Source organism: Oncorhynchus nerka, linkage group LG7 (assembly GCF_034236695.1).
Source record: "Oncorhynchus nerka isolate Pitt River linkage group LG7, Oner_Uvic_2.0, whole genome shotgun sequence".
NCBI classification, from domain to species: domain Eukaryota; kingdom Metazoa; phylum Chordata; class Actinopteri; order Salmoniformes; family Salmonidae; genus Oncorhynchus; species Oncorhynchus nerka.
Genome location: NC_088402.1, coordinates 25,559,797 through 25,693,795, shown reverse-complemented (window position 1 = coordinate 25,693,795; position 133,999 = coordinate 25,559,797). Strand labels below are relative to the sequence as shown.

The 133,999-nt window shown below is 43.1% G+C and overlaps 6 protein-coding genes and 2 long non-coding RNA genes across 13 annotated transcripts; 4 read left to right on the top strand and 4 right to left on the bottom strand.

Moving 5' to 3' along the window:
- Positions 1-22,724: 22,724 nt before the first annotated feature.
- LOC115132699 (uncharacterized) lies at positions 22,725-27,848 on the bottom strand. The gene is made up of 3 exons (XR_003864099.2): positions 27,637-27,848; positions 24,418-24,503; positions 22,725-23,644 (listed from the first exon to the last, which is right to left on the bottom strand). It is a non-coding gene; the product is annotated as an uncharacterized LOC115132699 (long non-coding RNA).
- A 2,382-nt stretch (positions 27,849-30,230) lies between these two features.
- On the bottom strand, positions 30,231-38,249 carry LOC115131355 (cilia- and flagella-associated protein 69). Of its 2 annotated transcripts, none has more exons than XM_029663021.2 (23): positions 37,834-38,249; positions 37,643-37,702; positions 37,451-37,516; positions 36,982-37,091; positions 36,820-36,896; positions 36,559-36,735; positions 36,284-36,436; positions 35,786-35,963; positions 35,497-35,620; positions 35,325-35,373; positions 35,016-35,137; positions 34,620-34,851; positions 34,175-34,339; positions 33,968-34,083; positions 33,402-33,520; positions 33,229-33,310; positions 32,940-33,132; positions 32,586-32,726; positions 31,796-31,872; positions 31,400-31,597; positions 31,189-31,275; positions 30,989-31,093; positions 30,231-30,623 (listed from the first exon to the last, which is right to left on the bottom strand). In XM_029663021.2, exons 1-23 carry the CDS (start codon positions 37,969-37,971, stop codon positions 30,450-30,452), a joined length of 2,943 nt encoding a protein of 980 aa, XP_029518881.1. In that variant the 5' UTR covers positions 37,972-38,249; the 3' UTR covers positions 30,231-30,449. The 2 variants fall into 2 exon arrangements, with proteins under 2 accessions (XP_029518881.1, XP_029518882.1); XM_029663022.2 differs by having other exon boundaries at positions 36,637-36,735.
- Positions 38,250-38,254: 5 nt separating this feature from the next.
- LOC115131356 (uncharacterized) lies at positions 38,255-45,880 on the top strand. The gene is made up of 3 exons (XR_003863942.2): positions 38,255-38,391; positions 40,094-40,183; positions 42,801-45,880. It is a non-coding gene; the product is annotated as an uncharacterized LOC115131356 (long non-coding RNA).
- A 1,262-nt stretch (positions 45,881-47,142) lies between these two features.
- On the top strand, positions 47,143-61,185 carry LOC115131353 (nucleolar protein dao-5-like). 4 transcript variants are annotated; one of them, XM_029663019.2, is made up of 9 exons: positions 47,143-47,644; positions 47,726-47,854; positions 48,149-48,295; positions 48,408-48,575; positions 56,552-56,638; positions 56,775-56,924; positions 57,036-57,203; positions 57,324-57,485; positions 57,668-61,185. In XM_029663019.2, exons 1-9 carry the CDS (start codon positions 47,626-47,628, stop codon positions 57,739-57,741), a joined length of 1,104 nt encoding a protein of 367 aa, XP_029518879.1. In that variant the 5' UTR covers positions 47,143-47,625; the 3' UTR covers positions 57,742-61,185. The 4 variants fall into 4 exon arrangements, with proteins under 4 accessions (XP_029518879.1, XP_029518878.1, XP_029518880.1 ...); XM_029663018.2 differs by having other exon boundaries at positions 47,145-47,644; positions 57,702-61,185; XM_029663020.2 differs by having other exon boundaries at positions 47,152-47,644; positions 57,636-57,760.
- Positions 61,186-62,399: 1,214 nt separating this feature from the next.
- ccdc127b (coiled-coil domain containing 127b) lies at positions 62,400-64,609 on the bottom strand. Of its 2 annotated transcripts, none has more exons than XM_029663016.2 (3): positions 64,317-64,609; positions 63,776-63,907; positions 62,400-63,421 (listed from the first exon to the last, which is right to left on the bottom strand). In XM_029663016.2, exons 2-3 carry the CDS (start codon positions 63,900-63,902, stop codon positions 62,736-62,738), a joined length of 813 nt encoding a protein of 270 aa, XP_029518876.1. In that variant the 5' UTR covers positions 63,903-63,907; positions 64,317-64,609; the 3' UTR covers positions 62,400-62,735. The 2 variants fall into 2 exon arrangements, with proteins under 2 accessions (XP_029518876.1, XP_029518875.1); XM_029663015.2 differs by having other exon boundaries at positions 64,354-64,609.
- A 7-nt stretch (positions 64,610-64,616) lies between these two features.
- Positions 64,617-77,841, top strand: LOC115131351 (succinate dehydrogenase [ubiquinone] flavoprotein subunit, mitochondrial). The gene is made up of 15 exons (XM_029663014.2): positions 64,617-64,726; positions 68,483-68,560; positions 68,758-68,919; positions 70,565-70,708; positions 71,856-72,020; positions 72,183-72,331; positions 72,534-72,658; positions 73,025-73,193; positions 73,739-73,934; positions 74,178-74,352; positions 74,503-74,621; positions 76,307-76,418; positions 76,578-76,708; positions 76,990-77,103; positions 77,304-77,841. Exons 1-15 carry the CDS (start codon positions 64,667-64,669, stop codon positions 77,388-77,390), a joined length of 1,986 nt encoding a protein of 661 aa, XP_029518874.1. The 5' UTR covers positions 64,617-64,666; the 3' UTR covers positions 77,391-77,841.
- Positions 77,842-80,701: 2,860 nt separating this feature from the next.
- On the top strand, positions 80,702-91,387 carry LOC115131350 (proteasome subunit alpha type-2-like). The gene is made up of 8 exons (XM_029663013.2): positions 80,702-80,824; positions 85,531-85,607; positions 85,896-86,028; positions 86,261-86,383; positions 90,532-90,613; positions 90,711-90,784; positions 90,903-90,960; positions 91,109-91,387. Exons 1-8 carry the CDS (start codon positions 80,724-80,726, stop codon positions 91,223-91,225), a joined length of 765 nt encoding a protein of 254 aa, XP_029518873.1. The 5' UTR covers positions 80,702-80,723; the 3' UTR covers positions 91,226-91,387.
- Positions 91,388-99,528: 8,141 nt separating this feature from the next.
- LOC135572620 (E3 SUMO-protein ligase ZBED1) lies at positions 99,529-100,982 on the bottom strand. The gene is made up of 2 exons (XM_065021041.1): positions 100,225-100,982; positions 99,529-100,183 (listed from the first exon to the last, which is right to left on the bottom strand). The coding sequence occupies exons 1-2, from the start codon at positions 100,980-100,982 to the stop codon at positions 99,529-99,531; spliced, it is 1,413 nt and encodes a 470-aa protein (XP_064877113.1).
- Between the last annotated feature and the right edge of the window lie 33,017 nt (positions 100,983-133,999).

The following is a 133,999-nucleotide window of genomic DNA, read 5'->3' as shown; positions in this document are numbered from 1 at the left end:
TCAGTGAGATGCACCTGCTGGAGCACGTGTTACGGGTGGGTGTTGCCATCGTGACCAGTGATCTGAGATAAGGCGGAGCTTTACCTAGCATGGACTTGTAGATGACCTGGAGCCAGTGGGTCTGGCGACGAATATGTAGCGAGGGCCAGCCGACTAGAGCATACAGGTCACAGTGGTGGGTGGAATAAGGTGCTTTAGTGACAAAACGGATGGCACTGTGATAAACTGCATCCAGTTTGCTGAGTAGAGTGTTGGAAGCAATTTTGTAGATGACATCGCTGAAGTCGAGGATCTGTAGGATAGTCAGTTTTACTAGGGTAAGTTTGGCAGCGTGAGTGAAGGAGGCTTTGTTGCGGAATAGAAAGCCGACTCTTGATTTGATTTTCGATTTGAGATGTTTGATATGAGTCTGGAAGGAGAGTTTACAGTCTAGCCAGACACCTAGGTACTTATAGATGTCCACATATTCAAGGTCGGAACCATCCAGGGTGGTGATGCTGGTCAGGCGTGCGGGTGCAGGCAGCGAACGGTTGAAAAGCATGCATTTGGTTTTATTAGCGTTTAAGAGCAGTTGGAGGCCACGGAAGGAGTGTTGTATGGCATTGAAGCTCGTTTGGAGGTTAGATAGCACAGTGTCCAAGGACGGGCCGGAAGTATATAGAATGGTGTCTTCTGCGTAGAGGGGGATCAGGGAATCACCCGCAGCAAGAGCAACATCATTGATATATACAGAGAAAAGAGTCGGCCCGAGAATTGAACCCTGTGTCACCCCCATAGAGACTGCCAGAGGACCGGACAGCATGCCCTCCGATTTGACACACTGAACTCTGTCTGCAAAGTAATTGGTGAACCAGGCAAGGCAGTCATCCGAAAAACCGAGGCTACTGAGTCCGCCGATAAGAATATGGTGATTGACAGAGTTGAAAGCGTTGGCAAGGTCGATGAAGACGGCTGCACAGTACTGTCTTTTATCAATGGCGGTTATGATATCGTTTAGTACCTTGAGCGTGGCTGAGGTGCACCCGTGACCGGCTCGGAAACCAGATTGCACAGCGGAGAAGGTACGGTGGGATTCGAGATGGTCAGTGACCTGTTTGTTGACTTGGCTTTCGAAGACCTTAGATAGGCAGGGCAGGATGGATATAGGTCTGTAACAGTTTGGGTCCAGGGTGTCTCCCCCTTTGAAGAGGGGGATGACTACAGCAGCTTTCCAATCCTTGGGGATCTCAGACGATATGAAAGAGAGGTTGAGCAGGCTGGTAATAGGGGTTGCGACAATGGCGGCGGTTAGTTTCAGAAATAGAGGGTCCAGATTGTCAAGCCCAGCTGATTTGTACGGGTCTAGGTTTTGCAGCTCTTTCAGAACATCTGCTATCTGGATTTGGGTAAAGGAGAACCTGGAGAGGCTTGGGCGAGTAGCTGCGGGGGGGGGAGCTGTTGGCCGAGGTTGGGGTAGCCAGGCGGAAGGCATGGCCAGCCGTTGAGAAATGCTTGCTGAAGTTTTCGATAATCATGGGTTTATCGGTGGTGACCGTGTTACCTAGCCTCAGTGCAGTGGGCAGCTGGGAGGAGGTGCTCTTGTTCTCCATGGACTTCACAGTGTCCCAGAACTTTTTGGAGTTGGAGCTACAGGATGCAAACTTCTGCCTGAAGAAGCTGGCCTTAGCTTTCCTGACTGACTGCGTGTATTGGTTCCTGACTTCCCTGAACAGTTGCATATCGCGGGGACTATTCGATGCTATTGCAGTCCGCCACAGGATGTTTTTGTGCTGGTCGAGGGCAGTCAGGTCTGGAGTGAACCAAGGGTTATATCTGTTCTTAGTTCTGCATTTTTTGAACGGAGCATGCTTATCTAAAATGGTGAGGAAGTTACTTTTAACGAATGACCAGGCATGAGGTCAATGTCCTTCCAGGATACCCGGGCCAGGTCGATTAGAAAGGCCTGCTCACTGAAGTGTTTTAGGGAGCGTTTGACAGTGATGAGGGGTGGTCGTTTGACTGCGGCTCCGTAGAGGATACAGGCAATGAGGCAGTGATCGCTGAGATCCTGGTTGAAGACACCGGAGGTGTATTTGGAGGGCCAGTTGGTCAGGATGACATCTATGAGGGTGCCCTTGTTTACAGATTTAGGGTTGTACCTGGTGGGTTCCTTGATGATTTGTGTGAGATTGAGGGCATCTAGCTTAGATTGTAGGACTGCCGGGGTGTTAAGCATATCTCAGTTTAGGTCACCTAACAGAACAAACTCTGAAGCTAGATGGGGGGCGATCAATTCACAAATGGTGTCCAGGGCACAGCTGGGAGCTGAGGGGGGTCGGTAGCAGGCGGCAATAGTGAGAGACTTATTTCTGGAGAGAGTCATTTTTAAAATTAGTAGTTCGAACTGTTTGGCTATGGACCTGGAAAGTATGACATTACTTTGCAGGCTATCTCTGCAGTAGACTGCAACTCCTCCCCTTTTGGCGGTTCTATCTTGACGGAAAATGTTATAGTTGGGTATGGAAATCTCCGAATTTTTGGTGGCCTTCCTGGGCCAGGATTCAGACACGGCAAGGACATCAGGGTTAGCAGAGTGTGCTAAAGCAGTGAGTAAAACAAACTTAGGGAGGAGGCTTCTGATGTTGACATGCATGAAACCAAGGCTTTTTCGATCACAGAAGTCAACAAATGAGGGTGCCTGGGGACATGCAGGGCCTGGGTTTACCTCCACATCACCCGCGGAACAGAGGAGGAGTAGTATGAGGGTGCGGCTAAAGGCTAATTTTCCTCCCTCATGAAGCCATCTATTTTGTGAAGTGCACCAGTCCCTCCTGCAGCAGGCCACCCACCCCCACTTTTATTTTTTTTTATTTCACCTTTATTTAACCAGGTAGGCTAGTCCCCAACGCCTAGAGCGTTGGGGACAGAGAGTAAAAGGAGCAGATTTCTGGGCATGGTAGAATATATTCAGGGCATAATGCGCAGACAGGGGTATGGTGGGGTGCGGGTACAGCGGAGATAAGCCCAGGCACTGGGTGATGATGAGAGAGATTGTATCTCTGGACATGCTTGTTGTAATGGGTGAGGTCACCGCATGTGTGGGAGGTGGGACAAAGGAGGTATCAGGGGTATGAAGAGTGGAACTATGGGCTCCATTGTAAACTAAAACAATGATAACTAACCTGAACAACAGTATACAAGGCATATTGACATTTGCGAGAGACATACAGCGAGGCATACAGTAATCACAGGTGTTGAATTGGGAGAGCTAGCTAAACATTAGGTGAGACAACAACAGCTAATCAGCTAGCACAACAGCAGGTAAAATGGCGTTGACTAGGCAGGGAGGGTCGGATTAACTACACACAGAGCCTGAGTGCGGCTGGGGCCGACAGATAAAACATAAACAAGCAGAATGGAGTACCGTGATTAATGGACAGTCCAGCATGCATCAGCTATGTAGCCAAGTGATCAGTGTCCAGGGGGCAGCGGTGGATGGGACTGGCGAGTATTATCCAGGTAAAAAAAAACTGGCTGGCTGTGCAGAAGGTATAGCCGCTAGCAGTGGCTAACAATGACTAAATAGCTTGTAGCTAGTTAGCTGGTTAGCTTCTGGAGGTTCTTGAATGTGTTCTAAAAATTAAAAATAATAGCGATTCCGTATCACATTGGGGGAGGCAGGTTACCAGAAGGTATAATCGAATTAAAAATCGAAAAGAGATTGAAAGTAAATATGGGTCCAGTGAGTGGTTGGGCTGGCTGGGGACGCGGCGATTCAGACAGTTAGCATGCCTGTGCTAACAAGCTAACAGTTAGTAGGCCGGGGCTGAGCAAGGTAGCAGTTAGCGGACCGGGGCTAAACAAGCTAGCAGTTAGCAGGCCGAATTAGCAAGCAAGCAGATAGCAAGGGCTAGAAAGTTAGTCTTTGGGGGACGTCGCGATGGGGTGAGTCTGTTTATGCCTCTTCATGCGGTGACATCGATAGACCGGTCGTGGGTCCGGATATTGTAGCCCAGGAGTATGCTTCGGTGGTAGCACAGGAGCTCTGGCTGGGCTAGCTTCAAGCTAAGTGGATGGAAACGCTAGCCAGGAGTAATCATCCGGGGTTGCGGTTAGCTAGTTAGCTAGTTGTGAAGATCCAGCTGAAAATGTTCCGTTTGCGGTGGGAATCCGGGGATAAAAAAGAAAAATAATAATAGGTCCGTTATGCTCTGGTTAGAGTCGCTTTGTTCGAACTGGCGAGAGCTTTCCGAGCTAAAGGTTAGCTGATGACCAGTTAGCTGATGACCGCTAGCAATGGTTTGCTGGTAGTTAGCTGGCTATCTTCAGTTGAGGGGTTCCGGATCCGAAGTAAATATAAGTACTTTAGAAAAAAAAGCAGATCCGCGCTACATTGGGTGAGGCGGGTTGCATGAGAGTATTTCGAAGTTGAGGTTTAGCAAAATGTTTTAAAAGATATGCGAAGAAAAATATGTAAAAAAACGATATATACAAGGGACACGACACGACAAGACGTCCGACTGCTACGCCATCTTGGATCCACAACCTGCTTCAGGGTTGGGATGGAGTTCTTCGGCTTGCAAGCATCCCCGTTTTTCCTCCAAACATTATGGCCAAACAGTTCTATTTTTGTTTCATCAGACCAGAGGACATTTCTCCAAAAAGTACAATCTTTGTCCCCATGTGCAGTTGCAAACCATAGTCTGGCTATTTTATGGCGGTTTTGGAGCAGTGGCTTCTTCCTTGCTGAGCGGCCTTTCAGGTTATGTCGATATATGACTCACTTTACTGTGGATATAGATACTTTTGTACCTGTTTCCTCCAGCATCTTCACGGGGTCCTTGGCTGTTCTGGGATTGATTTGCACATTTCGCACTAAAATACGTTCATCTTTAGGACACAGAACGCATTTCCTTCCTGAGTAGTATGACGGTTGCGTGGTTTCATGGTGTTTATACTTGCGTACTATTGTTTGTACAGATGAACGTGGTACCTTCAGGTGTTTGGAAATTGCTCCCAAGGATGAACCAGACTTGTGGAGGTCTACAATTTTTTTAATGAGGTCTTGGCTAATTTTGTTTGATTTTCCCATGATGTCAAGCAAAGAGCCACTGAGTTTGAAGGTAGGCCTTGAAATTAATCCACAGGTACACCTCCAATTGACTCAAATGATGTCATTTGGCCCCCTGGTTTGGCCCCCTGGTGGCCATGGGCAGGGTTAGGCACCCCTTTTCAGGTGGTCGGGCCCCCCTCCCTGGGTCATTGTCAGCCCTCTCTGGCCTTCTCCTCCATTACAATGGGGAAGGGAGCTGGCTCGCTGTAGTTGCGCCCCCTAGTTGCCTTGGCGAGCGGTGAGGGGGAGGGTCTCCGCACCTTCAAGGTGTCAGCCCCTGTCCCCAGAGGTCGGCCCTCCCAGTAGCTGGAGCGAGACTCTAGACAGAGTCTCTGGGTTAGAGCGTTAACATCACCTATAAATGCACACTGGACAAGTGTAATGAACATGTGTAAAAGTTACCATAACAAGCGTTCTAATCCCCTGTAATGCACACTGGACAGACAAACAAAATCACGTGTACAAAAAATGATATTTGACACTTGAATAAAGCAAGTGTAAAATTATCATAACAAGTGTTCAAATCATCTGTAAATGCACACAGGACCAAATACCCCTGACTGCAGTGTGCAATTCGGGGCCGGGCTCAATGTTTAACCCCTCCCACTTTTTTGTCCCACACACTGAATACAAACACACATTTGCGCACATGTTGAATACAAACATATTTCTTTTTTGAAGATCATAAGAAATATTATATGAAGTGGTACCAGCAGATGTGTTAACACTTTTTGCTTCATGCTATATTTGAGACAAGCTTCTGATATTGCTACTGATATTGTCTGATATTGTTGCAGTGAACAGTATGTCATGTACTGTTAAAATTGTGTTGATAAATGTTATAACTTTAATTATATTATTTAATTGAGCATATATATACTGTCACTACCTATCCTGATTTATAATGCTATTTCCTTTCCTGATGAGAATGGAGGCTGACTATACCATACTGACAAGCTGAATGTGCTTTGTACATTAATTAAGTTATACCAGCTCCAGTGAAGAGATCAGAGACTCGGGTGACTTCTACGTTACCTTCACTAAACAACACAATTATCAATTGAAATAATTAACACAGCAGACAAAAACCAGGTTTGACCACTCCTCAAAAATGGCTTCACTCCTGCTCCTCAAAAGAGGCAAAGACTTTTCTTGTTGTCAACTGCCTCCACACAGAACATCTCATAATCTCTCTGTAACTGTAATGGCTCTCGTTTGTAGAATGAAGAGTGGACCAAGGCACAGCGTTGTAGGCGTACATCGTCTTTTCATTGATGACACCAAAACAAAATAACAAAGACAAAAAATGAAAGGGCACAGTTCTGTAAGGCTAAGAAACTCAACAGAAAACAAGATCCCAAAAAACCCAAAAGGAAAATGACAACTATTATATCATCTCCAATCAGAGACAACGACAGACAGCTGCCTCTGATTGGGAACCACACTCGGCCAAAAACAAATAAATAGAAAACATAGACTTTCCCCACCCGAGTCATACCCTGACCTAACCAAACATAGAGAATAATAAGGATCTCTAAGGTCAGGGCGTGACAGTACCCCCCCACCCCCCTCCCCCAAAGGAGTGGACTCCGAACGCAAACCTGAACCTATAGGGGAGGGTCCGAGTGGGCATCTACTCTCGGTGGGGGCTCCGGTGCGGGACGCACACCCCGCTCCGCTTGAGGCACCCCCCACTTCGGTGGCGCCTCTGGTGCAGGGATCGTAGCCTAGACCTCCGGACCGTAGATCGTCGCTGCAGGCTCCAGACTGGGGACCCTCGCTGGAGGCTCCGGACTGGGAACCGTCACTGCAGGCTCCGGACTGGGGACCGTCACTGGAGGCTCCGGACTGGGGACCGTGGCTGGAGGCTCCGGACTGGAGACCGTCGCTGCAGGCTCCGGACTGGGGACCGTCACTGCAGGCTCCGGACTGGGAGACCGTCGCTGGAGGCTCCGGACTGGGGACCGTCACTGGAGGCTTCTTTCCCTGGATCATCACTGCAGGCTTTGTGCCATGGATCATCACTGCAGGCTCCGGGCCGTGGATCATCAATGGAGTCTTCGTGCCATGGATCATCACTGGAGGCTTCGTGCCATGGATCATCACTGGAGGCTTCGGGCCATGGATCATCACTGGAGGCTTCGTACGTGGAGCCGGAACAGGTCTCACCGGACTGCGGAGACGTACTAGAAGCCTGGTGTGGGGAGCTGCCACAACGCGTCCTGGCTGGATACCCACTTTAGCTCGGGGAGTGTGGAGAGCTGGCACAGGACACACTGGGCTATGAAGGCGCACTGGAGGCATAGTGCATAGAGCCTGTGCAGGATATACTGGGCCGTGGAGGAGCACTGGAGGTCTGGAGCATAGCACAACCGTACCCTGTAGCACGGAAAGTGCGGGGAGCTGGAACACACCGCACTGGGTTGTGCTGGCGAACTGGGGATACCGTGCGTAGAGCTGGCGCAGGATATCCTTGACTGAGGAGACGCATTGGAGACCAGGACCGCTGAGCCGGCACAATCCGTCCTAGCTGGATGCCCACTCTAGCATGGCAAATGCGGGGAGCTAGCACAGAGCGCACCGGGCTGTGAATGCGCACTGGAGACACCGTGCGCATCACCGCATAACACTGTGCCTGACTGGTCACACGCTCCCCACGGTAAGCACTGGGAGTTGGCTCAGGATTAAACCCTGACTCTGCCAATCTCCCCGTGTGACCCCTCCCCCCAAAAAATTTGGGAGCTGCCTCTCAGGCTTCTGTTGTTGATCTAACTCCTCCTGTCATCGCCGTTCCGCTTTCGCTGCCTCCATCTGCTCCATTGGACGGCGATACTCTCCGGCCCTTGTCCAGGGTCCTTCTCCATCCAGGATTTCCTCCCATGTCCACTCCTCCTGGCCACGCTGCTTGGTCCATTTTTCGTGGGATCTTGTTTTCTGTTTAGTTTCTTAGCCTTACAGAACTGTTCGCTTTCGTTTTTTTGTCTTTGTTATTTTGTTTTGGTGTCATCAATTAAAAGACGATGTACACCTACCGCGCTGCGCCTTGGTCCACTCTTTATTCAACATACGAGAGCCGTTACAGTAACATGAGTGGTCCCTTGAGGACAATATTTTCCTCTTCATCCAGGCCATCATACAACCGTAGTTCTGGGTTGTAATGTGGTCTTCCCCATCCATCCCAATTACACTAGGCAGGGAAAAAGTGCCTTTAAATGTTTGGAGTTCGCACCACCTTGCTGCCTCTAGGGTGTCCCTTAGAAGAACACCTGCTTCCTTGAAGAAAAAGGAAGAATAAATATTAAGACTAGTGCCTCATTGGGTGATCAAGTCAAATTACACCCCACTTTCACAATACCACCATGCAAACGAAAGCCCCTATTACCAAAGGGGTGTTCAGTGATATCTATAACGACTCAACAAGTCATCACAACTATTATATCTTGCCATGCATCAAGCCTTTAGTATTACACACAGTAGACTACATACCCAGTTCACAGCTCCCAGTTCGCTGTGCATTTTGTTTTCAGTATCGCCCAGAAAGGAAACAGATTGTGGTCATTAAGTAATGTAAGGGAACCTCTAGGGATGTGTGTACAAGAATGCACCTTACTTTAGCTAATAGCCTATACAGTACCTGATCCTGCAGAGCTGGATGCTGATGTGACATGCTGTGACTTCTTGGGGGGACGGGGACGTCTTCTACATCATCCTGAAATATATTGGAGAGGGGGGCTTTAAACATTGGTTTATGACTATACCACTCATCATATGACACCTCCTACCTGTAGTGTGTTTTGTTTACGCCGCCTTTATCAATCTTTCAACCTCTCTTCTTCTTAGTGAGTGAATGACACACATCCAATATGAACATATATTCAGGTCATGTAACGGTCGTCGTATGAAGAAGGTGTGGACCAAAGCGCAGCGTGGTAAGTGTTCATGATTTTTTTTATTTCAACTGAACACAAAACAAAATAACCAGAGAATGAACAAAAACGAAACATTCCTGTTTGGTGCAGAAAAACAAAACAGAAAACAACTACCCACAAATACCAGGTGGGAACAGGCTACCTAAGTATGGTTCTCAATCAGAGACAACGATTGACAACTGCCTCTGATTGGGAACCATACCATGCCAAACACATAGAACTATAACACACAGAACAAACATAGAATGCCCCCCCCCCAAAGGTGCGGAATCCGGCCGCAAAACCTAAACCCATAGGGGTGGGTCTGGGTGGGCATCTGTCCGCGGTGGCGGCTCTGGCGCGGGATGTCGCCAGACAGGCGGGAGACTCTGGCAGCGCCGGACAGGTGGGAGACTCTGGCAGCGCCAGACAGGCGGGAGACTGGCAACGCCGGAGTGAAGGGAGACTCTGGCAGCTCCGGAGTGAAGGGCGACTCTGGCCGCTCCGGAGTGAAGGGCGACTCTGGCTGCTCCGGAGTGAAGGGCGGCTCTGGCAGCTCCTGACTGACGGGCGGCTCTGGCAGCTCCTGACTGACGGGCGGCTCTGGCAGCTCCTGACTGACGGGCGGCTCTGGCTGCTCCTGACTGACGGGCGGCTCTGGCGGCTCCGGACAGGAGGGAGACTCTGGAGGTGCCGGACAGGCTGGACAACCTGGAGGGAGGAGACGGAGAGACAGCCTGGTGCATGGGTGATTTTAAGGATGCAAATGAAAAGTTGTTATAATGTTCAAGACTTAGGGTATTGGAAAGTTCTGCAGGACAACTAGGCACCACTGTCGCCTAATTTGCTGCATGTTTTCCTTTGAAAAAGAAAATCACTCAATCGGATGAGTATCCCAAAAACATTGTATCCACTAGTGATGATAATTTCATAATTTATACATACCTAAGTGAAATCACACTGTGCTTCCATTGCAATGTACAGAGCGTACTGTAAGTTAAGAAAGAGTAGGTTGTTAAGTTTGATAGTTATGATAACAACAATAATAATGATAATAGTAAATCATAATAATAATACCCCCCCCCCCCCCCCCCTAGGAAATAGGTCCCAAAAAGTGTCAAGAATAATAAACAAGAAAGAATATGAGCAATAGTGTTATAATGTCTTACTGAGCATTTCCATAAGTCCACTCAAGTTTCTTCAACTGTCTAATGACTGTGATTAGAGCGATGTTGATGTTGTGCCGTGCTGCAAGCACAGAAATAATAATAACTTTTCATATGTTATAACAGAAAATAGGACTAATATAATATACTGAATAGCATCTTATGATCACAACAAACACGCCACAGTTGTTTGAGAAACCTTGCTTTGATAGGCCCTGTGGTGTGAACAAGGTGCAATTTTCCATAAAGGAATGACAATCAAATGGTACAGTTCAGTAGAATAATTTAAAGGAATATCCAACCTGAACATCATCCACACCAAAAGTCCACCAAGGTCCATGGGACAAGATCCGAGCAATGTTTCTGTGAACACAGTGTATGTGAAAGTAAAGAAAAAGTACAATTCAACAGCTTTTTAATACTCCAGCATGCATAACAGTTTTGAACATAGTTGGAACTGAATTAGCCCAAGAATTGTTCACAACATGTATGGGTGTTGCTGGACCAGAAAATGTATTTTCGACTGCAAACACACAATTTCTCACATCAATGCACTCACATGCCAAAAATCTTTCCTTGGACACTGTTTCAAAGCAATGTGTATGCTTTCTTGGTACATTTGTTTTGAAGTGTTTTCTTATTTAACTTCAGTTTGTAGTGTGGACAAGTGACAATTACTTTTCTTGACTTGCCATGTATGTTGGGACCTGGTGATTTCATTATTGTACAGTCATGGCCAAAAGTTTTGAGAATGACACAAATATTAATTTCCACAAAGTTTGCTGCTTCAGTGTCTTTAGATATTTTTGTCAGATGTCAGTATGGAATACTGAAGTATAATTACAAGCATTTAATAAGTGTCAAAGGCTTTTATTGACAATTACATGAAGTTGATGCAAAGAGTCAATATTTGCAGTGTTGACCATTCTTTTTCAAGATCTCTCCAATCCGCCCTGACATGCTGTCAATTAACTTCTGGGCCACATCCTGACTGATGGCAGCCCATTCTTGCATAATCAATGCTTGGAGTTTTTCAGAATTTTGGGAGTTTTGTTTGTCTACCCGGCTCTTGAGGATTAACCACAAGTTCTCAATGGGATTAAGGTCGGGGGAGTTTCCTGGCTATGAACCCGAAATATTGATGTTTTGTTCCCCGAGCCACTTAGTTATCACTTTTGCCTTCTGGCAAGGTGCTCCATCATGCTGGAAAAGGCATTGTACGTTCACCAAACTGTTCCTGGATGGTTGGGAGAAGTTGCTCTCGGGGGATGTGTTGGTACCATTCTTTATTCATGGCTGTGTTCTTAGGCAAAATTGTGAGTGAGCCCACTCCCTTGGCAGAGAAGCAACCCCAGACATGAATGGTCTCAGGATGCTTTACTGTTGGCATGACACAGGACTGATGGTAGCGCTCACCTTGTCTTCTCCAGACAAGCTTTTTTTCTGGATGCCCCAAACAATCGGAAAGGGGATTCATCAGAGAAAATAACTTTAACCCAGTCCTCAGCAGTCCAATCCCTGTACCTTTTGCAGAATATCAGTCTGTCCCTGATGTTTTTCCTGGAGAGAAGTGGCTTCTTTGCTGCCCTTCTTGACACCAGGCCATCCTCCAAAAGTCTTTGCCGAACTGTGCGTGCAGATGGACTCACACCTGCCTGCTGCCATTCCTGAGCAAGCTCTGTACTGGTGGTGCCCCGATCCCGCAGCTGAATCAACTTTAGGAGACGGTCTTGGCGCTTGCTGGACTTTCTTGGGCGCCCTGAAGCCTTCTTCACAACCGCTCTCCTTGAAGTTCTTGATTATCTGATAAATGGTTGATTTAGGTGCAACCTTACTGGCAGCAATATCCTTGCCTGTGAAGCCCTTTTTGTGCAATGATGCAGGCACGTGTTTCCATGCAGGTAACCATGGTTGACAGAGGAAGAACAATGATTCCAAGCACCACCCTCCTTTTGAACTTTCCAGTCTGTTAATCGAACTCAATCAGTATGACAGAGTGATCTCCAGCCTTGTCCTCGTCAACACTCACACCTGTGTTAACGAGAGAATCACTGACATGATGTCAGCTGGTCCTTTTGTGGCAGGGCTGAAATGCAGTGGAAATGTTTTTTAGGGATTCAGTTCATTTGCGGGACTTTGCAATTATTTGCAATTCATCTGATCACTCTTCATAACATTCTGGAGTATATGCAAATTGCCATCCTACAAACTGAGGCAGCAGACTTTGTGAAAATTAATATTTGTGTCATTCTCAAAACTTTTGGCCACGACTGTACATTTAAAACCAAATACTTTTCGACTTTTACTCAAGTAGTATTTTACTGGCTGACTTTTACTTGAGTCATTTTCTATTAAGGTATCTTTACTTTTGATCAAGTACGACAATTGAGTACTTTTTCCACCACTGAAGGTTGCCAACAAACAATGCATTTAAAGTAGCATGATGAATTCACCTAGCTAACTAGCTGCCGAATAGGCATCAACTCAACACATAGCTTATTCTTAATGTTTGTCCATAGGCTACCAGAGTGAGGACAGACATGTTTTCAGAATAAACGTGGTGAGTGAAAAACGTAATTAAATAGCCCACTTCCTATCTTATTCTGCAGCTTATACAACTTTGTATGTGTTGTTTGTTGGCAACCTTGTTATTTACAAAGTTTTTGGAACAGATTCCTGTTGGAACATTCCACAAATTATACCTACCCTGCCATAGTAAAGATGTCACCCTTTTCTGACAAGTCATTTGTAATTTCATGCAAACTGTCAGCCCAGCAACTTGTGATAGAAATGCATGGCATCATCGTTACTGAAACTCACTTTGCTATCTTGTTCATGCCAGCTACAATGTTAGCTAATCTTTTCAATGTTAGCTAATCTTTTCAGTCTCCTGAGGGGGAATAGGTTTTGTCTTGCCCTCTTCACGACTTGTGCTTGGACCATGTTAGTTTGTTGGTGATGTGGACTCCAAGGAATCAGTTATGTTACCAGCAAAAATATTGTAATCAGATTCCAGATACTTTTGAAAAACTTGATGAATACTTCTTGGATTACTTTTAAATTCAGAAAGGATGTTTGCAGAAAATAATACATGTTTTCACAATGACATTGAATTCAGCATTGGAGGAAAGGCGCAAGTTTAAGTTTGTTCCACCTGAGCGAGTCCGGCCACAAGTCAGAGACATCTAAGATGACAAAACTGTTGGGAAAATTATGATTAAATGACTGAACAAATCATTTTAAATGGAACTGTAACTAAGTAAACTTATACTCTGTTTTATTATATCTGATTAACAATATGAGTTCATAAGAAGGGATTGTGTGACACGGACAAGGAGTAATTAAAGTTAATGAACACCATTCCAACTAGGCAGAAACTAATGGGTTGTGGATTAAGTAAGCAGATAAGTTAGTTAACCTATGGTTGAACCGACGAAACTGAGCTCTGGGGTGTTTTAGATAAGACTGTGAGTGCATTCCTAGGTTCTCTGTTAATTAGAACTGTCAGCTAAGTGGTGATCGATAATGTTGATGGGTCAAAAGTTAATTCAGTTATGTTGTGTGACCTGTGTGTGTGTTAGTAAGTTAGAATGAACTATTAACCTCACTTTGTCCCGGTCGAGAGGAGGGAATTCTGTTAAGCAATGAAATGACGTCATGTTATTGTATATAAACTGTTGCTCGTGGTAACGTGGCAGCGCGCTCCGAGAATAAATTCTGTTACCTATTATTGAAATGGCTGGTCTACGTCTATTTTATGCAAACAAGAATCTTACAAATTCTCATAAAATAGATTAAGGGTTTTCAATGAATGAAAACACATTGGCATCCATTTTGTCTTCTTCTAATGACTTAAATGTAAATGTAATGCCTCTTAATGGGAAAGCAATCCAAAAGTAAATGTAAGTAATCAGGTTATGTTACTGAGTTTGGGTAATCCAAAAGTGATGTTACTGATTACATTTTTGGACAGGTAACTTGTAACTGTAACGTATTACAAATAGAAAGTAACCTACCCAACCCTGATAACAACCGGGCGGCCACGGCCATACCAAACAGACAGACTACTATACCAACCACATTAAAGGCTGGATGAACCCAATGAAAGGCAAAGAGGAAGACACCAGGAAACAGAGGCTCTGTGTGGGAGATCCCATCATCTACAGCGGGCACCAAATGTGAGCCGTGTAGGAAAGCTTTTGCCCTTCCACCCCCCCCACATACACACACACACTAAACGACATCATAACCGCCATCGATAAGAGACATTACTGCGCAGCTGTATTCATCGACCTGGCCAAGGCTTTTGACTCTGTCAATCACCACATTCTTATTCGCAGACTCGAATCCAAAATTAAATCTAGAATCGGCTTCCTATATCGCAACAAAGCATCATTCACTCATGCTGCCAAACATACCCTCGTAAAACTGTCCATCCTACCGATCCTCGACTTCAGTGACGTTATCTATAAAATAGCCTCCAACACTCTACTCAACAAACTGGATGCAGTCTATCACAGTGCCATCCGTTTTGTCACCAAAACCACATATACTACCCACCATTGCGACCTATACGCTCTCGTTGGTTGGCCCTCGCTTCATACTCGTCGCCAAACCCACTGGCTACAGGTTATCTACAAGTCTCTGCTAGGTAAAGCCCCGCTTTATCTCAACTCACTGGTCACCATAGCAGCACCCACTCATAGTACATGCTCCACCAGGAATATCTCACTGGTCACCCCCAAAGCCAATTCCTCCTTTGGTCGTCTTTCCTTCCAGTTCTCTGCTGCCAATGACTGGAACGAACTGCAAACATCTCTGAAGCTGGAGACTCATATCTCCCTCACTAACTTTAAGCACCAGCTGTCAGAGCAGCTCACAGATCACTGCACCTGTACATAGCCTATCTGTAAACAGCCCATCAAACTACCTCATCTCCATACTGTATTTATTTATTTTGCTCCTTTGCACCCCAGTATCTCTACTTGCACAATTCATCCTCTGCACATTTACCATTCCAGTGTTTAATTGCTATATTGTAATTACTGCACCGTCAATGCCTATTTCTTGCCTTAACTCCCTTATCTTACCTCATTTGCACTCACTGTATATAGACTTTTTGTTTTATTTGGTTCTACTGTATTATTCACTATGTTTTGTTTATTCCATGTGTAACTCTGTGTTGTTGTATGTGTCGAATTGCTATGCTTTATCTTGGCCAGGTCGCAGTTGCAAATGAGAACTTATTCTCAACTAGCCTACCTGGTTAAATAAAGGTGAAATTAAAAATTAAAAATACACACACACACACTGTGATTTTTCATTTAGGTATCTTTCACCTTTTTCCCAGGTGGGAGAAGGCAGTGTGAAGTCTAAAGGAATGAAAAAGATAACGCTTCATATGATTCTGCCATCAAACCAACTGCAACTCCCTTGTCTACCAATGCAGTCTCTGCACTGCTGAGTTCCTCAGAGGAATGTTTAGTAGCAGTTAGTCCAGTGATGCATAATGAGGACAGTGCAGGATGGTGTAGTGTTGTGTCCCCCAATGCAGTCCTGGCTCCTGTCTGTTTATCCCGTCTCCTGCTGTCACCCCATGTCATCCTTATCTGTTTGATTGTCTGCCCTGCCCCAACCCAACGACAGTAAAGACAACAGTTCATACCATTAGGATTACTGTTTAAATAGGCACAGTATTCTTCCTCAAACATGGTCGGTTCCCACAGAATCACACTGCTATTCCCAGTATGTGTTCTCATAGTAGACTCTGGCTCACTGACTGACTAACTGACTGAGCTTCAGGCAGATGCTAAGCTTCGAAGCAAGCTCCAGATGCTTCTAGCTCCTAAGCAACTTTAAAGGATTTCATTTTTTTTGTGTGTGTTATTTCGTACATTATTAGCCCAGAACGTTATTTTGTGTTATTATTTACAGCCGGAAATAACTTTTGGATATCAGAGCGGCGGTAACTCACCAGCATTAGGACCAGAATTACAACTTTTCCAAATTGGATCCTTTGTTCGAACCCCCAAGAGCAGTTGAACTTATTCCAGAGGCTGTTCCAAGATGCCACCGGTGGAGAAGAGGTATTCGGAGTGGACTTCTAGTCCGACTCAGGAGGCAGGCACACCATCCTCCGCTTTTCAGTATATTAATCGCTAATGTTTAGTAAAGTAGATGAGCTCAGGGTGAGGATCTCCTTCCAGGGAGACCTCAGGGGCTGTAACATACTCTGTTTCACGGAATCATGGCTCTCTCCGTATATACTGTCTACGTCCAGACAACCAGCTGAGTTCTCAGTACATCCCGCAGACAGGAATAAAGAACTCTCCGGGATGAAGAGGTGGTGTATTTTTCAGGACTAACCACTCATATTGTGATTGTGATAATGTACAAAAACTCAAGTCCTTTTGTTCACCCGACCTAGAATACCTCACAATCAAATGCTGACCGTTTTACCTCCCAAGAGAATTCTCTTTTTTATATGACACAACCATAGTAGGCCTGATTATCAACATTGATGAGACAGCATACAGGGAGGAGGTGAGGGACCTGGCGGAGTGGTGCAAGGAAAATAACCTCTCCCTCAATGTCAACAAAACGAAGGAACAACAGCTTCTATCTCAAGGCCGTCAGACTGTTAAATAGCCATTACTAGCACACGGTTACTCTATCCTGTACACCTTAGAGGCTGCTGCCCTACATACTGTACATAGACATGGAATCACTGGTCACTTTAACAATGGAACACTAGTCACTTTTGTATTTGTGTTTGTATTTATTAGGGATCCCCATTAGCTGCTAACAAGGCAGCAACTACTCTTCCTGGGGTTCAAACATATTAAAGCACTTACAATACATATAAAACAAAATATACAACAATATCACAACGTATGCGTATGTGTGTGTGTCTGTGCCTTTGCGTGTGTCTCTTCACAGTCCCCATCTAATTCTACTGCTTACATCTGTTACTTGATGTGGAATAGGGTTCCATGTGGTCATGGCTCTATGTAGTCCTGTGTGCCTCCCGTATTCTGTTCTGGACTTGGGGACTGTGAATATACCTCTGGTGGCATATGTTGTGGGGTGTACATGGGTGTCCGAGCTGTATGCAAGTATTTTAAACAGACAGCTTGGTACATTCAGCTTGTCAACACCTCTTACAAAAACAAGTAGTGATGAAGTCAATCTCTGAGCCATGAGGGATTGACATGCATGTCATTAATGTTAGCTCTCTGTGTACTTTTAAGGGCCAGCTGTGCTGCCCTGTTCCGAGCCAACTGCAATTTTCCCAAGTCCCTCTTTGTGGCATTTGACATACTACTGAACAGTAGTCTAGGTGTAACAAAACTAGGGCCTGCAGGACTTGCTTTTTGATAGTGTTGTTAAGAAGGCAGAGTAGTGCTCTATTATGGATGGACTTCTCCCCATCTTAGCTACTGTTGTATCAATATGTTTTGACGTCAACTTGCTCAATTTCCATATTATTAATTACGAGATGTAGTTGAGGTTTAGGGTTTAGTGAATGATTTGTCCCAAATACAATGCTTTAAGTTTTGGAAATATTTAGGACTAATTTATTCATTACTACTTCCTTACTAATAACTTTGAGTGTGATCAGAAGACCAGAAGTCAGAGACCACTATGATGACACAACACATGTGTTTGATGGATCACGGGAAAAGAGCAGGAACAGGCTTTTGTAGGCTACAGTCCAAGCCATGTCTTCCAATGGTGTGACTGCTGTCGACATCCAAAGATTATCCAACTTGAATAAATGCTTGGAGGTAACAGCAAATCAAATCAAATCCAATTTTATTTGTCAAATGTGCCGAATACAACAGGTGTAGTGAAATGCTTAATTACAAGCCCTTAACCAACAATGCAGTTTCAAGAAAATACAACAACAAAAAAGTAAGAGTCTGGGTAGCCATTTGATAAGCTGTTCAGGAGTCTTATAGGGGCTTGGGGGTAGAAGCTATTTAGGAGCCTCTTGGACCTAGACTTGACGCTTTCCATGCGGTAGCAGAGAGAACACTCTATTACTAGGGTGGCTGGAGTCTTTGACAATTTTTAAGGCCTTCCTCTGACCCTGCCTGGTATAGAGGTCCTGGATGTCAGGAAGCTTGGCCCCGGTGATGTACTGCACTGTACGCACTACCCTCTGTAGTGTTTTGCAGTCGGAGGCAGAGCAGTTGCCATAACAGGCAACCCGTCAGGATGCTCTCGATGGTGCAGCTGTAAAATCTTTTGAGGATCTGAGGACCCATACCAAATCTTTTTAGTCTCCTGAAGGGAAATAGCTTTTGTTGTGCCCTCTTCACGACTGTCTTGTTGTGCTTGGGCCATGTTAGTTTGTTGGGGATGTGGACGCCAAGGAACTTAAAGCTATCAACCTGCTCCACTACAGCCCTGTCGATGAGAATGGATTCGTGCTCGGTCCTCCTTTTCCTGTAGTCCACAATCATCACCTTTGTCTTAATCACATTGAGCGAGAGGTTGTCCTTGCACCACACGGTCAGGTCTCTGACCTCCTCCCTAAAGGCTGTCTCATCGTTGTCGGTGATCAGGCCTACCACTGTTGTGTCATCAGCAAACTTAATGATGCTGTTGGAGTCGTGCTTGGCCGTGCAGTCATGAGTGAACAGGGAGTACAGGAGGGCACTGAGCATGCACCCCCGAGGAGCGCCCGTGTTGAGGATCAATGTGGGGGATGTGTTGATACCTACCCTTACCACCTGGGGGCGGCCCGTCAGGAAGTCCAAACTCAGACAGGGAGAGGTTGAAAATGTCAGTGAAGACACTTTCCAGTTGGTCAGTGCATGCTCAGAGTACACGTCCTGGTAATCCGTCTGGTCCTGCTGTAAATGTTGCCCTGTTTTAAGGTCTTACTCACATCGGCTGTGGAGAGCGTGATCACACAGTCGTCTGGAACAACTGATGTTCTCATGCATGTTTCAATGGTACTTGCCTCGAAGCAAGCATATAAGTTATTTAGCTCGTCTGGTAGGCTCGTGTCACTGGGCAGCTCTTGGCTGTGCTTCCCTTCGTAGTCTGTAATAGTTTACAGTCCCTGCCACATCCAACAAGCGTCGGAGCCAGTGTAGTACGATTCGATCTTAGTCCTGTATTGACGCTTTGCCTGTTTGATGTTTCGTCGGAAGGCATAGCAGGATTTCTCATAAGCTTCCGGGTTAGAGTCCCGCTCATGGAAAGCAGCAGCTCAACCCTTTAGCTCAGTGCGAATGTTGCCTGTAATCCATGGCTTCTGGTTGGGGTACGTACGTACAGTCACTGTGGGGACAATGTCCTTGATGCACTTATTGATTAAGCGAGTGACTGATGTGATGTACTCCTCAATGCCATCGGAAGAATCCCGGAACATATTCCAGTCTGTGTTGGACAAAACAGTCCTGTAGTTTAGCATCTGCTTCATCTGACCATGTTTTTATAGACCAAGTCACTGGAGATTCCTGCTTTTATTTTTGCTTGTAAGCAGGAATCAGGAGGATAGAATTATGGTCAGATTTACCAAATGGCGGGCGAGGGAAAGCTTTGTACTTCTCTCTGTGTGTGGAGTAAAAGTGGTCTAGAATTATTTTCCCTCTGGTTGCACATTTAACATGTTGTCATGACGTGGCCCTCTTTGGGTATAGGGAGTTCCTTCCCCCTCTCTCTCCCTATTACACCCAGGCTCTGTTATCTCAGGCCGTAAATTCCATGAGGAGACTCTTTTTCCCCTGCCATGTGGTATAGAGGGAGGGTTCACAGTAGAACAAAGGAACTTCTTCTACCTCACAGAACTTGAGAACTGAACAATATCCATGTTTTGGAGAATGTGTAAACAAACGGTCAGTGGAGAATCCAGCTACGACCTGTCCATTTTGTTTAATGTTTGTGTCCTCATGAGAGTCAATACAGCTACATTACCATAACTCTGTTTATACAAGAGTCTCCGTTATGAGATTTGCATCTAATTATTGTATAAAATGAATGAGTAAAGATGAAATTATTTGTGAAATTATGTAATGTGATTTTAAACTGTTTAATGAAAGAGAATCTAATTCCCTTTAAAGTTTAACTAAGTCCTTGGCCCGCCCCATGAGCACAGACATTGATCTGGCGTCATGGGACAGCCTTTTCTGCTGTGGCGAATATAACCCCCACCTGGAGAAGCCCACTTCAGACCATACGTACCTCGATTACCGAGAGGGCTAAGGTTTGAGTAGAGACCATGCATTCCTCGTCATCTGAGGGAGCTAAGGTTGTAACGATTGTTGAATTCCTAACCAAACCATGTGGAGCATTGGCTACACTGGTGGAAATAGTTCAACTCTGAGACTATCGATGCCGACAGAATAAGAGCAAATCTTCGATACTAATTACTAGTCTGCAGCTAGAATTTATTTCGACCTGGAATGCGAAGACCGACAACCATCGAAACATATATTCTACAGGAACATTTCTGAATAGTACTCTGAAGTATCCATTCTAACCATGAACGACTCCAGGGACGCAAAGAGAAGTTCAGATGAACTTTTCAACAGAAAGACTGACGATTCCAACAGAGATCACGACGACACACTGAACGTAAATATATATATTGATTGCAATTATTCCCGCATAAGTGAGCGTTCATGTGCAAATGATTAGTATTTCTATCAATATAATTATCAACTGTGTAGTGTCTTTTGTCTTTCGCGCCCTTCTCAGTCCCTTTGTCTACCAAGCCACCATATCGGTTTAGCTAGCACACTCGGGTACATCCCCTATCATTTCCTTGTAACCATATCTACTGTTTGTTTGTTATGCATTTCTGTGATTATTTTTTTCGTAAATAAATGATTAAGACAATTTATGTATGGGTGATTCATAGTGAAGGCTGGGTTCATGCAGATAACCAACAATTTCCGACGTTTGAAATGAGACTTACGTGAGGTAAAGAATAATTAATTAATTAATTAGAAGACTAATTGATCAGATATTAAAATAATGCTTGAATTCAAGAAGTTTAAGCTGCTTATCAATCATTGCTTTTGAAATCAGTGGACAGCCAGTGAAAAATGCGCTCTTGCAATAGCTACATAATGCGGATCCAAGTCTATGGAATAAAAGTGACGTTTTTATTGCTCAATCTAATTCATGCTGATAAAAAAAAATCGATAGGGCTAATGGACACATGCTCAAACTTGCACACTTTTTGATAGACTTAAAGGTGCAATCTGTAGTTGCTACATCCATTTTTTGACTTATAAATGATATATATATATATATATATACATTGATTCTTGAAGAATATAACTTATAAATGCCTAACGAGCTTAGTTCAACTGTCACACTCCAGGAGAACCCAAAATATAAGCTTGTTTTTCTCAAATGTTTGTAAACATTGTAAATGTAAACACTGTTTACATTTTTACACATGGTTAAAAGAATGATTTTCATATCATGGATGGTCAGTCCTTGCATCCATAGCTCTGTCTATTAGTCTGAGATCGGTTACATTTCTCCAAGCCCATCCCTCAGCTTTTTACCAAAACAGAGGCGGGGTGACGGTGTTGTTAACGTTTCTTCTGTGGATTTGTGCTTTAAACAGCTGCATATTATCAAGATATCAAAGTGTCACCAACAAAATGGTCAAAAATAGGCCTATAGTAAATGCAGCATACGGCATTAATTAATGCTCAGGTAAAACCATTTGGCTAATCTACACTTCCGTATTACCAAGTCCTATTCTTGAAGATCAAGGGGGGGGGGTTAGATTAGAAGAAGCCAGCTATGTAAACTTTAACGTTGATTTATCATGCAATAGATGTTGTTCAATTGGTAGCATACATTTTTGTCTTCTTCTAATGCCTCTTCAGGGGAAAATAATCTAAAAGTAGTGGAATGTAATCAGATTACATTACTGAGTTTGGGTAATCCAAAAATGATGTTGCTGATTACAATTTTTGACAGGTAACTAGTAACTGTACCGGATTACATTTAGAAACTAAGCTACCCAACCCTGTCTGCATTCATAGACACACTTTACTCAAAGCCAGTGGCATGTCGTTAGTAAAGATAGAAAAAATTAAGGGGCCTACACAGCTACCCTGTGGAATTCCTGATTCTACCTGGATTATGTTTAGAGGCTTCCATTAAAGAATGGAATGTATTGAACGTTTCTGGAATTTTCCAGCCCTGAATGGGATATCTTATTCATCTAGTGTCAAAACCACATTTTCCTCCTTTAGCTTATTTTCACATGAATCACCCAATACATTCAGTGCAGCTGTGTGACCATATCACTCCCTAACCTAATGTACTGTACCTTCCACATGGATAACCCCATAGAATTAGACATATTTTCACAACAACACTTTGGTGTTGCATAACTGTTTCAAAGACTTGAATGACAAATACTCAAGTCTTGATAGGTCACATACCACTGACATATACACACATTTATCAACAGAAAACCCCCCAGAAAGAAATCAGTGACTTTGATGATTATATTACATTAAATTATTTTTCGTATATGTACTTTACAGCCAAATAAATCATTGAACCTTCTTTGAGTAAATAGTGAGTTTTATTTGGTATTTAAAAATGTAAACTATTAAAAATACTTGTTAATAAAATATACATATAAATGTCATTAAGAGTCAGTTTGGAAGTGGCATACGTTGAGGAGACCACCGATTCTGTCAGAACCACAGAGCTACAGTATTATCATGGCATCCATGTTCAACTGATAAAGCGCTAAAGCAAATACTAAACGCTTACTGGGGTCCCGCATTTGTGATGTGCATTCATGCTATGTTCAAAGACATTCTAGTATGGAGCCTAAGTAAGTATGCTAGGCCTACATGTTGAAATCTTTCAAATAAGCAGATATGTGTAGATCACCTCATATCTTCCAAAAAATGTGTTTAGGTAAAAATGTTGTTTGGTCATTTTAATCTATTGGGCATTAGTACTGGTAATTCACATTTCCATTTCCCCACAGTACACTTACATTTTCCCGTTATCATAATACAAAGATAAACGTATGTCAAACCCAGCAGTTGTTTATTAAAGACTGCATGGTCTCACTCTCAAGACAAAACGCTCCTGATACCCATCCTCTTCCATCAAACACAGACATTCTCTCGAACAACAACAACAAACACTCAGCCCACAGAACCATCTTGGCATGGCAGCTTTGAGTAGGCCTGAATTCTAGTGAAGGTGCCAAACGCTGCAATGCAAGGTGATGGAGTGCAGCACTGCAGCCTACTCTGATTCTCTTCATCTCTCTCCCCTCATCTCTCTGGTCCAGTTGAGGGGCCACACTGTCCAACTGTTCAGGGAGCATTCTCTTTCAGATGGAACTTCTCCGCCATCCGCCGGGCGCTGTAGAAGGACACACTCATGCCCACCATGGCCATCGTCATGGCGATCTGGTTGATGAATCCTTTCTGCGGCTGTATCTGGACTTCACCTGAGACCTGTCTCTGCCAGGGGGAAGAAACGAGCACGCACACATACACACACACAAACACACAAACATACACACACATACACACCCCGACACACACAAGGTTTGGTCAATTTATATTGGCATCAGTTCACACAGCCCCTACTGTTTTTGAACTGTGAAACAATCCTGTTCTATTGTTGCCTACTTTCCAAGTTTGCTTTACGCTGACACTCACTATGAATATTTGAACAAGGAAATTAAGGATTTGAGTTAAGGGCACACAGTGCTCTTTTCACACACATTAGCAATGGCACTGATAATAAAGCCAGTAGGCAGGAAACAGTGTCACATAGGTTGCATGTCTCTCATATTTACAGCTCTCATAGGACAGATCCACACCATGGTAACAGAATTCTGTTTCCTGATAGGAATAAGTCTTTGGTATTGTTTTATTCACATCTGTGAGGCAGGCATGCAAGATAATATGCTAACGTCAAAATGATCCTTTATTTAAGAAAGTACAATTCAGCAAAAGCTTCAAACGATATGAGCTGGTTCTTTCAGTGAGAAAAGCAGTCATAAGTGTTGTATTATATAATCACTTAAGGTCTGCATCTGTAGTTCACTATGAAATGTTAATGTCCACTTTTCACTGTGTTGTTATCCATCACAACTAGCCTACAGTACAATGGATCCCTATGCTAATATATCAACTTTCCAAATAAACTCTAAAAACAAACAGTGTGTGCAGGAAATAAACTACAAACCAATGTTTAAAATCACCCCTAGATAGACAAGGACACACACCTGGAGGAGACGAAAGTATCCAGGGGTCAGGCGTCCCAGTCTAATGAACATGTCTTCAACTGTGAGTTCTCAGATTAGTCCAGCATCTGCCAGCAGAGAAAACATAAAATATAAATATAATCACCAGAGTCCTCAATAGACACTGAGGCAAAAACATTGACAACACAATGAAAAATGTAGTTTTAAATACAAGACTCAATAAGCAAGCCCTCTTCCCATATCAAGCCAAAAGCACACACTCAGCCTTGGAGGTAAACAAGCTAATCAAAAATATGTTCCACTGTTAACATAGACGAATAAGGACCAGAATGATATTCTGAGACATTTATCAAAGGACAGTACTACATGAACAAAAATATAAATGGATTTCACATCAGTGGGCAGCAGCGCACCAGCCATTCAGACTGAGTTTTTCCCCAGACAGAAATATTCCTCAGCTTCAGCCGTTCGGGTGGCTGGTATCAGACAATCTTGCAGGTGAAGAAGCCAGATGTGGAGGTCCTGGGCTGGCGTGGTTACACGTAGTCTGATGTGAGGCCAGTTGGACGTACAAGCAAATTCTCTAAAGCGACTTGAGGCGGCTTATGGTAGAGAAATGAACATTAAATTCTCTGGCAACAGCTCTGGTGGACATTCCTGCAGTCAGCATGCCAATTGCACGCTCCTTCAAAACTTGAGACATCTGTGACATTGTGTTGTGTGACAAAATAGCATATTTTAGAGTGACCTTTTATTGTCCCCGGCACAAGGTGCACCTGTGTAATGATCATGCTGTTTAATCCGCTTCTTGATATGCCTGTCAGATGGATGGACCCCTCAACACTGTCATTGGTTGCACTAATTACACTGTTTGTCAACAACCTGGTTCAAGTGTTCATGACATTACACTGAATAAGGCAGGCACAGTGTTACCGAAAATGTGGTGTTTTACCCAATAAGTTACAGGGAGTTTATACAGTACAACTGAAGTCGGAAGTTTACATACACTTAGATTGGACCATTAAAACTCGTTTTTCAACCACTCCACAAATTTCATGTTAACAAACTATAGTTTTGGTAAGTCGTTAGGACATCTACTTTGTGCATGACACAAGTCATTTTTCCAACAATTTTTTTACAGACAGATTATTTCACGTATAATTCACTGTATCACAATTCCGGTGGGTCAGAAGTTTACATACACTAAGTTGACTGTGCCTTTAAACAGCTTGGAAAATTCCAGAAAATGATGTCATGGCTTTAGAAGCTTCTGATAGTCTAATTGACATCATTTTTTGAGTCAATTGTTGGTGTACCCGTGGATGTATTTCAAGGCCTATCTTCAAACTCATTGCCTCTTCGCTTGACATCATGGGAAAATCAAAAGAAATCAGCCAAGACCTCAGAAAAACAATTGTAGACCTCCACACGTCTGGTTCATCCCTGGGAGCAATTTCCAAACGCCTGAAGGTACCACGTTCAACTGTACAAACAATAGTACACAAGTATAAACACCATGGGACCACGCAGCCATCATACCGCTCAGAAAGAAGATGCGTTCTGTCTCCAGAGATGAACGTACCTTGGTGCGAAAAGTGCAAATCAAATCCAGAACAACAGCAAAGGACCTTGTGAAGATGCTGGAGGAAACAGCTACAAAAGTATCTATATCCACAGTAAAACGAGTCCTATATCGACATAACCGGAAGGCCGCTCAGCAAGGAAGACGCCACTGCTCCAAAACCGCTATAAAAAAGCCAGACTATGGTTTGCAACTGCACATGGGGACAAAGAACGTATATATGTATAGAAATGTCCTCTGGTCTGATGAAACAAAAATAGTACTGTTTGGCCAAAATGACCATCATTTTTGGAGGAAAAAGGGGGAGGCTTGCAAGCCGAAGAACACCATCCCAACCATGAAGCACGGGGGTGGCAGCATCATGTTGTGGGGGTGCTTTGCTGCAGGAGGGATTGGTGCACTTCACAAAATAGTTGGCATCGTGAGGCAGGGAAATTTTGTGGATATATTGAAGTAACATCTCAAGATGTTAAAGCTTGGTTGCAAATGGGTCTTCCAAATGGACAATGACCCCAAGCATACTTCCAAAGTTGTGGCAAAATGGCTTAAGGACAACAAAGTCAAGGTATTGGAGTGGCCATCACAAAGCCCTGACCTCAATCCTGTTGAAAATTTGTGGGCAGAACTGAAAAAGCGTGTGCGAGCATGGAGGCCTACAAACCTGACTCAGTTACACCAGCTCTGTCAGGAGGAATGGGCCAAAATTCCCCCACCTTATTGTGGGAAGCTTGTTGGAAGGCTACCCGAAACGTTTGACCCAAGTTAAACAATTAAAAGGCAATGCTATCAAAAACTAATTGAGTGTATGTAAACTTCTGACCCACTGGGAATGTGATGAAAGAAATAAAAGCTGAAACAAATCATTCTCTACGATTATTCTGACATTTCACATTCTTAAATTAAAGTGGTGAGCCTAACTGACCTAAAACAGGGAGTTTTTACTCTGATTAAATGTCAGGAACTGTGAATAACTGAGTTTAAATGTATTTGGCTAAGGTGCATGTAAACTTCTGACTTCAACTGTAGAGTGTGCGACTCTCTTTATTTATTTCTATAGACATGGGATCCTACCACCACATTTTGCTAAAAGGGAACTAAACTCCTTGGCAACAATACCCAGCATAAACTTCTGTAGAATGCACTTTTAGAATCTCATGTCCATGCAATTTGTTCTGCAACAAGGACTGCATTCATGTTGCAAATTAATACAGGAGTTAACCAGCAAATCACAAAAAAATGCAGCCCAAAAGTACACAATAGCTGCCAACATAGCCTCTTTTATCTAATTTTCCACTGAATGGTGCCCTCATTCTTACATCACAGAGAAACCAATGAGTCCTACATTTCAAACTCAAATTCAACATTTGAGAAAGACATGATCCATTGGAACTTTTATAGGCCCAGAGTCAAGCAAACTTCAAGTCATGATGACAGCAAAATAACAAAACCAGTGATAACCATGACATGAAACCAATACCACAATTGAGAAATAACTTCAGAAATACCCTGAATTTTAGGAGAAGTGTAGAATATAATCTCACGGAGAGAGAGAGAGAGAGAGAGAGAGAGAGAGAGAGAGAGAGAGAGAGAGAGAGAGAGAGAGAGAGAGAGAGAAATGATCCAGGACAGGATCCAAAGGAATCCCGGTGAATCCTCACCTTCACCAAGCCCTGCAGCAGCATCAGCCCAGACACCATCCGAAACACTAGAAGAAAGTGAAAGCCTGTGATACTGAGGGAGCTCCTATGTGCCCCTGGTCTTTGTAAACCCCAGTCCCATCCAATTGGCTCAATAGACTCAAGCTGAACACACAGACACAGTCTCGCACAGACAGACACACACACGCATAGAAACACTCTCTCGCCTTACTGCATAAAAGCCTCAGCCTGTCAGATATGATTTTGTCATCCAGTCCAAAAATGGGAGGATGAGGAGAGGGGAGTGTGCTTCTGTGCAGCATGGTCCACGCTTGAAGAAACATGTGTGTTAACACGCTGCAGTGGTGTTATGTAACACTTCGGACTCACCAAAACAGGACCCTTTCCAATAGTATCCACTGCAAGAAGCAGTCAATGATCCCAGCAGGAAGTCATTATAATGACTTCTAATTATGAGAACATATCTGACATTTCTGGAAGACTTCTTGCATTGTATATGTTCACATTTTTGTCTGAAGGCTTGGTTCTAATGTTACATACTGACCACACCACTCGGTCGCGTGTGAGAGTGTTGCAAAATAAATGTACACATACATGTTTATTCAAGCATTGCACCCACATTGCCTGCGAGCGTCAACAAGCATGCATAGCCATGCGCTAAAACAGAACTTTGTCATATTTGTGATGCTCGAAGCACTGTAAGTCCTGCCTCTCCCATCTCCTCATTGCTTTTTAGGAGTATATACCCACGTGGCATCTTATCATTGGTTTTTAGGAGCATATGCCCATGTGAGTGATTGAAAGATGAACTGAGGTCCACACTCCAGTCCAGGTGGTTGTGGGAATGCACCTTAAAGTTCGTTGCCAACCGCCATATAAAGTCCAAAGAAGAAGAAGCCTGAAGGAGGAGAGATTAGAAACAAACTTGGTTTACTGTTTTATCTGTGGATTAATTGTCGGAGTAGAGGACCTTGTGCATTTCAGGTAAAATATATCCCAGGACAAATTAGCTAGCAACAGCAAGCTAGCTAGCTAAATGACTGTAAATGTTTAATGTTTTTTGACCTGTCCCCAAATTAATATAATTGGTTCAGAGTTTGTTTTGATATTTAAACCTGCGTGTCCTGATCGTGTCTGGTGTGGTTGGACAAAATCAACTTGTTCGATGATGTATATAAACCCTGGATTGCTGATGCTATTTAATTGCCATTGAGAGGCTTTGAAGTCACCGACATATTGGTACTCCCCAGTTGGAGCAGTCCTCCATAGGAATGAATGGAATGCGACAGTATTTATATTAAATGTTTCAAGGACAAAATGACATGTATTAGTAAATGCATTTATATAGCTTCCAAAATATTTTTTTACACTGGTAGGAGAGTGTGATGGCTTCAACACAGCGCCCCGCCCCGTTAGACCTCTTTCTGTTTGCAAACATTGCTGCAAGATGGTGATGCGCGCAAGTTGGTGGCAGGACAAGGGGGAGTTCTTATAGAACTCCAGCAAAAACAGGCTCTATTTACGTGTTGCTTGTGGGTGCATTTCACACTACTTTTGAATTATAATTTGATTTTAAGGCTTGTATAAATGTCATGCTTAATATAATGTTTATGTCATCATCGCAAATCAACTGCATTATATATATATTTTAAAAAAACTTCAACCAGTAAAATTTCTCTTTGGCTTTTGCTACAGCCTATATCAATGAGCATTAGCATTATAGCTAACAACTGCTGCATCCAAAATAGTTATTTTGCAAAGATCACAACCAAATATAATCTTTGCGACTGTTCAAGCAAGAATCAAAACATTATTGTAAGCGTATGACAACCCCAAAAAAGTGATTTTGTTCAGAAGTAATAAAAACATAAATCTAGGCTTTGTTGAATGGGAGTATGATGGCAAAGGCTTTCTCACTGCCGCCAAAAGTCACACGCATCTGTGCATCACGTCAGTGTGTCGTGTACTGGAAAGTGGTATATAACCTTTCATTATGTGGGGGGAAAAAAATGTATCTTCATCCAACACATCCAGAACTAGTGGCCTGACCACAGCACAACCAAAGACATTTCCTTTATGGAAACAACATTTTCAAACCAAAGGAAAGCAGGAAAGCGCCATCTTCCCCATCTTGACACACTAGTTGCCTTGTTTAGTATGGGTCTTTGTCTATAGTCTGCAGAGTACAAACATGTGTAGTCATGTTCAGTTTGGCCACAAAAGGCAGTCAATTCGGAGGGGGAGGTAGACTACAGGATGCTGATTGTGGCCTCCTAAATGACTTCATCCGTCAGCCTGCACACTCAGTAAATTGAAACATTATTGTCAAAAGCAGATGCTGGTAACATACTGGTCTTGATGTAAACTGCTACTCACATCACAAAATAGTTTATACCATCACGAAACATGTGAGCACCAAGTAGAATCTTCATCATAAAATGTATCTCTGACATCACAAATGAAACACCTTGTGCACTGAAGGTCAAAATGAGGCGATGTCCTCACAAATGATTGTGAATTCTGTCGATTGCTACATCAATATTTAAATATTGATAAATTCCACACAAAAAAAAGTCCTAGGCACAATGACAAAATTCAGTTGCAGCACAATTTTAATAATTTCAAATCTGTTTAATCCATCCATTAATATCTGTTCCTAGTAGATACTAGTAGTCTAATTTTGGTTGTTCATGCTGGATTGATGAATTCCTGTCTGTATGTTCACTCTGAAGCTAACACACCAAATTGTACATGGATACCTGTAGTAAATAGTGAACAAACACTGAGCAAAGCTATAAGAGGAGGTGGGGTATTTATTTGACTGAAACTGTGTTGAAATACTCTGGGTCCTCAGTGGCAGTGGGGAGTTTCCTAAGGGCTCCACCCTGGATGGGCACCCTCTCCAGTGCCAGCTCTGTATTGGCCAGGGGCCCTCCTGTCAGGTGGGCTGGAGTGCTCTCTACAGTCATCACCCGCCCACAGAAATTCTGAAACACACACACAATTGTTTTAAGGCGGTGGGGAAATCAGATCAACAGATCAAGCATGGAAACAGGGGGTCATGGTATATGGCCAATATAGCACGGCTAAGGGCTGTTCTTAAGACAAGATGCAATGCGGAGTGTTGTAGGTCGTGGTATATTGGCAATATACCACAAACCCCCGAGGTGCCTTATTGCTATTATAAACGGGTTACCAATGTAATTAGAGCAGTAAAAATAAACGTTTTGTCATACCAGTGGTATACCTTTGATATACCACGGCTTTTAGTCAATCAGCATTCAGGGCTTGAAGCACCCAGTTTATAATTATCAATATAGTACAGTACAATATCTGCATCACAATGACTTACTGTAATTTGTAAGCCATGAATTTGTGTAGGATGGAATATAGTTTCCTTATGCTTTGATTTAGGTCTGGATGAGTCAATAGATCTCTCCTGATGCTCTTTTGTCTCCTGAAATAGAAATTGATAAAGTAATCAATCAAAGTCTTCCCTACAAATAGCACTTTGAAAGAAAGATGAATTGCTTGAGGCGGACATAGGACAACCTTTAAAATCTTGTAGTTTGATGTCTTTGCCACAAAATGCTCCCAAGACTGGGCTGTAAGCTCCTGCTGTTTCCAGTTGGAACTTATCTGTGAAATTAAGAAATAAACAGAATAACTTAGTCAGACCTTAATTATTTTAGAGCCCTTACACACATTGGGGCCATTTGACCCCAGCTGTTATAATGTCACGGGCACGGACGCACACGCACACCTCTGTATACATGCGTTTCTCCTCACTGACGTCCTCCTTGTCCCGTTGCTCCAGCATGCTGCTCTGCTGTGTGATGACTCTCCTGGCTGTGTCCTCCGTCATCTTAGCAATGGTATCCAGGGCCTCTTCGTCAGGGGTGACTGGTCTCACTCCCTCCAGGCTCAACTCTTTGGAGATCTCATCCCACACCTCGCCAACCTATTGAGATAGCTTACCGTTCAAAAAAACTGTTTTTCTTCATGATTTGACATGTTTTTTTTCTTCTTCTTCTTCTTGTCTTTGTCAGTTTGACACTGTTCTGACTGATACGGATATCATATCAAGCTTATTTGTGTGTGACTGACCTGTTATAAATGTACATTCTAGGATAGGCTAAGAGAGGACACAAATGTTCACCTTAAAGTCCAGATATCTGGTGACAATGCTTAGGGTGATATAATCTTCTGTTGACAATCCAGGCAGGGCTTCAAAACCTGGAATCAGAAGCATTATTTTACCCAAGGAAACAACTCACAAACACACATTACTGTAAAGCATACATTTGTGTTAATTTCGACATTTCAGGGTGTTGGTATGGCAACTGCTCGGCATCGGACCGCAAGGTGCTACAGAGGATACTGCGTACAGCCCAGTACATCACTGGTGCCAAGTTTCCTGCCATCCAGGACCTGTATACTAGGCGGTGTCAGAGGAAAGCCCAAAAAATTGTCAATTGTCACCCAAGTCATAGACTGTTTATTCTGCTACCGCACGGCAAGTGGTACCGGAGCGCCAAGTCTAAGACCAAAAGGCTCCTTAACAGCTTCTACCCCAAGCCATAAGACTGCTGAACAATTAATCAAATGGCCACCAGACTATTTACATTGACACCCCCCTCTCTCCATTTGTTTTGTACACTGCTGCTACTCACTATTTATTATCTATGCACACCCCTCACCCCCGCACACTGACTCAATACCCCCTGTATATAGCCTCATTATTGTTATTTTATTGTGTTACTTTTTACTTTAGTTTATTCGGTAAATATTTTCATAATGAACTCTTCTTAATCTGCACTGTTGGTTAAGGGCTTTTAAGTAAGCATTTCACGGTAAGGTCTGCACATGTTGTATTCGGCAACATGTGACAAATAAAGTTTGATTTGATTTAATCAGTCCCTTGAAAATAGTAGTCAATTGTCCTTTACCAAGTTTACAGAAGACAGAGTAGATCTTGGAGCGAAGGTTCTCAGACACGTCCATCACTGCAGCACTAGGCCTGTTAGCAGGCAGTGATACCTGGGAATCATCCTCCTCTTGGTAATAACACAGAATAGGCTTCTTGGGATCTAGCCATAAAACAGAAGAAAAAAAAGAAGAAGAAAAAGTTCGAGCTTTAGTAGTTTTAGTAGTAGGATGTTACTGTAGCTCCATTATGAAACAGAGGCAACATTTACTGTATTATTCAAAGAGTATTGACCTCACTGCATAGCATTTCACTGTCCTTGTGTGATTGTTAACAGCAGTAATCCCACTTAATTTGAATGATACCATGGACCCACCTGAGATCCTTCCATAGAGGTCTCTGCTCACCCCCAGCTCTGCCTCTTCCTGCCTCCAGAGCTGTAAGAGTAGCCCCGGGGTGGTCAGGCTCTTCTGCCCTCGCCAGGCCAGGATGTGAGACATCGTCTTGGGGTTGTCACACAGCTCCAGCAGGGTTCCAAGGACCACGTTTTGCATGTTCCTAGGGCTCGACTGAAGGTAAGATGGGTTCAGAAATTCAACATGGTGCAAAAGAAAAAGTACTGCTTGAGCTACACCTAAGGATGCCACACCAGATAGTGTACTTACATGAAGCAAGTCAAGCAGAAGGAAAATGCCTTCTTTTTCCAAAAACACATCTTCTGTGGTGTAGCATCCAACGATACAGGACCTACAGTAAAAGAACAGCCCACAAATGAGAACATACAGTACAAGAGTCACAGATGGAAGAAGTAAACTGATGTATTGGTAAGTGAACTGACCAGACACAATCCACGGTGGAGAGGATGAGTTTGTTGTGTCCCAGGCCACTGTAGAACTTCTCAGTGCTCATCTTGAGGAAATGCACCGTCATCTCAACTCCCTCCGATCCAAACAATTCCTGAGGCATATAATAGCATGGCGTTAAACCCATTTTAGTCTCCATTTAAATTCAATGAAAGCGAAAACATCATAGTGCATTGAGGCTTTTTAACTGCTGTTACGAGGGTGAGTAACACATAATTCTCCAATATCCTCTTTGAAGATGTTGTATATTAGGGATCCCCATTACCTGCTGCCAAGGCAGCAGCTATTCTTCCTGGGGTCCAAACACACTAAGGCACTTACATTATGTATAAAACAAAAGATAAAACAATATATCATATAACATTATTACTCCACTACATATCTATAATGCAAAATGTATAATACCACCATACAACAATATTACAATGTATGTGTGTGTAGAGTGCGTGTGCTAGCGCTTGTGCACGTATGCGTGTCTGTACCTTTCTGTGTGTCTCTTTACAGACCCCGCTGTAATCAAGGTTCTTGACCTTAGTTTTACCTTTCTGTGTGGATTGTTCTCGCAGAGTGCTGACAGGATCAGCTGAATGTCGGCCTTGATCTCCAAGGTAATAACGTCCTCCTCCTCAGGACTCCCCTCCATCTGCATAATTATCACTGGGAAAGTTGTGCTCAATATTATGGAAAAACACAGATACTTTGTGAAGCTTGCATTTGGAATCAAAGGGGAGGTACCGCCTGTCATTACCAAGCAGCTGGCTGATGGCTCCTTGATCAAAAAGGTCTTGGTTGATTGCTTCGTTGCCTAGAGACGCCATGGATCTCAGCAGCCTCACACAGTAACGCATCTGAGCCTTCTTACTGCCCCTCCCTCCAGTGCCATGGAAACTATGGCCCTGTCCAAAGTAGGCATCTGTTGGGCATAAACAATGATGTGATACAAACAATAATTGCAGATCAAACTATGTGACCAATTTCAAGTTCCATTAAATTCATAGCTAAGTCATCATAAGTGGCCAAACAAATGTGAGGTACCAGTCTCTGAATTACTCCCATCATACAAGCCAATATATGAAATTAAGAACATTGCTTTGGAGAAGTCCATCTGCAACTAACGTTGTCTACACACCACTAGATCTGTTCAACTCCTGTCCAAGTTCGTGGTAAGTTCCCAGGGTGCCCCCTCTCCTCACCTCGCTCAGTGCACCACTCCAGCAGCAGCAGAAGGCAGGTGTTTCCCTGGCAGATCATATAGTCATCCAGCATCAGTGGAGCCACGGTGGCCAGAGTGGCCAGAGCCTGCAGTTGCAGCTCCTCCTGCTGGACAGGGGTCCAGTTGCGTGGCCCTGACTGGCCTTCAGGAGGAGCAGCAGTGGGCTTCACTAGGTGGAGCAGGGCCAGGACAACATGGCCCTCTTTGAACAGCTGGTAGACAAACATCATGTCTGAAGTTACAGTTTACAACACATCAGAAAGTATGAATAATTTGTATGTACTCTGGAATGTTTTTCAGACTATCAATGGCACACTAACATTAAATAATGCAGCTAATCGATCGTTCACATTACGGAAGTAAAATACTCATTCACCTGCAGAGCAGATAAGTCTTTTGACATGACAACAACCAGATTTAGTAGCAACCTTTTCATCTCAAAATCTTCATTGTTATAGGATAGCTTGAGGTTGCGGACCAAAGGGTTGTGACTCTTGACTTGGATACAAAGAAAAATAATATCAAAATAGTTCATGACCATTCAACTTCATTTGGAAGATAACATGTAACAGATTTACTTTATAATGCATCAAACATTATCACTACTTACAAACACATAATTTATATATATATATATATATATATATATATATATATATATATATGAGGCAAAAAAGAGGCTTACGTTCTGGAAATGTAACAAAAAGAATGAGCTGCTTGGCAAATAAACTCTCCTGTAAATGAGGACAAACAAATATCAATAACATGTGATGCTTGAAGTGTGGTATGATTATTGACAATTGATGACATTCCTGTAATTTACTTCCTGCTTTGATTTAGTAATACAATTTGCTTACAATGAGTGGAGATTTGGGGTTTTCAGCTATGAGAGTTGTGATCACCAGTAGATCATTCCTGAGTTGGAAGTCGTAATGTCGAAAGCCATTCAGCAGCTGGTGCAAAAATGCCTCTTTCAGAGCCCTATGTTTGAGACGATAATAATCATTAGTACTTAATTTCCCTTCACATATTACACAGTTCATTTGCAATGGTTGTAAACACTTTTTCAATGTGAGTACTGTTTATTGCACTCACTCATGCAGAATGTGAATGAGCTCTTAAAAAATGTAGGTAAAAGTCACATACATAATACAGTCCATGTTGCTCAATTGGGCTGTAACCTCCTCTTTGCAACCTCTCTCCAGCAAGTTCCATAGGATCTCCGAGGAGCGGAACAGGACTTGCCCTGAAGGGTCTGGCTCATTCATATGGAAACAGATCTGCTGTGCCCCCTGTGCCTTTAATATTAGGCTACAGTTCACATCTGTGTACAAAACATACATGTGACTGTATGAGGTGGAATAAATAGAGAATGACTCCTTGACATTGACAGAGGTAAACTGTAAGTTACTGCTATGATTGGTCCTTCTTTAAAGGGCTACATTATCTCAAGAGCTACTTTCTCTGATGAAGGATGAAGGGCTCCAATCCAAAGTAGTGCACTATAAAGGGAAATAGGGTCCCACACAACCAATGTTCTGACTTTCTCTAGGTCTGGGATTTCTGAGACTATGCCAGTTGGGAAACATACAGAAACTAATTCACCAGTCCTTTATAGCAATTCATGTTTGAATGGTTATTTACCAGATGAGCTGGAGAGCATCTGAAGAGTCTGTAGGACCTGGAGCTTGACTGCAGGCTGGTTCTCCAGGAGGGCCATGGACAGGACCAGAGTCTCAGCCAGCCCACTCTGCTCCAACAGCTGCACCCTGTAGCCTAGGCTGGTAGGGTGGAGTCCTACAGAAAATAGGATATTACAACAGAAGATAATAAGCATATTTCTGTGAAGTGGTACACCATTTCAGACAGGTGAATGTCTTACAACGAACACAACCTCAATATCATTTAAAATGGCTCACTCATTGACTGTTTAGAGAATCTGTGAGAGGCAACAGCTGGCTTTGAGGCAGCTGCAGGCTTTGAAAGACTGTCCATACCATCCACACTGTGTTTTGATGTCACAGAGCTGTACACGGATATAATAGAGTGGCAGATTTGGTTCCTCACTTCAGTGTTTGGCACCCTCATCAGAAACCCTGCAAACATAAAATACATTGGTATCACTTTTGGATGACCATAGATGCTTGTATGACCACAGCAGTGCTGCATGTGTTACGTACCCATCTGAGAGAATGATTCTCTGACAGTCTGTGCGTAGGTCACTTCATCAGAGGTCTTTTCCTTTAGAAAAGGAAGCCTAAGTAATACAAGTTATAGTCTGTAAGCTTGTATTTGGTTTGAATAATGAAGAAAAACCGATTAAACAAGCAACAACAACTCACCGACAAATCTTCAGTAAGTCACATAGCACTGAAGTATATTCAGGATGATCTTTGGACTTCTCAGCACAGATATATAAAATCTTAAAAACATCTGCCAGCTCTTTCAAAAGCTTGAAAATGTAATTTTAAGGACAAATAACCACGTGAAGAAGTAGCCTAACTATGGAAATAATGGTGTCTAAAAATACCCATGGAGACATACAATATCTCATAAGTATAATTATTTCTGGGCAATAAAAATGCTGAACCCAAAAATAATTAGCTGGTAATTGGGATCTAGGGAATTCAATGTGTCTACATTTGGTACTCGGAGGACATGACGCTGCCTAACAACATAGGCTTATCTATTTCCAAAACATCATTAGGGGATATGAGTCAGAAGAGTTTACACCCTGGCACAATTAGTTCTGAACAAGAAAATAATCAATCAGCCCAATGAAATCAAGAAAAAGTCAGGTAAGAAGGATACAAAGCCTTTTTGACATCTCTGCACTACTTTCTTCAAAGCAAAAATCTGTCTCTCTTTCAAAGTAGCCTGAAGCAGAGATATAAATGTTTGATTAACATTTGGCATTTCCATTGAATTAATAGCTTAGTTTATGATTTTGTTACTAACCTAGTAATAGTTTAATGATTATGTTGACAAATATTTTCCACTTACTGCTAAAGGATCCTCAAGAAAATGTATCACACGACTGAGTTCAATAGGTTTAGTGAGAACCTGAAAAAGCACATGAATGCATTTGATAAATTCACATGAATCCAGATTCCTAAGACAAAGTGAACCTTTATTTGAAATGCATGACAAAGTAGTTTAAAACATGTCAAAGTAGAAAAATATAAACAACTTACCTCCTGTTTCTCTTGATCATTGTCTTTTGCTATATGTTTGATAACTGGGATCGCATGTTTTCTTCGATGCACTTTGGCTTTCGATCCAGTTGAAGTTGTCAAATAACTTTTAGTCATTGCAGCCTCCGATGCAAGCATTGCAAACGCGTTTGTGCAAAAAAAAAAACCTGCTTTACAGAGTTCCGCGTGTATAACTGAAATGTTTCAGTTAGTTGACATAACAAATATTATAAATACATGGAAGAAAATAACTATAGTCGATGCCTCACAAAAACACCGACTTCTGTGTTTGCCTCAGACCTCCCTATGTGCGCTTGTATCCGTTACTATGGTTATCTCCCTACTACCACAAACAGAAAATACCACATCTCGAAACGCCTACTTTTCCCGTTCTGACACACCGGAAGTGGGTTTTTGGTGACAGCATTCGCCATGATTTCAGACAGAATAACGACAACAAAGGCAGATTGATAACAATTCATTCTTACAGTCGTCTAAAATAAATGATTAAACTCTGAATCGGAAAAAGAGCACAGTCTGCCATGCTGACAGTTGCAGGTTAGTGCGTATATATCCAAATTGCACGCATCTGTTAGTTGTGGACAGCTGATTAAGGATCAATTGGGCAGCAGGTTAGCTTCATGTTGGCAATCTCTATTACAATCATTAAATATGTTTTATAACTAAACCTCGCTGTTCTATCAGTGCTATAATGTCCCTGTGTTTTCATATTAAAGCCGATAGTAGCCGCTAGATCTGCACTATCATCTAGGATTGATGTGCCCAGCCGGTAATACCAAAGATTTGTATAACTAAACCAATATTGACCATAGCCTGTCGTTTCCAATGGGAACAAATTAGTCATAATGGGCAGAGCCAAGCACGTGCTAGCGAGATCCGATTTGTCAACATAATCATTAAACTATTACTAGGTTAGTAACAAAATCATCTGCATATTGCCATTAGGGAACGCCTCCTTTGTGAAGTGCTCTTGTGCAATAACTCAATTCGCCTTTGCACTCGTTCTAAACAACGCGTTTTTTATTTTGCAAAGGGTAAAGTCGACAACTTAGTCCACTCTGTTCATACGATTATATTGATATCAAATGTTTAATCGATGAGAAAATGTGCAGAATCTCGGCCAAAATCCATCTAGTTCCATCTTCTTCCACTGCAAGCCAGTGAGCAGCTTCTTCTTCTACTTCTATGGTATAATGGCGTAACAATCAAATGTACCGTCGGCCACCAACTGTGCGGGTGGGTAATAAGGATCCGTCCGCAAAAATAAAACATTTGGGTAAAAATAAAACTACCAAAAAAAAGAAAAACAACAACAAAATGAACCTGCTTTTCTGTAAAAAAAAAAAAAACGTTTTTTAATCAGGTCCCAACACAGGTTCAGAAGCCTCCTGTGAGGGCGGGACATTTCCTAGCAACAAAAGTCCTTGTAGTGTTTCTGCCATGAAGTCCTGGAGCCCCAAAAACTTCTCAGTTGCAGATATAATGATATCCAGGATATTTGACTTCTTAGACACTTGTGCTGTACAATTAATCACTGTGGCTATAAATGCCACAAAAATCCACCTTCTTCACAATGAGTGTATCCAGATTGACTTAAAACACTAGCAACTGATTGCCAGGACTACCTGGCATGATGACTCCTTGCTGTCCCCAGTCCACCTGGCCGTGCTGCTGTTCCAGTGTCAACTGTTCTGCCTGCGGCTATGGAACCCTGACCTGTTCACCGGACGTGCTACCTGTCCCAGACCTGCTGTTTCCAACTCTCTAGAGACAGCAGGAGCGGTAGAGATACTCTTAATGATCGGCTATGAAAAGGCAACTGACATTTACTCCTGAGGCGCTAACTTGCTGCACCCTCGACAACTACTGAGATTATTATTTTACCATGCTGGTCATTTATGAACATTTGAACATCTTGGCCATGTTCTGTTATAATCTCCACCCGACACAGCCAGAAGAGGACTGGCCACCCCTCATAGCCTGGTTCCTCTCTAGGTTTCTTCCTAGGTTTTGTCCTTTCTAGGGAGTTTTTCCTAGCCACCGTGCTTCTACACCTGCATTGCTTGCTGTTTGGAGTTTTAGGCTGGGTTTCTGTTCAGCACTTTGAGATATCAGCTGATGTAAGAAGGGCTATATAAATACATTTGATTTGATTTAAAAGAAACTGGTTTATCCTGTCACCAAAAACTGTGTCTTGACACACCTAATCCGCAAATTGCCGTTCCCATACCGCTTTTAGGACGAGAAGATCCATTGTGCAGACTACTTTGGCCACAAAGATGTTGCTGGTCAGTGCATGAAGGTCCTGTGTGAAGTCTTCAAGGAGCAGGTAATGGAATAACCCTCTACTTGGAAGAGAATATTGCGCAGATGACATTAATAAACAGTTTACATTACTACACAGATTATATTACTACACAGATTAAGGTAGTACACAGATTACATAACATTACTACACAGAGGGCATTACTACACAGATGACATTACTACACACATTACTACACAGATGACATTACGACAGATTATATTACATTACTACACAGATTACGTTAGTTACTACACAGATTAAATTAGTTACTACACATTAGGTTACATTACAACACAGAGGACATTACTACACAGATTATACTACTACATTACATTGCTCCCCATATCAAATCAAATTTTATTTGTCACATACACATGGTTAGCAGATGTTAGTGCGAGTGTAGCGAAATGCTTGTGCTTCTAGTTCCGACAATGCAGTAATAACCAACAAGTAATCTAGCTAACAATTCCAAAACTACTACCTTATAGACACAAGTGTAAGGGGATAAAGAATATGTACATAAAGATATATGAATGAGTGATGGTACAGAGCGGCATAGGCAAGATACAGTAGATGGTATTGAGTGCAGTATATACATATGAGATGAGTATGTAAACAAAGTGGCATAGTTAAAGTGGCTAGTGATACATGTATTACATAAGGATGCAGTACATGATATAGAGTACAGTATATACGTATACATATGAGATGAATAATGTAGGGTATGTAAACATTATATTAGGTAGCATTGTTTAAAGTGGCTAGTGATATATTTTACATCATTTCCCATCAATTCCCATTATTAAAGTGGCTGGAGTTGAGTCAGTGTGTTGGCAGCAGCCACTCAATGTTAGTGGTGGCTGTTTAACAGTCTGATGGCCTTGAGATAGAAGCTGTTTTTCAGTTTCTCGGTCCCAGCTTTGATGCACCTGTACTGACCTCGCCTTCTGGATGATAGCGGGGTGAACAGGCAGTGGCTCGGGTGGTTGTTGTCCTTGATGATCTTTATGGCCTTCCTGTGACATCGGGTGGTGTAGGTGTCCTGGAGGGCAGGTAGTTTGCCCCCGGTGATGCGTTGTGCAGACCTCACTACCCTCTGGAGAGCCTTACGGTTGTGGGCGGAGCAGTTGCCGTACCAGCCGGTGATACAGCCTGACAGGATGCTCTCGATGGTGCATCTGTATAAGTTTGTGAGTGCTTTTGGTGACAAGCCGAATTTCTTCAGCCTCCTGAGGTTTTCCTCACGTCGGCTGCAGTGAAGGAGAGTCCGCATGTTTTAGTTGCGGGCAGTGTCAGTGGCACTGTATTGTCCTCAAAGCGTCAAAAAAGTGATTTAGTCTGCCTGGGAGCAAGACATCCTGGTCCGTGACGGTGCTGGTTTTCTTTTTGTAATCCGTGATTGACTGTAGACCCTGCCACATACCTCTTGTGTCTGAGCCGTTGAATTGAGATTCTACTTTGTCTCTATACTGACGCTTAGCTTGTTTGATTGCCTTGCGGAGGGAATAGTTACACTGTTTGGTTTTTCCAGCCCTGGTTGCGCAATCGATATGCTGATAAAATTTAGGGAGTCTTGTTTTCAGATTAGCCTTGTTAATGAATGCAGCCTCCGGATATATGGATTCCAGTTTGCAAAGAGTCAAATAAAGTTCGTTCAGAGCCATCGATGTGTCTGCTTGGGGGGGAATATATACGGCTGTGATTATAATCGAAGAGAATTCCCTTGGTAGATAATGCGGTCTACATTTGATTGTGAGGAATTCTAAATCAGGTGAACAGAAGGACTTGAGTTCCTGTATGTTGTTGTGGCCACACCATGTCACGTTAACCATAAAGCATACGCCCCCGCCCCTCTTCTTACCAGAAAGATGTTTGTTTCTGTCGGCGCGATGCGTGGAGAAACCAGCTGGCTGCACCGTCTCCGATAGTGTCTCTCCAGTGAGCCATGTTTCCGTGAAGCAAAGAACGTTACAGTCTCTGATGTCCCTCTGGAATGCTACCCTTGCTCGGATTTCATCAACCTTGTTGTCAAGAGACTGGATATTGGCGAGGAGAATGCTAGGGAGTGGTGCACCACGTGCCCGTCTCCGGAGTCTGACCAGAAGACCGCTTTGTTTTCCCCTTTTTCAAAGTCGTTTTATGGGGTCGCCGGCTGGGATCCATTCTGTTGTCCTGGGTGACATAAGAGAATTTCATAATTTTCTTACCCAGCTTTTAACCTAAATGTAATGACATTACGAAATGTTTTGTTGATTTCACGTTAGTTGACAACTAGACATGGAACTGACGTCTGTGCACAGTGGGACACCTCGTGTTGGTTTAGTTGGAGATCACTGTAATAAGAAATTAAAAGATTGGCAGCGCAAGTATGCTTCTAAACAATGAATTTTGATGTACAAATGGACATACAGTATTTCTGTTATATGTGGATTGTTTGTCAATAACTATTTAGTGAGGTGCATGCCAATGTCGTGCACACATCATCAATAGCTTTCAAAGTTCCAATGTGTTGGTACAATGAGCGCTTAACTGTTGAAGTAATAAAAGTTGATAACTTAAATGGATAAATGAGTACTTTTGCAGTAGCACTTTTGTGTTTTATAATGATGAATTAATTAATTATAATTTCTGTTTTCAGAACAAAACTGGGCCTGAATATACTTTAAATTACCAAGATGGAACTGCCAAAGGGGAATGAGTTGCAATCTACTGCAGAGATAGCCTGCAAAGTTCTGTCATACTTTCCAGGTTGATGCCCAAACAGTTAGAGCTTCTAATTTTAAAAATGAAACTCTCCAGAAATAAGTCTCTCCCTGTTGCCGCCTTTTATAGACCCCCCCTCAGCTGCCAGCTGTGCCCTGGACACCATATGTGAATTGATTGCCCCCAGTCTATCTTCAGAGTTTGTTCTGTTGGGTGACCTAAACTGGGATATGCTTAACACCTCGGCCGTCCTACAATCTAAACTAGATGCCCTCAATCTCAAACAAATTATCAAGGAACCCGCCAGGTACAACCCTAAATCCGTAAACATGGGCAACCTCATAGATATTATCCTGACCAACTTGCCCTCCAAATACACCGCTGCTGCTTTCAATCAGTATCTCAGCGAACACTGCCTCATTGCATGCATCCGTTATGGGTCTGTGGTCAAACGAACACCCCCATGACTGTCGAACACTCCCTAAAACACTTCTGTGAGCAAGCCTTTCTAATCGACCTGGCCCGGTTGTTCTTTACAAGTAATTTCCTCAACATCTTAAATCAGCATGTCCCATTCAAAAAATGTAGAATAAGAACAGATATAGCACTTGGTTCACTCCAGACCTGACTGCCCTTGACCAGCACTAAAACAACCTGTGGCGTACTGCACTAGCATCGAATAGTCCCCGCGATATGCAACTTTTCAGGGAAGTCAGGAACCAATACACACACTCAGTTAGGAAAGCAAAGGCTAGCTTTTTCAAACATAAATTTGCATCCTGTAGCTCTAACTCCAAAAGGTTTGGGACACTAAAGTCCATGGAGATTAAGAGCACTTCCTCCCAGCTGCCCACTGCACTGAGGCTAGGAAACACTGTCACCACCGATAAATCCATGATAATCGAGAATTTCAAAAAAGCATTTCTCTACGGCTGGCCATGCATTGCTCCTGGCTACCCCAACAGCTCCGCACCCCCAGCAGCTACTTGCCCAAGACTCCCCTGCTTCTCCTTCACCCAAATCCAGATAGCAGATGTTCTGAAAGAGCTGCAAAACCTAGACCCGTACAAATCAGCTGGGCTAGACAATCTGGACCCTCTCATTCTAAAATTATCCACCGCCATTGTCGCAATCCCTATTACTAGTCTGTTTGACCTCACTTTCGTATTGCCCGAGATTCCTAAAGATTGGAAAGCTGCCGCGGTCATCCCCCTCTTCAAAGGGGGTGACACTCTTGACCCAAACTGTTACAGACCTATATCCATCCTGCCCTGCCTTTCTAAAGTCTTCGAAAGCCAAGTTAACAAACAGATCACTGACCATTTCAAATCCCACCGTACCTTTTCCACTGTGCACACCTGTTTCCAAGCTGGTCACGGGTGTACATCAGCCACACTCAAGGTACTAAACGATATTATAACCGCTGTCGATAAAAGACAGTACTGTGCAGCCGTCTTCATCAACCTGGCCAAGGCTTTTGACCCTGTCAATCACCGTAATTCTTATTGGCAGACTCAACAGCCTTGGTTTCTCAAATGACTGCCTCGCCTGGTTCTCCAACTACTTCTCAGATAGAGTTCAGTGTGTCAAATCGGAGGGCCTGTTGTCCGGACCTCTGGCAGTCTCTATGGGGGTACCACAGGGTTCAACTCTCGGGCCAACTTTTCTCTGTATATATCAATGATGTCGCTCTTGCAGCAGGTGATTCCTTGATCCACCTCTACGCAGACGACACCATTCTGCATACATCTGGCCCTTCTTTGGACACTGTGTTAACAAACCTCCAAACGAGCTTCAATGCCATACAACACTCCTTCCGTGGCCTCCAACTGCTTTTAAATGCGCGTAAAACTAAGTGCATGCTCTGCCCGCAACCGCCCTCCCGACTAGCATCACTACTCTGGACGGTTCTGACTTAGAATATGTAACTACAAATACCTAGGTGTCTGGTTAGACTGTAAACTCTCCTTCCAGACTCATATTAAGCATCTCCAATAAAAATATTAAATCTAGGATCCGCTTCCTATGTCGCAACAAAGCCTTCTTCACTAACGCTGCCAAACATACCCTCGTAAAACTGACTATTCTACCGATTCTCGACTTCAGCGATGTCATTTACAAAATAGCCTCCAACACTCTACTCAGCAAATTGGATGCAGTCTATCACAGTGCCATCCGTTTTGTCACCAAAGCCCCATATACCACCCACCACTGCAACCTGTATGCTCTCGTCGGCTGGCCCTCGCTACATATTCGTCGCCAGACCCACTGGCTCCAGGTCATCTAGAAGTCTTTGCTAAGTAATGCTCCGCTTTATCTCAGCTCACTGGTCACCATAACACCCACCCGTAGCACACGCTCCAGCAGGTATATCTCACTGGTCATCCCCAAAGCCAACACCTTCTTTGGTCACCTTTCCTTCCAGTTCTCATTTTTTTGCCTTACATCCTTACTCCATTCGCACACATTGTATATAGATTTTTCTATTGTTGTCACAATCGTCGTAAGGAGCGGACCAAAATGCAGCGTGGTATGTGTTCATGATGATTTTTTAATGAAAGAAATCACTGAACACAGACTATACAAACGAATATGAAGCTATAATGAGAACTATGCTGCAACTAACATAGACAATCACCCACAACCCAAAATGACAAAACAGGCTACCTAAATATGGCTCCCAATCAGAGACAATGACTAACACCTGCCTCTGATTGAGAACCATATCAGGCCAAACACAGAAACAGACAAACTAGACATCCAACATAGAATGCCCACTCAGATCACACCCTGACCAAACAAAACATAGAAACATACAAAGCAAACTATGGTCAGGGTGTGACATTTGTGTAATTGAATGTACTTTTGTTTATCCCATGTGTAACTCTGTGTTGTTGTTTATTGTCACACTGCTTTGCTTTATCTTGGCCAGGTCGCAGTTGTAAATGAGAACTTGTTCTCAACAGGCCTACCTGGTTAAATAAAGGTGAAATAAAAAATAAATGTAAAAAATAAGGATGGTCCATTTGGCTTTAATTATTGACTGGTTCTTGTAAAGACAGTTGTGTATTGGTTGTATTTGCATTGTTTTAGCAAGTAACTTGGACTAATGTCTCTGTATGAAAGGGATATAATATCCTTTTCATACACAGACCAGATTCCCACAAATTTACCATGGCTGCTTTTTTTTATGTCTGTTTTTTCGTATATCTGATACCAGTACCCATTTCAGACAAAATACGTGGTATATTACCTTTCAAACAGACCCTTATTTACCAATTTCTTGCAGGTATATCCCTTTTAGGGTTGTTAAATCATGGGGCTGTTTACATTTCAAAGTAGGGAGATGTTTTTTTAGCAACAAAACTGAAAAGGTTCTCTCAGATTGTTGACAACATATAAAGTATATTTTGTATCCAATGTTTATTGAAAACATTCCTACATTTGCACAATGAGCACTTGTCTCTCAAATACATCGTTACAGTTGTTGGTTTGCTAGCTAGAGAATTTTTGCCATATTAGCAAAGACGTCAAAACAAGACATGGTATCAAGAACAAGATAAAACTAGCTGAAACGCGAGCCACCTACGATTCCCCACATTGCAGCTCTTTGTCACTAGATTGAGTTGGGCCGGTAACCCGAAAGGTTGGTGGAACGAATCCCTGAGTTGACTAGGTAAAATCTGCCGTTCTGCCCCTGAACAACACAGTTCCCCGGTAGGCCGTCATTGTAAATATGAATTTGTTCAAAACTGACTTGCCTAAAATGTGAGAACGTTTACATGCACCGTAATAATTCGATATTAAACTGATTATAGAAGTAGGGAGATTATGCAATAGTCATGTAGACACTTTACTCTGCTGATCTTAATCGAAGTAAACATACACTTATTAAAACACCGGGTTTTCTGAGCAATCTTTCAAATTATTAGAACATGTAAACCCCTTAATTGGCAGTGTATTTGTATTTGATCTGAGCGAGTGAAGTGATTTGGGAACAACTTATTGTATGCGCTCTAGTAGTTCTATATGTCCGAACTCGGAATCAAATGCGTTTAACAGTATAACTTCTGTCCCCTCGCCGGGTTCGAACCAGATACCCTCTGCACACACAAACAACTGAAACACACGAAGCATCGTTACCCATCGCGCCACAAAAGCTGCGGCCCTTTGCAATGCAAGGAAACGCTATTAGCTCGCACCACCGCTAACTAGCTAACCATTTCATATACATATGCTTACATATGCTTCACAAAAATAACATGCTTGCTGTAGTATAACGTTTATTTTGATTGTCTGCATTTATTAGAGAAGCCAGATTTCAGATGTGTCCATGTAAAACAGGATTAAAACAGGATTATTAGCGACATAGTTTTCCTAAAAAATACCTGTTAACATTTTAATCTAACTAGTCGTTGTGTACACGTCTCCTCGCCCCTACCTGGGCTCGAACCAAGGACCCTCTGCACACATAGCCACCCTCGAAGCATCGGTACCCATCGCTCCACAAAAGCCGTCCCTCCCCGTTTCGTTCTGTTTGCTTCCGTTTAAGAAACGTTTTGCAACAAAATCGGCGTAATGAATACGTCCCACCAAACGCTGGACCATGACGTCATCAACAAAGGACAGCGGGCTATCTCGCAATCGTAAACAAAAGGAAATTTTAACCTTGCAGTTTTTCTACTTCTGGAACGTCACTCCGCACATAGACCTTTGCGTAAACAGCTATCGACATTGTCATAATATTACAGGGCGAAAACATGGTGGATATACGCACAGGTGAATATGCCTTTTGAATCTACACAATGACCGATATTGGTTTTATTCTTTGTGTTCACATCTAACATGTTTTTTTTTTAGCTGTACCGTCAGAGTCCTTAAATAAAAGCTCCTCCGATTATGAACCTGTGATTACATTAATAAACAAGAAGCACCAGCCCAATGAGACCCAGTGTAAAAATAGCCGGAATATCACTAGACACGATTCAGGTGAGAGAACATGTGAAATGAAAACCTTTATAAAGACCTATTAAATAAAGTAACCCGTACAAAAAAAGATTGCAGTTTTCAAACTGCAGTAAAAGTGCAGTATTTGCAGTTAACTGTGGTATTTTGGACGCAATAACTAGAATATACTGCAGTTATGCTGCAAAACTACCGCAGTAATTTTGGGGGGATGCAGTATTTGCAACATACTGCAGTTATACTGCATTCTTTTTTCGTAAGGGAATTTACCTTATTTCGAGTAATATGTTATATGATAATTGCTGCTTGTGTGATTAGGGTTAGATGACACTTCAGATGATGAACCCTTGACAAAGTTGGAGAGACTTCCCAGACCTAAAAAAGCCACTGTACAAGCAAAGGGGCAAGGGACTACTTATATCAAAAGAGGTAATGGCATCCAGAAGACAAAGAACAAGATCGCAGGTGAGAACCTCTCTCAAGCCTCTCTGTCCCAAATACTGTAAAATACACACACACTACTACTATTCTGAATGGAAGGCGGCATCAATTTGTTTGGTCTTTGTTGTAATTCTAGGTTCAACCCAGGATGAGGACTCTTATGACAGCTCAGACAATGAACCCTTGATAAAGATGGTTAAACAGACATCGTTGCCATTCAAAAAGAGACCCTTCAACACAGCCAGAGAGGTTAACGATGTGAAGGGCAGAAATAACGTCCAGAACACTCATAACATATGCACAGGTGAGAATAGTTCCTCAATTCTTGTATCAAGGCCATATTTCTAAGCTACAGGGCAGTTTCGCTAGCACAGACTGGAATATGTTCTGAGATTCATTCGATGGTATTGTAATGACCTGACTAGATCATAAATGAACAATTGTCCAGACAGAGGCTTGAGTTTGCGAATTGACGGTTTATTGAACCAACTTTACACAGGCTACTGTTTGGGCCGTAGCACACGCCAAATAGATGACAGATAACCCACAAGCCAATCGTGACCTTCTCTTGTGAAGCCCAGACGTAAGAGAGAGAGAACAAAGGCTGAACCTGGTCTTAACTTCCAATGCCCAACCCCCCTCCACGCCACTCTGCCAACCACCAGGATGCCCGGCATCAGAACATTCCAGGCATTCCCGTGATTGGCAGATAGCAGGTTGATTGACATGTCGGACCCCGCGAACACCGGGTACTGGTCAGTACAACACAACCACCTCCTAGCCTAGCACATAACACACAGCTGTCTGTGCGGGTCGCTACACAGCCCCCCCCCCACCACAAAGTCCCTCGTCCCCGAGGGAACAAACAAAGTCTCTGAAGCGACCCGGAGGTCTCCTTTGCCTGCGTGGCCGTGATGGTCGCAGAGTGCCCCTCTGGGAACCAGGGGATGAAGGCAGGGATATGGAGGACAAGGAAGCGGGAACGGGTAATACAGTCCGTGGTTCTGGGGAAGACACAGGGGGGGAGACAGGGGGAGTGGGCTGTCGGGAGCCTTGTCTGCGGCACCTGAGGGTGGGTGCCTGGAGAATGTCATTGCCAGAGAGGGGAATTGTGGGGGTTCCTGGGGTTTGGGGAGAAGAGGCCCCTCTGTATGGGGCTAACCTGTCCCGGTGCAGTGCCACCTTTCTCCCCTTGGGGGGAAGCTGCACCCGGTACACAACCTCCCCTACCCTCTCCAGGACACTGCAGGGTCCCACCCAGTGACTGTCCAACTTGGGGCATTTGCCTTTTTTCCTTAGGGGGCTGTAGACCCAGACCAGCTCCCCAGCCACAAAGTGCCTTCCCGGGTGTGCACGTCATAGTTCCTTTTCTGCCTCACACCTGCATTCACCAGCTGCTCTCTGGCGAAGGTGTGGGCTGTCTCCAGGCGATCCTGGAGTCTCCGGGCATACTCCGGCCCCGGAGGAACATGAGGGCTATCCAGGGGCCGACCAAACGCCATCTCCGCAGGGGTGCGGATCTCTCCCCCAGCATGAGGAGGGCAGGCGTGCAGGAGGTGGAGTCTTGGACAGCGGAGCGGCATGCCATGAGGACCATAGGCAGGTGCTTGTCCCAGTCACGCTGGTGTTTGGAAGAGACGATGGCCAGCTGCTGTCCAAGCGTTTTGTTGAAGCGCTCCACAAGGCCATCACTTTGAGGATGGAGAGGAGTAGTGCGGGTCTTGTGCATACCCAGCCTCTCACACATGGTGGCGAACACACGGGACTCAAAGTTTCTGCCTTGGTCGCTGTGGATGGACTCTGCAGCTCCAAACCTGCTGAACATCCCCGCTGTCAGGGCGTCGACGATGGTCTCTGCCTCCTGGTCAGGCAGAGCATAGGCCTCGGGCCATTTTGTGAAATAGTCCATGGCCGTGAGCACCCAGCGGTTTCCACTGTCTGTGGTGGGGAACGGCCCAACTACATCCACTCCCACCCTCTCCATGGGAGCCCCCACTGGGAACTGTTGGAGCTGAGCATGAGAGCGGCCTGGGGGTCCTTTCTCGCTGTGCAGTTGTCACAGCGGCGACAAAAGTCCTCCACATCCCTCTTGTGCTGCCCCCAGTAGAAGCCCTGACGGAGACGGCGCAGTGTTTTTGTGACCCCAAAGTGTCCAGTCCTCACCCCCCCATGATTACTCTGGAGCACGGGACATGGCGTCGGCGTTGAAGTGGCGTGCCCCTGCCCTGTGCACCACCGTGAAGTCATACGGCTGAAGCTCCTCCAACCAGCGTGCCACCTGCCCCTCTGGCTCTCTGAAAGACATGAGCCACTGGAGAGCAGAGTGGTCAGTCCTTACAGTAAAGGGCAGACCACCCAGGTAGTACTTGAAGTGTTTGACGGAAGCCACAACAGCCAAGAGCTCCCGCCGGGTGACACAGTAGCGGCGCTCATGTTTGTCAAATGTTTTGCTGAAGTACGCCACCACTCTCTCCCCCTCTGGCCCCACCTGGGCCAGCACCCCACCCATGCCCACATCGCTCGCGTCTGTGTCCAGGATAAAGGGCAAGGTGAGGTCAGGGGGGGCGAGCACGGGGGCCTCGATCAGTGCACGTTTGAGGGTGTTGAACGCCTCCTCACACTCCACTGTCCAAGTGAAAGCCTTGTCCTTCGGCAGCAGGCGGTTCAGTGGAGCAGCAACGCTTGAGAAGCCCCGTACAAACCTCCTGTAGTACGAGGCCAGGCCCAGGAAGCTCTTCAGCTGACGCTGGTCGGTGGGGGTGGGCCAGTCTCTGACAGCCCCTACCTTGTCCTCCATGGTGCTGATCCCCTCCTTCCCCACTCGGTGGCCCAAGAAGGACACCCCTCTCCTCATGAAGTGGCACTTCTCGGGGTGGAGCTTCAGACCTGCGGCAGCCACCCTCTCCAGCACACGCCGTAGCGCCCCCAGGGCTGACTGGAAGGAGCTGCCATGGGCCAGGATGTCATCGAGGTATACCAGACACTGCTGTCGGGGGATGCCATCCAGCACCCTGTCCATCAAACGCTCAAAAGTAGCTGGAGCGTTGCACAGGCCAAAGCACAGGACCTTGAACTGCCAGTGTCCTCTGTTAGTGGAGAACGCAGTTTTGGCTCTGGCCTCTGGGGAGAGGGGCACCTGCCAGTAGCCGCTGCGGAGGTCTAGTGAGGAGAACCAGGAGGACCCCTAACCAGGTCCAGCGACTCATCGATACGTGGTATGGGGTATGAGTCCTTCCTGGTTACCTCATTCAGCCGCCTGTAGTCCGCACAGAACCTCAGCTTGCCCCCCTTCTTCGGAACCATGACGACTGGCGCCGCCCAGGGGCTGTCTGAGGGCTCAATGAAGTCTGCCCGCTGCATCTCCAACACAGCCTTGTCTGCCGCCTCCTGGCGTGCCAGCGGGATACGGCGGGGACGTATCTTGATGGGTCGAGCATCACCTGTGTCGATCTCATGCTGCACCAGATGGGTCTGACCCACCTCTTCCTCACTCAACGCAAAGCTGTCTCTGAATTCAAACAGCAACTGCCACAACCGTTCCTGCTGCTCGGGGTCAAGACCAACACAGTTCCTCCCCATATCTCCCTCACTGCAGACAGTGTCCTCTCCTCTCCCATCTGGGGTAGCTGGGCTGGGGGGTGCGGCCCGGGCTCACAGAGGGCTGTGTCATGGAGGTAGCTGGGGAATGTAACACACCGCCGTAGGTGACAGGGGGACTGGGGAAAAGTCACACACAGCTGTGGGGGAGGGCGCAGCCATGAGTCTCTGCTGCTTTAACTGTTGGAGTAAAGGGTTTGTTGGGTTGAGTGAATGTGACATTAGGGGGGGCCATGGTGACTTCCGTCCCTCCCTGGAAGCTCAGTGTGCCCCTATTTAGGTCTAACTGGCAGCCTGTGCTCCTAAGAAAGTCCAACCCCAGGATACAAGGGTCCTGCACAGCCGCCACCCACACAGGATGACGCACAGTCCTGCCCCCTACTGTCAGAGTCATTATTCCCTTCCCTTTCATGGGTGCCAGCTCACCTGTGACTGTGCGGAGCTGCACAGTTGTAGGCTCACACTGAGTCCAACCTGGCACAATATCTGGCCTCACCAGGGTTACTGTGGACCCAGTGTCCACCAGGGCGGAGCAGGGCACCCCCTCCACAGTGACAGGGACATGACAAAAGTCCCCAACACAGGTCCGGCCCACCACAACAACAGGCTCCATCCGCTTGCCCTCGTCTGCTTCTGGGGGAAGTGGAGCCTTGCTTCCCCGTCTGTGCCGGTGGGCTCCTCCTGAAGATGATGGTGGTTGGGATAGAAAGCCAGGGGTCCGCACTACCCGGTCTATGCGGACCCCGAGCCGTTTCCCTGAGCTCTGGGGGACATGGGGCAATCTCGGCGCAGATGGCCTGGCTGGCCACAACCCCAGCAGACCCTGGGACCAGGGCTTGTGTTTCGTGCCGCCTGTAGCGACACAGCCCGAATGAGTTCTGTCATTTCGGCCACCCAAGCAGGCTTTTCCGGCTCCGGGCTGCTCTGCCCCCCAGCTCGCACAGAGGGTGTGTCTCCCTGCACCCCCAGCTGAAGCCCCAGCCCACACCAGCTCCCTCTCCAAAGCCATCTCCAAGGCTGTCTGCAATGACTCAGGATGAGCCAGCTGGGTCTGTATGCGCAGCTCCGTAGGGGAGAGCGCCTGTATGAACTGGTCCCGTGCTAGCTCGCTCTGCACGGAGGGGGGCATGTGAGCATATGCCCGCCGAGAGAGGCTCTCAATGTCATTAGCTAGCACCCGTAGAGGCTCTCCAGGCTGCCTGCGTCTATTCCTCAGTTCGGAGCGCAGTAGCCCGGGCTGTACACACTGTCCATAGCGCCTCCTCAGTGCTCCCACTAGAGCACCATAATCATGCCTGTCCTCGGGGCTAATCAATATCAAACAGGCCAGAGCTTCATCCGTGAGGCATAAAGCCAACTGCAGTGCCCTTTCTTCATCCGACCACCCCTAAAATGAGCTAACAGTTCAAACTGAGCATGAAAAGCTTCCCAATCCGCCTTACCGGAATACTTCGGGGTCTTAACAGATACGGACGCAGCCGGGAACTGGGCGCCGCCATGTTTGTTTACATCCTGAGCCCCAGATTCTTCGTCACGCCGCGTCGACGTCGCCACTTCGGTCCGCCCACCAGAATCCGCGCGAAATACACTCGACGAAGCACTCATGCCCGCTTCAGCGGCCATCACTCTAACGTCCTCCCTCAAGCGGCCTCTGCGCTCCGACGCCCTGGCGATCTCCTCAGACAGAACCCCCGACGTCCATTCACACGCACCTCCTTGGCCATAATCGTCCCCTACCTCCACCTTCACTTTCGGATTCCTCGAAGCATTTTCAATCCCGTTCTCACCTACGGTAGCTAGCCACATAAGTCAGCTAGCTAGCTGGCTAACTTGTATCAACGTTTTTACTTCTGACACCAATGTAATGACCTGACTAGATCATAAATGAACAATTGTCCAGACAGAGGCTTGAGTTTGCGAATTGACGGTTTATTGAACCAACTTTACACAGGCTACTGTTTGGGCCGTAGCACACGCCAAATAGATGACAGATAACCCACAAGCCAATCGTGACCTTCTCTTGTGAAGCCCAGACGTAAGAGAGAGAGAACAAAGGCTGAACCTGGTCTTAACTTCCAATGCCCAACCCCCCTCCACGCCACTCCGCCAACCACCAGGATGCCCGGCATCAGAACATTCCAGGCATTCCCGTGATTGGCAGATAGCAGGTTGATTGACATGTCGGACCCCGCGAACACCGGGTACTGGTCAGTACAACACAACCACCTCCTAGCCTAGCACATAACACACAGCTGTCTGTGCGGGTCGCTAAAGTATTGAGGAGTTTACCACATCAGTCACTGGCTTCATTAATAAGTGCATCGACGACATTGTCGCCATAGTGACCTTACGTACATATCCCAATCACAAGCCATGGATTACAGGCAACTTCCGCCCTGAGCTAAAGGCTAGAGCTGCCGCTTTCAACGAGCAGGACACTAATCCAGACACTTATAAGAAATCTTGCTACGCCCTCTGACGAACAATCAAACAGAAAAGCGTCAATACAGGACTAAGCTTGAATCCTACTACACCGGCTCTGATGCTTGTCGGATGTGGCAGGGCTTGCAAACTGTCATAAATTACAAAAGGAAAACCCAGCTGAGACCTGCCCAGTGACGCAATCCTACCAGACGAGCTGCCGAGGAAGGACGGCTCATAATAATGGCCGGAACAGAGCGAATGGAATGGCATCAAACACATGTTTGATGTACAGTGCCTCCGGAAAGTATTCAGACCCCTTGACTTTTTCCACATTTTGTTACAGCCTTAGTCTACAATTGATTAAATTGTGTCTTCAATCTACACACAATACCCCATAATGACAAATAAAAACCGGGAATATGACATTTACATAAGTATTCAGACCCTTTACTCAGTACTTTGTTGAAGGGCCTTTGGCAGCGATTACAGAGTCTTTTGGGTGTGACGCTACAAGCTTGGCACACCTGTATTTGGGAAGTTTCTCCCATTCTCTGCAGATCCTCTCAAGCTCTAAGGTTGGATGGGGAGGGTCGCGACACAGCTATTTTCAAGTCTGGCACTGGCTGGGCCACTCAAGGACATTGAGCTACTTGTCCCAAAGCCACTCCAGCATTGTCTTGGCTGTGTCCTTCGAGTCGTTGTCCTGTTGGAAGGTGAACTTTCGCCCCCAGTCTGAGGTCCTGAGCACTCTGGAGCAGGTTTTTATCAAGAATAACTGTGTACTTTGCTCTATTCATCTTTGCCTTGATCCTGACTAGTCTCCCTGCCCCTGCCACTGAAAAACATCCCCACAACATGATGCTGCCACCAGCATGCTTCACTGTAGGGATAGTGCCAGGTTTCCTCCAGATGTGACACTTGGCATTCAGGCCAAATAGTTCAATCTTGGTTTCATCAGACCAGGGAATCTTGTTTCTCATGATCTGAGAATCTTTAGGTGTCTTTTGGCACCTACTCCAAGCGGCGTGCCATGTGTGTTTTACTGAAGAGTGGCTTCCGTCTGGCCACTCTCAACCATAAAAGCATGATTGGGGAAGTGAGGCAGAGATGGGTGTCCTTCTGGAAGGTTCTCCCATCTCCACAGAGGAACTCTGGAGCTCTGGCAGAGTGACCATCGGGTTCTTGGTCACCTCCCTGACCAAAGCCCTTCTCCCCCGATTGCTCAGTTGGGCCGGGCAGTCCAGCTCTAGGAAGTCTTGGTGGTTCCAAACTTCTTCCATTTAAGAATGATGGAGGCCACTGTGTTCTTGGACCTTCAATGCTGTAGATGTTTTTTGGTACCCTTCCCCAGATCTGTTTCTCGACACAGTCCTGTCTCTGAGGTCTACGGACAATTCCTTCGACCTTATGGCTTGGTTTTTTGATCTGACATGCAGTCAACTGTGGGACCTTATATAGACAGGTGTGGACCTTTCCAAATGATGTCCAATCAATTGAATTTACCACAGGTGTACTCCAATCAAGTTGCAGAAACATCAAGGATGATCAATGGAAACAGGATGCACCTGAGCTCAATGTCGAGTCTCATAGCAAAGGGTCTGAAAAATAAATGGAAATAAGGTGTATATATATTTTTATACAATTGGAAACATTCTAAAAACCTGTTTTCACTTGGTATTGTGTGGGTATTGTGTGTAGATTGCTGAGGATTTTTTATTTATTTAATCCATAACATAACAAATTGTGGAAAAAGTCAAAGGGTCTGAATACTTTCTGAAGGCACTCCCTGCCTTCCAGGACTTCTATACCAGGGGGTGTCAGAGGAAGGCTCTAACTATTGTCAGACTCCAGCCATAGACTGTTCTCTCTGCTACCGCACAGCAATTAGTATTGGAGCGCCAAGTCTTGGACCAACAGGCACCTGAACAGCTTCTACCCCATGCCATAAGACTGTTAAAAGGTTAATAAAATGGCCAACCGGAGTATTTACATTGACACCCTTTATTTATTTATCTTGTATTTAGTAAATAATTGTCTTACATGTTTAACTCTGCATTGTTGGGAATGGGCTCGTAAGTAAGCGTTGCACTGTGAAGTCAACACCTGTTGTTTGCAACGCATTATACCAATAAAATTGGATTTGATTCATGTACTAAATGGCTTTAGCGGGGAATAAAATTGGATTTGATTCATGTACTAAATGGCTTTAGCGGGGAATAAAATTGCTTTTCCTGTTCATCTTATTGTCTATTTTACCAGACTCATCAGGTGACAGCTCCGATAATGTGCCACTGATCAAGATGACCCGAACAAAGACACTCCCTACAACAGCCAGAGAAACACCCAGTAAAGTTCTTAAAAACCACAACAGGAGTATAGTTGAGAACACACAGCATCTCTTGTCTCTGTACTTTCATAATATGTCTGACAGTTGTATCATTGATTCTAATCCAATAGTCTTGTTTTCTGATTACATGGCCAGAATCCTCCGATGACAGCACAGAGGATGAACCATTGATTAATCTAACCAGGTCTCCATCTAAAGACACTGTGAGGACAATACTGAAGAGCTGTGTTGCTAAAGAATCCAACAGCAACAACTGTAGTCAAAGAAAAGGCAAAACCAGCAGAGGTAATTTATCCTACAGAGCACATTTTTACAAATATTGCTGAGTATGTATGCTGACAGATCATTTTTTGATGGGTCTCTAATGTTTTTCCTTTATCCTGTTTGAATTGTCAGAGGAAGAGGTGAATTCTGATTCTGATGACGAGCCCTTAATTAGCCTAGTTAAAAAGCCTCTTAAAGCTGTAAAGAAGACCACGACACCAGCGAAGAAGAGTGTGCCAGGAAAGACAAACAAAGCAGTCAACAGACGGAGCACCAACATTGTTCAAAGCACAAGTGAAGGTGACAATAATTTTTCAGCACATGTCGAAGCATGGATTTAAAACCATCCAAAATACACCCTAGAAGATTAGGTTAGGTTGAGTCTTGTTATGCAACGGTTGATTTGTATTGCTTTATCAGGGTCTTTGGATGATAGATTAGATGATGAGCTGTTGATCAAGAAGATGGTGAGGAATCCATCAATGAAGACCCTGATGGTTATTCTGGAGAGGTGTGAAACTAAAGAAGCCTTGGAAGATTACTATAGAGCCAATGTGGGAAACGCTGGCGAAAGAAGTGCAGGTAAGAATTCCACTTATTGTATATTTCCCTTCCCATCTGGATTATCTTTGACATAGTCGAGAGCTGCACTGTTTGATTAATCACATTGGAATCTGTCAGTGTCTACCTATTATGCAGTACTCATAGGTTTTTTGTGTATTTATTTGGAAGAGGAGAACTCTGATGAGTAACTCTTGTTAAAGATGGTTACAAATCCCCCTCATTCTTCACCAGAAGCTATGGCAGAGAAGAGAAATCAGTCACAAGACTGCTCTGACGATGAACCTTTGATAAAGATTGTTGGAAACCCAGAGTCATGATTATGGACTTGTATAGATACCGGAATAGTACTTCATTTTAGGATTTTTTTTAAATTGTACCTTTATTTAACTAGGCAAATTCTTATTTTCAATGACGGCCTAGGAACAGTAGGTTAACTGCCTGTTCAGGAGCAGAACGGCAAATTTGTACCTTGTCATCTCAGGGGTTTGAACTTGCAACCTTCTGGTTACTAGTCCAACACTCTAACCACAATGCATTACAGCATTCAGTAACAAACTTGTCGAAGATGGCATAATAGTTACTGACACAACTACTTTTTTTCTTGCTTGAGTTTTCTGTGTTATGGTGAAAATAAATGTGTGTTGTCTAACTATTAGGTGATTTGGGATAACTATTTTCATTTTTTAACCTGTGTTTTTCTAACTTATTTATTTTTGTATCATGTTTACCACATGGATGCTCGTAGTAGCATGTTTTATAGTATATTTATGGCCATGCAAAAGTTCAACAATAGGCCTGATTATTTTTAATTGTTGCCAATTATGGGTCTCCAGCTTAATGAATTACAGTACATTTGTGATTAATAGGGAGGAGTCAGGTACTCAATTTCTTTTGACTGGAATGTACCATCAAATAGGGAGCAGTACTATTCATTTTTAAACACTGAAACTGTAATGTGCTTGTTACAGTCCACACGTAATTTCAAAATTACGTTATAAAAAAATTATTCATGAATTGTTTTCACAATTTTAATTAAAGAACAGAAGTTTCCCATTTGTCTTAGTCATCAACAAAAAACACCTTCACTTCTATGGGAGATATTAAATTGGCAAAGGATTTCAGTTTCTCAACTGAGACATCTGTAAAATTAGGCTTTTTTTTTTGCAACTCTACCTAGAAGGCCAGCATTCCAGAGGTCGCCTCTTCACTGTTGATGTTGAGACTGGTGTTTTACGGGTACTATTTAATGAAGCTGCCAGTTGAGGACTTGTGAGGCGTCTGTTTCTCAAACTAGACACTAATGTACTTGTCCTCTTGCTCAGTTGTGCACCGGGGCCTCCCACTCCTCTTTCTATTCTGGTTAGAGCCAGTTTGCGCTGTTCTGTGAACGGAGTAGTACACAGCGTTGAACGAGATCTTCAGTTTCTTGGCAATTTCTCACATGGAATAGCCTTCATTTCTCAGAACAAGAATAGACTGACGAGTTTCATTTTGAGCCTGTAATCAAACCCACAAATGCTTATGCTCTAGATTACTCAACTAGTTTAATGAAGGCCAGTTGTATAGCTTTAATCAGAACAACAGTTTTCAGCTGTGCTAACATAATTGCAAAAGGGTTCTCTAACATTAACTCCTGAACAGCTAATCAAATGGCTACCCAGACTATTTGCATTGCCCCCCGCCCCCTTCCACGCTGCTTCTACTCTCTGTTATTATCTATGCATAGTCACTTTAATAACCCTACCTGCATGTACATAATTACCTCAACACCAGTGCCCACGCACATTGACACATTGACTCTGTACCGGTACCCCCTGTATATAGCCCCGTTAGTGTTATTTTCTGCTGCTCTTTAATTATTTGTTATTCTTATCTCTTATGTTTTTGGGGAGGGTATTTTCTTAAAACGGAATTGTTGGTTAAGGGCTTGTAAGTAAGCATTTCACTGTAAGGTACCTGTTGTAGTCGGCGCATGTGACAAATAACATTTGATTTAATTTAATGCCATAATATACAGTGCATTCGGAAGTATTCAGACCCCTTGACCATTTCCACATTTTGTTAGCCTTATTCTAAAATAGATTTTTAATAAAGTCCCTCAATCTACTCAGATTACCCCAAAATGCAAAGTAAAAAGTATTTTTTTGCAATTTTTGGCAAAATATTAAAAAAGCAAAAACAGAAATTACCTATATACATACAGTTGAAGTCAGAAGTTTACATACACTTAGGTTGGAGTCATTCAAATCAGTTTTTCAAACACTCCACAAATTTCTTAACTATAGTTTTGGCAAGTCAGTTATGACTTCTACTTTGAATGACAAGTAATTTTTCCAACAATTGTTTACGGATAGATTATTTAACTTGTAATTCACTGTTTCACAATTCCAGTGGGTCAGAAGTTTACATACATTAAGTTGACTGTGCCTTTTAACAGCTTGGAAAATTCCAGAAAATAATGCCATGGTTTTAGAAGCTTCTGATAGGCTAATTGACATAATTTGAGTCAATTGGAGGTGTACCTGTGGATGTATTTCAAGGCCTACCTTCAAACTCAGCGCCTCTTTGCTTGACATCATGGGGAAATCTGCCAAGACCTCAGAAACAAAATTGTTGACCTCCACAAGTCTGGTTCATCCTTGGGAGCAATTTCCAAATGCCTGAAGGTACCACGTTCATCTGTACAAACAATAGTTTTTTTTAATAGCTTCTACCTCCAAGCCGTAAGACTGCTAAACAGCTAATCAAATGGCTACCCGGACTATTTCCATTGATCCCCCCCCCCTCTTTTTTTTTCAAGCTGCTGCTACTTGCTGTTTATTATCTATTGTCCATGCATAATTACTTTACCCCTACCTACATGTACATATTACCTCAGTTACCTTGACTAACCTGTACCCCCGCACGTAGCCATGTATATAGCCTCGTTATTGTATTGGTGCTCATATTTATAAAAAAATAAAAAAATATTTTTCATAACTGCATTGTTGATTAAAGGTCTACACTTGTTGTATTCTGCGCATGTGACAAATAAAATTGGATTTGATGTCAAGGCTTAATTCTTGTGACATCAATAAAGGATCTTAGCTTTCACCTGGTCAGTTTTTCATGGAAAGAGACCTAATATTTTGTACATTTAGCACAGGAGGTTGGTGGCACCTTAATTGGAGAGAATGGACTTGTGGTAATGGCTGGGCGGAATTGGTGGAATGGTATCAAATACAGCAAACACATGACAGTCCATCACTTCGTTTCATCCATTATTATGAGCCATCCTCCCCTCAGCAGCCTCCACTGACACTCATTGTATGTCAGGTGTGGATGTGCCATGCCAGAAGGGTTTTCCCCAGGTGAATGAACAATGAGGATATTTACTGCAATTATTTTTTTGTGAGAACCTATGTCCAAATGGTCCAGACAGGCTTGATGCAAACTAGTGCCTGCTAAACGTGGTTTCTTTCATTTAATTACATTGTGAAAGATGTCTTCAATGATCACACATGGGATAGAAATGTAATGCTAAGTCAATTTTAATGGGTTGTGCAAGTTTGTGAAATCAGTGTAATGTACTATAATTTACAGTACTGTAGCATACTATATTCAAAGGCAATTTTGAAACATGTATCTTACATTTTTTTTTTATATTGGAGTAACTGGTTGTTAAAATAACTAAATTGAGAATATAATTTTGTGTTTGTGATTAAACTCATTTCACAGATCAATTGTTCTGTGGTGAAAGATGTCTACAAACAAAATTAATGCTCAAATGAAAGCTTTTGAATGTAAGACTGGCTGTGTTAAGTGTTACCAGTTTGGAGTTTTGTACTAAGAGTTTTGAAAATTCCTCAAACTTGTGAAAATAGGATCAAAACGATATAAAAACCTGAAATGAAACATGTCCAAATAGTTTGTATTCTCCTCAACGTAGCTAAAATTTTCACAAAATTATTGGTTATCTGCACGAACCCAGCCTTTACTATGAATCATCCATACACAAGTTGGCTCAATTGTTTATTTAACTAATTAAACAATTACAGCATATACATTATAGAGTAAATACCGTCCCCAATGGACTAAACAAAACAATTTGGTTATAACACGACAGATTCAGATTGGAAGGGGGGGGGGGGGTTGGAAGGAAGACTTAAGAAATGGGTCTCTATCGGACATGGGAAGCTATTCTCATATAAATACATATGCCACTAACGATCGCTCGTTCGGAGAAAGGTAATGCATTGCATTTACGTGAAACTGGCTTCGATAGTTGAGCTGGTGGTGTGAGGCTCTGGTTTGCCCAGTCGAGGTCGCCATTGTCCTTTGTAGATTCTACCCGGTCGTTTTAGAGTGAGATGTGATTTTCTGCGTCGGTCAATGTTCTTACTAGATTTGCTACCTTTGCAGCTGCAGTCTGTTAGACTGTAATCTTGGACACACTTGTTCTTACCATTCATACCATTTCACGTGTGGCGCAAGGTCTCACGTTTTCTGGCCTGTAGAGTTGAAATTAGAATTAGCCCTTTTTAAACAAGTGACTTTTCGTCACGGGGCCTATTATTCTAGAGTGGAAAAGGGGTTGGTTCATTATTTCCAACCAATTTCTACTCACTTGGGCGGGGCCACTGACTGGGCACACATTACCATAAAACAAACACTTGTCATTTTAGAAGACTAAATCACATTATCTTTTCAAAAGTATTCTTCTACTTCGTCAAACATTTGATCCGTCATTCACATGCAAGCCTCATAACTGAGGAACCTGTATAAACAGAGTTAGGGTAACGTGCCTGTATTGTCTTTCATTAGGTCACAAACATGAAACAAAACGGACCTGGTAGTAGCTGGCTTCTCCACCAACCGTTTCCACTTTCTCTAAATTAGGAACAATGTTTAATTAGGAGTATTTGGCGGACTAGCGTCATTACAACTGATATACACAGTGCAAGTGCTGTACTTTATTTGCATACCCCACAAACACAGGTTTGAGATGAGATGTACTGTATGATGGAAACATTTAGTTTAATAAAAAATAAAACACTATAGGATTCTATGAATAGGATATTGGTCATGCAAATAACATTTTAGGTTCAATAAGTGCTTTACAGGGTTAACCATATTGTTTACAGTTTTTATTTTTACTTTCTCTTTCATATACACATTTTTAGATTATCAACAATAATTTTCTGTACTCATTTTAAATGCTTGTCCTTCCTCATAGGACATATTACACATCATGAATAAATATCACTTTGGTTCATAATCCCAGCGACATCATAGATTGCTAGACTGTGTTCCCAACAACGTGGCCTCTGCTCTCCTGTGTTTCTGTAGTGTGACCTGCAGCTGCCAGTATCTGAGGTAGATCCACATCAGACTACCGTTCTTGCGCTTGTCAGTGTTCAGGTACTGTGCACAGTTGCGGTCATTTTTAAAGATGTCCTTGAGGCCGGCCTCCATATCCAGCTGGGCGAGAGCCCGTTCTCTGCCCGCTCTGACCAGCAAGTCCTTCTCCATTTCCAGCCTCTTCTCCCGGGGCACCAGGATGCTGCAGAAGGCCCCCTGCCTCTCCGCCAGACCCTCCTCCACCTCCCTCAGAGCAGCTATGGCTCCCCGGTGCCACTCGCTCTCCCTCTCCAGAGCCGTGTGGAGGAGGGCCCCAGCTCCGCCAGCCTGCAGCAGTCGGCTCTTCTCGTCAGTCAGGGCCTCCCGCTCCTGGCTAAGCCTCCTGCGTTCCTCCATCAGCTGTTGGCCCTGGGAGGCTATGGCCTGGCGGTAGCCCTGCACGCGGTTCTTCTCCTTCTCCAGTTCCAGCTCCAGGTGGACCGTCTCCCGTCGGTTCTCTCTCAGCGTGTACTTGTACTTCAGCTCCATGTCATCACAGATGGCCTGCATGCTCTTGTCAAACTTTTCTTTCACCTCCAACACTTCCCTCTGTGACTCTCTGGACCATATCCACCCTGAAAGATGTTTGCATTTAGCTTGCTGTCTACCTGTGCCTTACAAGTTGTGGATGCACAATGTTGCCACTTACTTAGACCTTATCTTACCAAATGAAAGTAAGGAAAGTTTGTCATCAGACATGCCAATCTTGGATTTCAGGATGAGCATTGAGAGTTAATGCACATGGTAAGACATCAACAGTATAGTACATTTTCATTGGCCTAAAATGTATGTATGTAAACTGAGCACAGTGGCCCTCTGATTGCCCAGTAATGCAGTCAGTAACATTGGTATTATGTCTAGTCATAACAAGCAACATGCTCTGTGCTTCTGAAGTCTTGAGCAGGCAACCTGTGTAATACAGTACTTACGAAAGGCAGCGAGACCGATCATGGGCACCAGTAGGGCATAGTTCCACTTGTTCCCATCGCTGCCACCACCACCCCCCCTCTGCTCTGGCCTGATGTTCCATTCCTGGGGGTCATTCAGGTTGTTCATCTGGCCTGCAGAGGTAGCACAAATTGAATGAGTGACATCATATCTGCATATTAATAATGTGCATGAACTGCTCACAATCTAGGCTAAACTGCACTGGTGAAAACACAACCAATAAATTATTTATTGACGCAAACGCATTTAAATATGGGGTATTACAAATGACCATATTCGTCATGATTCTGAAGGGTGCGTTTCTACTGTTCCTACTTACTATCTACATGAACTACAAGTTGACAGAAAGGGCTCGATGGTTGACTGTCAAACTGGAGTTTTTTATAAGCTTGAATCAGAGCTAGTTTGTTAGCTAACTAGCTTTATTTACTGATCTTGGATCGATGCATTCTGAATTCAGTTCCGTTCAAACCAACTTAGTTAATAGGACCTGATACATAACCTGCAGAAAGTGTTCCTTACCAAAAGGAAAGCATTGTTTAAGTAATATTGCAGATACCTTCTGTTAAAGAATGATAACGTCTCTTCAATCGAACTGCATTCGTCTCTCTTCCGGGTTAAACATAGCGTAATTTCCCAAACTAGACTTTGCAGAGGTGAGTTACATTTGAGTCAATTTAGATATTGTCAATATAATGACGTAAACCGAATTATGAGTTGTGAAATATCAAAACAGTAATAAAGAAAGTTATTTGATGATTTAATAAATATATAAATGAGGACTATTTATTTTCCTTTTGAGATGGTATGCTCCGGCACGTGTCAGAGCAGTTTGGTGACGTAGATTTCCCCAGACGAAGCGAGCACCCATCATGGCCGCGGTGTGTACTGCCTCCCGTGTCCTCACCAAAAAGATCCTGTCAGCTAAGGCGGTAAGTATTTGGAGATAAACTGTTGCTATAGAATATCACTATGAACTAATTGATCTTTTGGACTCAAAAATGTGTTCATATGAGCTGGTATTCGCAGAGAATTTAACCCACCCTGTTTTGTAACATCAGCTGGTCAATGATGTCTCACCATTGACGGAGTTTCGTAGCTAGTTACCTAACTATACTTTGCTATGCAATACTGGGAACTAGTTTAATTTGTCACAGTTGAAATAGTTTTCATCATAAATATCCATGGCAATTCGATTCTGACGAATAGCTTAATAAATATAATTTGTGTTGCTCGTGTATGACGAGTGAATTAAACCTTGCAGTAGCCATTACCATCAGTGTATTGAAGGTCAATCAAGGCATGTTAGCTAAGAAGCTGTTAACGATGTGGCTGACCAAGCAGTAGGCTAGTTCCCAGTGTTGGCTGAATCTGTGATGAGTTGGTTTGTGTTGTCTGTCAAACATTGGTTTATGTTTGATGACAAATGTCTCTCGGCTACCTTTTGAATGCGTGCTGTGTTTTAAGAGATGTTGAGACTGGCAAATATTGGTAACTTAGAATGCTAATGTTAGCTAGCTAGAGTTGGCCAGCTCTTAATTGTAAGTGTGCAGCTGCAGGCCGGAATTTGGGGCGTTTATTTCACATTTATTTAACCAGGTAGGCTAGTTGAGAACAAGTTCTCATTTGCAACTGCAACCTGGCCAAGATAAAGCGTAGCAATTCGACACATACAACAACAGAGTTACACATGGAATAAACAAAACATACAGTCAATAATAATACAATAGTACAGTGGAACAAAAGAGAACAAAAAGTCTATATACAGTGAGTGCAAATGAGGTAAGTTAAGGACAATAAATAGGCCATGGTGGCGAAGTATTTACATTATAGCAATTTAACACTGGAATGGTAGATCGGCAGAAGATGAATGTGCAGGTAGAGATACTGGGGTGCAAAGGAGCAAAATAAATAAATACCAGTATGGGGATGAGGTAGGTAGATAGCTGGGCTGTTTACAGATAGGCTAAGGACAGGTGCAGTGATCTGTAAACTGCTCTGACAGCTGGTGCTTAAAGCTAGTGAGGGAGATATGAGTCTCCAGCTTCAGAGATTTTTGCAATTCGTTCCAATCATGGGCAGCAGAGAACTGGAAGGAAAGACGACCAAAGGAGGAATTGGCTTTGGGGGTGACCAGTGAGATATACCTGCTGGAGCGTGTGCTACGAGTGGGTGCTGCTGTGGTGACCAGTGAGCTGAGATAAGGCGGGGCTTTACCTAGCAGAGACTTGTAGATAACCTGTAGCAGGTGGGATTGGCAACAAGTATGAAGCGAGGGCCAACCAACGAGAGAGTACAGGTCGCAATGGTGGGTAGTGTATGGGGCTTTGGTGACAAAACGGATGGCACTGTGATAGACTGCATCCAGTTAGTTGAGTAGAGTGTTGGAGGCTATTTTATAGATGACATCACCGAAGTCGAGGATCGGTAGGATGGTCAGTTTTACGAGGGTATGTTTGGCAGCATGGGTAAAGGATGCTTTGTTGCGATATAGGAAGCCGATTCTAGATTTAATTTTGGATTGGAGATGCTTAATGTGAGTCTGGAAGGAGAGTTTACAGTCTAACCAGACACCCAGGTATTTGTAGTTGTCCACGTATTCTAAGTCAGAGCCGTCCAGAGTAGTGATGCTGGACAGGCGAGCAGGTGCGGGCAGCGACCGATTGAAAAGCATGCATTTAGGTGCGTTTAAGAGCAGTTGGAGGCCACGGAAGGAGAGTTGTATGGCATTGAAGCTCATCTGGAGGTTAGTTAACACAGTGTCCAAGGAGGGGCCAGAAGTATACAGAATGGTGTCATCTGCATAGAGGTGGATCAGAGAATCACCAGCAGCAAGAGCAACATCATTGATGTATACAGAGAAGAGAGTCGGCCTGAGAATTGAACCCTGTGGCACACCCATAGAGCCTGTCAGAGGTCCAGACAACAGGCCCTCCGATTTGACACACTGAACTCTATCAGAGAAGTAGTTGGTAAACCAGGCGAGGCAATCATTTGAGAAACCAAGGCCGTCGAGTCTGCCAATAAGAATGTTGTGATTGACAGAATCGAAAGCCTTGGCCAGGTCTTTGAATACGGCTGCACAGTAATGTCTCTTATCGCTGGCGGTTATGATGTCGTTTAGAACCTTGAGCGTGGGGCAGCAGGGTAGCCTAGTGGTTAGGGCGTTGGACTAGTAACCGGAAGGTTGCATCCCTTTGAAGAGGGGGATGACCGCAGCAGCTTTCCAATCTTTGGGAATCTCAGACGGGTAGGGGTTGCAACAATTTCGGCAATCATTTTAGAAAGAGAGGGTCCAGATTGTCTAGCCCGGCTTATTTGTAGGGGTCCAGATTTTGCAGCTCTTTCAGAACATTGGCTATCTGGATTTGGGTAAAGGAGAAATGGTGGGGGCTTTGGCGGGTTGCTGTGGAGGGTGCTGGGCAGTTGACCGGGGTAGGGGTAGCCATGTGGAAAGCATGGCCAGCCGTAGAGATGCTTATTGAAATTCTCAATTATAGTGGATTTATCAGTGGTGACAATGTTTCCTAGCCTCAGAGAAGTGAGCAGCTGGGAGGAGGTGCTCTTATTCTCCATGGACTTTAGTGTCCCAGAACTTTTGAGTTAGTACTACAGGATGCAAATTTCTGTTTGAAAAAGCTTGCCTTAGCTTTTCTAACTGCCTGTGTATATTTGTTTCCAACTTCCCTGAAAAGTTGCATATAACGGGGGCTATTCAATGCTAATGCAGAACGCCACAGGATGTTTTTGTGTTGGTCAAGGGCAGACAGGTCTGGCGTGAACCAAGGACTATATCTATTCTTAGTTCTACATTTTTTGAGGGGCATGCTTATTTAAGATGGTGAGGAAGGCACTTTTAAAGAATAGCCAGGCATCATCTACTGACGGGATGAGGTCAATGTCATACCAGGATACCCCGGCCAGGTTGATTAGAAAGGCCTGCTCGCAGAAGTGTTTCAGGGAGCGTTTGACAGTGATGAGGGGTGGTCGTTTGGTCGCAGACTCATTACGGCTGCAGGCAATGAGGCAGTGATCGCTGAGATCTTGATTGAAAACAGCAGAGGTGTATTTGGAGGGTGAATTAGTTAGGATGACATCTATGAGGGTGCTCGTGTTTACTGATTTGGGGTTGTACCTGGTAGGTTGGAAGGAGGAGAGATGACTAGAAACGAGTCGGTTGACCATTTTATGTGTGGATTAATTGTCGGAGTAGAGGACCTTGTGCATTTCAGGTAAAATAACGACCTAATGTTTATATCCCAGGACAAATTAGCTAGCAACAGCAAGCTAGCTAAATTGCCATACATGTTTTAATACTTTTCAACCTGTCCCCAAATTAATGTAATTGGTTCAGAGTTTGTTTTGATATTTTAACCTGTGTGTCGTGATTGCGTTTGGTGTAGGGGGTCAAAATAAATGTATGCACGATGGCGCACGCACGCAGCCGGTTTGGGTTCCGTGTTAGGGTACATGTTGCTGCAGCAGTCTCACCTTAATTAATTATGTAACCATCAGCTGGCTGTGTTTTCACTGCATTTTAAAACATTGAGCAAACTACACTAATGTTAGAGGCCTATAAACAAATCATAAATTGACTTGACATTTTGTGGATAAGTCTAGTTCTTGCAATTGAATACATTCATCAATAGCCTTGCATAGCCTATGTTCTATATTCTTTCTCCATTTAGCTTCCGGCAGTATCCCAGAGCTCCAGGAAGCTCCACTTCTCCATCTACGGGAAGAACGAGGCTAAAGTGTCAGATGGCGTAAGTCTGCGTACTCCATGTTCATCTTTGACATTACTGTATGAATGGATTCAATATGTTTGCACAAAATATATTGTCTTTTAGATGTATTTAATTTGTGTCAGTGCTTGTAGAGACAATTTGTATTATACAACTCTAGCTAGAGAAAATACTGAAATGTTAATGTTTTGTGCTTGTGTTTTTACTGGTTTCTACAGATCTCCACACAGTACCCTGTGGTAGACCATGAGTTTGATGCCGTGGTTGTGGGTGCCGGTGGGGCAGGACTACGTGCTGCTTTTGGCCTGTCTGAGGCTGGCTTCAACACAGCTTGTGTCACAAAGCTGTTCCCCACCAGGTCGCACACAGTGGCTGCACAGGTATATATCAAGTTATATATTCTACAAGATTCAATGGGAAATGACCTTGTAACAGCAGGAAATATCCCAGATTGTCCCCTTAAACTTCTTTGGGATAGCCCCCTTTTTAATTTTTCTTTGCCTAAAATGACATACCTAAAACGAACTGCCTGTAGCTCAGGCCCTTAAACAACAATATGCATATTCGTGGTACCATTTGAAAGGAAGCACTTTGAAGTTTGTAGAAATGTGAATTGAATGTAGGAGAATATAACACAGATATGGTTGAAGAAAATACAAATGTATATATATATTTTTCTACCACCGTCTTTGAAATGCAACAAAGGTCCCACATCTAGCCATCACTCTGTAATTCCGATGGTGTCCATAAGATGGCAGCAGTTTATGTGCGAAGTTTCAGACGATTAACTTGAAGTATGAGCAAACTACATGACATTTAGTGTGAAGTCACCCAGGTACATTTGGGCAAATCGTGATGGAGACATTTACATTTTTCTGCAAGAATATTGTCAAATCTGTATACTTGGACTTTGATTTAGCTTTCCCAGTATTAGTAGCCATATTATAAGTTCAACATTTGCAAAACACCCAGTTTTCATAACTTCATAACTCTCCATATTCTTATAATTCTTGTCCAAAAGGAAAAGGCTTACTGTCGCACAAGGTTAGCAGCTACATTTTGCGACATACGGTGTTTCCCGATACTCCTGTAAAGCCCAGCTCATTGGCTCTCTAGCTAGCTTTGTTTGACCCCGATTAATGCTTATTTGTCAAAGTTAGTCGATCAAGTGAAGACTGCCCGCATTATCGGTGTGCCATGAAGGCGTCGCTCTCTGACCCAATTTGGTGTTCTATAGGATATACTACACCCCTAATGATATATTGAAGTCTGGTTATGTTTTAGGATCTCTAAGGAATTAATATGAATGTGATTTGACTGGTTGAAACCACGTTTAGGGTTAGATTTTCAGATTCCTTTCTTTGCAAATTGAATGAGTGGAAATACAAAATAGATCATGCATGCTATATGGACCTTTTTTAGGACATGAAAAATGATTTTATCTAATAAAATGACACTTCGTGTTATCTCTGGGACCCGTTGGATGATAAATCAGAGCAAGATTTCAGAATGTAATAACACATTTCACCTTCAGAGGTGAATTTATAGAACCTATTGCGGTGGGAAAATAGTTTTTTTGTTGTTAGGAGCTCTCCTCTCTCAGTAGCATGGCATTTTTCCCCCCGCAGTATTAGCTACTGTAAATTGGACAGTGCAGTTATATTAATAAGAATTTAAGCTTTCAGCCGATATAAGACACTTGTCTGTACCGACATTTGTTGTTTCTCTAAATTGTGCGATTGTGACAAGGCACTGCATGATTTACAACTGTCCCGTTGGCGGGACGCCTATCCCCAAGAAGTTTTTAAATTCCTGTGTTGCATGATAACAAGTCTCATCAACTCTGTTTGCATTATACACAGAAGACAGCAATGCCATTTTAAATTCACAATGAATTAACCATATCCCACTGCAGTGGCTTTATCAGCCAACTTAATGTTTTACACTTGTATTAGGCATACCGCCATGCAATATCTACAAAAAAAGTCCATGGTTCAAGTCCTGAACAGTTGTTTTTGCATTTAGGGCGGGATCAATGCAGCCCTTGGAAACATGGAGGGAGATGATTGGAGGTGGCATTTCTACGACACAGTGAAGGGATCTGATTGGCTGGGAGACCAGGACGCCATACACTACATGACAGAGCAGGCCCCACATGCCGTTGTGGAGGTGAAACACACACACACACACAGCTTTTTAGATATGGCAAAGAAAACAAAATGGTAAAGCAGGATATTCACTAATGTAAATTAAACTATGCTGCTGATGGTTCTTTGTGGAAAAATGAATGTATTGAAAGGTAACCAGCCTCTTGAAAGCGGAGTTGGTAGTAGGGGAATGTGGCAAGCGTGGGGCAGGTAGCCTAGTGATTTAAGAGCGTTGGGCCAGTAACCAAAATTATGCTGGGTTGAATCCCTGAGCCAATTAGGTGAAAAATGTGTATGTGTCCTTGAGTAAGGTACATTACCCTAATTGCTCCTGTCAGTCGCTCTGGACAAGAGCGTCTGCTAAAATGTACTGTAAAAATACATGCTAGTGGTGGTGTAAGCAAAAGTCCCATGCTTAAAGGTGCAATATGCAAAAATTCTAATTCTAGTTGGCCTAATTCTAGTTGGCCTTTCAGTTTGGGAAAAAAATCATTGTACCATCAAAACCGCTGGAAAATTTATTTTCAATATCCCAAAATATTGTATTTTCAGCTGTTCGAAGCTGGTATAGAGAACCGGATGTAAAAGATTCAAAATGAAAGTTAAGAATAGGAAGCATAGACTTAGAAATAGCGTACATAGAACAGATCTACTGCTTCTTACGCTTGCATTCAATTAGTGACAGATCTATAACTCACATTTCTATTTGAATTTGGTTGGGTTGCCCTACATATTGCAGCTTTAAAAGCGCTGCAGCAGAATTCAATGGCCCTTCCTACTAATGAATTAATGCTGTGTCCTGTCCTTTCAGCCCTTCTGATGTACCAAAACGAGTGAAAATGCCCTTATTCTTCTCTGCAATGTTGTGTAGGTGCCTTTACATAGACTCAAGCAATTTGATTTAATACATTCTGTGTATTTTAATAATTGGCTAAAGTGCAAGCGTATTAGTGTATTATGTAGCCTATAATTATTTTGGGATTAAGTTGAACCCCCCCCCTCCCAATCAGAAAGGATTGGCACAACATCAAAACAAGTACTGATAGAATGGTAAAATGAAAACATTCATGTATTATTTATTGGCTACCTTACTATTTCTAACTTTCTGTTGTGAAAATAACTGAAAGCTGGTGTGCCAGTGATTTAACAGGTCTTCTTGATGTCCCCAGCTAGAGAACTTTGGGATGCCCTTCAGCCGAACCGAGGATGGCAAGATCTACCAGAGGGCTTTTGGTGGCCAGAGTCTGAAGTTTGGCAAGGGAGGCCAGGCCCACCGGTGCTGCTGCGTAGCTGATAGAACCGGCCACTCCCTTCTGCACACACTCTACGGACGGGTACGTCAATGTCTTGACTCAAAATTCCATAATCCACCACTTGCAGTCGTGCTAAATTCTGAATTCCATTTTACTGACAAACTCTGCTTTTAGAATCTCATGTTCTGTCCTGTTTTTGCTGGATTCACTAATCTATCACTTCTACCCTTCTCACCTTTTTAGTCTCTGAGGTATGACACCAGCTACTTTGTGGAGTATTTTGCCCTGGACCTGCTGATGGAGGAAGGAGAGTGTAAAGGAGTGATTGCTCTGTGTATGGAGGATGGATCCATCCACCGCTTCAGGTCCAAGAACACAGTCATTGCCACAGGGTATGTAGATGTTTCTGTAGTGAATAAGTTTACAGTTAGAAGGCTTGTTCCAAGTAATCTGGGAGCTTTGTCTTACCTATTATACCAGTTATGTTAACTTTGTAACATCCTCACCCTGGGCAGAAGGTGCCTCCTTGATGACGATGTAAAGTTCTAATATTTTGCCCTGATTCTTACTCCTGCCACTCTGCTCAATCTGCAGTGGTTACGGCCGTACCTACTTCAGCTGCACATCAGCCCACACCAGCACAGGAGACGGTAATGCCATGGTGACCCGTGCAGGCCTGCCCTGCCAAGACCTGGAGTTTGTCCAGTTCCACCCCACAGGTCAGTGTCAGATTGGCAATAGAGGCCTGTCTGCTAGGGAGTGAAATTAAGAACATGAAATAAACATTTATTTGAGAAGAGTTGATAAACACTCAGAATAGGCCTATCCGTTAGACATGTAATCTTGAAAGTGTTTCTGTCCTTAGTCTGAAGGTAACTGTGAATTATCATGTGTGTTTCATGACATCGTTGGTGACAATGGCTAGTATCGTTGGTGACAATTAAATCATATGGTCAGAGGGCTGGCAGACATGTCTGTTTGCATACTGTGGATACATAATCATACTATAAATATCATTGGGAGTTAAGTGGAGTTCATCGATGCCCTCAGTGCTGGTTTCATATGACGTAACGTAATCCTTCTAGGTATCTATGGAGCCGGCTGTCTGATCACAGAGGGGTGCCGTGGTGAGGGAGGAATCCTCATCAACAGTGAGGGTGAGCGCTTCATGGAACGATATGCCCCCAACGCCAAGGACCTGGCCTCCAGAGACGTCGTGTCCCGCTCCATTACCATCGAGATCCGAGAGGGCAGGTAAGATCACCACCAAGGCGCTGTCTTCCCTGAGCACCCATAGAAGTATTGTGCTGATGCTGTATAACTGATGTGTGACTGCATGCTCTATCGATGTCAGATCATTGATTTAATATTGGCATGCAAATTTTTAAAACAAAGTGTCAAATAGATGGTCAATCTAGAATCCATCTATTCATGCTTTGGTAAACTAAAATCAACCTCAAGAATGTTACATTTTAGACCTCAGGAATGTTACATTTTTGTAATTTAGCAGATGTTTTTATCCAGAGTGACTTATAGGAGCAATTAGGGTTGAGTGCCTTTCTCAAAGGGCACATCGACAGATTTGTCACCTAGTCTGCTCAATGATTCGAACCAGCAAACTTTTGGTTACTGGTCCAACACTCTTACTCTTAACCGCTAGGCTACCTGCTGAATGACAGGAAATGGAATTCGCATGGAATCTACCCACAAATTCCAATTGAGATGTTTCCACCTTGCCATGAGTTTCAGGTGTGAAAGACAACGGTCATGCTAACAGACTTTTATCTGTGTGTTCCTAGGGGATGTGGCCCAGAGAAGGACCATGCGTACCTGCAGCTGCACCATCTCCCGCCACAGCAGCTGGCCACCCGTCTGCCAGGCATCTCTGAGACTGCCATGGTCTTCGCCGGTGTGGATGTCACCAAAGAGCCCATCCCCGTCCTGCCCACCGTCCACTACAACATGGGAGGAATCCCCACCAATTACAAGGGACAGGTAACTAGCAGCATCAGTTGAAAAGAAATGTCATATTTATATATTTTCTTATTAAAAGTCCTATGAAATAAACCTAATATAGGTAAGCAAATCTAATGAGACAGATGTAGTGAGTCTTTAAACTGGACCTCTCTTAGGTTTAATGTATTCAAACGATCTTATCATATATGTATTGTCAGCTGTGATGTAATATGTCTGCTGTACCGCAGATCATTTTATGATTTACTGTCCTGTCCTCCACAGGTCCTCACCTACACACCTGAGGAGGGGGACAAGGTGGTGCCAGGGTTGTTTGCCTGTGGTGAGGCTGCCTGTGCCAGTGTCCATGGTGCCAACCGCCTGGGAGCCAACTCCCTGCTGGATCTGGTGGTGTTTGGACGTGCCTGCGCCCACACAATTGCTGACATCTGCAATCCAGGTACCAAGTCTATTCTTTAACTCTTACCTGTATGTCAAGACAAAAGCACATGCAATAATGCATTGTCCCACAACTTCTTAATGTAATGGCCAGGCCAAGGCTCCCTTGGAAAAATAGTTAGACAATCCTGGCAATGTGGTGTTTCTGCAGGAGAGAAGCTCTCCCCCCTGAAGCCCAACGCAGGAGAGGAGTCTGTGGCCAACCTGGACAAGTTGAGGTTTGCTGACGGCAGCACGAGGACCTCCGAGATCAGACTGAACATGCAGAAGGTATGGATTAAAAACAATTTTGTGGGGGGAATGGAACTGATATGCCTTGGATGGTCATCAAATCTACTGGTAATGAGTGTTAAATACACTGCTCAAAAAAATAAAGGGAACGCTAAAATAACACATCCTAGATCTGAATGAATGAAATATTCTTATTAAATACTTTTTTCTTTACATAGTTGAATGTGCTGACAACAAAATCACACAAATTATCAATGGAAATCAAATTTATCAACCCATGGAGGTCTGGATTTGGAGTCACACTCAAAATTAAAGTGGAAAACCACGCTACAGGCTGATTCAACTTTGATGTAATGTCTTTAAAACAAGTCAAAATGAGGCTCAGTAGTGTGTGTGGCCTCCACGTGCCTGTATGACCTCCCTACAACGCCTGGGCATGCTCCTGATGAGGTGGCGGATGGTCTCCTGAGGGATCTCCTCCCAGACCTGGACTAAAGCATCCGCCAACTCCTGGACAGTCTGTGGTGCAACGTGGTGGTGTTGGTGGATGGAGCAAGACATGATGTCCCAGATATGCTCAATTGGATTCAGGTCTGGGGAACGGGCGGGCCAGTCCATAGCATCAATGCCTTCCTCTTGCAGGAACTGCTGACACACTCCAGCCACATGAGGTCTAGCATTGTCTTGCATTAGGAGGAACCCAGGGCCAACCGCACCAGCATATGGTCTCACAAGGGGTCTGAGGATCTCATCTCGGTACCTAATGGCAGTCAGGCTACCTCTGGCGAGCACATGGAGGGCTGTGCGGCCCCCCCAAAGAAATGCCACCCCACACCATGACTGACCCACCGCCAAACCGGTCATGCTGGAGGATGTTGTAGGCAGCAGAACGTTCTCCACGCCGTCTCCAGACTCTGTCAATTGACAGACGTGTGCTCAGTGTGAACCTGCTTTCATCTGTGAAAAGCACAGGGTGCCAGTGGCGAATTTGCCAATCTTGGTGTTCTCTGTAAGCACAATCCCCACCTGTGGATGACGGGCCCTCATACCACCCTCATGGAGTCTGTTTCTGACCATTTGAGCAGACACATGCACATTTGTGGCCTGCTGGAGGTCATTTTGCAGGGCTCTGGCAGTGCTCCTCCTGCTCCTATTTGCACAAAGGCGGAGGTAGTGGTCCTGCTGCTGGGTTGTTGCCCTCCTACGGCCTCCTCCACTTCTCCTGATGTCCTGGCCTGTCTCCTGGTAGCGCCTCCATGCTCTAGACACTACGCTGACAGACACAGCAAACCTTCTTGCCACAGCTCGCATTGATGTTCCATCCTGGATGAGCTGCACTACCTGAGCCACTTGTGTGGGTTGTAGACTCCGTCTCATGCTACCACTAGAGTGAAAGCACCGCCAGCATTCAAAAGTGACAAAAACATCAGCCAGGAAGCATAGGAACTGAGAAGTGTTCTGTGTTCACCACCTGCAGAACCACTCCTTTATTGGGGGTGTCTTGCTAATTGCCTATAATTTCCACCTGTTGTCTATTGCATTTTGCACAACAGCATGTGAATTTTATTGTCAATCAGTGTTGCTTCCTAAGTGGACAGTTTGATTTCACAGAAGTGTGATTGACTTGGAGTTACATTGTTGTTTAAGTGTTCCCTTTATTTTTTTGAGCAGTGTACAATACCATCACTTCTTTGCTAAACGTTTGTTCCTCTCTCTGTCATCAGACCATGCAGAACCACGCCGCTGTGTTCCGTACCGGCAAGGTCCTGAAGGAGGGATGTGACAAGATGGATGCTGTCTACCAGACCCTGGACGACATCAAGACCTTCGACAGAGGTCAGCATCTCATTCCCTCTGCTGATGTGATGTGAATTGTCTTTCAATTGCCTCATCTCGCAAGGGCAGAAGGTCTTTGTTGTCCCATTGTTGGGCTTGATTGCAACAGGGATTATGTTCTGAAGCAGTGTTAAAGTTCCCTCTGTCTCCTCCCCTTAGGTATTGTGTGGAACACTGACCTGGTGGAGACCCTGGAGCTGCAGAACCTCATGCTGAATGCTGTGCAGACCATCAACTCTGCCGAGCAGCGCCAGGAGAGCAGGGGAGCCCACTCCAGAGAGGACTTCAAGGTAAGAACTGAAGAGACAGAAACCACTGCTATACTAGCCTGGCCTGCAATGACAATTTGTTGTCTGGCAAAGTGATATTGCTCGTATGCATACGGTTCCATTTTGTTTCATGGTAGGGGCCTCGATGTGGACATGTTTTGTTTGGAGCTGGAAGTAATGCATATGAACAGACACTGCTATTGTCATCACACACTATAAACTATAGGAGCTCTCTCCAGTAGTAGTTGGACCAGTCTGTAGACTGATGTTTCATTCTGAAAGATTCCTTTGTACCATTGCAGGACCGTATGGATGAGCTTGACTATGCCAAGCCTCTGACGGGACAGGTGAGGAAGCCAATTGAAGAGCACTGGAGGAAACATACCATGTCCACTGTGGATCCTAAGACGGGAAAGGTAAGTATGCTCACAAAACACAAAAAAAGTCCAGTGCCTAATGATTGTGTTTAACTACAGATTTGTATTTTTCTAAATATAAATGACAGGATTAATTGTAGCCTTTAATTCTTAACAACACAATATTAGCAGAGTCTGTGCTTGCCAATTTTAATTTGCTATCACTAACCCATCTCTTCCTTTTTGTGCTTCTGTTATAGGTAACTCTGAAATACAGACCGGTTATTGATAACTCGCTTGATGCAGAGGACTGTGCTGCTATCCCTCCCGCCATCCGTTCCTACTAAGCTCATAACTATCTGATGCTGACTCAACTCTTTTATTTATGATCAAGATTTATGCTTTTGCAGTTATCCTTTATGAAGTTTCAACATGATTCTCATATTGCTGCTAATAAATACTATAAGTGGAATATTTGATATTTTCGATAATAAACCTTACTTGTGCAAATGTGAGTTTTGTGTGTTTTAAACTTCTAAAACATTTGCTATTGTTCTTTTTGGCAAATAAATACATTTCATTTTTAAATATTGAATAATTGTAGAAATCTGTCAAAAAAATAGTCACGGTTTGAAAAAAAAATTAACCCCAATTTTTAAGATATCTACACAATGCCTATACAATTTCTTCACTCAGTGGCTATGCTTGGTTAAGGAAAAACACATTTCTGTTCTGTTTATCTTGCGTGCTTCCTGTTTTGTAGGATTTATCTTGAATAAAGATGCTGAAATAACTCAATCCCTCCTGTCTGTGTAGTGTGTCAGTTCTTCCAAATACCATGTCAATGTTCCATCTGAAATACAATAATCAAAGTCGCTGGAGGAAGCACCCTGTAATTGGAAGATGTCTTTGATTACAGAACATAACAATGGTTTAGAAACTCTGACTGTTGTGTATTTTAAAATGTAGGCGTTGTGATTAACTTTTTTTGTCAGGGGGAATGGTATGCAACCGGCTACATACTGGTGTGGACCGGTTCATAAAACATCCTCCATCGAGGCTGCTAAGGTGTCAATTTCCTCAACACAATTTAATGGCAAGAAGGTGGGTAAAAAAACTATATGTACTTTATGAAATACCATTTTCCACTACCATGCTACAGTGGCTAGTCCTGGTCCACATTAGTGTTTTAAAACTATATGACCAGAAAAAAATGACTGCTGCAACAAATACAGGGTCCTTGCTATCTGGGTTCCTTGGGACATTACAACTCTGACATTACCCCGTTGAAATTTAAAAAGTTTAGGGTAGAAAGCTATAGGCAACATCCGGGACTAGCATTAGCCACTGTAGCACAGATAGTTGTAAAAATCTTTGACTGTAGCATGTTGGTGGAAAATAGTGTTTCATAAAGAAAGTAGCAATGCATTTTTCCCTCCATTCGCTTTTGACTGTAAGATTAAACAACTCTATATCGCCATCTGCAGGCCTTGGGCTTTGTTGGAAACATCCACAGACAGACAAAACCCCAGTACCACAAGAACAAAACAACGCAATATAAAAGCCCAATCAATTGTATTAATACTTGTAAACAAAAATAAAGTATATTTTATTAATTCAGAGGCTCATCTGAAAGTTATGTGCATGTTTCGCAGAGAAATTAGTAGGTTGATAAAATGCTGTCTCTGGAGAGGGCAAGAACAATATGTCAGAATAAGTGCAGTATTATCATAAGGAGACGTATACTTAGAAAACGGAGGAGGAATGTAGAGAAAATGCGAGGCAGAGGAAGTTCGAGATAAGGAGGAAGAGGGTGAGCTTGAAACGGTTACAAATGGTGGGGAAAAGGGAGATGGTTTGTTAAAGAAGAATGGTAGAAAGTGTAAGCAGGGTGAGCTGTACACCGGATCGAAGACAGGAGGAGAAATGTGAGTGAGGGCGAAGTATCGGAGGGGATAGGTGTGGGTGGTGAAGTTCTCGGGAGCCCGAGGCTTGCACGGATGGTGAGGATAAAGATGGGTCTGGCAGTGGGAGTGACATTTTTGGAAAAAGTAAATCCTTGCCTTTTGGCTGATCCATTTGTGGTTTCATGTTGGGTGAAAAGAAAGTTGGGGACTTTGGAACCGGTGAAGGTAACCAGAAATGGTCTTGTGATAATTGTTTGTGTTTCTGCTGGTCAGAGGAAGCAGGCGCTCCGCGTTAAACGAATGGGGACAAGAGGTGTGAATGGTTTTGCTCTCAAGACAAGGGCGCCATTGAAAGGAGTGATTACTGGGGTAGCGGTAAATGTGAAAGTTGACCAACTGAAGGGAATGATTCCCGGTGTTTGGGATGCTAGTCGTTTGGTCCTACGCAGACAGTGGCGTGAGTGGTCAAACAGAAGAGTCGTTGCCTGTTCTTTTGAGTTTTAATATTGAGTCTTTGACCGCAAAAGTGGTGTTAGGAAATATAGAGCATGAGTCAAAGGAATGTGTAGCTTTGGGGGAAGCAGTGGTATGTGTTAATTGTAGGGATGCCCATGGGGCTGAGGATCAGAAATCTCCGGTGCGAGAGAGGCAGGTTGAGGTTTCCAGGCTTAGAGTAGTGCAGAAGTTGTCGTATGCTGAAGCAGTGAAGAAAGTAGCGGAAGATGGGTCGAGGGCGAGGGACCCTGAGAGGAGTGGTGTGAGTAGTAGATCTGTACCAGTAGGCCAACAAGTGATATATGCTTCAGTAAGATTTAATTTGTAGCGTTTATTGCAGTGGTTATCAACTGTACTGCAGGGATGGAACGCAAGTCGCAGAAAATTGGGGTTGTGATGGCAGCTGCAGAGAGGTATTTGGGTGTACGAGACTTGAAGTCAGAAGTGTCCAGTCCTTTCAGGCTGTTGGCTTGAGGGATGACTAGATATATTTAAATGGTGGAGTAGGGTGGTGTGTTTTTGGTGAATGTAGGGTATTTTCAGTGGTGGAAAAAGTACCCAATTGTCATACTTGTGTAAAAGTAAAGATACTGTAACGACCCTGGGTTTATACGCGCGGATATCGACTCTGCCGTTTGAGCATGCTTTTGCGGCACAGTTGATAGCGCGCTAGACTTCGGGATAGAAAGTCGAGGGTTTCGACACCTGCTCCCTGCTGTTTCATCGCAATACCTACAGGACTCAAGTAAAAGTCACCCAGTAAAATACTACTTGAGTAAAAGTCTAAAAATATTTGGTTTTAAGTATCAAAAGTAAATGGAATTGATAAAATGTACTCTCCAACACGCAGACATAATTTACAAACAAAGCATTTGTGTAGGTAGGCATTAGGGATGACCATTGACGTTATCTTGATAAGTGAATTGGACCAGTTTGAATTTGACCATTTTCCATTCAAAATGTAACGAGTACTTTTGGGTGTCAGGGAAAATGTATGGAGTAAAACGTACATTATTTTCTTTAGGGATGTAGTGAATTAAAAGTTGTCAAAAATATAAATAGTAAAGTACAGATACCACAGAAAACTACACAAGTAGTACTTTAAAGTATTTATTTTACCTTACACCACTGGGTATTTGTTTATTTTATTTTTTATTTTCAAGGAAAGTTTAAGGGAGTTATACTTCAGTCTAGTAGGTGGCGGTAATACATTATTTATTGGATGCCAATCGCGGTTAAACCTCATCGAAGAACAAACAGCGCATTGAGCGGAACTTCATGAAGCTCATTTCCGCCATCTGGTCCGTCCAGCAAAGCTTTCCCCAAGACAGATCAACAATGGCTGAACGAGGATACAGCTTCTCCCTCACTACTTTCAGGTAACTTAAAACAACAATATATTTCTGCGTAGCAACACAAGACGTAATCAATTAACACCTTACCATGAAGCCATTTTCCGCGATAGCTGTGATCTTTCTCTTACTATATGGCCATTTAAATGCACTTGAGGCAACACTTACAAGAGATGCAGTGTCACGCCGATGATAGCTAACGTTAATGCTTAGCTAACTAACGTTATCTTCCTACCGCTAACTGTTGTTGAAGCCACTGATGTATAGCTTGAAGCGGGTTAGTTAGCGTAAGCTAATTCATCTCCAAGATGGTTAACATGTCTAATGTAGGCTATCTAATGTCAGAATTATGTGTACTGCAGTTGCTATTTTTGGTGTTAGCAAGTTAGATACAATCCCCATAGCTTCTGTGTAACGTTAACTGGCTGACGTTAGCTTGCTAACGTAAACTCACCCCATTCCGTACAAATGTGCACAACCGCAACATTCAAACGAGGCTACAAAGAATACTAATGGGACTGTAGCGACTGTGTTGACTTCAAAATCGGGGGTGTGAACTAGGTTTCTATTCCAGCGTTGATCGACATGGTAATGGCTCTATAGTATTGGAGAAAAGTTGAAAGAATGGACTCTCCGTTACACCGGGACGTGTCATGTCGTAACGTACAGCAAGCATAAAGCAACTATTTCTGTTTTACAATCTCTCTCCACCTGGTGTTGCACTACTCTCATCCTTTAAAAACAAGAAATGGACAGTGACGGGGGTAAAGGGGGGGATACCTAGTCATTTTTTGCATCATCATTGCATGCGATCATCATTCTCAAAGCCGCTGTTTATTCACGGCCCTAAAAACCCGATTCAAATTCGACACAAACCTTCAAATAGGTATGTAATGATACATTATATAAACTCTTTATAGTGTTTTATTTACATTTTAGAGGCGATAAGTGATAAGCTGGACAGATCGAGTGGGGGAAAAAAGCAATTTTCCCACATCTTGTAATATTCATGTGTAAACATACTGAATTGGATGCATTTTACCGCCATGTGCTATGATTGGTTAAGACCACCCAAATGGTTAGGTCATCGGCAGGTTGATCCTGGTTGGCGATAAGTGAACATGCCAGTTATAGCTAGCTAATAAAGAGCTACGTTAAGAAATATCCTGTAGTACTGCATTTTATTATTTTGTACAAAGTGTGCAAAACAAGACATGGTGTCAGAGTAAAAGGTCTTAAAATATGAATTTTTCTGGAGTTCCTTCACCTCGAATGGACTGGGAGTCTACAAACTTACCCAATGCATGGTGCAAGTACAAACAGCATGTAGAGCTAATCTTCACGGGTCCTCTGAAGGACAGAGGAGAAGAGGGAAAATGCAGCTACTTGCTACTCTGGATCGGTGAAAAAGGGAGAGATATTTACAACACATGAACACTTACCGAGGCTGAATCAAAGGTACTGAAAACATACTACGATCGTTTTGAAGCATATGTTGTGCCGAAGACCAATACGATTTTCGCTAGGTACAAATTCCATGAGAAAGTACAGGGAGCTAGCGAGTCTTTTGAACAGGTTGTGACAGAGCTGCGTCTGCTTGTGAAAGACTGTGATTATGCAAACAAGGATGAGATGGTCAGGGACCGTATTGTATTTGGAATACACTCACCGCGAGTGAGAGAAACTTTTGAATGTTGGGTCTGAGGTAACGCTGGACAAAGCTATCGACATAGCCAGATCTCACAAGCTAGCACAGGCTCAGATGAAAACCATTTTGCGCGGTAGCACGAGCGCATTACGTGAACAAGCAGTGCACGCAGTCAGGCAGACCTCAAAGCACACCTCCGGTGCACAGAGAGCGGGTTTTAGAACTCCTAAACAGAGCGACACAGACTCAAAATGCCACAAAACATGTGGATATTGTGGATACAAAGTGCATGGCGAACAAGGAAATTGCCCAGCTAAATGCAAACGGTGTACTAAATGTGGAAAATTGAATCACTTTGCAAAAGTGTGCAGAGCTTACCGTGGAAAAACAGTACACACAGTGAGTGAAGATGAAATGTCAATCAAAGAGTCAAATGCTGATGAACTGTTTATTGATTCAGTGACACAGAAAAGTCAAATATCAAAGACTGAGCAAGCCTTTGCTGACATTGAGGTAGGAACACAAGGCACAAAGCTAAAGTTCATACTAGACACTGGTGCACAAGTAAACATTATTCCTCTGAATAAGTGCCACAGCTTGACATCTGAATGCGAGCTACAGCCCACCACGCGCAGACTGACTGGTTATGATGGTGAACAGCACCCAGTAAAAGGCACATGCACTTTCAAATGCAAATACAAGGAAAGTGACATGATGTTGGACTTTTATGTTGTTGACACTAGAGCACCTGCAGTGCTAGGTCTTAAAGCATGTTTAGACATGGACCTCGTCAAGCTAGTTTTATCAGTGGCAGTACCAGTAGAGACAGACAATGTACTGGAGGAGTTTGCTGATGTTTTTACAGGAATAGGATTATTCCCAGGAGAATGTACCATTCACCTTGACCCAGACGCAACCCCTGTGGTCTACCCACCAAGAAAGATTCCCCTTGCTCTCTCCGTGCCCATCTGAAGAAAGAGTTGGAGAGCATGGAGCAATCTGACATAGTCACCAAGGTTACAGAACCGACTGACTGGGTAAACGCGTTAGTGGTGGTAGAGAAACCACGCACAGGCAAGCTCAGAGTATGTCTCGACCCAAGAGACTTGAACAAGGCTATCAAACCCCCATTACCCTTTACCGACGCTAGATGGCATCACACACAAGCTAGCGGGAGCACACTACTTCAGTGTCATGGACGCTAGATCAGGCTACTGGGCTATCAAGCTCACAGAAGAGTCATCTAAGCTCACAACTTCAACACACCGTTTGGACGCTACAGGTTCCGTCGCCTGCCTTTTGGGATTATCTTAGCCCAAGACGAGTTTCAGCGAAAGATTGACGAAGTGTACGAAGGCCTCGAAGGATTTGTGGCCATTGTGGACGACATCCTTGTCTATGGTCGAACCAAAGAGGAGCACGACCGAAACCTCCGCATGATGCTGCAAAGGTCCCGTGAGAGAGGAGTCCGGCTCAACCCCCACATGGGCATGGAAAAGTGCAAACCGAGAGCACGGGACATTTTGTTTTGGCCCGGAATGTGCAAACAAATAGAGGACATTGTTGGTAAATGCGCCATATGTCTTGAACGACGCCCCTCAAACACCAAAGAGCCAATGTTGCCTCACTGTATCCCAGACCGACCCTGGCAGGTCGTGGCAACCGATCTGTTCAGCTGGAACAACGAGGACTACATCGTAACAGTGGACTACTACAGCAGATACTTCGAACTCGACAAGCTTTACAGCACCACATCTGCAGCTGTGATACACAAGCTGAAAGCAGCCTTTGCCAGGCATGGCATTGTAGAGACTTTAATATCTGACAATGGGCCCTGTTACAAATCAAACGAGTTTGATTCCTTCACAAAAGCATGGGAGTTCACACATGTCACCACAAGCCCACATTACCCTCAAAGTAATGGCCTTGCTGAAAAATCGGTGCAGATTGCTAAATCACTCATGGATAAAGCAAAAGCAGACTAGAGACCCCTACCTCAGTCTCCTTGAATACCGCAACACTCCAGTTGACAACTTCAAATCCCCAGCCCAGCTATTGATGAGCCGCAGACTTCGCTCAATCCTTCCCAGCACCAACCAGCAGCTGCAACCTGAGGTCGTCAGCCACAAGGAAATGCATGGAAAATGTGCACAGAGACAACAACAGCCAGCTGACACTGAACGTTCATATCACATCCGCACCGCAGAAGGAGCGGTGTACCGCCGCAATCGTCGTCACCTACTGAACACAAAAGAACAACACACTGATGAGATGAACTGTTCCCCTGAAAGAGAACGTGATGGACTAAACACACACAGCACAACATACACCATACTTACCTGCAACACCACAAGAACTGTTGACTGACACAGAAGCATGCTCGGCATCATATCGCACAAGGTCAGGAAGAGAGGTCAAGCCCAGAGCTGTCCTAGACCTGTGAAATGTCAAAGGGTGTAGGCGGATCGCTGACCTAAGAGTTCCAGACTGTAAATGTTATTGAAAGTTCACTTGAAATGCTTTGGTATTGTATTTGTTTGAAATGTTAAGATGTTACTTCTACAGTGAAAGCTGAGTTGCTGAGAATTCCTTGTTTGAAAAGTAACAGTATGTTGGATTATTGTTTCAGTCTGTTGATTCAGTTGGTGTAGAATGCAATATAAATGGTTACTTACCTTGAGTTCAAACTACAGAGCATGTATTCAAAAGAATCCCTTAGAATTCCAAAACTAGACATCTCTCTGTCTCACTATCACTCATTAGTTTCGCTTCCCCACTCTACATTTAAAAAAAGACCCGACGGGGCTCATTGTGTGCTTGAATAATGCAGAAACGGGCAGTGTTTAGGTAATGTAAATGATTGTTGGAAAGGGGAGAAATTGTGCTTTACAATGGTATTGACATTACAGTTGATCTGGAAGTATTACGTTTTGGGGGCGCTAAAATAAGGGCAATTGTACGGACGTTACATAGCCACAACTATTCGGGTTTTGACTACACAGCTAACTAGTTAGTGAGATATTTAGCTAGTTAAGTTAGCTAAATGGTTGTAACTAAGATTGAATACCTTCCCTTTTTCCAACAGCCCCTCTGGGAAACTGGTCCAAATTGAATATGCCCTGGCAGCTGTAGCCGCAGGTGCTCCCGCTGTGGGAATCAAAGGTAAGTACCTAGCTAGTAAAAACAGCAGTTTGATGCAGGTAGTTTGCATCCACCCTGTCTATTAATTCGTGTAACACTTTTAAAGCCACTTTGATACCCGAAGTGACTTTTTCATAGCAGTTTAGTGAAAGTGTCCCCTGTTTATTCCGTTTTTCATTCATCACTACCCACCCAATTAAACACATCAACAGGGTTGTACAAGTCACTACTCAACATCACCTTCTTAAGTAGCCTAATGAGAGCTGATTCCAAGCATTGAATTTTCATGTATTTTTGTTTCCCTTCCAGCCTCAAATGGAGTTGTCTTGGCAACAGAAAAGAAACAGAAGTCCATCCTGTACGACGAGACTAGTGTTCACAAAGTGGAGCCCATAACCAAACACATCGGCATGGTGTACAGTGGCATGGGACCTGACTACAGGTAATGAGACCTCCTGCTTAATGGAATTTAACTTCAACACAGCATGTACTATTCATGACACTCCCTAGGCACTCGAGTATACTGGCCACTTCATAGGCACATTGTTGTTTTTCATAGAATAGGCCTATTTGTAAGATGTATGATCAAATAAGGTAAATAAACAAAGTGAACTAAAGCTACAGTCCTCGACTGTATTGAGTACTCAGAGAGATGCTTTTTGTTGTGTTGACAGGGTGCTGCTCCGGAGAGCCAGAAAGTTGGCCCAGCAGTACTTCCTGGTGTACCAGGAGCCCATCCCCACAGCTCAGCTTGTTCAGAGGGTGGCCTCTGTCATGCAGGAATACACACAATCAGGGTATGGAGTAGGTTGAAAGTCAACTGTTTATTCAATGTTTGTTTTCAGACTGTTGAATAAAAATAGTAGAAAAACTCTATTAAAACCCAATTATGATAAGTGTACCATATTAGGTATTAGATAGTTAAACTACAAAAAATGTACATTATCTTGTAGTTTACCAATAAAATGGGCTGGTGGTGACGTAGACATACTTGGTATTCATATTCCTAAAGATATAAATGAACTTACCCCAACCAATTTCAATAGAAAGTTAGCAAAAATAGATAAGATTCTATAACCATTTATGAAAAAATCACCTTGATTTACTCTAGTGCTCAGTTTACTTGTTTTTTAATTCATATGAGCAAAGAATATTTACACTAATATACTTTATTTGGCACTCTAAGCTAGAAAATGTAAACGTACCTATTTATATAATGAATATGCGTATGGGGGGCTGAAAGTTTTCAATTTTAAAGCCTTAAACCTGTAACTAAAAGCTTCACTGATACGCTTAACCCTGAACTGGTTCTCCAGTAGATTACTAAGAAAGGCTCATCCTTTGTTAAAAAATGATTTATTTTTCCTTTAGATAACTTTTCATTTTCGATTATTTGAAAATGAAACTGTTCAAAGTCGCTGTTTTTAAACAAGCCATACAAAGGTAATTTCAATTTTATTCTCCAGAAAGACAGAACAAATATTATTGTTAAACTGAAATATACTGATAAGCTTCTTTATGGAATACATTTTATTTTTATTAATGATATTATGAATAGGAATGGTGGAGTTATGTCATGTGCAGCTATGGAAAATATATGAGAATGCTTGCTCAATCCAAAGTTAAAACCAACTGATTGAAGCATTACTGTGAAAAATGGAGGTGGAAAGTAGAAGAGGGAGAAGGTAGGGAACTTTTTGGTCCGCCATATATCAAACACAAATTGGCTGAAAAAGATAGTCATACAGTGGCTTGCGAAAGTATTCACCCCCTTGGCATTTTTACTATTTTGTTGCCTTACAACCTGGAATTAAAATAGATTTTTGGGGGGTTTATATCATTTGATTTACACAACATGCCATTTTTTTTTATTTATTGTGTAACAAACAAGAAATAAGACAAAAAACAACAACTTGAGTGTGCATAACTCCCCCAGTCAATACTTTGTAGAGCTAACTTTTGCAGCAATTACATCTGCAAGTCTCTTTTGGGTATGTCTCTATAAGTTTGGCACATCTAGCCACTGGGATTTTTGCCCATTCTTCAAGGCAAAACTGCCCCTGCTCCTTCAAGTTGGATGGGTTCTGCTGGTGTACAGCAATTTTTAAGTCATACCACAGATTCTCAATTGGATTGAGGTCTGGGCTTTGACTAGGCAATTCCAAGACATTTAAATGTTTCCCTTAAACCACTCGAGTGTTGCTTTAGCAGTATGCTTCGGATCATTGTCCTGCTGGAAGGTGAACCTCCGTCCCAGTCTCAAATCTCTGAAAGACTGAAACAGGTTTCCCTAAAGAATTTCACTGTATTTAGTGCCATCCATCATTCCTTCAATTCTGATCAGTTTCCCAGTCATTGCTGATGGAAAAAACATACCCACAGCATGATGCTGCCACCACCATGCTTCACTGTGGGGATGGTGTTCTCAAGGTGATGAGAGGTGTTGTGTTTGTGCCAGACATCGTGTTGTTCTTGATGGCTAAAAAGCTACATTTTAGTCTCATCTAACCAGAGTACCTTCTTCCATATGTTTGGGGAGTCTCCCACATGCCTTTTGGCAAACACTGAATGTGTTTGCTTATTTTTTTTTTTTTCATTAAGCAATTGCTTTTTCTGGCCACTCTTCCGTAAAGCCCAGCTCTGTGTACGGCTTAAAGTTGTCATATGGACAGATACTCCGATCTCTGCTGTGGAGCTTTGCAGCTCCTTCAGGGTTATCTTTGGTCTCATTGTTGCCTCTCTGATTAATGTCCTCCTTGCCTGGTCTCTCTTGGCAGGTTTGTTGTACTGCCATACTCTTTACATTTTTTAAATAATGGATGTAATAGTGCTCTGTAGGATGTTCAAAGTTTTGGATATTTTTTTAAATAAACCAACCCTAATCTGTACGTCTTAACAACTTTGTCCCTGACCTGTTTGGAGAGCTCCTTGGTCTTCATGATTCACCTTACTTAGTGGTGTTGCAGACTCTAGGGCCTTTCAGAACAGGTGTGTGTATACAGTTGAAGTCGGACGTTTACATACACTTAGGTTGGAGTCATTAACACTCGTTTTTCAACCACTCCACACATTTCTTGTTAATAAACTACAGTTTTGGAAAGTCGTCTTTGTGCATAACACAAGTAATTTTTCCAACAATTGTTTACAGACATGATTACACTTATAATTCACTGTATCACATTTAAACAGCTTGGGAAATTCCAGAAAATGATGTCATGGCTTAAGAAGCTTCTGATAGGCTAATTTACATAATTTGAGTCAATTGGAGATGTAATTGGATGTATTTCAAGGCCCACCTTCAAACTCAGTGCCTCTTTGCTTGACACCATGGAAAAATCAAAAGAAATCAGCCAAGACCTCAGAAAAAAAATAGTTGACCTCCAAGTCTGGTTCGTCCTTGGGAGCAATTTCCAAATGCCTGAAGGAACCACATTCATCTGTACAAACAATAGTACGCAAGTATAAACACCATTGGTCCACGCAGCTGTCATACCGCTCAGGAAGGAGACGCGTTCTGTCTCCTAGAGATGAGCGTACTTTGGTGCGAAAAGTACACATCAATCCCAGAGCAACAGCAAAGGACCTTGAAGATGCTGGAGGAAACAGGTACAGGTACAAAAATATCTATATCCACAGTAAAACGAGTCGTATATCGACATAACCTGAAAGGCCGCTCAGCAAGGAAGAAGCCACTGTTCCAACACCGCCATAAAAAAGCCAGACTACATTTTGCAACTGCACATGGGGACAAAGATTGTACTTTTTGGAGAAACATCCTCTGGTCTGATGGAACAAAAATAGAACTGTTTGGCCATAATGACCATTGTTATGTTTGGAGGTTAAAGGGGGAAGCTTGCAAGCCAAAGAACACCATCCCAACCGTGAAGCACGTTGTGGGGGTGCCCTGCTGCAGGAGGGACTGGTGCACTTCGCAAAAAATATGGCATCATGAGGATGGAAAATTATGTGGATACATTGAAGCAACATCTCAAGACATCAGTCAGGAAGTTAAAGCTTGGTCGCAAATGGGTATTCCAAATGGACAATTTTCCCAAGCATACTTCCAAAGTTGTGGCAAAATGGCTTAAGGACAACAAAGTCAAGTTATTGGAGTGGCCATCACAAAGCCCTGACCTCAATCCTATAGAAATTTTGTGGGCAGAACTGAAAAAGCGTGTGTGAGCAAGGAGGCCTACAAACCTGACTCAGTTACACCAGCTCTGTCAGGAGGAATGGGCCAAAATTCACCCAACTTATTGTGGGAAGCTTGTGGAAGGCTACCCAAAACATTTGACCCAAGTTAAATAATTTTAAAGGCAATGTTACCAAATACTAATTGAGTGCAGGTAAACTTCTGACCCACTGGGAATGTGATGAAAGAAATAAAAGCTGAAATACATAATTCTCTACTGTTATTCTGACATTTCACATTCTTAAAATAAAGTAGTGATCCTAACTGACCTAAGACTGAATTTTTACTCAGATTAAATGTCAGAAATTGTGAAACTGAGTTTAAATGTATTTGGCTAAGGTGCATGTAAACTTCTGACTTCAACTATATGTATGCATGTCTACAGTACCATTCAAGTTTGGACACACCTACTCATTCCAGGGTTTTTCTTAACTTTTTTACTCATTTCTACATTGTAGAATAATAATGAAGACATCAAAACTATGAAATAGCACGTATGAATTCATGATGTAACCAAAAAAAGTGTTAAACAAATCAAATCTATTTTAGATTTTTCAAAGTAGCGCCCTTTGCCTTGACAGCTTTGCACACTCTTGAAATTCTCTCAACCAGTCTAATGATGAATGCTTTTCCAACAGCTATTCTAATCTGATATCATTCAATTAATGTAAAATATATATATTCCCAATGAAGGCATTCGCGAGGGAGTCAATTTGTTTCATATAGGCTTAAATGTTTTGTCTATTGCTGCAGGGGTGTCCGTCCTTTCGGAGTATCCTTGCTGATCGCTGGTTGGGATGAGGACAGACCATACCTTTTCCAGTCTGATCCATCTGTAAGGGCTCGTTATCACATTTTGCTATCTGAACATGTTTACCTTCTGTATTTCTTGTGAGATTATGATGACATCATGGTTTGATTTCTCTACACAGGGAGCATATTTCGCCTGGAAAGCAACTGCTATGGGGAAGAACTACGTCAATGGTAAAACATTCCTTGAGAAAAGGTATTTCAATCTATTTCTCCCCACTCCAATTGGCACCATACTCACAACAGTTGAGGTTAAACTGCAGCTGTTAGTAACCCTTTGTATACATTTGAGGTAAATTGAATGTCTTGCTCAGATACAATGAAGACCTCGAACTGGAGGATGCCATTCACACAGCTATCTTGACTTTGAAGGTGAGTTACTCTCTTGAAAGCCTCTCCTGCTGGGCTTCTATGCGTTGATGTCTGATGTCAGACACACGTTTATTAAGAGACCAGCCTCTTGTGATTTTCTTGCATTTGGGTCATGAGCAGAATCCTGAATGCTATATTTTATTCACAGGAAAGCTTTGAGGGTCAGATGACCGAAGACAATATTGAAGTGGGGATCTGCAATGAAGCCGGCTTCAGGCGACTGTCACCCGCAGAAGTGAAAGACTACTTGGCAGCTATCGCTTAAAACAAATGTGACTTGTGTTAGTGTGATTTGATTGTTTATCTTTGGTTATTTCAAAAATAAATTGACTCTACTGTATTTTCAACATAACAGCATTTATTTGTATTCCAGTCCCTCCCTTCTGACAAGCTCAGTAACTTTCAATAAATTCCAGAAAGTAAAGAAGCTATCATGTCTTTGTTTTACATCTGTAACTTGAGCTTCTCACAAAATAAAAATAAAAATTTCACACAATAGACAAAATACACTACATGGCCTTGTCAAAAATCTCATTACAAAATTATAGGCATTCATATTTTTTGTATTTTATTAGGATCCCCATTAGCGGTTGCAAAAGCCCTTCCTGGGGTCCACATGAAACATAATACAGAACATCATTAGACAAGAACAGTTCAATGACAACTTATCTCAGCAAAAAAATTAATGTCCTCCCGCTATCAACGGTTTATTTTCAGCAATTAACATGTGTAAATATTTGTATGAACATATCACGATTCAACAACTGAGACAAACTAAACAAGTTCCACATACATGTGACTAACAACTGGAATAATGTGTCCCTGAACAAAGGGGGTCAAAAGTAACAGTATCTGGTGTGGCCACCAGCTGCATTAAGTACTGCAGTGCATCTCCTCATGGACTGCACCAGATTTGCCAGTTCTTGCTGTGAGATGTTACCCCACTCTTACACCAAAGCACCTGCAAGTTCCCGGACATTTCTGGAGGTAATGGCCCTAGCCCTCACCCTCTGATCCAACAGGTCTTAGACGTGTTCAATGTGATTGAGATCCGGGATCTTCGCTGGCCATTGCAGAACACTGACATTCCTGTCTTGCAGGAAATCACGCACAGAACGAGCAGTATGGCTGGTGGCATTGTCATGCTGGAGGGTCATGTCAGGATGAGCCTGCAGGAAGGGTACCACATGAGGGTGGAGGATGTCTTCCCTGTAATGCACAGCGTTGAGATTGCCTGCAATGACAACAAGCTCAGTCCGATGATGCTGTGAAACACCGCCCTAGACCATGACGGACCCTCCACCTCCAAATCGATCCCGCTCCAGAGTACAGGCCTCGGTGTAACGCTCATTCCTTCGACGAAAGCCTTAAACATTTATGGCAATTTAGCTAGTTAGCTTGCACTTGCTAGTTAATTTGTCCTGGGATATAAACATTGAGTTGTTTTACCTGAAGTGCACAAGGTCCTCTACACTGACAATTAATCCACACATAAAACGGTCAACCGAATCATTTCTAGTCATCTCTCCTCCTTCCAGGCTTTTTCATCTTTTAATTTATATGGTGATTGGCATCTAAATGTTCATATTATTACCACGACGACCGGCAACACCGGTACCTGCTGCTATAAACTAATGAGGAGATGGGAGAGGCAGGACTTGCAGCGCGATCTGCATCAGAAATAGCAAGGACTTCTATTTTAGCCCTTGGCAACGAAAACGCTTGTTGACGCGCGTGAGCAGTGGGTGCAATAATTGAATAACATAGATTTCTAAATTTATTTTGCAACGAGTAGTCAGGGTATAACACGGAACACATACATTTATTTTGTCCCCCCACACCAAACGCGATCTCGACAAGCAGGTTAAAATATCAAAACAAAATCTGAACCAACTATATTAATTTGGGGACCGGTCGAAAAGCATTAAACATTTATGGCAATTTAGCTAGCTAGCTTGCACTTGCTAGCTAATTTGTCCTGGGATATAAACATTGAGTTATTTTACCTGAAATGCACAAGGTCCTCTACTCCGCCAATTAATCCACACATAAAACAGTCAACTGAATCGTCTCTAGTCATCTTTCTTCCAGGCTTTTTCTTCTCTTGACTTTATATTGCGATTGGCAACTTTCATAAATTAGGTGCATTACCGCCACTGACCTCGTTCGTCTTTCAGTCACCCACGTGGGTATAACCAATGAGATGGGAGAGGCAGGAGTTGCAGTGCAACTGATTTATATTTTAGCCCTTGGCAATGCAGACGCTTATTGGCACGCGTGAGCAGTGTGGGTGCAATTAGAATAACAGATATCTACATTTATTTTGCGACGCAAGCGGTGTACTCAGCCTGTAAGGCACGTTCATGCAGATGAGCAGGGATCCTGGGCAGCTTTCTTTTGGTGTTTTTCAGAGTCAGTAGAAAGGCCTCTTTAGTGTCCTAAGTTTTCTGAACTGTGACCTTAATTGCCTACCTTCTGTAAGCTGTTAGTGTCTCAATGACCGTTCCACAGGTGCATGTTCATTAATTGTTTATGGTTCATTGAACAAGCATGGGAAACAGTGTTTAAACCCTTTACAATGAAGATCTGTGAAGTTATTTAGATTTTTACGAATTATCTTTGAAAGACAGGGTCCTGAAAAAGGGACTTTTCTTTTTTTGATGAGTTTACATACATCATGGAATTGGTCACCCCTTTGCTGCTATAACATCCACTCTCTGGGATTGCGTTCCACTAGATGTTGGAACATTGCTGCGGGGACTTGCTTCCATTAGTGAGTTTGGGCACTGATGTTGGGCGATTAGGCCTGGCTCGCAGTCTGGGATGAATTGGAATGCAAAGGCGTTCCTTGGTTGAGGTCAGGGAACTGTGCAGGCCAGTCAAGTTCTTCCACACCGATCTCGACAAACCATTTCTGTATAGACCTCACTTTTGCACCCTAAACTGTTGCCACAAAGTTGGAAGCACAGAATCGTCATCACTCCAGAAAACACATTTCCAGAGTGGTGCCGAGCTTTACACCACTCCAGCCGACGCTTGGCATTGTGCATGGTGATCTTCGGCTTGTGTGTGGCTGCTGGCCATGGAAAACAATTTCATGAAGGTCACAATGAACAGTTCTTGTGCTGACGTTGCTTCCAGAGGCAGTTTGGAAGTCGGGAGTGAGTGTTACAATTGAGGACACAATTTTTATGCCTTTTCAGCTCTCGGTGGGCCCGTTCCCTGAGCTTGTGTGGCCTACTACTTCACGGCTGAGCTGTTGTTGCTCCTAGACGTTTCCACTTCACAATAACAGCACTTAGTTGACCAGGGCAGAATTTTGAACAACTGACTTGTTGAAAACGTGGCATCCTAAGATGGTGCCATGTTGAAAGTCACTGAGCTCTTCAGTACAGGCCATTCTACTGCCGAGGTTTGTCTGTTGATTGCATGGCTGTGAGCTAACTTTTATACACCAGTAAGCAACAAAATGGCTGAATCCACTACTTTGAAGGCGTGTCCACATACTTTTGACCATGTAGTGCATATTAATTGCTTGAAATGACATTAGGATGGATACATTGTAAAACTGTCGTCTCCGAACACAGTTTTTGTTGCTTCATTAAAATGGATTGTTTAAGACCCTGATCAGTCTGAAAGGCTTCTTTAGTGTAAACATGAAAATAACAGGAGAAAGGTAGGACAATATCCAGGTCATAAATAAAGCTTTGTTCCTGCTGATTCTGATGTAGTAGAATAACGTGATAATCCTACAGAGAATGATGAATCTTATATAGCGACCATTGTATTAGTTGACAGTTAACACACATTGCCATTTGGCCTTTTGATAAATCTAAAATGTCTATTTCACAATGCTAAAAGGGCAAAGGTGGCTTCATCCGGTTTTCTAATTCTGGATTTCTATATCTGTGTGATAATGAAAGCCAAGGGACTTGATGACAGTGCCTACCCAAACAACAGGTTCATCTCCATGACTGGACTTCTGTTTCCACATAGGGATCTGAGAGGAATGGAAATTCACAAGAGTGAATGGTTATAGATTCACATTTCACAATCACTAGGCAATTTGATGACCTAGCAACAACTCACCATTCTTTCATTTGATATAAAGACTGCATACACATCTTCCAAAGGTGTTTTGAGTCTTGATGTGTACACATAGTTTCCAAACATTTTCCTCACTGAAAAAGCAATATTTTTTCAATGTAATTAATGCACCCATTGTGTGTATTTAGCTTAATTTTGATCATGCATGCATTGCTGACATTTATTAGTAGAAGCTTGTGTAAACGCATTCATCCTCGGATGGAGTTATGTTGGCATACTTTAATGAAACGTGTTCTGTATGCATATCTTCCCAGCAATTATAACAGACTGACGCTACAAAACAATTGCATTTAAAAACCTCAGACAACGAGCAGTCGATTTTGCGCCAGTCGAAATATTTTGGTGTTACATTAAGTGTCCTGCAGAGGACGAGAGTCATCTGTACATTTCGCCCGACTTTGACGACGCCACATCGTTCATGCTATACATGCTTTTGTCGGTAGGGGGGGACATCGCATTGGAAAATGTGAACTTGTCACTTCCCCATTTCCAGAATTGGTTTAAATGGGCTTCTTGGCGTTCATAGCCATGGTTATCCACTGTACCGCGGAAGTGGAACGTAAATCACAGAAAAAAACATGTTATTGTGGCAGCTGCAGAGAAGTATTTGGGTGTACGAGATTTTACTGCAAGATGTAAATGTTTTGAACAATAGTGTCTTAGCCCCATCTTGCCTGGCAGCCTGGGAGGACAAGTAGTGGAATAGTGGTGATAAATCTTTTTTTTTTAGAAATTAAAGTAATTTCTATGATAAAAATGAATGACCGTTTATGGTGACGTGTAGCAATATTGATGTTACTCATATTGATGTTACACAGGAAATGGAAACCAATTGTTACTTACAGTCTTCGTGTACTTGATGTGGTGGTTAACAACATGCATAGTAAAGTTTGCTTAACTATATATCTTTCTTTCGTGACTACAACACAAAGCACATTGAAACATGGTGGGAGCGGCACTCAAACAAACCTGGATCTCATTTATGTAAAGGAAGAATACATTCCAGGCAGCAGTTTGGAAAAGTGTCACATTTACGAGCTAGTCATCGTGCTGAACATCAACGCTAGCTGGCTATCGTGAGTGACTGCTAAAAGCTAACTGGCTATTGGACACAAGCAGATTTGTGAGTAGCTAACATTCCATTTTACAACTAAATATCAATGGAAAATGCATTGGAATCTCTGGGAAAAATAGACTTTGATGATTGGAATTTAGCACTTACCTGGAAAGGAGGGAAAGAGGAATTCAATTTGTGCACAGCTCTTACAATGGGAGAAAAACCTGATGACTACAAAGTGAAGCTAGTGTGTTATCTCATTGGAGAAAAAGTCAGAAATGTGTGAGACACTGTGTGGGCAGTATAAAAGACAGTCTCTTTGTTGAGGAAGTAATTGCAGCAATGGCAGTTGAGAGACAATTTTTTCATGCACAGTCAGGGCCAAGATGAGCGTAGTGGCCACCTGCAACTTTGGAGTAATCACAGACTCTTATCAGGGACAGGATTGTGTCACACTTAAGAGAGAGCTTACTCAGAGACTGATTTCAGTTTGGAGAAATGCATACAGATTGGAAGAGCTGTCCAGACAGAGCTAAAGTCATATATGTGCAGGGCCCTGTAGCATTGCATGCAGTAGCACAGACAGAGGGAGAGGAGACCCAGAGGGACAGAGCATTATACCATGCAGATACTGTGGATGGACACATGAGAGAGAAAAAATAAATCATGCCCTGCATATGGACAAAAATGTAAATCCTGTGGAAAAAAACTATCACTACTCGACAGTTTGCAAAAGTGTAGGGACCAGCAATGGATGCGTCAGCTTTCTCAGAGCGGTGAGGATGCATCACACTAGGGCCAAAGTCAGAGAGCATCAAAATAATAAAGGAGAAAGCCACAGACCCCAATGCAGCTCTCTTTGCAACCATGCTGGTCAACAAAACAGTCAGATTTCAGCTGGATTGTGGTGCTAGTTGTAATGTTATCCCTGCAAACCTTCCAAAAGACAGCCACCTAGAGCCCTGCAGTCAGGTATTGGTGATCTATAACAAGAGTACTCTGACGCCACTGGGGAAGTGCACACTTAAAGTGATCAATCCACGCAATAAGCACCTACAGAGTTGAGTTCATCGTTGTCAACAAAGTGCACAGGCCCATTCTAGGCAGTAAGGCCATCCAGGCAATGAAGTTGATTACTGTGCAGCATCACAATATCTGGCCATCGCGAAAACAACAGGATCCTGGACTAAAGAGCAAATAAAGTACGCTGATGTATTCCAGGGAGACTGATGCTTACCCGGCAAACTAAAGTTGGAAGTGGATGAGCAATTGGAGCCTGTCCAGCTGCCAAAGAGAAGAGTGCCAGAGTACTATATAAACAAAATCAAAGAGGAGCTTGTGGAGAAAAGAAGGATGATAAAAGCAGTTGAAAAAAAGCACAGATTGGATTAGCAGCCTGATCGTAGTGCAGAAACCGTCTGGAAAACTAAGAGTGCGTATTGATCCAAAACCTCTCAAGGCGCTCAAGAGGAGCCATTACCCACTTCCCACTATTGAAGACGTGCTGCCAGACCTGAACAGAGCACGTGTGTTCTCTGTTTGTGATGTAAAAACTGATTTTGGCATGTGGAACTGGACGAGGAATCGAGCCACGTTCTCTGCTCCGATTGCATTTACATTTAAGTCATTTAGCAGACGCTCTTATCCAGAGCGACTTACAAATTGGTGCATTCACCTTATGACATCCAGTGGAACAGTAGTGCATCTAAATCTTTTAAGGGGGGTGAGAGGGATTACTTTATCCTATCCTAGGTATTCCTTAAAGAGGTGGGGTTTCAGGTGTCTCCGGAAGGTGGTGATTGACTCCGCTGTCCTGGCGTCGTGAGGGAGTTTGTTCCACCATTGGGGGGCCAGAGCAGCGAACAGTTTTGACTGGGCTGAGCGGGAACTGTACTTCCTCAGTGGTAGGGAGGCGAGCAGGCCAGAGGTGGATGAACGCAGTGCCCTTGTTTGGGTGTAGGGCCTGATCAGAGCCTGGAGGTACTGAGGTGCCGTTCCCCTCACAGCTCCGTAGGCAAGCACCATGGTCTTGTAGCGGATGCGAGCTTCAACTGGAAGCCAGTGGAGAGAGCGGAGGAGCGGGGTGACGTGAGAGAACTTGGGAAGGTTGAACACCAGACGGGCTGCGGCGTTCTGGATGAGTTGTAGGGGTTTAATGGCACAGGCAGGGTGCCCAGCCAACAGCGAGTTGCAGTAATCCAGACGGGAGATGACAAGTGCCTGGATTAGGACCTGCGCCGCTTCCTGTGTGAGGCAGGGTCGTACTCTGCGGATGTTGTAGAGCATGAACCTACAGGAACGGGATGGGATCTCCGATGGGATGCTAAAGGTGGCTGCGCATACCGATGGGAATCAGTCAAACCCAGAGATCTTTCAGAGGTTGAACCAGGCAATGGAAGGTCTTCCAGGAGTTAAAATCATTGCATATGACATCCTGATTGTGGGAAAAGGATAAAACAATGAAGCAGCGACTCTGGACCATGACAAGAACCGTAATGCTCCTGGACAGATGAATGAAGGTCAATATCAAGCTGAATCCGGAGAAGCTGCAGCTCAGGCCGAAGGAAGCGCCCTACATTGGCCACCTGCTAACAGAGGGGTTGAAAGCAGACCCAGGAAAAGTGACAGCCATCAGACAGATGCATAGGCCTACGGATGTGCAGGGGGTGCAGTGCTTCCTGGGCAAGGTAAACTACCTAGCCAAGTTCTGCAGCCTACGCCACGGAGCTCTGCGAGCCACTACGACAGCTAACACAAAAGGACTCACTATGGAAGTGGTCAGAGAGACATAATCTGGCTTTCAAGAAAATAAGGGATACTATTGCATAGACCCCTGTGCTGAAATACAACCCAACAGAGCAGATTGTACTACAGTGTGATGCTTCAAAATGTGGGTGAGGAGCAGCCATGATGCAGGGTGACAAATTATCAAGGTTATCAGTATTATCGTGGTATTGTTAAAATGTGCGGGACATGTCTAAAAAGTACTGATAAACACACTGAAATCATTTAACCAAGTTTTGTATTGAAAAACGACAAATAAAATGAGCAGCACTATGCACTTTTTGTGTGCATAAACATTAAAATAATAACATTAACATTAAAGATGGCACCATGTGGCCATGAGAGTTAAAAGTTCCCCTAGTGCAGGTTTAAATGTGCATATATAAAAGCAACACAAGTAAAGCAATGTGCAATTAAGAACAATTATAACCATATGTAAACACATTCAATGTGCAGGTGTTGACATTAAAATAACACAAAATATGTAAACAAATCAAATGAACAGCACTGATTGTATGTCTGTTCTCTCCTTCATAAGGAAATATGGTGCTGCTGGCCTAACATCCTGTATGTATGCATCTTTGTTCACTTGAGATTGAAATGTGAAAATGTCAGCATATTTACTTTGTCCGGTTTAAGTAGTGATCTGCGAGGGGAGACGATGTGCCCGCTGGCACTGAACACTCTGATGGCATGCGGGTTGCTGGGATGCACAAAATCTCCCTGGCAACCCTGGCAAGGTGAGGCTGCTCTGATGCATGGCCCCTCCACCACACCAGTGGATCCTCTTCTGCTGAAATGGGTGGCAGAGACAGGTAGACCCTGATCTCTTCTTTCACTCTGTCTTCTGGGGTGGTCGGAATCTGACCCTCTTCACCTCTCTGCTGACTTGTTGAGGTAATGTTTCTCAGCAACCCAGCGAGGCCTTTCCCCTCCGATGCCGCTGTGGGGGTGGTGGAGGTGCTGCTGGTGCTTTGTGGTTCATCCCTGACTTGTGCAGCTGCCAGCTTCAAGGCTTCCTGGACACAGCTGTCAGTGTCAACTTTTGCAGCCTCAGGCTCATCTAAAAAGCTAATTTTGAAGCGGGGGTCAATGAAACAAGCCATGTACATGACTCTCTTTGCCTTCTCTGTGTATCTGTTAAGGTCTTTTCTCATTACACGTTTTATCTCCTTGGTCAGGGATGGCTCTGTATCCTTTTCCACCAGTACATCACGGGTGATGTGGTCCAGGACAGGCTTGATGGCTGCCCTCGTGTCTCTGAGGCAAGTGCATCTGTAAATTTGCTCAGAGGTTCAAGGAGTTGGCACAGTTACTCCATGACACTTATGTCAGCGTCCTTGTGCATCAGATGCCATGTTCCTCTTTCTCCAGCCAGTGTCTCACAGACTGGCTGCTGTTGGCTGAGGAAACGCTCAAGCATCTTGTGTGTAGATCCCCATCGAGTCACCACATCATGGATCAGAGCCTTCTGTGGCATGTTGAGGGCAGCTTGCTTTTCTCTCAGTTTTCTCCTTCTCTTCCAGCTCCGTGAGAAGCCTTGGACCAGATGACAGCAGGCCTTGACTGCTGTGTCAACTCTGTGAATTTTCAGAGCCTTTGAGATGGCCAAGTTCAAATTATGGCCAAAGCACCCAAGCCACAGATCTGGGAACTCTTCAAAAGCCTTGATCATGTTTGTTGCGTTGTCTGTGGTTATGCAGACCAGGTCTTTCTGGTTGATTCCCCAGTCTTCCAGCATATTCTCAAAAACTCTGATGTTGTGAGCTGAGTGATCTTCTGGGAAGAACTGTGTTTCCAGGCAGTTTGATTCCAGTTGCCAGTCTGGGGTGAGGTAATGGATAGTGAAGCTGATGTAGGGTTGACCACCCCTGCTTTCACTGGTCCAGAGGTCAGTAGTTGCAGCAAACCATGTGCCTTTGAGCCAAACTTTTCCAACATCAGCTTTAACCTGGTTGTACAGGTTTGGGATTTCAGTCTTGTAAAATAATGTTGGTGATGGAACTTTGTAGTGAGGCATGGCAACCTTCATCAGCCTCAGAAAGTCTGGCCTCTCAACAATTTGAAATGGCATCATGTCCTTTGCAATGTATTATGAAAGGGCTGCAGTGAGGTCTTGAGCATGTTTTGATGTGGGCGCATAAGCAGCCTTTAAATGCTTGCTTGAGTGTCTGTGTCACAACTGTAGATGAGGAGGGACCAGTAGCATCACTGGGTTTGTCTGCTGCACACCCACTCTGTAAACAAGAGAACACGAAATGTATTATTATTATTAGTATTACATTATAATTATTCACACACAAACACACACACGGTCTATCTTCTGTGTTGCATGAGTATATGCAATGACCCCATGCAATGACCCCATGTCTTAAGAAGACTGATAGTAATTGCAATACAGGAGCCTTGTATAGGACTCTAGTGTTTCTCCTGTTGCAACAATTTTACAACCACTTCAACGACTGCCGGATTTTAAATGAACAAAATATGTTGATTGGGTGACTAAACTAGATAGCGTGTTATCGTGTGCAATGGGCGAATGGAGTCTGCAGACACACGTGTTTTTACAAGAGTAGGTAACACTGAAAGCTTCAGTTTACATTATTGACAAGCTATTAGCAAGTTAGACAGACAAACCATGACATTTTCCCCCATTCCGAAGTCCCCACATCATGCATTGAGCTAAAAGTTAACTTACCTTGCATACGCTATAAAGTTATGGGTGGTGGTCACGAAGATGACTCAAGAGATTTGAAGTGTTGCCCCCTTTGGTCCTCTTAGAAGGCAAAAAAATCTCCCTGAGCGCTGTCGCTGCCTTCCCCCATGTTTTCACACAAAACAATACCCACATTGCATGCTGTGCCTGCGTCAGGCTATTGCTAACTTTGGCTGATGCTGGACAGTATTTACCATGAGTTTTTCAATCCGTGGTAATCAAACACGGTTTTAATGATAATAAACATTTGAAATGGTAATACTAACTGTTGGGAATTTTACAGTGGTTTATCATGAAACCGGTAACCGTTTCATCCCTACTCCAAAACTACGAGGTCAGTCTCCGACACGTTCCTGGAAAACATTTGTTGCTGGCTGACACCCTGAGCAGGGCGTACCTCACAGAACAAGAAAACAGAGGCCCTGTGGAGGTCGAAGTGGAATCAATCAACATGCCTGTGTCAAGCGAGAGACTAAAGGCCATCCAGAGAGCCACTGAGCTGAACCGGGAGCCCCAGACACTGAAAAATGTGATCCTGCAGTGGTGGCCTAAAGTGAAAGAACATGTACCCTTGGAAGTAGCCATGTATTTTCACAACAGAGATGAGCTGAGTGTGCAAAATGGAGTTATCATTGTGCCTGCTGTCCTCGGGTGAGAGATAATTGTAACGGCTGTTGGAAGGAGTGGAGGAGCAAGGTGCAGCGTGGTACGTGTTCATCTTTATTATTTGAACTGAACACTGATTAACAAAAAACCAACGAAGAGAACGAACAAAACAGTTCTGTCTGGTGCAGAAAGACACAAAACAGAAAACAACTACCCACAAAACCCATGTGGGAAAAAGCTACCTAAGTATGGTTCAAAATCAGAGACAACGATAGACAGCTGCCTCTGATTGAGAACCACACCCGCCAAACAACAAAGAAATACAAAACATAGAAAATGAACATAGAATGCCCACCCTAGTCACACCCTGGCCTAACCAAAATAGAGAATAAAAGCCTCTCTATGGCCAGGGAATGACAATAATGCAAAGAATCCAATCCTCACACATAGGAATCGAGAAATGTCTGAGGAGAGTTTGTGAGTGTGTCTACTGGCCAGGCATGAATGCACAGCTGAGAACATACACGGAACAATGTAGCACCTGCACTGCATGTGGTGTGAAACAGCAGATAGAGATGCTGAGGCCACACGAAGCACCAAAGCGTCACAGGGGGAAAAAATAGGGATTGACCTGTTTCAGTTCAACGACAGAGACTACATAGTCACAGTTGATTACATTTCAAACTTCTGGGAAGTGGAGAACACACCATTTGTAGAACACACAGTCGAAAATGTTCATTTGAAAACTAAAGACACACTTTGCACGCTATGGGATACCTGACATCCTGTACTCAGACAATGGTCCCCAGTACTCTTCAGATGAGTTCCGAAGTTTTAGCAAGGCTTTAAATGCAAAACATTGTCTCTAGGATACCCGTTTAGTAATGGGAAAGTAGAATCGACAGGGAAAACAGCCAAAAGACTAATGGCAAAAGCAAAGATAGCAGGTCCTGACCCATACCTGGCCATGCTGGATTACAGAAATACCCTTCACAAGGAACATACAGCAGCCCTGCAATGGTGCTCATGTTAAGATGTACGAAGACACTACTGCTAATGAGTGAAAATCTACTGAGACTGGTGATGACAAACTGTCAGCAGGAGAAGTTCAACAAAAGACAGTAGAGACAGGCAAAGTACTATGATACCTCCGATAAGGATCTCACAGAGCTGCAACGAGATGACAGGGTGAGAGTTCAGCCACTCACAGGACAGAAACAGAGGTGGCAGAGGGCCACAGTAGTCAGACCCATGTAGCAAAGGTCCTACGAGGTGAAGAGAGAACAGGGATAAGTCTTCAGGAGGTACAGGAGACACCTGAGGAAGAGCAGAGAAATAGACGAGGATTTCCCCACTGTTGAGGAGCCTGGCACAGAGCCAATAAAAAGAGCACCAGCTGATGCCCAGCAGGGTGCGGAACACAAGCTAGAGGTGGACGCTGCACATCAACAGGAAGATCCAAACATCTCGGGTCAAGCACCTCCTGATGTAATCAACACTCCCCACACAAGGCCTGGTAGGGCCATCCGAAGACCTATACACCTGAAAGACACTGTGTGAATGTACACTTAAAATAACAATGTAATGCACAATCAGAGACAATAAACAGAAATTCAGTTCACATTTAAGTGTATTGCAGACATGGACTACAAGCCGAAGTTGGGTGGAGTCTGCCTTTGTTGTAAAAGAAAGAACATGTAGAAATATTAATGTTACACAGGAAACGGATACCAATTGTTACTTAATGTCTTCATGTACATGATGTGCTGGTTAACAACATGCATAGTAAAGTTTGCTTAACTATATATCTGTCTCTCGTGACCACAACACAAGCATATTGAAACAACATGAACACAACCAGTCAGGATATTTTCATCAAACAAATCACTTCAAATAGTAGGCTACTTGTACATGTTTGTCCACTCCAAAATAATTCCAGCATCCAAACTGCATGTATTTTGGCGCCATTTGATGAATGGAAAAAGACATCTGTTACAAAACACCATAAAGTGTTCCTATTGGCATTCAGTGATTGCCATTGATTAGGCCTACATTAATTGATGCGTCTTGCTGACAAATGTACCTTTTTGTAGCTTGAAAAGTAAGGACACAGCTGAAACGGGGCTGAAAATGTCCTGGGGAAACGGGATGGTCACCCTAACACACATGATAAATGTACTAGATTAGGCTGCAATGTGTATTACCAATAATGTAGGCCTATGTCATTTCAAAATCGAATGCTTCGAACCCAACGTTAAAACTACCTCTAACAGAAAGAGTCACCTTATAGGCCTACTGTCATTAACTATAGCCTACATGTTGGCTGGATTGGATGCGTATTGGTGTCTAGCATGTCGGCTAGTTGTCTAGTGATATTGTCAACCATAATCAGGAGATCCAGGAAAGACCAAATATTGATAGAAAATAAAAAAGCAAAATAAATGTTCTACTACCCTCAAACTCAACTCTGGACCTCGAAGTCAGTTTCACTACATTTTGTCATTGTTCCACTCTAATTTAGACCTTTGACAAATTGTAGGGACACTTGATTTCCAGGGCCCAGCAGAGAATTACACTAAGCTTGCAATTTGATTTCGTAAAGTGATCTCGTCTAAGAAAATGTTGGTGACCAGTGTTCAAGCCTATATAGGCTATGGCTGCCTATTGTGAATATTACTGTTCTTTTTTATTTTATGTTTTATTTCACCTTTATTTAACCAGGTAGGCTAGTTGAGAACAAGTTCTCATTTACAACTGCAACCTGGCCAAGATAAAGCAAAGCAGTGCGACACAAACAACAACACAGAGTTACACATGGAATAAACAAACATACAGTCAATAACACAATCGAAAAGTGAATATACAGTGTGTGCAAATGAATGTAAGATTAGGGAAGTAAGGCAATAAATAGGCCATACTGGCGAAATAATTACAATTGAGCAATTAAACACTGGAGTGATAGATGTGCAGAAGATGAATGTGCAAGTAGAGATACTGGGGTGCAAAGGATCAAAAAAAGATATTTAACAATATGGGCATGAGGTAGTTGAGTTAGCTATTCACAGATGGGCTGTGTACAGTTGCAATGATCTGTAAGCTGCTCTGACAGCTGATGCTTAAAGTTAGTGAGGGAGATATAAGTCTCCAGTTTCAGTGATTTTTGCAATTTGTTCAAGTCATTGGTAGCAGAGAACTGAAAGGATAGGCGGCCAAAGGAGGAGTTGGCTTTGGCGGTGACCAGTGAAATATACCTGCTGGAGCGCGTGCTACGGTTCGGTGCTGCTATGGTGACCAGTGAGCGGAGATAAGGCGGGGCTTTACCTAGAAAAGACTTATAGATGACCTGGAGCCAGTGGGTTTGGCGCCGAATATGAAGTGAGGGCCAGCCAACGAGAGCATACAGGTTGCAGTGGTGGGTAGTATATGGGTCTTTGGTGACAAAACGGATGGCACTGTGATAGACTGCATCCAATTTGCTGAGTAGAGTGTTGGAGGCTATTTTGTTAATGACATCGCCGAAGTCAAGGATCAGTAGTATAGTCAGTTTTACGAGGATATGTTTGGCAGCATCAGTGAAGGATGCTTTGTTGCGAAATAGGAAGCCGATTCTAGATTTAATTTTGGATTGGAAATGCTTAATGTGAGTCTGGAAGGAGAGTTTACAGTCTAACCAGACACCTAGGTGTTTGGAGTTGTCCACATATTCTAAGTCGGAACCGTCCAGAATAGTGATGCTAGATGGGCGGGCAGGTGCGGGCAGCGATCAGTTGAAGAGCATGCATTCAGTTTCACTTGCATTTAAGAGCATTTGGAGGCCACGGATGGAGAGTTATATGGCATTGAAGCTCGTCTGGATGTTAGTTAACACAGTGTCCAAAGAAGGGCCGGATGTATACAGAATGGTGTCATCTGCGTAGAGGTGGATCACAAAATCACCAGCAGCAAGAGCGACATCATTGATGTATACAGAGAAGAGAGTCGGTCCCAGAATTGAACCCTGTGGTACCCCCATAGACACTGCCAGAGGTCCGGACAACAGACCCTCCGATTTGACACACTGAACTGTGGCTGAGAAGTAGTTGGTGAACCAAGCAAGGCAGTCATTTGAGAAACCAAGGCGGTTGAGTCTGCCGATAAGAATGCGGTGATTGACAGTCAAAAGCCTTGGCCAGGTCGATGAATGCAGCTGCACAGTATTGCTTTTTATCGGGGCATTATGTTTTAGTATCATAGTCTATTAATTATAGACCTATAGTCTACGAGAGTAGGTCTATGAGAGTTGCATGTTGAATGCAAGAGTCATGGATTTACGTAGGCCTATAAGACTATTTGGTCTGTAATGCGAAATCACATGTAAGATGGTTTGTTGTGTGTGTGATTGATTTCAGTAGGGTATAGGGTAGGCTATGATCATTTAATAGTGATTTGAGTGCACATTTTGGCCCACCTACATTTTTGCTGGCCCTGTCATCAACGGATGTCTGCCTACAACACTGACACATGCAGCTTGTCTGTCAGTCCATTGTAGCTTAAACAATGTTGAAACCGCAAAAATACTCTTAAAGGTCATGTTGTAATCTTTCATGTTCTAATGTAGCCTATAGGTTGCCCCTGGGTCATATTCCCCATTAATCAAATAATTATGATGCAAATCCAGGATGTCCTGGGAAATGGAGGTTGAGTAAATAATGCAATGGGTTAATGATGATTGCCAATGTAGGTCTGCATGTTCACCCCATACAGAGATCTTTAATCACAGTACAGAGAATGAAATGTAGGCTGAGTGAGAGAGAGAGACAATAGAGAAATCCCTTTGAAATGAAATTGAATTGAGAGCGAGAGAGGGGGGAGGTTGAGAAAGAGAGATAAAAAAACAAGACAGAGTGAACGAGAGAGAGAGAGAGACCTCTCTGCATTATTTCGTTGTTGGGGGTCTGGAGGGGAGTGGAGAAAACAGCTGCAGGCAAAAGGAGCCCCACATGACTGTGATGAGCATGGTACCAAGTCAAGCAAGTCCGAAGCCTGCCAGGGTCTTACAATAAAATTGTATTCATCCCAGGCTTATAGTTGGAGCAGGGATGCGATTCTGTCAACAAAGCACTATTGATTTCTATGCCCAGAAAAGTGTTCATTTCATAAACAATAACTAAGATGAAAAATATAAAAAATCTATTTTTCCAGACCAAAACAAATGATGATAACGAGACGCCATGAAAAACTAACAAATTACTGTAACAAATTAGTTTTAATTTTAGTTGAAGAAAATGTGACGAGACGAGAATTCCAAGTGAGACTAATGGACATTTAATTTGACACGAAGCTCCCTTTCATCTGCTTTGTCCAATCATAAGCAAGCATGCTTTTTTAGAATATGTAATGCAATCCTCTAATTGGAAGAATTAATGCCTTTCAGTTGTGCAGTCTGATTGAGCTGATCTGCCTGGCTCTCCCACACACCTCCTGGGCAGTCACTTCAGTCACTCTTCAGTCTTTTAAACAGATGCGCAGCCAGCAAGCCAAGACATTTAAATTGTAACTAACCTCAACTAGAAACAATAATGTTTACTCTCTCTTACTTCATGTAGGCAATTTTTTCTTTGATCAAATGAGTCCAGTAGTTTTTTGTTGAATATTAGGAGTACAGTATTAATTCTGGAATTGTTGTAAAGCTCAGATTCTCCCCTTTTCAAGGGAAGCCCTGTCATAGGCGCGGGAAGTATGGGTGCTCAGGGTGCTGCAGCAACCACTGAAAAATATATATATTTTTTCTCTCACCAACGTAGTGCGCTAGGCTTTTACTAATCCTGTATTAGCGGAACCATATAGCCGTCTGTAGCGTGAGCATTAGTATGACACATTTTCACCCCTTTTACATTTTTCTTCCGTTTTCAGTAGCCTCACACTCCAGTATTGTAGGTGGCGGTCTATGCACCTCTTAGTTGGATGCGAACCGCTAAAACAATTTAAAGAAGTCCAGGGGAAAAATGAGGTGTTTTAGGGTATTGGAATGGTCCAAAGAATTGGTTGCATTTCCATGACAATATTTAACAACTTCCCACTGAAGCCACGGAAATAAGATTCATCCAAAGAACAACAACACATGGCTCTAGAGGTAGCCCTCTCTGAGCTCTGTTACAAGTCTGTGGATGTCATCATTCCAACATATGTGACAGAGAGACAATTTTTACTTTGCAGGTTTGCGATACAGTGTGAACTCACTACCATGTAGGCCTACATTCCCAGAGTCTCCCCGAGCATCAGATAATTCTCTCTCTCTCTCTCTCTCTCTCTCTCTCTCTCTCTCTCTCTCTCTCTCTCTCTCATACATAGACATCATTATCTCCCTCCTGTTCCCAGAGGGTACCCTATAAACTAAATCCCTCCTTATTTGCAGAATAAGCATCTCTGCCCTGCTATCATAAACTGAGTATGACTCAACAGCATCCATTCTTCAGATGCTTCCTTCTTCTGCTGCCCTGGGTGCAAAGTATGCCGAGTTCATTGTTAGGGCCGACATAGACTTGTTTTGTTTTGTTCTCAGCTCACTCAAAAAGCCGGTAGGTACTTTGCTCAGTAAGCATTAAAAAGTGGGCTCCTCACTGTTCCTGCTCCAACAAAAAGCTTCTATTGTTAGTCTCATAGATTTTTATTTGGACTCTCACTGCTTGCAGCGCACCGTGTTTTCACTCTCATATAAGGATTTTTCTTTGTGTTTGTCTTTATCATTGTGGGTAAAGATTGTATTTCCCATAGTTTTATCAAAATTGACATACTTGACATACTGTAGGTGTTTGTTTATCACAGTTTGTAAGCCTTGTAGAATCAGCTCTTTCCATCAGGGGTGGTGTCACGACTTCCGCCGAAGTCGGTCCCTCTTTGTTCGGGCGGTGTCGACGTCACCGACTTTCGAGCCATCACTGATCCATTTTTCATTTTCCATTGGTTTTGTCTTCTTCCTTTACACCTGGTTCCAATCCCATCAATTACATGTTGTGTATTTAACCCTCTGTTTCCCCTCATGTCCTTGTCGGAGATTGTTTGATTGTATGTTTTGTGCAAGTCATGTGTCGGTGTGCGACGGGTTTTGTACCCACATTTATTTATTTTTTAAATATTTTGTTTTTTGCAGTTTTATGAGCACTTATTAAACGACTCCGTTTATACCAAGTTCGTTCTCCTGCGCCTGACTTCCCTGCCACCAACACGCACCCATTGCAGGTGGTTAAAACAACATACCCAGGTGGGGTCCTTGCTCTGGAGAATACCTATCAGTCTAGAAGGCCTTCAGAATTCCTGTGGGTTCTTAACCAAAGGCAACCTCCTCAAGGGTAAGAAATACCATTGTTTCACCTAAATGACTTACTTTGTCTTTTTTGTGGGGTATGAAGGAGGGGACAGGAGAGCAGGGAGACAGTTTCTAACTTTTTCCTCCCCCTCCTCCTGACTGTCTTTTTTTCCTCTCGAATAGCTGCAGATTTTTAATCAATAATTTTGCTTCAGATTCCACAGTCAGAACAGGCTGTTCAGAGAACCACGGACAGGATAAGAACATGCTGTTCAGAGAACCACGGACAGGATAAGAACATGCTGTTCAGAGAACCACGGACAGGATAAGAACATGCTGTTCAGAGAACCACGGACAGGATAAGAACATGCTGTTAAGAGAACCACGGACAGGATAAGAACATGCTGTTCAGAGAACCACGGACAGGATAAGAACAGGCTGTTAAGAGAACCACGGACAGGATAAGAACATGCTGTTCAGAGAACCACGGACAGGATAAGAACCTGCTGTTCAGAGAACCACGGACAGGATAAGAACCTGCTGTTCAGAGAACCACGGACAGGATAAGAACATGCTGTTCAGAGAACCACGGACAGGATAAGAACATGCTGTTCAGAGAACCACGGACAGAATAAGAACGGGCTGTTCAGAGAACCACAAATAGGCACTGGATAACAATGGAGCTTCCACTCAGTGTAAATGATCTCCTCTCTCTCTCTCTCTCTCTCGTTGCTGAATGATCCTACTTCATACTACCACTACTAATCCTCTTCAGCACGTCTTCCTATTCTCTGCCACACTGGTTGTATGATATCGAGATTCATCTACAAGCCGGTGATGCCCAAGCCAGTAAACTTGAAGTGGTTGGCATATTCAGGACACCACTCAAGTCTTGATCACTGCAGCAGTGGCGATACATAGACTTTGGCGCATTGTCTCAAGTGGTTCAGCCAGGGCCGAACGCCACCACTCTGCCAGCTCCTTCAGGACTGTGTGTGGGTGCAGGACCAGCTCTCTAATCAGCTCTCTTCTTTGGGTTCCCAGAGAAATATGAGTGAGAGGGAGAAGACAGGTCGTCGTCTTTGGATGTTCCTGTGCTGCGGTGCTGTGTGTCAGGGTCACCTAGGTTGCCTCCCTCAGTAGAGCTGCTTTTATCCCCCGTGTGCGCGTGTTATTGTGTGTCATTTTTATCCCTGCTCTGTGGCCATCTATCCCCCCCGGCAGTCACTCCACTAATTGGTTGCTCCTCTGAAGTGCCAGTGCCGTTATCTTTCAATATCACAGAACGGTTCATTAGAGAGAGGTAACATCCCGGCAAGGATGAACTTTCCCCATATTTCTTAGACTAGATTAAAACATATGACTGGACTGGTTCTGGCATGGTTTTATATTAGGGTGCTGGTATAGTACACTGAATATAGTTATAGTCGTAACATTACATAGAAGTAGTAATATGGTTACTTAGGGTTTTTCTATAGGCCTATTAGTGTATGGTTTGTACAGTGTGCAGGGCAGCGTTTCCCAAACTCAGTCCTCGGGACCCTAAAGGGTGCACGTTTTGGTTTTTGCCCTAACACTACACAGATGATTCAAATGATCAACATTTGATGATAGTTGATTACTTGAACCGAAAAGAGCACCCCTTGGGGTCCCGAGGACCAAGTGGTGTAGTATATAGTATTGTGTTAGTGTTGTCTTATATTAGTGTCTGGTAAAGTGTAGACCGGTTCGCTCAAAGACATACATTATGTTGAGTCATTTTGTACTTACAGCATTCACAATGTTTTCTTGTTGGATCAGAGATGAGTTCTTAGGCTCTGTTGCTTTGTGTGTGGAAAATAAAACCATGGGGAGACGAGACATTTATTGTTGGATTAGGATTTAGGATTTTATTAGGATCCCCATTAGCTGTTGTGAAAGCAGCAGCTACTCTTCCTGGGGTCCACACAAAACATGAAACATGACATAATACAGAACAACAATAGACAATAACATATATATATATATATATTTTAAATGTATGTAGCTCTGTCCTTGAGCTGTTATTGTCTATTGTTGTTCTGTGTTATTTCATGTTTTGTGTGGACCCCAGGAAGAGTAGCTGCTGCTTTCACAACAGGTTCTGTACTGACAAAACACTGAGAAGACAGAGATACCTATACACTCTTAAGGGAAAAAAGGTGGATTCTAGAATCTAAAAGGGTTCTTCGGCTGTCCCCATAGGAGAACCATTTTGGTTCCAGGTAATACCCCTTTGGGTTCAATGTAGAACTTTTTCCACACCTTGTTTCATTTGGACAGACACCGACCCGCTGGTTTCATCTGAAGTTTCAGAGTTCAACTTCCTCATCCATTGTTGTTGCTCTTTAAGCCGACGAGGGCAGCCGCGGCGGCACAGCTAAACATTTGTGTCTGTTTAATGAATGCATATTGTAAATAAACATACAAAACAGGTGGAGGGTGGATTAGGAGTGCCCGGCTGCTTTGGGTTGCTTAAGCTGCTTAAAAGAAGATCTCTCTCTCTCTAGAAATCCTTGCATGGTAGGGTATAATATGTATCACAAGTAAATACTAACCCTCTCTTTTTGCCTCTTGGTACTTTTCCTCTCTGCTACTGCAATGTGAAGCGTTTACATTTTTCGACCTCTGTGGAAGAGACTCAATGCTTCCCATTGCATTTCACACATTATGTGGTGATGTTTTCTGTAGAGCTGGATGCTCTTTCTGATGTTTTGTTACTCAGATGTTTGTTTACATGTCACATATGAGAAGCACTTCTTTCACAGAAGATTTCATTTCTCTTTGAGAGATATTTAGTGAGGTCACAGACTAGGTTTGAATGCACGCACTCTTGCTTCCCCATCCTTCAGACTTAAACTTTTAGCAGTATCTTTCTTTCGAGGGTAAATTGAATGGAATCACAGCCAAGTAAATGAGCCATATATCTGAACTCTGCTTGGTACAGCAAAAAAAGTGTGTACTAGTCAATTAAACTCCAATTACTCTAGCCAAATAGATTTTGGTTCAATTGACTGCACATTATGTGACCAACGTGCTGATCATTTGGGCATGGTTTGCCCTTTTCCCACTCAAAGTTACCAAGAATAAAAGGGAGACAAGTTGGTGTAGCACTGCAATAGGCAGTTCCATTAGAACTAGGTCCCTGTAGTCCTTTGTGTAGACCAAAAGGGGGCATAAGTGGTCCACTCAAAAGGGTATTTAACAGTACAAGTGTTTGTATGTAATGTATGAAGGGGTTCTAGTTAAACATAGCCATGCACTGCAAGTGGTTCAGGTCATAGCCTGGAGGGCTGTAGAAGAGAAGGAGGAACCCACACCTACAGAGAGGAGAGGTCCCTCTTTCATTCATCAGGTTTCAAGGGTTGGTTCAGGCAAAAAATGCAATTAAAGTCAGACAGACTCTAGAGTTCTCCTATCGACATTTTTCCTCAATTGTTTTACATTGGAGGCTGATCCAGCTGCTGCTTGAGTATGTGCTATGCATCACCATATATTTTCTACCATTAAAGATCTGCCTAAACATACACTACTGCTTGAGTATGTTCTATCCATGTTTCCATGTGCTTTACTGTAGGCCAAAAGCTGAATGCATGATAGATTAGCCCCTATCAAGAGCTAATGGGTTGTGATTGGTAATGAACTTGGTGAGAGAGAGGAAACCTAACCCTCACTATTACTCCCGCCCAAACCCCATCCTGCGACCTAAGAGGTATGTATCAGATGTTCAACATGCTCTGCTCATACCTACTGATGGTGCGGCATAAACCACACAAAAACAACACTAGACACTATGAAACACAAAGCGTTTACTATCTCATCCTGGAATATACAAGGTTTGAGGTCATCTGCCTTCCTGCTAAAGAGCAGAAACCCAGACTTTATCAAAGAAACATGGTTATAAAGGAGATGGGCCCACTGGTTGTCCTCTAGGTTACAGAGAGTTGGTAGCACTTTGAGATAACAGCTGATGTACGAAGGGCTATATAAATACATTTGAATTGATTTGATTTAGCCCCATCCACCAAACTATCAGGTGTGAAACAGGGAAGAGACTCTGGGGCTATGCTAATTTGGTATAGAGCAGACCTAACCTACTCTATTAACTTAGTCAGAATATGAACATTTTACATCTGGCTAGAAATGAATTAGGAATTGATCTCAACAGAGACAAATGTCATCATGTGTGCTACCTACTAGAATCCCCATACTTAAACAATGACAGCTTCTCCATCCTAGAGGGGGAGATCAACAATTTCCAGGCCCAGGGACATGTACTGGTCTGTAGCAACCTAAATGCCAGAACACACACCTACCTGGAGGTGACAGAATTCCCTTCCCCATTTGCCTCCCAAGACACAACTACGACTACATAACCAACAAAAATGGGTCAAAACTCCTGCAGCTCTGTCAGATGCTGGGTACGTACATAGTCAATGGTAGGCTTTGAGGGGACTCCTATGGTAGGTACACCTATACCTCATCTCTTGGCAGTAGTACTGCAGACTACCTTTTCACTGACCTCAACCCAGTGTCTCTAAGAGCGTTCACAGTCAGTCCACTGACACCTCTATCAGATGATAACAAAACTACACTCCACTTGAATAGAGCTAGGCTCAATCAAGCCAAAAAAACTGAATAATATTAAGAAATGCTATAGATGGAAGGAAAGTAGTGTGGAAATCTACCAGAAAACAATTAGGCAACAACAAATTCAATCCCTTCTAGATCATTTCCTGGACAAAATGTTTCACTGTAACAGTGAAGGTGTAAACTTGGTAGTAGAAAACCTAAACAGTATATTTGACCTCTCAACTTTCCTATCAAATTTCAAGCAGACAACGTAAGAAAATGAACAACAATGACAAATGGTTTGATAAAGAATGCAAAAACCTAAGAAGAAATTGAGAAACTTATCCAACCAAAAACATAGAGACCCAGAAAACCTGAACCTACGCTTTCAATATGGTGAATCACTAAAATTGTACAGAAATACCCTACGGAAAAAGAAGGAACAGCACGTCAGAAATCAGCTCAATGTAATTGAAGAATCTATAGAATCTAACAACTTCTGGGAAAATTGGAAGACAAACAACAACAACAAGAGTTATCTATCCAGTCTCGGAGATTAATGGATTAACTACTTCTCCAATCTTTTTGGCTCTATGACAAAGAACAAACAGCAAAACATATACATGATCAAATACAAATCTTAGAATAAACTATTAAAGACTACCAGAACCCACTAGATTCTTCAATTACATTGAGTGAACTATAGGACAAAATTTAAACCCTTCAACCCAAAAAGGCCTGTGGGGTTGATGGTATCCTAAATGATAATATATACAGACCACAAATTTCAATGGGCTATACCTAAACTCTTTAACATCATCCTCAGCTCTGGCGTATTCCCCAATATTTAGAACCAAGGACTGATCACCCCAATCAACAAAAGTGGAGACAAATTGGACCTCGATAACTACCGTGGGATATGCGTCAACAGCAACCTTGGGAAAATCCTCTGCATTATCATTAACAGCAGACATTTCATCAGCGAAAACAATGTACTGAGCAAAAGTCAAATGGACTTTTTACAAAATGACCGTACGACTGACCACGTATTCACCCTGCACACCCTAATTAACAAACAAACAAACCAAAACAAAGGCAATGTCTTCTCATGCTTTGTTGATTTCAAAAAAGCTTTCAACTCAATTTGGCATTAGGGTCTGCTATACAAATTGATGGAAATTGGTGTTGGGAAAAAAACATAAGACATTATAAAATTCATGTACACAAACAACAAGTGTGCAGGTAAAATTGACAAAAAACACACACATTTCTTTCCTTAGAGCCGGGGTGAGACAGGGATGCATCTTAAGCCCCACCCTCTTCAACATATATATCAATGAATTGGCGAGGGCACTAGAACAGTCTGCAGCACCCAGCCTCACCCTATTAGAATCTGAAGTCAAATATCTACTGTTTGCTGGTGCTTCTGTCACCAACCAAGGAGGGCCTACAGCAGCACCTAGATCTTATGCACAGATTCTGTCAGAACTGGGCCCTGACAGTAAGTCTCAGTAAGACAAAAAATAATGGCGTTCCAAAAAGGTCCAGCTGCCAGGACCACACATACAAATTCCATCTAGACACCGTTGCCCTAAAGCACACAAAAAACTATACATACCTTGGCCTAAACATCAGCGCCACAAGTAACTTCCACAAAGCTGGGAATGATTCGAGAAACAAGGCAAGAAGGGCCTTCTATGCCATCAAACGGAACGTACAATTTGATGTACCAATTAGGATCTGGCAAAAAATACTTATAGAACCCATTGCCCTTAATGGTTTTGAGGTCTGGGTTTCGCTTACCAACCCAAAATATCCTCTGTGTACTATGTAAAACACCAAATAATGCATGCATAACAGAATTAAGCCATTACCTGCTAATTATCAAAATCCAGAAAAGAGACTTTCATTTCTACAACCACCTAAAAGGAAGCGATTCCCAAACCTTCCATAACAAAACCAACACCTACAGAGAAATGAACCTGGAGAAGAGCCCCCTAAAGCATGCTGGTCCTTGGGCTCTGTTCACAAACACAAACAGACCCCACAGAGCCCCAGGACAGCAACACAATTAGACCCAACCAAATCATCAAATCAAAATTTAATTGGTCACATACACGTGATTAGTAGATGTTATTGTGGGGGTAGCGAAATGCTTGTACTTCTACCTCTGACAGTGCAGTAATATCTAACAAATTACACAACATATACCCAATACGCATAAATCTAAGTAGGAATGAATTAAGACTATACATATGGAACAGCGATGTCAGAGCAGAATGGACTAAGATACAGTAGAATAGTTTAAAAACCAGTATATACATATGAGTTGAGTAATGCAAGATATGTAAACATTATTAAGTGAATGAGAATAGCATAGAATACAGCATATACACATGAGATGAGTAATGCCAGATATGTAAACATTAAAGTGACTAGTGTTCCATTGCTTAAAGTGGCCAGTGATTTCTAGTCTGTGCCTATAGGCAGCAGCCTCTAATGTGCTAGTGATGGCTGTTTAACAGTCTGATGGCCTTGAGATAGAAGCTGTTTTCAATCTCTTGGTCCCAGCTTTGATGCACCTGTACTGACCTCGCCTTGTGGATGATAGCGGGGTGAACAGGCAGTGGCTCTGGTGGTTGATGTCCTTGCTGATCTTTTTGGCCTTCCTGTGACATTGGGTGCTGTAGGTGTCCTGACGGGTGGGTAGTTTGCCCCCGGTAATGCGTTGGGCAGACCGCACCGCCATCTGGGGAGCCTTGCGGTTGCGGGCGGTGCAGTTGCCATACCAGGCGGTGATACAGCCCGACAGGATGCTTTCAATTGTGCATCTGTAAAAGTTTGTGAGGGTTTTAGGTGACAAGACAAATTTCTTCAGCCTCCTGAGGTTGAAGAAGCTCTGTTGCGCCTTCTTCACCACACTGTATGTGTGGGTGGTCCATTTCAGTTTGTCAGTGATGTGTACGCCAAGGAACTTGAAGCTTTTCACCTTCTCCACTGCGGTCCCGTCGATGTAGATAGGGGGGCGCACCCTCTGTTGTTTCCTGTCCATGATCATCTCCTTTGTTTTGTTGATGTTGAGTGAGAGATGGTTTTTCCACACACCACACTGTTAGAGGAATTTAATTCCTATATGTTCATTAACCAATTCAATTGTAACAAAGCAAAACACTTTGTCCGTTTATAAGAATTTGTAAGGTTCTTATTTGCATAAAATAGACAAAGATCAGTCTTAACATTAATCAGTAGCGTTTATTTCCCGAGAGCTCTGGTCATAATACCATGTACATTGGTTTATATACCTCACATTCCGTCCAATAACATTTTAGATGTCCCTCCTCTTTAGACACACACACATACATTCCTTCTTCCACAATGGTTATCATTTCCAATTATCCCTTGTCCATACTACATAACCTCTTTCTTAGGAACTAACATTATTAATCAGATATAGTAAAACAGGGTAGAATTCAATTAGTTATAGTTATAGTTAAATATATACATTGTTTCGTCATTATTCATAAAATTCATAACACACACTCCCAGAGCCCTCACCTCCTCTCTGTAGGCTGTCTCGTTATCATTGCTAATCAAGCCTACTACTGTTGTGTCATCTGCAAACTTGATGATTGAATTGGAGGCGTGCTTTGCCACGCAGTCATGGGTAAACAGGGAGTACAGGAGCACGCACCCTTGTGGGACCCCAGTGTTGAGGATCAGCGGAATGGAGGTGATATAATCCTTGACTCGTCTCTCAAGCACTTCATGATGACAGAGGTGAGTGCTACGGGGCGATAGTCATTAAGTTCAGTTACCATTGCCTTCTTGGGTACAGGAACAATGGTGTTCATCTTGTAACATGTGGGGACAGCAGACTGGGATAGGGAGAGATTGAACATGCCCGTAAACAAACCAGCCAGCTGGTCTGCGCATGCTCAGAGGATGCGGCTAGGGATGCCATCTGGGCCGGCAGCCCTGCAAGGGTTTAACACGTTTAAATGTTTTACTCACGTCAGCCACGGAGAAGGAGAGCCTACAGTCCTTGGTAGTGGGCCACGTCGGTGGCACTGTGTTATCCTCAAAGCGTGCGAAGAATGTGTTTAGCATGTCCAGAAGCAAGACGTTGGTCTAGGCGACGTGGCTGGTTTTCCTTTTGTGGTCTGTGATTGTCTGTAGTCCCTGCCACATACGTCTCGTGTCTGAGCCGTTTAGCGACTCCACTTTATCTCTGTACTGACGTTTAGCTTGTTTGATTGCCTTGCAGAGTGAATAACTACACTGTTTCAATGGATAAATGCGGTGTTTTGCTTTCAATTTTGCACGAATGTTACCATCTGTCCACGGTTTCTGGTTAAGGTAGGTTTTAATAGTCACGGTGGGTACTACATCTCCTATACATGTCCGTATAAACTCAGTCACCGTATCCGTGTATGTGTCTAGATTATTTTTGCAAGCTACCCTAAACATAGTGTGAGTAGGACAATTGATATGTTGATAGAACTTCGGCAGCCTAGTCCTCTAGTCCTTTGTTAAAATCCCCAGCTTCAATAAATGCAGCCTCAGGATATGTGGTTTACAGTTTGCATAAAGTCCAGTGAAGTTCATTGAGGGCCATCAAGGTTTTCGGCTTAAGGTGGGATGTAAAATGGCAGAGGAGAATTATCTTGAGAGATAATATGGTCGGCATTTAATTGTGAAGTATTTTAGGTCAGGTGAACAAAATTACTTGAGCTCCGGTGTGTTCCTAGAATTACACCATGAGTCGTTAATCATGAACCCCCCCCCGCCATTCTGCTTTCCAGAGAGATATTTATTCCTGTCTGCTCAATGTACTGAGAATCCTGCTGGCTTTACCGACTCCGACAGAGTATCCAGAGAGAACCACGTTTCTGTGAAACAAAGTATGTTACAGGCCCCGATGTCTCTCTGGAAAGAAATCCTTGCTCATCAACTTTGTTATCCAAAGACTGAACATTATCGTGTAATATATTCGGAAGCGGTGGATGGTGTGCGCCTCCAAAGTTGAACTAGCAGGCCGCCTCGAGTGCCTCTCCTCCACAGGTTGTGTTTTGGGTCGGCCTCTGGTATAAGTTCAATTGCTCTGGGGAGAGTGAACAAAGGATCAGATCCAGGGAAGTCGTATTCCTGGTCGTAATTTTAAAAAATTGTTCACCTTTATTTAACCAGGTAGGCTAGTTGAGAACAAGTTCTCATTTACAACTGCGACCTGGCCAAGATAAAGCAAAGCAGTGTGACACAGACAACAACACAGAGCTACACATGGAATAAACAATAAACAAGCCAATAACACACTAAACAAGTCAATGACACAGTAGAAAAAAATAGTCTATATACAGTGTGAGCAAAAGGCATGAGGAGGTAGGCAATAAATAGGCCATAGGAGTGAAGAATGACAATTTAGAAGATTAACACTGGAGTGATACATGAGCTGCTGATGATGTGCAAGTAGAGATACTGGTGTGCAAAAGAGCAGAAAAGTAAATAAAAACAGTATGGGGATGAGGTAGGAGGATTGGGTGGGCTATTTACAGATGGACTATGTACAGCTGCAGCGATCGGTTAGCTACTCAGATAGCTGATGTTTAAAGTTGGTGAGGGAAATATAAGTCTCCAACTTTAGCGATTTTTGCAATTCGTTCCATTCACTGGCAGCAGAGAACTGGAAGGAAAGGCAGCCAAATGAGGTGTTGGCTTTGGGGATGATCAGTGAGATATACCTGCTGGAACGTGTGCTACGGGTGGGTGTTGTTATCGTGACCAGTGAGCTGAGATAAGGCGGAGCTTTACCTAGCATAGACTTACAGATGACCTGCCCACAAAATGAGGTGGAAACTGAGCTGCAGTTCCTAACCTCTTGCCAAATGTATGACCATGTTAGAGACACATATTTCCTTCAGATTACACAGACAGACCCACAAACATTTTGAAAACAAATCCAATTTTGATCAACTCCCATATCTACTGGGTGAAATACCACAGTGTGCAAGCTCAGCAGCAAAATGTGTGCCCTGTTGCCAAAAGAAAAGGGCAACCAGTGAAGAACAAACATTAAATACAACCTATATTCATGTTTATGTTTATTTATTTTCCCTTTTGTAATTTAACTATTTGCATTTTCATTACAACACTGTATATAGACATATGACATTTGAAATGTCTTTATTCTCTTGGAACTTTTGTGAGTGTAATGTTTAGTGTTCATTTTTGTAATGTTTATTGAACTTTTGTTTGTCTATTTCACTTGCTTTGGAAATGTATAAATATGTTTCCCATGCTAATAAAACCATTCAATTGAAATGGAAATGGAATTGAATTGAGAGAAAGAGAAGAGAAGAGAGAGAGGAGACAGAGAGAGAGGAGAGAGAGAAACAAGCTGATAAATGACTATTTACCATACTGATTATTCATTCAACCAACGTCCGTGCCAAGCTGACGGAGGTCAGAGGCAGTCCCTCTCAACCCCATTAGGCAGCCAGCTGTTGGTGTTTATCTTCACCCCTGAGACTGGAAGTTTACCACGATAGCCCTACTGAGGGGACAGAGTGACAGAGAGCCAGCGAGCCAGCGAGCTAGGTGCAGGGGAGAGAGGGGTTGTCTCCTCAGTGTCAATTGGATTGTTTAAAAATAATTTTGTATTCTCAGCTGGATTAGGCAATATCTAAGATAGCAATACTCTGACAACTGATTAAGCGGTGAACATTTTTTCAGGGGCGATTGTTGTTGTTGTAATTGGCCTTCTCTATGGAGTCAGAGCACCATGCTGACCAGGTGGCCAATCGATCAGGTTTTTAAATAAGCATCTGCTCTGTTTTGAAATTGAAACTCTGTTAATTACTACTCTGATTAGCAGAAGCTGGTCTCTCTCTTTCTCTCTCGCTCCCAGAGCGACAATGCCCTGCCCTGGAGAGGAGCTAATTTAAGGAAGGTGGTTCAGAACCACGCTTGCATGACAATTAACGTTGTTTGAGACCTGAAGACTTGTGTTAGCTCCCCGAGCTATGCATAGGCTTCAGCTCAGTGGGCTAACTCAGTCTTGTGGTACTCAGGAGATCTGGGTTTGAACTCAGGGAATTCACACTACCTACCCGGCATCCCCTGTGGGAGACGTAGCCTTAACACACCACAACTAAAGATGGATGACATGGGAGCCCCTGTTCTTTATTCAAATGTCCCTGGTGTTATTTTAGCTTTCTCTTTGGACTACAGAAGGCTCAGAAAGTAAAGATGAGGTCCAGATCTGAGTGTGCACCATGCAGCCTGAGGGTCACTGTAAAAAGCTGGAGAGTTCAGGGACGATTCACCCGAGACCCAGATGAATAGTTGGGATGGAAGACTTGATTTGGCTGTAAAGCCCTGCACACATCTGAAGCCTGTGTAAAATAGATTTATGTCTGTAATGCTGAGCGAGGAGAGGATTCTGAAGAGAGGAGAGGCTGCCTGGCAGAAGAGGAAATAGACAAAACTCACATTTCTCTGTGTCCTTGAACGGCTTCTGTAGCGTCTGTTTGGCTGCGTGCGTCTGAATGTGACTGCATGAACACGTACTGTTCTGTGTGTGTGTCTGCACAGTGCATATATATATATACATGTATTTGTGTTCATCTATATATGGAAGAGTATTGCCATTGGCTAAACAACCCAGACCACCTTCCCTATAGTCATAGGTTATTGAGAGGAATTCATAACTAGTGCCACTAACAGTCTAAGCAGGGAATGTCTTACAGCAGCAGCATTATGAACAGATACTGTTCCACTGCTCTCTTACTCTGTTAGCCCTGCTGTCTCTCAGTATTCACATTGTTTTCCTGTGTGGATGGAGCTGTGCAAGACAGCCTGGTTGACACACAGACCCAGGGGAGCAGCACTCAGTGCTCTGTTGAACCCTGAAGACCTTGTAGAAGTGTGCGTGCGCATGTGTGTGCGTGTGAGAAAGACAGGTGACCTGCTTTTCCTCTTTCACCCGGCCACAGTGGCCCGATCCTCCCCTGATCTTGTCTCTCCGTAAGGGAGAGCTATACTCTAGTTTGGCGTTTTCAGATATTGAAATCTCTCTTCACAAGTAGAAGACTGGGCAATGTAATCTATCGTGTCGCGTAATCTGAATCTACCTTTCACTGTAGTCTAGCATCACTTCTTATGAACTTTTGCCCATTATATCTCTTCATAGTGTCTTTGGAGAATGTGTTTGGTAATTTCTCAGTTATACATGGGGAATGACAAAGCCTTAACCTATATTTAAAACTATTTTAATTATTCTCACTGCCTCAATGGATTCTTGACACTGTAGTGTAGGGGGAGAGGATCGGAAGAGAGGTGCTAACTGTCCTGAGTCACTTGTGTTCCTCTTGCTGCTGGTCCTGATCCAGACTTAGGTGTTTCTTACCCAGTTACACACTGGGAATGCTACAAAACACCCATTTTTAAAACACCCTGAATTCCTGACACTTTGTAGCATAGGGAGAGAGGTGTTAAGTCTGGGTCACCTGTGTTACCTGTGTTCTATTCTCTGCTGGGCCTAATCCAGATTTATGCTGAGTCCCAGTTCTCCACCCTAGAGTGCACACTTCCCGTCATGGATTTAACAATGGTATAAAATCTCTTCAGCCAATGCTTTCACCACAATGTTCACTCTGGGAGAAAGTGGAGAATCTGAACTCAGCCTTAGGTGTTTGTCTCTCTCCTGGTCCTGATCCAGACTCCGGTGTTTCTCTTTCTGCTGGGCTTATTCCAGATGTAGGTGTTTGGTGTTTATTTGTACCCTGCAGGAGGCCTGTGTATGAATTAATGATTCAGAGGATGTCTGGTGTCTTTTACCAGTGTTACCTTCTCTCGCCTCATTAACCATGTATACCGACCTGTCCAAGGACTCTGACTCCGTTTCAGTTCTCTCTCTCTCTCTCACACACACACACACACACACACACACACACACACACACACACACACACACACACACACACACACTCTCTCTCTCTCACGATAGTGGTGTTTTTCCTCAGGTCAGCTGGATACAATGTGTGTGTGTGTGTGTGTGTGTGTGTGTGTGTGTGTGTGTGTGTGTGTGTGTGTGTGTGTGTGTGTGTGTAACATGCATATACAGTGCCTAGTGAAAGTCTATACACCCCTTGTACAGTCTTCACATTTTGTAGCCTTTTTTCCCATACAGATCTACACAACCTACTCCACATTTTGTAGCCTTTTTTCCCATACAGATCTACACAACCTACTCCACATTTTGTTGCCTTTTTTCCCATACCGATCTACACAACCTACTCCACATTTTGTTGCCTTTTTTCCCATACCGATCTACACAACCTACTCCACATTTTATTGCCTTTTTTCCCATACAGATCTACACTCCACATTTTCAAAGTGAAAGAAAGTGATAGAACATTTTCCAAATGAAGTTAAATAAATAAAAACAAAGATGCCTTGATTGCATATGTCTTCACACCCCACATTTATTACCTGGTGGAAGCACCTTTTGCAGGCATTACAGCTGTGAATCATTTTTAATAATATTCTACCAACTTTGCCCAACTCTTAGGGCAACATATATCCATTGTTTATATCAAAATTGCTCACGCTTAGTACATTTGGTTGGGAATCATTGATGGACAGCAATATTCAAACTTTGTCTCTGATTTTCGAGCAAATTTACGTCGGGATTGAGACTGAACCACTCAGGAACACTCAACCCCTATTGGAAAGCCATTCTGGTGTGTCTTTGGCCTAAAAATGTGTGTAGATGTAACGCGGAAAAATACAACTCTATCCCAGGGTTGGGTATTCAGAAGACAGGGTTTATTTTTCACTGTTATCTGGGCTTTGCTCCTGTCATATTTCTTTTGATCCTGACATACTCCCCAACGTGATGCTGCCACCACAATACTTGAAAATACAGAGCATCTACAACATTGTATTTACTCCACATTACTGGCCTGTAAGTCAAAATGAAAAGAAGGAAGCCTATGTTCAGAAATTCTTCAAATCATCCATTCTGTTTGCAACAAGGATGTTAAGTAACACTGCAAGACAACACAGCAAATAATTTCACTTTTTGGCCTAAATTAAAAACTACAAGCTTGTGTCAAATCCAATACAACACAGAGTGTATTTTCAAGTATTGTGGTGGCAGCATCATGTTATGGGTATGCTTGTCACTGGCAGGGAATGGGGAATTTGTCAGGATCAGAATAAATATAAAAAGAGCAAAGCCCAGCTAAAAAGTTAGAAGAAAAATCCACGGTAGTCTTCTGAAAACCTAACCCTGGGTTCTAGTTTTATATTTCAGCTAGACAGTCACACACATTTTTATGCCAAAAACACTCCAAAATAGCTTTCCAATAGATATGTGCTCCTGAATGGTCCGTCCAGTCTCAGCCCTGACTTAAATCTGAGAGGTTTGAATATTACTGTTCATGAATGATTCTCAACGAAATTTACTGAGCTTGAGCAATTTCGACAAAACAATGGATATATGTTGCCCTAAGATAGGGGTGTCAAACTCATTTTGCCTCGTTCTTCCGGGGGCCGCACTGAATGTGTAATATTTCCTTGCCATCAAAATGTGCAAAAAATAGTCCTCTATCCATTGTTTTTGGAATTTTCTATGGTCCCTGACTGTCTAGTGATTATTAGCAAGCTGGACAGTCATGAAACTGTATGAATGTAGGAACTGTATCATTTGAACTGTATAATTTCTACACTGTTTCTATTTGGTTTTAGTCATTTTAAAGTATAGTGAGTTTGTTTTTTTGTTTTGTTTTTACTCAAACCACCTGCAGACCGGATTGGACCCCCTCGCTGCGGCCCATATGTTTGACACCCCTGCCCTAAGAGTTGTGCAAGGTTGGTAGAATCTTATTCAAAATGATACACAGCTATAGTGGCTGTCAAAGGTGCTTCCACCAAGTATTAACTATGGGGTGTGAAAACATATGCAATCAATGTCTTCCATTTGTATTTTTTGTAATAATTGTCCATTTTTTTCTAGAATGTTTCTTTTACTTCGAAAATGTGAAAGATGTGTTGATCTGTAGGAAGACATTCAAATGTAATCTGCTTTAGATTACATTTTAAGGCAGCTAAATGTGAAGACTGTGGAAAGGGTGTGTAGACTTTCACTAGATACATCAAGGGGTGAATCAGGCCACAATAAAGGAAAGCCAAGTCTTATATATGAATACGTGTGTGTACGGTATATGTATAAGTGAATATTGTATGTGTGTGTGTTGTGAAAATGTGCCCTTCTGAGGCTCCTGAAAGTCCGCCCCTCTGGCCCAGCGCCCACGGCAGCTGTCCAAAGCCCACTTAGCCCTACAGCCACATCTAACTCTGTTTAGAGGGCAGCAAGTTGACTGATTAGCACCAATCCATATTTTGGACTCAACTCGCTCAACTGTTGGATCTGGAACTGTGATCATGCGTTATTCATTTATTGCGCAACCAAACACCCACATTCTTGCTAAGTGAACAGTATCATCCTCATAATAATGAATGTGGTGGGATTTTTATTGTGTTATTGTTGGTTTCATAATTGTACTGTGGTAGGGTGGTAGCAATCTAATGGCTCGAGCTTGTGCTGTGGAAGAAATAACATTGTGCAAGGGATCATGTCTATCCAGTAGCCACACCCCTCCAGCCTACCCCTGGTCACCCCTCATATTGTGAAACATCCATCCCCAGCCAAGGAGCTTTTTTGGAAGGGAGGGTGTGGTAGAGGAATTACACCACATCTTCCCTCCCAAAGATCACAGGATACTGTGTTAAGGTTTCATCTTTAACAGCTGACGAAAGTAGAGACCAGACAAAACTAGGCAGTTTTGTAGACCGTTCAGATCAAGCAAACTTCATTTTGAAACAGCATAAAACCATATCTTGTCATCTTGGCTGTTAAAGATGTACCAGGCTTTTGGCTACTCAGCGGTTAACTACATGCTAGTGTAACTGATCTGAACCTCGGTCTCACACTCATGAAAACCAACATCACCAGAGGAAATTCCCTATTGGACCCAGGGTGAAACAGATTTTAAGTTGCACGCAGGGTTACCTCAAAACGACAGTGTGAGTCCAACTCACCTTCATTACACTAGTAGAGAAAACTTTTGATGTTTTCAGTCAGTTTTGACCATTGCACTATGAAAAACTTAGAAAGAGTATTCTTTACCAGGCCTATTAGAAACGTGTTAAATTGTTCCATACCAGTCAAATACCAAGGATGTGTTCGCCATAATGGGGGTTATGTTTATTTTGATCGACGTCCATTTTCTGGGTTGGATTTCAAAGACCGTCTGCGCTCATGCAGAGAGTAAATGGCTTCAAACCCCCATTGAAAGGTGTTAAAGGTGAAAATCTGTTGTGTCCTCTATTGTTTTTTCTCTGTTCCTCTAGTCCTGGTCAAGTTCTCAGAGTAGTTAACCAGAACAGATGTATGTGTGTGTGTCTGAAGTTGTTTGTGCGTGTGTGTATTGCGTGTGTGTATTGCGCGGAAGAGATGAAAGCTGGTATTGTGTAAACTCTATAGAAGGCAGGTCAGACAGGGCCAGTGAAACACACAGTAAAACCTGGTTCTAAGACCTCACACACACACACACACACACACACACACACACACACACACACACACACACACACACACACACACACACACACACACACACACACACACTACTCCTATCCACTCATATAGCTGGCACATTGCTATTGTAGCAGATGTGTAACCCATGATTTACCATATACAGATGTAGGATCTTAATTGTATCATTCTTTTTTTGCTGAGAATTTTCATTCACAGCAGGAAATGCAAACTTGTAGTGCATTGAAGGTTTACATATCCACTTTAAATTTCAGACTTGATTTGCCCTAATGAAAAATGTATCAACCCCCTCAAAAAATGTCCATTAATTATAATCCACATAATAATTCACATTTCCTGTTGCTGAAGGATTATTTTAAGATTCAAATTAAGATCCGACATCTGCAGTAGCAATGCATGGGTAAAATCATTGGGGAAGCCAAGCCAGGGAATAAAAGCCATATTACAACGTTTGTGTTGTGTTTGTGTTGTGTTGTTTGCTCCAAAGTTTGGACACACCTACTCATTCAAGGGTTTTTCTTAATTTTGACTATTTTCTACATTGTAGAATAGTAGTGATGACATCAACTCTATGAAATAACACACATGGAATCATGTAGTAACCAAAAAAGTGTTAAACAAATCAAAATCTAGTTCATGTTTGAGATTCTTCAAAGTAGCCACCGTTTGCCTTGATGACAGCTTTGCACACTCTTGGCATTCTCTCAACTAGCTTCATGAGGAATGCTTTTCCAACAACTTGAAGGAGTTCCCACATATGCTGAGCACTTGTTGGCTGCTTTTCCTTCACTCTGCGGTCCAACTCATCCCAAATCATCTCAATTGGGTTGAGGTCGGGTGATTGTGGAGGCCAGGCCATCACTCTTCTTCTTGGTCAAATAGCCCTTACACAGCCTGGAGGTGTGTTAGGGTCATTGTTCTATTGAAAAACAAATTATATTCCCACTAAGCGCAAAACAGATGGGATGGTGTATCGCTGCAGAATGCTGTTGTAGCCATGCTGGTTGTGTGCCTTGAATTCTAAATAAATCAAAGACAGTGTCACCAGCAATGCACCCCCACACCATCACTCCTCCACCTCCATGCTTTACGATGGGAACCACACATGCAGAGATCATCCATTCACCTATTCTGCGTCTCACAGAGACACGGCAGTTGGGACCAAAAATATCAAAATTTGGATTCATCAGACCAAAGGATAGATTTCGACCTGTCTAATGTCCATTGCTCGTGTTTCTTGGCCCGAGCAAGTCTCTTCTTCTTATTGGTGTCCAATAGTAGTGGTTTCTTTTCAGCAATTAGACCATGAAGGCCTGATTCACAAAGTATTCTCTGAACAGTTGATGTTGAGATGTCTCTTACTTGAACTCTGTACAACATTTATTTGGGCTGCATTCTGAGGTGCAGTTATCTCTAATGAACTTATCCTCTGCAGCAGAGGTAACTCTGGGTCTTCCTTTCCTGTGGCGGTCCTCATGGGAGCCAGTTTCATCATAGTGCTTGATGGTTTTTGCGACTGCACTTGAAGAAACGTCAAAGTTCTTAAAATGTTCTGTATTGATTGACCTTCATGTCTTAAAGTAGTGATCGACTGTCATTTCACTTTGCTTATTTGATCTGTTCTTGCCATTATATGGACTCAGCCTTTTAAAAAATAGGGCTATCTTCTGTATACCACCCCTACCTTGACACAACACAACTGATTGACTCAAACGCATTAAGAAGGAAAGCAAAATTGAAATGCATTCCAGGTGACTACCTCATGAAGCTGGTTGAGAGAATACCAGCTGTCATCAAGGCAAAGTTTGGCTACTTTGAAGAATCTCAAATATAAAATTATATTTTGATTTGTTTAACTCTTTTTTGGTTACTAAATGATTTCATATGTGTTATTTCATAGTTTTGGTGTATTCACTATTATTCTACAATGTCGAAAATAGTAAAAATGAAGAAAAACCCTTGAATGAGTAGATGTTCTAAAACTTTTGACCGGGAGTGTATTACAAATACTACAGTATTTATATATATTTTTTTATTGGTACATTTTTTGGGGGAAGCGTGGCTACCCTTGGCATCCATGAATACACACCACTGTTAAAATCTGTAGGCTACAAAGCCTTGGCTACAGGTTAAATAATTTAGGCATACAGCTCTTTTCCCCCTATCATTACCCTGGGATGGGGATAAATAACAGTGCTTCACTTAAAAAGGGGACAATCTGAGCTTTACAACAATTCCAGAATTAATACTGTACTCCTAATATTCAACAAATAGCATTACTATTTCCAATGAGAAAAAACTACTGGACTCGCATTTGATCAAGTAAGAAATAGCCTATATGTAACGAATCTCTTCTTCGTCTGAGGAAGAGTAAGAAGGATCGGACCAATATGTAGCGTGATACGTGTTCGTCATAATTTATTGACTGAACGCACAAAACAAAATAACAAAGTGAAACGGAAGAAACGAAACAGTTCTGTAAGGTGACATACACTAAACAGAAAACTATCACCCACAACCAAAATGGGGAAAACAGGCTACCTAAGTATGATTCTCAATCAGAGACAACGATCGACAGCTGCTTCTGATTGAGAACCATACCAGGCCAAACACAGAAATACAACATAGAAAAAAGAACCTAGACTACCCACCCCAACTCACGCCCTGTCCAAACTAACACAAAGACATAAAAAAGGAACTAAGGTCAGAACGTGACAGTACCCCCCCCCCCCCCCCCCCCCCCCCCCCCCCCTCCCCAAAGGTGCGGACTCCGGCCGCAGAACCTGAACCTATAGGGGAGGGTCTGGGTGGGCGTCTGTCTGCGGTGGCGGCTCTGGTGCGGGACATGGACCCCACTCCACCATAGACTACCCCCACCAACTCACGCCCTGACCAAACTAACACAAAGACATAAAAAATGAACTAAGGTCAGAACGTGACACTACATGAAGTAAGAGAGAGTAAACATTATTGTTTCTAGGTGAGGTTAGTTACAATTTAAATGTCTTGGCTTGCTGGCTGCGCATCTGTTTAAAAGACTGAAGAGTGACTGAAGTGACTGCCCAGGAGGTGTGTGGGAGAGCCAGGCAGATCAGCTCAATCAGACTGCACAACTGAAAGACATTAATTTGTCCAATTAGAGGATTGCATTACATATTCTAAAAAAGCATGCTTGCTTATGATTGGACAAAGCAGATGAAAAGGAGCTTCATGTCAAATGAAATGTCCATTAGTCTCACTTGGAATTCTTGTTTCGTCACATATTAAAAACTAATTTGTTACAGTAATCGTTTTTTGTCATGGCGTCTTGTTATTGTCATTAATTTTAATCTGGAAAAATAGGTTGTTGACTAATATTTTTCGTCTTAGTTATTGTTCATGAAATTAGTACTTCTCTGGAAATAGAAATCAATGGTGCTTTGTTGACAGAATCGCGTCGCTGCTCCAACTATAAACCTGGGATTAATCCGATTTTCCTGTAAGACTCTGGCCGGCTTGACTTGGTACCATGCTCATCACAGTCATGTGGGGCTCCTTTTGCCTGCAGCTGTTTTCTCCACTCCCCTCCAGACCCCCGAGATCAAGTGCACCTACAATGTATTGTGTTATATCAATGAAATGATCCGTAGCCTCTAGGGCCTAACTATAGTGCATGGGTGGAGAAACACAGGGCAAAGATTGGTTTCCAATTCAAATAAATTCACCCAAATTATAGGCTATTTACATTTACTGGAAATAAATATTGTTTCATGCATTTGTCTCTTTTCATATATAATAAGAGAGGTGTGATTTTCTCCATGGAGGCCTACCCTTTATTATAAATAACGTAGAGCCCCTTATATTTCAAAACTCAAGTCTCAAGCTAGGCTATATGATAACATTGGTCAGAGGCCAGTTGTTGTAGCCTATTAGCCTACCTACGAGGCACTTTGGAGCATAAATTGAAATAACAGTTTTTTATTTCACTGGACTGATTGTCATGCCTCAGCGGAGGGACGGAGAGAGTGCAAGTCGAAGTGGAGAAGCGTGTTTCGTGATTTCTAAAAGTGATTTCTAAATAAACTATTGCAGTGCTGAACAACTTTAGAATTGTCTCTGAATGTACTAAAACTGTCTTTAAGACCCTGGATTAGACCAATGTAACCAGCGATTGATATAGAGGTGGACGGACTGGAGGCAAATGTTCCAACATCATCTTCTAAACAGTTCTCTTCAACAATGAGTTTTGTTTGGTCATTTGACTTGTTTTTGCTGTCCAAGTTGGCTGGTGAGTCTTTGCTAGCTAGCTAATGGTGAGTAGCCTACACAGTTTAGCATAGCCTACAAAGCGATAGCTACTGTTTACGGCACATGATATCAGTGTGGAGTGACCATTATTTTGAAATTGATACGGTGATTGTTATTTCTTTACAATTCGTTTTTAAAGTTTTTTTTTCCCCAGCAAATAGTGAAGCATAATTAAACAATTCATTACATAGGCTTAAATTAAATAGATTTTTGAACAGCACTAGATTTTATGTACATGTACTTGAGTGTCCAGAAAGGAATCTGTCAAATATATTTGATTTTTATTATGATTGTTAGTACACAATGAGTATACAAAACATAAGGAACACCTGCTCTTTCCATGACATGGACTGACCAGGTGAATCCAGTTGAAAGCTATGATCCCTAATTGATGTAATTTGTTAAATCCACTTCAATCAGTGTAGATGAAAGGGAGGAGACAGGTTAACGAAGGATTTTTAAGCCTTGAGACAATTAAGACGTGGATTATGTATGTCAGAGTGTGAATGGGCAAAACAAAATATTTAAGCGCCTTTGAACGGGGTATGGTAGTAGGTGCTTTGTGTCAAGAACTGCAGCGCTTCTGGGTTTTTCACACTCAACAGTTTCCCGTGTGTATAAAAAGTGGTCGACCACCCAAAGGTGTTCCAGCCAACTTGACACAACTGTGGGAAGCATTTGAGTTAACATGGGCCAGCATCCCTGTGGAACGTTTTCGACGCCTTGTAGACTTCATGCCCCGACGAATTGAGGATGTTCTGAGGGCAAAAGGCGGGGGCGGGGGTGAAACTCAATATTAGGAAGGTGTTCCTAATCTTTGGTATACTCAGCATTCGGAACGTATTCAGACCCCTTCCCTTTTTCCAAATGTTGTTACTTTAAAGCCTTATTCTAAAATGTATTCAATTATTTTGTTTTACTCATCAAATCCCCATAACGACACTGCGAAAACAGTTTTTTAGAAATGTTAACACATTTAAAAAAAAATAAAAACAGAAATGCATTATTTACATTAGTATTCAGACCCTCTGCTATGAGACTTGAAATTGAGCTTGGGTACATCTTGTTTCCATTGATCATCCATGATTGGAGTCCACCTGTGGTAAATTCAATTGGTTGGAAATGATTTGGAAAGGCACACACTTTTCCAAAACCAAGCATTGAGGTCGAAGGAATTGTCCGTAGAGCTCCAAGACAGGATTGTGTCTTAGCACAGATCTGGGGAAGGGTACCAAAACATTTCTGCGGCATGGAAGGTCCCAAAGAACACAGTGGCCTCCATTGTTTTTTTAAATTGAAGAAGTTTGGAACCACCAAGACTCTTCTTAGAGCTGGCCTCAAGGATGGTCAATGGAAACAGGATGCACCTGAGCTCAATTTTGAGTCTCATAGCAAAGGGTCTGAATACTTATGTCAATACGGTAGGTTCTTACAGCATTCTCCTTGTACACCAACTCAGAACTGTAGGATAAATAAAAGGGGCATTTAAACAGACAATGAAAGCTCTTACAATATTCAATGATTACATTTCTCTAAAACAAGTTATAGGCTACATGAGCACCACCAAGACAGAACAGTAGGCTAAAATATGAGGGGGAAAAGGACCAAATTATTAGGGTAAGGTACATGGGCTACTAACAGGTTACTACACAACATACACTTCTTAGCTACTGTATACATATCTCCATGGTATATTACATAATTAATGCAGCAGCATACAATACATTGTTGGACTCACCTTGTTGGACTCACCTTGTTGGACTCACCTTGGAGGTCCTTCGTGGGCAAATCTTGACATCAAACTTTGTCATTAAAGTCTGGCATTCTCTGTATTTATGTTGCTTTCAAGACAACTGAGAACTCAGAAAAAAACAAGATCGAATCATGACGTCTGTGATCTTCAGGTTAGAGCTCTAGAAAGAGACCAGAGATCCCGACTTGCAATTCCGATGAATTCCGTTGAAAATGAATTTTCTCAGTCGGAGTTAGTTCCCAGTTCTCTTGAACTCACTGAAGTCTGTAATCTCCCAGTTCTGAGTTTCCAGTTGTTTTGAACACAGAATAAGTCATGCTGGTTTGGCAGCATGGCCAATGTTGAATGTTTATCCTTTTAAGCTTGGAAAAGAGACCCTAAAACCCAGACTTGGACCACAAACCCACTCCACTGAATAGCAGGCTAGAGATTGCTTTGCAAAGCTTGCAGTTAGCCACTGATTCCTCCCAAACCACTCATTGTTGAATTTGTGATTTCTACCTTGATGTGTAATGTTCATGTGCAATGGTCGATGAGCACCGACACTTTAAAATATGTTTAAACGTTTTACTCCTAATTCATGATATCCAATTGGTAGTTACAGTCTTGTCCCATCACTGCAACTCATGTAAGGACTCGGGAGAGGTGAAGGTCGAGAGCCATACGTCCTCCGAAACACGACCCTGCCAAACCGCACTGCTCCTTGACACATTGCTCGCTTAACCCGGAAGCCAACCGCACCGATGTGTCGCAGGAAACACTGTACTTCTGGCGACTGTGTCAGTGTGCATGCGTCCGGCCCGCCACAGGAGTCACTAGAGCACGATAGGACAAGGACATCACGGCCAGTCAAACCCTCCCCTAACCCGGACGACTCTGGGCAAATTGTGCACTGCCTCGTGTCTCCCTGTCGTGGCCGGGTCTGTAGTGACACCTCAAGCACTGCGATGCAGTGCCATAGAATGCTGCACCACTCGGGAGGCCCCCGCACCGATATGTTTTATGTATAATTTCTCTTCATAATTTCTCTTCACATGACAAAGATTGAAAAGGATTTGCCAGTAGATTGTCGACTTCATTCATGATGATGACTGCTAGCTAGCTAGCTAAGATTTTGAGAGTATGATGTTTTCAGTTGTGCTAACATAATTGCAAAGGGTTTTCTAATGATCAATTAGCCTTTTAAAACGATAATCTTGGATTAACTAACACAATGTGCCACTGGAACACAGGAG

Bases quoted from the DNA above. Each gene is read 5' to 3' on its own strand.
- LOC115131355 (XM_029663021.2), bottom strand. From the start codon at position 37,971: ATGCTTGCATCGGAGGCTGCAATGACTAAAAGTTATTTGACAACTTCA. The intron at 36,897-36,981 runs GTGAGTTGTTGT...TGTATTACTTAG, and splicing joins GACTTACTGAAGATTTGTCG to GCTTCCTTTTCTAAAGGAAA. The intron at 33,133-33,228 runs GTAAGTACACTA...TCTTACCTTCAG, and splicing joins TTCTGCTTGACTTGCTTCAT to TCGAGCCCTAGGAACATGCA.
- LOC115131353 (XM_029663017.2), top strand. The intron at 48,296-48,407 runs GTGAGAACCTCT...TTGTAATTCTAG, and splicing joins GACAAAGAACAAGATCGCAG to GTTCAACCCAGGATGAGGAC. The intron at 56,639-56,774 runs GTAAAGTTCTTA...TTACATGGCCAG, and splicing joins AACAGCCAGAGAAACACCCA to AATCCTCCGATGACAGCACA.
- ccdc127b (XM_029663016.2), bottom strand. From the start codon at position 63,902: ATGAACAACCTGAATGACCCCCAGGAATGGAACATCAGGCCAGAGCAG. The intron at 63,422-63,775 runs GTAAGTACTGTA...AACATCTTTCAG, and splicing joins GATCGGTCTCGCTGCCTTTC to GGTGGATATGGTCCAGAGAG.
- LOC115131351 (XM_029663014.2), top strand. From the start codon at position 64,667: ATGGCCGCGGTGTGTACTGCCTCCCGTGTCCTCACCAAAAAGATCCTG. The intron at 73,935-74,177 runs GTAACTAGCAGC...TGTCCTCCACAG, and splicing joins CCACCAATTACAAGGGACAG to GTCCTCACCTACACACCTGA. The intron at 76,709-76,989 runs GTAAGAACTGAA...GTACCATTGCAG, and splicing joins ACTCCAGAGAGGACTTCAAG to GACCGTATGGATGAGCTTGA.
- LOC115131350 (XM_029663013.2), top strand. From the start codon at position 80,724: ATGAAGCTCATTTCCGCCATCTGGTCCGTCCAGCAAAGCTTTCCCCAA. The intron at 85,608-85,895 runs GTAAGTACCTAG...TTTCCCTTCCAG, and splicing joins TCCCGCTGTGGGAATCAAAG to CCTCAAATGGAGTTGTCTTG. The intron at 90,785-90,902 runs GTATTTCAATCT...TGTCTTGCTCAG, and splicing joins AAAACATTCCTTGAGAAAAG to ATACAATGAAGACCTCGAAC.
- LOC135572620 (XM_065021041.1), bottom strand. From the start codon at position 100,982: ATGCCATTTCAAATTGTTGAGAGGCCAGACTTTCTGAGGCTGATGAAG. The intron at 100,184-100,224 runs GTAACTGTGCCA...GCAAATTTACAG, and splicing joins GCTGACATAAGTGTCATGGA to ATGCACTTGCCTCAGAGACA.